Genomic DNA, 140,092 nt, shown 5'->3' with positions numbered 1-140,092 from the left:
ATCGAAGGCCACACTGGCGAGATGGATAAGGGACACCATCACCCTATCCTACTCCTCTTGCGGGGCAGCCATCCCAGAGGACATAAGGGCCCATTCAACCAGGGCAGTGGCATCATCCTGGGTGGAGAAAGCCGGAGCTTCAATAGACCAGATATGTAGAGCTGCCACTTGGTCTTCCCCCTCTACATTTTTCAAACATTACCGTCTAGACTTGACCTCCTCCTCAGATCTCACCTTTGGGAAAAGGGTTCTGGAGGCGGTGGTCCCTCCCTAAATGTATAATCTTTGTAATTCTCTCCGTGGTGCCGTCATGGGGGAAAGAGAAAATCGTAGTTACTTACCGATAACAGTATTTCTCTGATCCCAAGACGGCACCAGTACATCCCCTCCCTTTCACACACAGGTGTGCACATTAGAGTGAGTTAATTAGCTTTAGCATTTAGCCACACGGTGCCTCTATTAAGCTTAATTTGATTAATTTTGGATTTTGTATAACCAATTGAGTTGCAGCTGAAAGTTCTGTGTGATGCTCTGTAAACCAACGGATGTGGGAGAGAGGTACCGCCTTTATCACCTGTAGGTTTCCTGTCCCTGAGAGCGGATCCCTCTCTCTGTGGTGCCGTCATGGGATTAGAGAAATACAGTTATCGGTAAGTAACTACGATTTTCTCGCACTACACTCATCCGATTTAACGCTAATGTGAACGAGGCATTAGACTCTAGGTCTGCTGTATAATACAGCTGGCAGTATGGAGCGGGCTCAGCTCCTCAGTTTGTTGGAATGGCCCCCCTGTAGCCATGGGCCACAGCACTTTCCAGTTTGCTGGCGCCAGCTCGGTTAGGAACTGCACGCCGTATTATACCTCATTCTTCCCATTCACAAGTGTCCAATCTACATTCATGGATGGGTTATTCACATTATAACAGGAGAACGGCCATTTTATTTACAAAAGTATTATGACGTTATTCAATTTTTTATTTTTTTTTTGGAGACCCCCTGAAAATCCCATTAGGTAGTAAAAATAATGAAAGAATCAGTTTCTAATCAGTCATTTTTTGTTCTTTATTTCAACATCACTCCACGTGTTTCACAGGACAGAGCACGGGTTACATTGTACTGATAATGTAATGCTGCAGATAGATCCTGTCAGTATATAATCTCATACACAGACCGCAGAAGCCATGGGACAGACACGAAATTCATCACGTGTACCACAGGTCAGAACGCAACACCCCCAGTATCCTCAGCGGTAGAGAATGGAGCTTGGATCAGTAACATATCCATAGTACGATGGATGAGGCAGAATGGGGAGGAGAGACGCCATTAGTATCTGTATAATGCAGGCAGACAATTTTATTTATTTAGCTACAGAAATTAATATTTTACACCATAAATCAGCACAAGAACCATTTCCGGTAGACACTAGAGAGGCAGTCCCTCAAAAGAAGGATCGATATAGGGCGTCTAGTATGGGTTTAGAACGGTCACAGAGGAATATTTGTTTTCTTCCAATTATATACCTAATTAAAAGGGTTACAAAAAATAAATTACCCCCAGAAACAGCGCCCTTATCTGTCTACAGGCCATATCTGGTATTGCAGCTCAACCTTCTTCAAGAAATTATAGCCGAGCTGCAACACCAGCCACTTCCTGCACACAAGTGTGGCGCTGTTTTAGGAAAGCAGCTGTGTTTTTTCTTATCTTGGAAAATTCCTTTAAAATTTGAGAAGCCCCGCCAACAATCCAATATGAGCAGGACCGTTGATGCCAATGTTTATAGAGGTCGGTTAACACATCCATATACAGCCATTCACACACTGACAACGATCTACTCAAATACGTACATAATGTACAATAGTCATAGGATTACAGAACGTCATTCTAGATAGAAGCCCCGCTCTCTAGAAGCATCAATGCAATTTGCTTTTCTAGAAATATATACAAGATAGAGTCACAATATAAAATACATTTTTCCCTTCTCCCTTACACTATGATCTGGAAGTCAAAATATGGCCTTAAAAATCTAGCGAATATATTAAATATTTCTTCCATGCTATTATATATGCTAAAATCTAATGTGCTGGAGAGGCCTAGAAGTTAGTAGGCCTCACTCGTCGCCTAGTTGAACCTAGCAACCAATCAGAGTGCAGCTTTCATTCTTTCAGAGCAGTGTAAGTGAATGTAAGCTGTGTTCTGATTGGTTGCTATGGGCAACCATGCCAGATTTGCTTTTTTAGAGTAGATAAACATGGCCTATAGTTTTTTGCTTTCTACCTGAAGCTTGTTTATTAGGATTATTCACATTGACAGCTTAGAGAAAGGATCATGTTGCGACAAGTCAATATTTTTAATCAAGCATTTCTCCCATAAATAAAAAAAATAAATAAATTGGCCATATCCGAAGAATTGTTAAAAATGCTATAAGGGTTGTTCTTCAGTATGGAAAAGCTGAGTGATGACTATTCCGGCTTCAGAACTCGCAACGAAGGTCACCTACTTTTCCCAAATCTACCTAGTATTTACCACAGCAGCTTTTTTTTTTCTTAATATGGCCGCCATAAAGGTGCATCTATAGCACGGACCAGCCATGGGTTTCACTACATGAACATGGCAGCCTAATATATGGCTATGAGGCAATCAAGTCAGGAGAACCACAGCTGATCCGTGCTTTGACCCGTTAAACCAAGTATGGACCGCAAAGCATCCTGATCCAAAATGGTCGTCCTCATTAGTGATGAGCGAGCGCGCTCAACACTCGAGTGACAGTGGGGTGTTGCGGTACGTATTGAGTCACCATGCTCAGAGTCCCCACCCCGCACGTTACGCGACATTTAGACAGCCATTAAACATGCGGGCATTGCCTGCCATACACAGTAATACTGTAACCATGTCGGCTACGGTATTACCGTGCATGGCAAGCAATGCCCGGTGTCTCGAGCATGGCGCTAGAGCACCTGCGAGACGCGATACGTAAACAAGCACCCTGATGTCAATCGAGTGGTGAGCACGCTCGATCGTCACTAATCTTCATATATACCTTTGAGGCCATGAAGCTGGGGGCTAGGAGACCTGCAGGTGGTGTACGAAAATGCAGAAGGGAGGGGGTGAAGCCCACCTGGAGCGTGCTGTCCCTTCTAACCATTTCTTAAAAAGTGGATGCCCACTAAAATAACACGGTCGCTACACTTTCCTACACCCCCTCAGCCGCCATAACAAACACAAAGCAGTTTCTAGCAAAGTATCAATAGCGGATTGTACTGCGGTGACTTCCATATTGTCATCCAAATTTCCCATCAACAGAAATAACCAGATAAAACTTTTTACGCTTGAAAGGGGACTTGTTCCCCCCCTTTAACCCTCTGTGTAGGGTAGAAATGCTCTTTAATCACATATGCACTGTCCTATACAGGAAATCTGTGCAGGAATGTACATACCCCCCCCCGCCCCATAAATACAGCATAATATTATCATTTTGGAATATATTACGCATTCATACCTGTAAATTGAATTCATTATTGTCTAGAGAGAAAAAAAAAAACCACACAAATTGGACCAGACAACCATACAGTGTACTTATATAAACTACTGGCTAGGTTTAGGGTATATAGTGTATTTATACAGTGCCGTATGTATATTACATGGGATGACCCTGTTATAAAAGCCTATACGTACTCCACTCAGACCAGAGGCAGCCATATTGTGGCCAACCAAGCAACCAGTCCTCGGTGAATATTGGCTTAACCTCTACATTAGCGCAGTTGGCGAAGGATTATGAGCTCGAAATTGGAATTATGGCTGTTTTAGCACAAGCGGATGATTATGTGAGTCAGGCACGGTACAGAAGCTCAGTAATATAAAAGGTTTTGAAATGTGATGAGACGATTAAAGTGCATCATACATATATGCACCGTGATACAAACACGGCAGGCGGAGACCACCGGGAGCCAATTGTGTGATCAGTGCCAGTTTCATCTAGACAAGTAAAGGAGTGTAAAATGGGAAACTGTCAGTGGGATTAGTAATGGTTTCCCACAAGTGATGGTTTTTGGAGACTCTTCCAAAGTGGTGCAGAACAGCAGCGGTTATACGTAACGTGCCCCATATAACATGGAGACATAGTAACGCAGCTGTCATAGCGGCTGATCAGATTTCCGCTTTCCTAGATCTTATGGGCAAGGGCACAACATTTTCTCTGCACCTTTTGTGCTTTTACATGAGACAGATATAATAAATTAATGCCAATGAAAAGTGAACGCGTTACTTTAAGCAACCAGAGTCCAACTATTTTTTTTTTAACCCCATGGTTTGCCGAAAAATAAAAGTATTTTATACAATGGCCTGCAAAGCCATCGTGGGTAACCCTGAGTGCAGTCCTAAGGAAATGCATTCACTAGATCAAATCACTTTGTAGACTATTTAAAGTGGAGATCTATGAAATATTCTCAACCTAAGTTACAGGTCCGTACATGGTTCCCTGTAATGAGGAGGAGAAAAAAAAATTGTGTCACCATTTTGGATTATTGCACAGTTTATGGGGCCGATTCATTAGCTTGTGCCAGAAAACTGTTGTGAAAATTTTGCAAATGTCTGCGAAGTGTGATGTTTTTAGGACATGCTTCGCCAAATTTGTGAAAATTTGAAGAAACTTTGCAGGAGGTGACTGGTCCAAAAGTTGCATCAAGTTCATTAAGAGGCTTAAAAAACAATCCTGCTTTAATTTGCACATCTACCTCCATTGATGTACAAATGCCAGTCTTGATGAATCTGCCCTTGGGAAAACATTGATGTTGTGGTGAGACTCACCAGCGCTCCCATGCCCTTTTCCTGCAGGATATGCCACATACAGAGAATTTTAGTTGAATACAAAGTTTGTTTTGCAAAGAAATACAGATTATTTTATTTCCGACTACAATGCTTATGCCAGAGGTAGAAAATGTGTCCCATCCCAAAACCTATTCTCTGCCATGTCATAATATATTGCAAATTTTATATATGGTAATGTCAAATATTAAGCCGGACATAGCCAACGCTCCTAAATTTACATCTGTGCAATACATAACAATTCATGGCTGCTTGTTAAGAATAAGCCAAATAATGCCAATTTTGTCCGATTTTACCTAGCAACCTATATCTGTAGATATACCACGAGACTTTTAAAAAACTGTCAAAATTATAGTATGGAACGCTGAAGCTCAATTGCAAGCTTATCTTTACAAACATGTAAGGCCGAGATTACACCCCACTGCGGATGTGCCTGGCTGTGCAATAGGGCGCATTGGTGATGGGCACGGGCGCTGGCAGACCTCAAAACTAGGACTCCTATGAAAAATAGACAAGACTAGTGCAAGGTGCATCATAGATATGGACAATTACATTGATCAGAGATTGTGCAGACATTAGTTGGAACAAAGCCTAAATGTGATTACAATGTGGGATTAATGCCCGATATCTTTAAAGAACATACAAGCTTTACTTGGAGTTTTTTATGTTGCCAGGGTATCTTGGAAGAGCCATTGGTGCATGGTGGTGGTGCATGGGCACATGTTTCTGCACCATTCGATGTATCACACACAATCCACCCAAAATGATATATCAGATAAGCTATGCTTGGACCCAATACGACGATCGCTCAAAAATCACTCACCAATGAAACGTCATCTGTTCGTCTAAACTACTGTAAAGTCTCCCACACATTTGGTTCTTATTTAAAATTTGCCTTTCTTTTCTGGCAAAAAAGTGGTTTACCTGTAACCTCAGTAAACTTAAGGCTAATTTCACACTTGCTTTTTTTTGCAGCGCGTTTTTCCCGCAAAAAAACGCATTGAAAAAACGCATACAAACGCATACAAATGCTGCGTTTTTTTCAAGCATTTTTATGAGCATGCATGAAAAAAACGCAGCGTTTTTATGCGTTTGTATGCAATTTTAGTGCGTTTTTACCGCGTTTGCGGTTTTTTCCAACATTAGGTGGCCCCTCACACTAACCCAAACCATGACTTTACTAACCCTAACCCTAACCCTAACCCTGACCCTAACCCTAACCCTAACCCTGACCCTAACCCTAACCCTAACCCTAACCCTGACCCTAACCCTAACCCTGACCCTGACCCTAACCCTGACCCTAACCCTAACCCTAACCCTGACCCTAACCCTAACCCTGACCCTAACCCTAACCCTAACCCTAACCCTGACCCTAACCCTAACCCTTAACCAAACCATACTAACCCTAACCCTGACCCTAACCCTGACCCTAACCCTGACCCTAACCCTAACCCTTAACCAAACCATACTAACCCTAACCCTAACCCTGACCCTAACCCTAACCCTTAACCAAACCATACTAACCCTAACCCTAACCCTGACTCTAAACCCTAGCTAACCCTAACCCTAGCCCTAAACCCCCTTAACTAACCCTAACTCTAACCCAAACCCCTAAATTCCATTGTCCAACTAATGGTAAAAAAAAAACGCATGCGCAAAAAAACGCATACATAAGCATGCCAATGCGCACATATGCGCACCCATAGACTTATAATGGGTGTCTTGCTGTAAAAAAAGCATTGAGCGCGCATGCGTTATTTTGAGGCAAGTCGGACGCCCAAAAAATGCAACAGGATGCATTTTGTGCGCCCGAGCGCATACCGCAAAAAAAGCATGCACGGAAAAACGCATACAAACGCATGTGTATGCGCACATAAGCGCATCCCATGCAAAGTATAGGGAAAAAAAACGCATGCGTTTTTTAGCGCTAAAATCCCGCGAAAAAAAACGCAAGTGTGAAACCAGCCTAAAGCATACAATAATAGTTTCATACTAAAAAAACCCCAAAATAAACAGTAAGGGACCCTGTAACCAGACAATCCCCCAATAACACAAAGGTACCCTTAAAAGCGTTTTCAAATGGACTAAACAGTATCTGGAGAATATGCTGCTCACTATTTTCTGCTCTCAACACTCTCAGAGGCAGCATTTTAAAAATTGGATGACCTCCAAAATGGCATTTTCGGGACTTGCACCCTCTTTGATAGGGTGTCAAAGAAGTAAGCCAATCTAAAGGTGTCCTATCCAGATAGCTTCCATTTGAATGGCTTTATACGGAAGCATGCAAATTTACAACAACAAAAAAAATAAAAAAATAAAGTCACATTTGAAATGTCGTCCAGATAAACAGAAAACATAAGATATTAAATAGTGGTTTGGGGCGAGTTTACATTAGGTAGCCACGTAATTCTTCGATCACCTAGGTCATCATATTGCACACCAGAGAAAGTCAGTAGTAACATTTCGGTTATCGGTCAGCAAAATCAAAACTTTGAGAGAAGTTTGCAGACATTTTGGTAGCGGGCGGTTTGGCTTTTGTCCTTGACGGGATGCGCGGAGGGGGTGGCGGCTTTCTTAAAGACATAGTAAGTGAAGATCCCGCAGGGAGAGTGTTCCAGTTGCTGTCGAATCCAGACTTCTGGGAAAGGTTTAGTAAGGAGAGTCCATCAAGTTCCACTCCATTGCTGGGCAGTGACCTGTTTGAAATTAAGTTGGGGTCTTCAAACGTTACCCAACCTTTAGGATTTGGGCCTGGCATCGTGGAAAAGTTGTGAGGCAAGGAGAGACTTTTTTCTGCTGGACCCACTGTAAACATTGGCTTGCTTTGAAGCAACTCGGGTTGGCTAACAGAATGAGTCTGGTCAAATATATCGGTCTGCAAAAACTCTGCAGCGGTGGTCTGGGTGGTAAATGGATTTGCAGGTTCTGCTGACCTTTCAGTGAATGGGTTTGCCGTGTGCGAGGTGTTGGTGCTATTGAGAAATGGGTTGGGCGATATTCTCAGACTGTCCCCAGACCCACAGCGGGTCGGGATCGGAGGGGGAGCAGCAAGCATGCAATTCATATTATTCAGGAGAGGAAGATGATTTGCCGATGAAGGCAACAGTATTGTCTCCTTTGGGATTAACGATGGTGAAACTGATGGTGGCGATATGTGAACGGGCACTGTCAGCTTTGAAATGGGAGGTTGTTCGAATGCCAAGTCCACAAATGGAACATTGTTAAAGTGACTTTTAAAGCCACCGACTTGATTAGATCGGTTCTGTAAGAAAGAATAACAAAAAGCGTGGAGATTAGAGAAAACTGAAGAAGAGATGAAATATACACGTAATAAGTCATCTATATCCAACACTGAAATGAGCTAGGTGGAAAACAGACATCCAAAAAAATAAATAAAAAACATCCTATATGCCAAGATGCCACCATTCACTGGCTACAGAAATGAAAAGATCTACCAACCCACATGAAATGTCTTTGTTTTTGACGTTCTTCCACTACCTCATGCAATATTCATGCAAGAACTGGGATGAGAATCCAAAAAGCTTTGGGTGGTCTGATAGTCAAAAAGGCAAAGACGAGAAGTGACTTTTCCCATAGAAAATAAAAGGGTCACTAACCTCTGCAGCTTTCTTGCTTCCTTTCATCTAAATCTTAAGGTCACGCCCATAGACAATGATACAAAACATGTACGGCGCCGATGTTGTATGGGATCATTTCTTACTAAAACTACCGGGCGGAGGGAGGGTTGAGGTCCACCCCATGAACATAACCAAAGAATAGGAACAGGATTGGGTTTGTAAAGGATATGGGACACAAAGTAACTAGATCTATGAATGTGACCAATTTGGAGATTCTTGCAGAAATCCTTTTTTCCTAGTGACTCACACCATATAATTTTGTGAATGAGCAGATACAAAGTCCAGTTGGACATCACCATAGGCCCGCTGCCCATTCTATCTACAGAATGTGAGCTGCCGGAGACCTGCACAGTAAAAACCCTTACATAGTATCGCAAGCCTTCCTTGTCAAGGCCTTTAACAGTGTAACACTACAGCAGTTATTAACCTGCCTGCACTCTGCTGACTAAGTCCCAGACTACACAGTAAAGCAGACATGTCAAATGAGGAATTGTCAGGATATTACGTCTGCTTTTACACGGTCACTGCTTCCGCTCTGCTGCACACACTGACACACTGCATCAATCAGCGCTGATGCTGCTGTAATCACAGGCTTTGGCTTTTCTAATTAGCAAGCTGGTGTATGATATGCAAATTACTTCAGGTATAGGTCTCCATTTATGTCATGTTGATCCAGACGACATCAAAAGGAAGAAAATCTCCTAGTCAGTCCCATATTGAATGTGTAACTGAATTAAAGTCTTAAATGGGGTGACCACTACATTATATTAGATTACAAGCGGACCAATTGTGGTCCTAAAATAAAGAAAAAAAAAAAACATTTATCTACCGGACTCCTCTGCTCCTTGGTACTGCTGTGTGCTTCACCTCCCAGTCTTCTGCTAGCCAAGAGACTGGCCTGGGACTCCAGAAGCAGTAAGGAGGATCGGTGGCGGTCTGATAGGAGAGCATTTTTATTTATTTTTTTAAATTCAAGAACCATCTTGGTTCAATTTCTAAACTAATAAAAAGTAGTGGACATCCCCTTTAAATAGGTGTCCCCAAGATCACAAGTTATCCTCCATCTATGGGATAGGGTATAACTGACTGATCACACTAAATGTAAAACTGCTGAGCACTCCAGCGAACACGAGATAGTGGATCTAGTCCTTGTGCTCTGCAGAGCCCAGTGTTGAATGGAGTTCATGTGCACATTGCTCGGCCTCCATTTCAATATAATTGTTAAAGAGACTGTCGAAAAAAGCAGAATATAGTGCTCCTCGTCACCAGCAGTCCCTTAGTGTTTCACAGTATCAGCAAAGTGAATAATAAATCTGAAATCTCATCCACACGCTGCTTATTTTTTCTTTGCAAACTTGAACCTTCAAACCTTTTATTTTTATTTTTTTTAAATCTGCAGCATGCCAATTTTTTCAGTTTTTTTTTCCATCCAATCAGATAAATAGGAAAAAACTGAAGTAAAAGGGCACACAAAAATATGAGTATTTTATGCAGCGTTTTTACTGCCACTATTTTTTTACAGCTGAAAAACACCACACCCACAGTGAAGAATGGTGGAGGCAGCATTGTGCTTTGGGGCCTTTTTTTGGTAGCTGCAACTGGGGCTTTAGCCAAGGTGGAGTTAATCATGAACAGTTCTAAATGCAGTCCCATTTACAATGAATGCAGAGCATGCACACCTGCACGACATCCAACATGGGTGTGCAAAGTTTCCTGGTGATCCGAGTAATCAGATCAGCAAGACATCTCTGATCCTTCGGAGAGGGGCGACTTTTCATTTTGGGAACAATTAGATAAAAGTAAAACACAGAACCACATCAATATTGGAACTTGATGACTGCATAATGTCCAATTTTTGCTCATTCATGGATATGAGATGACAAAGCTGGCGATCACCCGCTGTTTATTAGTCAAGTACTGATTTCTGCAGCTGTAAGAGTTAATATGGTAGAGCAGGCAACAAGTCATGATAAAGAGTGCAGGACTTCTCTTGGCTTTTACACTAGCAATCTATTCGTCAAGGAGATGTCCGTTTAGATAGACGAGCTACGCCAGCTGGTTCAGAGGCTGAGGCTGTAGATGGGGACGGTACATGGATGAGGATACGACTGAGATAAAATACTACCAGTGACATCGATACATGTAAAATCACAAAGAATGACACCAGTGAAATGTACACAGGAGATGTAATGTTTATGTCTACCATAGAAAACTTAGGGGTTTTAGGCTAAATAAGTGCACATCTATCATCCTAACTATTAAGTGTTGTTGCACACATTGCGTTTTCGCTGGGGGAAAAACTCAGCGTTCGAATACCAGCAAATTGAATAATTTTATTTTTTTTATCTGCAGCATATAATTATTTTAGCATTTTTGCAGTGTTTTTTTCATCCAATTAAATGAAAGAATGTAGTATATAAGGCACACAAAGCAAAGTATTTTATGCAGCATTTTTCCAGCCAATATCCTGCTGTAAAAGTCAAAATCAGAAAGAAAAACCCCACACCCACAGTGAAGAATGGTGGAGGCATGGAGATTATGTTTGTACTTCTCACCCATATTCCAAAAAGTATGTTCGGTTCAAATCACTAAAGGAACACCATACCCACGTGGAAGCAGGGTGGAGGAAACATTATGCTTTGGGGCCGTTTTTCAGCAGCAGGAACTGGGGCTTAGTCAGTCAAGGTTGCGGAAATTATGAACAGTTCCAAATTTTGCAACAAAACCTTCAGACCTCTGATAAAAAGCTGAAGATGAAAAGGAATTTCACCTTTCAGCACAACGACCCTCCCAAATGGCCCAGACCTAAATCCAACTGAATCTGTGGGTGATCTGAAGAGGGTGCTGTATACGGGAGATGCCCTATCAATCATGACAGTTGTGGGGCTACTATCTGCAAGAGTGGGCAAAGATCACCAATTCTTGATGTGCCATACTGATAGTTCTTTATATTTCCTTTTCCACCTGCTAAGATTTCAGTTTTGTTTTTTTTAATAGATTTTTTTAGATTATGGGCTACAAGGTGGAAAAAGTCCAGAAATGATTCTTCTGAGTAGGAGTTTTTTTTCTACATGACAAAAACCTGACATTTTAACAGGGGTATGTAGAGTTTCTATATCCGCTTTATATGCTTAATTTAAAAAGATAGACTTGTATTGATCTATTCTGATCGGGCTGACGCAGGAGAACATTTTCTGTATTGGCCCATGACCAGCACTGTGTGCTTAGGGGGTTGACTGGTGCGGCTCTATAGCTAGGCCCCTTCATACACAGCGCTGATGGCCTCCTGCGTCCGAGACAAAGTAGATCTGTCAGGACTCAGGCTGATCTCTTCAGATTAAGACACCATTTTATAGACATAACCTGTAGATCTTGCCTTTTTTGGTTTAACTTAAAATTTATGATTTTTAACCCCACTACATGCATTGAAATAAAAACAAAATGTTCCCAAATAGTGGACAATCCTTTTAAGCACGTTTAAAGTTAATTTGTTTTTAAGCAGGAAAGCCCTTTAGGGGCCATTAGAGCACGGGTAGGAGTCTGAAGCTGCATAGCACAGACCTAGTATAAGGGCTCATTCACACATTGCCCCTCGAGCACGGGTCCACCATCCGCGCTGACGGCAGGGCATCGATCCTGGCACAAACTGACAACAGATCTCGCTGCCAAGAAAAGCGCTCAGATCTTAGGAGGAGAATTTAGAGATTACCGAGAAGTAATAGATTGTCCTTTCTTTATCATGACGGCAAACTGCCGAGGTAATGACGGTTATCCGGATTATCACATGAGAGACGTATGAAGCTAGGGGTGGAATATGGGAAGTAGGGTGAAATTACTGAGGTACCTGTTACCCTGACGGTTGCTCCTGCTAGTGATAAAAAAAACAGATATTAAAGAAAAAAAGATGAGAAGAGAGAGAGAGATACAGATATACACAGCGTAATAAGCTCAACATGCAGATCCGAAATTCCCAAAAAACCTTAAACCCGTCTAGGTCCGACGAGGCAACCGCTTTATACGCTGCTCTAATGCATCTAAAGTCACACTGAAGGAGCACTAAAAATTCTAGATAAAAAAAACAAAACAAAACTTCCTACCGTTTTATCTCTGCAGCTCTACTTCAGATCTATATGTCTCCATGGTAACAGACTACAAACAAACACTGTGTAGTCTGATCCTGCAGCTGAACTGTACTTTAGCGAGAAGTAGAAGAAAGGTTGGAAGGAATATCACTGCAGGTTTAGACCATGGAGAGAAGCTCCATACATAAAACGGTATGTATCGTGACAAAAGATACTTAAAGGGGTATTCCCATCTCCAAGATCCTATCTCAATATGTAGTAATAATAATAATAATTATAATAATAATAATAATAATAATAATACATATTAGTAAGTACCTCCAATTAGAAATGTAGTATAGTTCTTCGTATTTGCCATCTCTCTTACCCTATGTCCAGGGCATTGCAGTAGCTTATTTTATTCATTTAGATGCTAAAAGCAGCTCACATCTCTATGGCAGGCTCCCTAGCCACAGCTAATTTTGACCCTCAACAATGGTGGATAGTGATGTCCCGCCTAACAATCATATTGGAAAAATTGCCTAACAGCGTTCATCATAAGCAACCAGACTGAATTGGTTGTCAAAAGTCTCTGTATTCTCAGCCATGTTTTCTTATACGGCTCCTATTGTCGTCTCAAAGTGAATGGCCGAGGTACAATACTAAAAACTACCTGTGGACATGGGGAGCAGCATCGGAGGCTCAGCACTGGACCCGGGGAGGGTAAAACACTTTTTTAATGTATTTTGTACCAGGAGACAGGGATTCTCTGAAACTGGAATACTAGGTTGTTTTTTTGATCGTTTCCTACACTTCTGTATCATGACTGGCACGTTATAAGTGTTTGTCCCGTGTACAGTTCCAGTCCCATCTCTTAAAATGGATAAATTAATAAATTAAAAGGGGTCGTCTAGAATAAGAACAACATGGCTACTTTCTTCCTCTCCACAGATTACGTCTGGTATTGCAGCTCAGCCCTATTGTGGTGAATGGAGCAAAGCTGCAATACCACACACAACCTTAGAATACGAGAGGCGCTGTCTGATCCTACACAACCCCAGAATACAATGTATATGATAAGTCATGAAAAATAGAGAAGATATGTCTCTTCAGTTCATACACATGGGCTTCCTCCGCCTAAAGGTATAGAGGCTGATAACAGAGAATACAAGTGATGACAGAAAAGCATTAGCCATGTGATGGTGAGCAGGTGACCTACCTCTTGAGAAGGTGCTTCCTCTGAAGGCAGGTTCTGGGCGGAGCGGCTACGAGGCGGTGGTTGCGGAGGAGGGTCTAGGCTTTGTGCTGGGGGAGTCTGGGAAGTAGGATGCAACGCTGTGGGTAACAGAGGCTCTGGCAGTTTTTGGCAGGGTGGCTGAGAAGTAGGGCTAGGCTGGAGAGGGGCAGCAAGCTGGGGCTTCAGAGGCTCAGGAAGAGAAGAAATCGCTATAAGTGAAGAAAACACAAAAATGGCAGCTGTCACGCAAGTCAATTCCCTTATAGTAGACCTGCTCAACACGGCTTCTAGAGAACCCATCAGCACTACAAATCATTAAGATGGCTTCAATTCAGGGGCGGACACTGACAGCTTGGGGGGCCCCTGTGCAAGAAATGTGTTTGGGACCCTCCTTTTATGGCAACCTAGAGATTAGACTATATGACAGATACATATATACTTTCATAATGTACATACATAAACATCTATAATACTGTTTCCTCTCATTATGTATACTGCCGTCCCTTATTACACAGTGCCCTCTCTTGTTATGTACAGCACCGTCCCTCATGTATCTGATTCTCGTTATTTATACCGCCCTGTTCTTTATTACATACCGTCCTCTCGTTAGATATAAACTAAAATGATTGCTTATGAAACATGGGAAAGATTCTTGTCTGATGGAGGAGCTGATTGACTGGTTATCTGGTCAAGTGTTGCCCCATCAGCAGTCGTTTTATATCAAACAAGAGAGGGCTATGTAATAACGAGAGGACAATGAATAACAAAAATAACACGAATACACTATGCAAGGGATGGTGCTATACATAACAAGACATAATACTATGAAATAATGGGATATCACTCAACATAACAGAGAATGCCAAGTAATAAGTGACTGCCGCATACATAAGTAGAGAGGATGGTGCATAATAAGGGAGGCCCTTTCCAGTAATAATGTCCCCAATCCTGGCCCCCATCCTGGTATAATGTCCCCTATCCATTGTCTTTTTTGGGGTTTTGTTTTTCAGGCATTCATTGTATGGTAAAAAGAACATGGCAGTGTGATCCTCCAGGTCAGCAAAAATCTAATATTACCAAGGTTGTATCTTTTTTAATTATTATTATTAGTGGTAAAAAAAAAAAATAAGGCAGAACATTTATTTTTCCTCCTTATGGCGTTTACTGTACAGGTCAATTATTTTTAGATTTTGATAGATGGGACTTTTGCGGACACTGATTTTTTATTTTTTTCCTTTCAACCTTTAGATATTTTTTACAACTTTATTTAAAGGTTATTTTTCAGTCCCTTTACGGGAGTTCAACCTACAGTTCTTTGATCGCTTGTTCTATACAAGGCAATTACTGAAGAATAAATGTTCCACTATGAAGCCCAGCCAAACGCACCGAATGACAGCAGCAACTACTGTTATGTTACTATACGGCGCCCGTACAAATCCCTGGTTAGACCGCACATGGAGCACTGTGTACAGTTTTGGGCACCGGTGCTCAGGAAGGATATAATGGAACTAGAGCGAGTACAAAGGAGGGCAACACAATTAATAAAGGGGATGGGGGAACTACAATACCAAGAGAAATTAGCAAAATTAGGATTATTTAGTCTAGAAAAAGACGACTGAGGGGCGATCTAATAACCATGTATAAGTATATAAGGGGACAACACAAATATCTCCCCGAGGATCTGTTTATACCAAGGAAGGTGACGTCACAAGGGGGCATTCTCTGCGTCTGGAGGAGAGAAGGTTTTTCCACTGACATAGAAGAGGATTCTTTACAGTTAGGGCAGTGAGAATCTGGAATTCCCTGCCTGAGGAGGTGGTGATGGCGAACTCAGTCGAGGGGTTCAAGAGAGGCCTGGATGTCTTCCTGGAGCGTAACAATATTGTATCTTACAGTTATTGTTAGGTTCTTTAGAAGGACGTAGATCTGAGGATTTATTCTGATGGAATATAGGCTGAACTGGATGGACTAATGTCTTTTTTCAGCTTTGCAAACTATGTTATGTAACTAAATGGTTAATAGGCGCAATCTGAGCTGCGGTAACACACAGATGCTGGCAGTGTAACACAATCAGCACTGCTGCGCTTGGAGCATGCCCAACTACTGAGACCCCTATACGCTAACGGGCCCAAGAGTGGAAATAAAGTTATGTCCAATTGCACTTAGGGGTTATGGGTTCCCTAAGGTTTCCATTTCTTCTCTAGTGAATAGTGAGCTACGCTACCCTGGCTATCAGAGAAAAACCAAAAACTGATGAGCCAGAACATTAAATCAGATCTGTGACATTTGACAATACAAATTAAACAGATATTTTAGACTTCAAAAATTCATGTTGAAATGGCTTTATAATCCCCTCTGAAACGTAGTCTCCGCCCAGCTAGCCAGACTGACAGCTCCTCAGTGTTCCTCCTCCCTGCTGCTGCCTAAATCTCACACAGTTCAGTACAAGCTGCAGCTCTCTATCAGCAGAGACTGAATACACTTGCACAGCTGAACAATTTCATTCTTCAGACGCACATACGTACCTTTGGCTGGTTCTGCAACTTTCACGGGTGTCTCAGTATTTGGCCTAGTCTGTGCATGTCGGGTTTGGGGGACACTAATAACTCCAGCCCGCGGAGGTATGATCTAGGGGAAAGAATAGCAGTCATATAGTGCACTTCACATGGGCCACACGTCTAATTGTTATGAATCAGCATGTCCCCATGTAACTCGTCCATCTCCTGATAAATTGCCACTTAAAGGGGTTTCCCAAACACAACATCTATCAAGTATCTACAGTATAGGAGATAAATGTACAATTGCTCTTGACCTTCACCACACCTCTCTCCAATCCTGAGAACGGGGAGCCTGTAGAGTGAATGACGCATTAGCAATCGGGTGTCTCCACTGATCCATTAAGGGTCTTCACCCCTATAGACCGATAATGGCGCAGTGACTGCACGAGCTCATTAACACTATTTCCAAAGTGGATACCTGTTCTCGAGAGTAGTGGTTGTACACCCAGCGATCATACATTTATCACCTATCCTGTGTCATTGTTATATGGTGGGTTTGGAACAACATCTTTTTTTTACTGAGGGCACAGAAGGGTAAGGAGGCACAAAAAATATTTAGAGGGATAGGTAAACAACATTTAGAGAGATAGGTAATAAAATGTATGATCTCTGGAGATCAAACATCTATGGGACGGGTAGGGCACATCTGAGTGGGGTGGTGGTTACACAAGCACTTTTGTTCCATTGACACTTGGGTCACACACACAACCCCGCAATGTGAATTTCTCCTTATTGCCCCTTATTATGATGGACATGTCATCTTCTTCCTTCTAACACTACCACATTTATAGCTATTCTGTATATATACACTGCTCAAAAAATAAAGGGAACACTTAAACAACAGAATATAACTCCAAGTGAATCAAACTTCTGTGAAATCAAACTGTCCACTTAGGAAGCAACACTGATTGACAATCAATTCCACATGCTGTTGTGCAAATGGAACAGACAACAGATTGAAATTATTGGCAATTATCAAGACTCAATAAAGGAGTGGTTCTGCATGTTGGGGACCACAGACCACATCTCAGTACCAATGATTTCTGGCTGATGTTTTGGTCACTTTTGAATGCTGGTTGTGCTTTCACACTCATGGTAGCATGAGACGGACTCTACAACCCACACAAGTGGCTCAGGGAGTGCAGCTCATCCAGGATGGCACATCAATGCAAGCTGTGGCAAGAAGGTTTGCTGTGTCTGTCAGCGTAGTGTCCAGAGGCTGGAGGTGCTACCAGGAGACAGGCAAGTACACCAGGAGATGTGGAGGGGGCCGTAGGGCAACAACCCAGCAGCAGGACTGCTACCTCTGCCTTTCCGCAAGAAGGAACAAGAGAAGCACTGCCAGAGCCCTGCAAAATGACCTCCAGCAGGCCACAAATGTGCATGTGTCTGCACAAACGGTTAGAAACTGACTCAATGAGGATGGTCTGAGGGCCCGACGTCCACAGATGGGGGTTGTGCTCACAGCCTAACACCGTGCAGGACGCTTGGCATTTGCCACAGAACACCAGTATTGGCAAATTCACCACTGGCGCCCTCTGGTCTTAACAGATGAGAGCAGGTTCACACTGAGCAGGTGACAGACATGACAAAGTCTGGAGACGCTGTGGAAAGCGATGTGCTGCCTGCAACATTTTTCAGCATGACCGGTTTGGCAGTGGGTCAGTAATGGTGTGGGGTGGCATTTCTTTTGGAGGGCTGCACAGCCCTCCATGTGCTCGCCATAGGTAGCTTGACTGTCATTAAGTACAGAGATGAGATCCTCAGGTCTCCTTGTGAGACCATATGCTGGTGCGGTTGGCCCTGGGTTCCTCCTAATGCAGGACAATGCCAGGCCTCATGTGGCTGGAGTGTGTCAGCAGTTCCTGCAAGATGAAGGCTTTATAGCTATGGACTGGCTCGCCCGTTCCCCTGACCTGAATCCAATTGAGCACATCTGGGCCATCATGTCTCGCTCCATCCACCAATGTCACATTGCACCACAGACTGTCCAGGAGTTGGCGGATGCTTTAGTCCAAGTCTGGGAGGAGATCCCTCAGGAAACCATCCGCGTCCTCATCAGGAGCATGCCCAGGCATTGTAGGGATGTCATACAGGCATGTGGAAGCCACACACAATACTGAGCATCTTTTCCTTGTTATGAGGCATTTCCACTGAAGTTGGATCAGCCTGTAATTTGATTTTCCACTTTGATTTTGAGCATCCTTCCAAATCGAGACCTAGATGGGATATTCATTTTGATTTACATTGATCATTTTTATGTTTTCTTGTTCTCAATGCATTCCACTATGTAATGAATAAAGATTTGCAGCTGCGATATTTCATTCAGTAATGTCTACGATGTGGTATCTTAGTGTTACCTTTATTTTTTTCAGCAGTGTATATGCACATGTATACCCTCTGCACTGGTGAATAATAGAGGAAACAATCAGAAGACGCTCACCGGCCTCACTGAGGAGCAGGGGGCAGCCATCAGGGCTCCAAACTGAGGAGGAGGTGGTGCACGAACTGAAAGACAAATCAAAAACTCAAAGTTCGCTCCCATACAAGTTATCATGTCTGTATAATGACTAAATTAAATGGAACAGGACTAATAAGCAAGCAAGGCATTAGTGATGCAAAAGTAGTATAACTTGGGTAAGTTCCTAGATTAGTAGTTTATGTCTCGTAAATGACGCTGCGGGTGCCAGCATAGATGCCATGGATGTTTTTACAAAGCTAGATGTGGATAATGTGCCGTCCCCATCGGACACTATACAGCGTGTATGACTGCTCCGCTTTACCATCGCACGACATTGGTGCTGAGATCTGACATTGTGTAACAATTTCTTCCCCAGGAATCACAACCTCATGTTTGCACCAGCTTCTTGGTTTTCCAGATAAAGACAAGGACACTGATCTGAGTGTTATGATACAATACTAGAGGGGTGCCCGATGCTATTGCATCGGGAGGGAAGTGTGTGTGTGGGGTGTGTGTTTGAGTACGTGTGTATGTGTACATACAGTATGTGTGTGTGTGTGTGTGTGTGTACGTACATGGTGGGCAGGCGGCGGCGGGAGGGTTCAGCGGCGGCTGGGCTCCTGGCGGCGGCCAGATGGCAGGAAAGACCGTGGTTTGCGGCCTATGCTGGAGATGGGGTGCGGCGCCCAAGCTTCTAGTTTAAATAAATCCTTCTGTAATATAAAATTGTCCTCCTCTGTATTGATTACCCTGCAGAGTTTAGTGTCATCTGCAAATATTGAAATTCTACGCTCTATGCCCCCTACAAGGTCATTAATAAATATGTTAAAAAGAAGCGGGCCCAAAACTGACCCCTGTGGTACCCCACTGCTAACCATGACCCAGTCCGAATGTGCTCCATTAATAACCACCCTTTGTTTCCTATCCCTGAGCCAGCTCTTAACCCACCTACACATATTTTCCCGTATCCCCATTGTTCTCATTTTATGTAATAATAATCTTTATTTATATAGCGCTAACATATTCCGCAGCAATTTACAGTTTGCACACATTGCCATCGCTGTCCCCGATGGGGCTCACAATCTAAATCCCCTATTAGTATGTCTTTAGAATGTGGGAGGAAACCGTAGCACCCGGAGGAAACCCACGCAAACACGGAGAGAACATACAAACTCCTTGCAGATGTTGTCCTTGGTGGGATTCAAACCCAGGACCCCAGCGCTGCAGCACTAACCACTGAGCCACCGTGCCACCCTCAATGTATCAACCTTTTGTGTGGCACCGTATCAAAAGCTTTTGAAAAATCCATGTACACCACGTCCACTGCATTCCCTTGGTCCAGTCCTGAAGTTACCTCTTCATAAAAGCTTATCAGATTAGTCTGACAGGAACGGCCCCTTGTAAACCCATGTTGATATTTGGTCATGAGGTTATTCTTCTCCAGATACTCCAATTAGTATCTCTTAGAAAACCCTCGAGGATTTTACCCACAGTTGAGGTTAAACTTACTGGCCTATAATTTCCAAGTTCAGTTTTTGTCCCCTTTTTGAATATTGGCACCACATTTGCTATACGCCAGTCCTGTGGTACAGACCCTGTTATTATGGAATCTTTAAAGATTAAAAATAATGGTCTATCTATGACTGTGCTTAATTCCTGCAGTACTCGGGCGTGTATCCCATCCGGGCCCGGGGATTTGTCAATTTTAGCGATTTGTAGACGCCGCCGTACTTCCTGCTGGGTTAAGCAGGTGACATTTAATGGAGAATTTTTATCCCTGATCATGTTATCCGTCATGGGATTTTCTTGTGTAAATACTGTTGAAAAAAAGTCATTTAGCATATTGGCTTTTTCCTCATCCACCATTTCACCCAGACTATTTTTAAGGGGACCAACACTATCATTTTTTAGCTTCTTACTATTTGTGTAGTTAAAGAATATTTCGGGATTATTTTAACTTTCTCTGGCAATGAGTCTCTCTGTCTCAATCTTTGCTGCCTTGATTTGCTTTTTACAGAATTTATTTAATTTTCTGTATTTATTTAATGCCTCATCACTACCTACTTGCTTTAATTCCCTAAATGCTTTATTTTTATCTCTTATTGCACCCCTTACAGCTCTATTTAGCCATAGTGGTTTCCTCCTATTTCTAGCATGTTTATTCCCATACGGTATATATTGTGCACAGGTCCTATTCAGGATGCTAATAAACGTCTCCCATTTTCTTTGTGTATTTTTATGTCTCAGGATTACCAGAATCATACTGACTTTTTTCCCCTCTATTTCACCCCACTTGGATTTTTTTTCCCCATTTTCCAGTACTTTATATTGTAAAATGAATGGTGTCTTTCAAAACTACAACTTGTACTTACAAAAACAAGCCTTCATGTGGCTATGTAGACAGAATAATAAAAAAAAGATGGCTCTTTGAAGAAAGCGGACAGAATCGAAAGCACAGAAATAAAATTGGTTGCGGCAGGAAGAGGTGAATCTATATATAATCTCCAGTTGGCTGCTGTCCCTGAATCCCATAAGGCACTGCGGCAGTCAGTTGCGCCTATGCAAGTGACATACACGTCTCCGCTATTCTCGTGCAGGTGCAGTAACAGCCGTGACGTTACTACGCATTCGCGGGAAAAGTGGTGATGTGTTTGTTACTTGCGCAGGCGCAAGGCCACGAATTGTGCCTGCGCAAATGACATCATGTCACTGCTATTCCCGCAAATGCGTAGTAACAGCCACATCTGTGTGCTCTACTCGCGCATGCACAGTAATGACGCGGCTGTTACTGCGCCTGTGTGGGGAACATCGCACACCTGATGCGATAGTATCGGGCCTATTTCTAGTAGTGTATATACAATAGTTTGTACTGTGAAATCTGGAGATGAAACTAAATCCCCTGGAGACAAATATAAATGAATGCTCAATGTCTGCAGGCAGAGATCTTGAAAAAATTGCAATAAATTCATGCTAAAATTCTATGAAAAATTTTACACAAATTTGCATTTTATTGTGAGTTAGTAATACACAGACCTTACAATACCTTGGTGATAGTGCGGACTGTGCAGCATTATGGGCTCACATACAGTATAATAGATCTGTATTTACTCATTGATATGTGGGAAAAGCATTTTTCCGAAAGCTGCATCTAAGACATATTATTGGTCCCCATTGTTGAAAGTCACAAGTAGATACTGAGAAACTTGAGTGCTTGAACTTGCTGAGTGCTCTGCTCTTCAGAAAGAGACCCTGACTTGTGGCTGTCCCCCTGCATTCTGCAGCGGAGCCCCCATCCCCCCCAAGACACTTAAACTTGATCAATGTAACACTGAGTTTCGGACCCCAGAGGGCCTTTGTGAGTGTGAGCGGCCTGTCTGTGTGTCAGAGCGGTTTATGGCCTGTGAAACATGCAGGATACATTGTTACTGAGCTGAATTGCAGCCGATTAATTAGCTCTGAATCATGTTACAAAGTGATTGTTTTCAAGATGGACGGTGTTATGATTGAGTCACGGTAGGAGGCAAAAACAGAAATGCTAGCTAAGTCCAGAAAACCAGAGAGGTTGGCAGCTATCGGATTGCAGACCCCTGAACCTATCAACACAACTAGCAGTAGCCGTGGGGGGTTCCTACGATGCCCTAGACCCCTCGATCACAGCCGGAGGACTAAATAGCCTAAAGACAGAAAGGGAAATCTAAACTGCCCCAGAGCAGACCCCAAAGCAAAAGGCAGCCCCCCACATATAATGACGGTGAAGCAAGAAGAAAGAACACAACACAGACAGAAAGATAGACTGAGCAAAGACGGGGCCCAAGCTAACTAGATAGGAAAGGACAGGAAGGCTGCTGTCTGCAATCCGTGAAAAACCCTATGAAAATAAGAGCCAACAGACTGACAGTGAAAAAGGCCCTGAAGACGCTAGGCTTCAAAAAGACTATGTCAGTACTCAGTAATATTCTGAAGACAGAGCAACCGGCAAAAGGAGATTTAGCTCACCCCAGCAGGGAATGGCAGAATCCAGAAAAGCAGGGCAAACAAAAACAAAAAACAAATGCTAAAAGGCAAAGCAGAAAACTTAGCTTTAGAGGAGCAGGAATCAGACTGGTCTCCTAGAAGTCCACAGAGAAATCACCCGCAGGGCAGAAGGGCGTCGGCAGCCTTATATCCAGTCCGTGACTCCACTCAGCCAGTCATCATCATTAGGCTCAGGTGCCTGATAATCAGGCTCATTACCTTCCTTTACCAGAATAGGGAGTTCACCAGACCTCAGTGACGAAGGGGAAAATGAACTCACAACAGGATGGGATGATTAATGGGAGCCGGCTCTTTAAAAACAAGAGGCACTACCCTCACATGGACTCGGGGTATTATTCTGTGTCTTCTCCTGCGTGTTCTCTCAATGTTCACCCTGCTTTCAGACTTCATTGCTTTTCGAGTAGTTTTCGTCAAATTTGACCTTTTAAGGGGAAAAAAAACCCAGCTGGAGTTTCAGGGCACAATGAGAAAGGAGTAAACTGGTGCTTTACGGGCCACACACATCATATCCTCATTTTTCAGGACCAGATCTGGATCTTGTTTATCAGAACTGCTTGCTGCCGATCGCTGGAAGATTCTTTTTCAAGATCCTGGAGGTCGAGTCTGGCACACAAATGTTAGACGCAATGTTACACTTGGAATCGCTGAAAAAGTGCCGGAAAACAAAAGCAAAAAGGTTAACATAATGTACAGCAATGTAAAAATGGCATTGCTGTGCACACGTTCAGAGTTCTGTTACTTCTTTTACCAGCTTCAAGGTTCAGAAACTGTGAGCAGTAGTGATGGGCGAGCATGCTCGGCACTACCCAAGGCTCGTTCGAGCATCTGCCTGCCCAATGAGTTCGCCACTCGTTCAGCCATCCGGGTACTTGCTCGCCATACTCGACTTCCCATCTCGCATGTTTGTCACCTGATTTTAAGCCACTAAACATGCGTGGATTGCCTGCCAATTTTAGTAATGCCATAGCGATGTTGGCTACCGGCATTACTGGATCGCCCTCCCAGGGCTGTGGGGTACTCTGAGCCGGGCCCGGAGGATTTCAATGGGAGTTGTCACGGTAGCTGTGACCCGGTCCGTGGCCCTGGGCGTCCATTGTAAAAGGGGAATGTTGAGTGTGTGGATGATGATTAAAGTTTATTAGTGAATGATTCGTGACGCCACCTGTGGTGTTCGGCAATGAAGATGTTAAGCCAACGCTGCAGACAGATCCACTGGGACAGATGGTGAGGTGCAGCAATGATGTTGTGGCCCTCCACAGGCAGGGCTGTAGTCCCAGGGCAGTGTAGGTGAAGAGATAGGGAGGAGACGTAGATGGTGCGGTGTCAGGCACAGAGATGTAGCAGTGCTGAGTATGTTGGCGTAGGAATAAGTGGAGGACACCAGGGCATGTAGTTCCAAAGCTTTACTCACAGTCTGTGATGCATACAGTTGCCTGCCTCGGTGCCATTTCCTCAAGGTCAGGGGCTCAGCCAACCACCAGGCAAGATGAAGTACTCCGTTCCAACACTCCGCCAACTTATGTGCCTTTTCTGAACATCTCTCTTTTGCGCCTATAGTGAAGTACTCTCAGTACTGAGTAACACTGGAGTTCCTCCTGTCAGATGTTCCTATGAACTCTACTTGTGCGGCAGACAGCTGTAGCCTGCTTCGGGGACTCCTTGCTACCAAGTCCCGGCTCACTATCATTGCTGTTGTGCCCGCCCCCAAGTCTTGTGTGGGAATAAAGTGGTGACAACTTCTATTCCTCCTGTGTCTGTCGCAGGACCATTAGTATCCATACAACCTCGGGGACCAGACCCCGGCCTTGCACTGTGAACTTGGAAAGGGTTCTGCTCTAACCCTGATCCTAAGTCCTCCTCTCCTCACGTTCCGTATTAATCCTTCTTTCTTATGGAGAGAGTCAGGCTTTCCTTCAATGTCTCTACTGTGCCAGCGGACCCAGGTCACTGAGGTCGGCTGCAGCACTTCCTTCATCCATCCCACTCAGGGGATCTTCACTCTTCCACTGACTCTGTCAGACTGACTAAATCCTAAACTCTTCCCGCTCTTTTGGTGCAGACTAAACACCACCTGCCTCCCAGCACGCTTCATGTTCCAAGCAGGGAGCCACCAAGGGTGCTTTGCTACACTACTGTGTTGTGTGGGATGCAGGTGTTGGAGCGTGGTCAGGTGTCTCCACCTTACCTGGATGGTGGGGCACCACACCTCAGAAGGAGGTGCAGTACCTCTGTGGCGACTGAACCCTCAGGGGCGCCACATTACTGTGACTGGTCGGCAGCATAGCATCATCGGGGTCTATATACGCCAAGGTGCTGACATTTTCCTAGCATTGCACCTAGCGTAGGCAGAGCTGCAGGGGAAGGAACAGTGCGCTGGACAGCGTTTATCTACCTAATTATGCAATCTAAAGCCAACAGCCATTTTTAGGATTAATGCAGATATATTCTGTTTATAATACTGCAATTTGCTGTATTTTAGGGAGGATTGGCTGCTGCAGTAGGAAGAGTGTAATAGGGGCACGTAGAGCAGGCTTGGCTGCATAACAATCCTTGGTGTTGCTTTGTGTAACAGTTATTTTCAAGGCTATTAAAACAGATTCTGCTTCTCTAATACTACCGCTCATATCTGAGAAAAATTGAGGGTCCGGTGGTGGAGTAGAGATGTTCATATTGGAGACATTTCAGCAGGTTTGATTGCATTCCAGAGTTTGCTGCTGCCATGTATAAGATATAATCCTTTCATTGACAATGCAAATATCATCTACTCTCTCCTAATACCCCTCTTAAAATCATTTCGGGTTCGGTGGCAGAGTAGATATTAGCGTATTAGAGACACTTTTTCGTGTTTGATTGCGTTACAGATTTTGTTGTGCCATGTACAATAAAAAATCCATTCAGCGACAATTTAAATAGATGCCTTTCTGTAATAATACTGCTCTTAGCTGGGTAGATAATTAGCCCCTTTACCCCGGAGGTATTATCGTTTTTGCGTTTTCATTTTTTGCTCCCCTTCTTCCCAGAGCCATAACTTTTTTATTTTTTGGTCAGTATAGCCATGTGAGGGCTTATTTTTTGCGGGATGAGTTGTACTTTTGAACGACTCCTTTGGTTTTACCATATCATATACAGTCATATGTTAAAGTTTGGGCACCCCTATTAATGTTAACCTTTTTTCTTTATAACAATTTTGGCTTTTGCAACAGCTATTTCAGTTTCATATATCTAATAACTGATGGACTCAGTTATATTTCTGGATTCAAATGAGGTTTATTGTACTAACAGAAAATGTGCAATCTGCATTTAAACAAAATTTGACCAGTGCAAAAGTATGGGCACCCTTATCATTTTCTTGATTTGAACACTCCTAACTACTTTTTACTGACTTCCTGAAGCACTAAATTGGTTTTGTAACCTCATTGAGCTTTGAACTTCATAGCCAGGTGTATCAAATCATGAGAAAAGGTATTTAAGGTGGCCACTTGTAAGTAGTTCTTCTATTTGATTCTCCTATGAAGAGTGGCATCATGGGCTCCTCAAAACAACTCTCAAATGATCTGAAAACAAAGATTATTCAACGTAGCTTTTCAGGGGAAGGATACAAAAAGTTGTCTCAGAGATTTAACCTGTCAGTTTCCACTGTGAGGAACATAGCAAGGAAATGGAAGAACACAGGTACAGTTCTTGTTAAGCCCAGAAGTGGCAGGCCAAGAAAAATATCAGAAAGGCAGAGAAGAAGAATGGTGAGAACAGTCAAGGACAATCCACAGACCACCTCCAAAGACCTGCAGCATCATCTTGCTGCAGATGGTGTCACTGTGCGTCGGTCAACAATACAGCGCACTTTGCACAAGGAGAAGCTGTATGGGAGAGTGATGCGAAAGAAGCTGTTTCTGCAAGCACGCCACAAACAGAGTCGCCTGAGGTATGCAAAAGCACATTTGGACAAGCCAGTTACATTTTGGAAGAAGGTCCTGTGGACTGATGAAACAAAGATTTAGTTGTTTGGTCATACAAAAAGGTGTTATGCTTGGAGGCTAAAAAACACAGCATTCCAAGAAAAACACTTGCTACCCACAGTAAAATTTGGTGGAGGTTCCATCATGCTTTGGGGCTGTGTGGCCAATGCCGGCACCGGGAATCTTGTTAAAGTTGAGGGTTGCATGGATTCAACTCAGTATCAGCAGATTCTTGACAATAATGTGCAAGAATCAGTGACAAAGTTGAAGTTACGCAGGGGATGGATATCCAATGATCCAAAACACCGCTCCAAATCTACTCAGGCATTCATGCAGAGGAACAATTACAATGTTCTGGAATGGCCATCCCAGTCCCCAGACCTGAATATCATTGAACATCTGTGGGATGATTTGAAGCGGGCTGTTCTTGCTCGGTGACCATCAAACTTAACTGAACTGGAATTGTTTTGTAAACAAGAATGGTCACAAATACCTTCATCCAGGATCCAGGAACTCATTAATAGCTACAGGAAGCGACTAGAGGCTGTTATTTTTGCAAAAGGAGGATCTATGAAATATTAATGTCACTTTTATGTTGAGGTGCCCATACTTTTGCACCAGTCAAATTTTGTTTAAATGCAGATTGCACATTTTCTATTAGTACAATAAACCTCATTTGAATCCAGAAATATAACTTAGTCCATCAGTTATTAGATATATGAAACTGAAATAGCTGTTGCAAAAACCAAAATTGTTATAAAGAAAAAAGGTTAACATTAATAGGGGTGCCCAAACTTTAACATATGACTGTATAATATTATGTTATTCGTAACCTTCTATACTGTTACTCACAAGAAAAGCATCCATTCCTTTGTTAAATTCATTCAGTGAGTTGGCCATCACCACTTCCTCAGGAAGAGAATTCCAGAGCCTCACTGCTCTCACCGTGAAGAACCCTCTTCTATGCTGGTGCAGAAATTGTCTTTCCTCCAAATGAAGAGAATGCCCCTTGTTCTTGTCACAGTCCTCGGTACTAACAGTTCATTGGAGAGATCTCTGTATAGCCTCAGATATATTTGTACATATATATTAAGTCTCCCCTAAGTCTTCTCTTTTCTAGAGTAAATAGACCTAATTTTGATAACCTTTATGGGTATTGTAGTGAACCAACTCCATTTATCATTTTAGTAGCCCGCCTTTGAACCCTTTCAAGTTCAGTAATGTCTTTCTTGAGCACCGGCGTCCAAAATTGCACACAATACTCCAAGTGTGGTCTGACGAGTGATTTGTACAGAGGGAGAATTATGTTTTCATCTCGTGTCCCAGACCTCGTCTAATGCATCCCATGACCCTATTTGCTTTGGTGGCAGCTGCCTGACACTGGGCACTCCAATTTAGCTTCTTATTGACTAAGATGCCTAAGTCTTTTTCCATGTCTGATTTCCCCAGCAGTTTCCCATTTAGTAAGTAATTATGGCATCTGTTTCTCCTTCCCATGTGCATAACCTTACACTTATCTGTGTTAAACCTCATTTGCCATTTTTCAGCCCAATTCTCCAATTTACTCAAATCTGTCTGTAGTTGCAAACTGTCCTCCTTTGTGTTAACTACCTTACATAGTTTTGTATCATCTGCAAATACTGATATATTACTGTGTAAGCCATCCATCTTTACTGTGTAAGCCATCTCGAGGAGCTCTTTATCTTTCCATTTATGGCTTCTTCTAGCCTGTCACTGTGCATGTTTTCAAGCAGGACATGAGGAGATTGTGTGTACTGATGCCTAAATATTTTAGTAGCCACAGTCAGAAGATGACAATGGTGGTAAGGGCAATTGCAGTCTCAAAAGGTGGATGATGATAAGACACAGTTGCCGACAAGTCATGTTAAGAGAACAAGTCAGGAGGAGGAACAGAGTGAGGAAGAGGAAGTGGTGGATGATGAAGTCACCGACCTAACCAGGCAAGGTGGCATGCAGAGCGAGCATAGTGGGTCGCCGCCAGGGCTGTGGGGTACTCGGAGCCAGACCCGTTGATTTCAATGGGAGATGTCACAGTGGCGGTGACCCGGTCCGTGGCCTGGGTGTCCATGTAAAAGGGGATGGTGTGAAGCGTGGCTGATTAACGTTTATAAGTGGATGATTCGTGACGCCACCTGTGGTGTTCGGCAATGAAGATGTTAAGCCGACGCTGCAGACAGATCCTCTGGGACAGATGGTGTGGTGCAGCAATGATGTTGTAGCCCTCCACAGGCAGGGCTGTAGCCCCAGGGCAGTGTAGATGGGGAGATAGTGAGGAGAGCGTAATGGTGTAGTGTTAAGCACAGAGATGTAGCAGTGCTGAGTGGGTTGATGCAGAAATAAGAGGAGGACACCAGGGCATGTAGTTCCAAAGCTTTACTCACAGTCTGTTGTGCATACAGGTGCCCGCCTCGGTGTTGTGTCCTCCTGGTCAGGGGCTCAGCCAACCTCCAGACAAGATGAAGTACTCCGTTCCAACACTCCGCCAACATATGCCTTCTCTGAACGTCTCCTTTCTAGCGCTTGCAGTGAAGTACTTGTGGTTGTGTGTTAAAGCCAAGTTCCTCCTTTAAGATGTTCCTTTGAACTCTACTTGTACGGCAGACAGCTGTAGCCTGCTTTGGGGACTCCTTGTTACCAAGTCCTGGCTCAATCACGTTGCTGTTGTGCCCCCAAGTCTTGTGTGGGAATAAAGTGGTGACAACTTCTATTCCTCCGGTGTCTGCTGCAGGACCATTAGTATCCATATAACCTCGGGGACCGGACCCCGGCCAAGCGCTTAGAACTTGAGGAAGGGCCCTGCTCTGACCCTAGTCCTTAGTTCTCTTCTTCTCCTTACATTCCGTACAAATCTTCCTTATGGAGAATCAGGCTTTCTATATCTCTTTCCAGTGCCAGCAGCTCCAGGTCACAGGAGACTGCTGCAGCACCTCCCTCCATCCATCCCACTCAGGGGATCTTCTCTCACAGACTGACCTCGTTCTAATCATCTCCCGCTCACTTGTGCAACTAAGCTCCACCCACCTCCCAGCACTCTTCGTGTTCCAAGCAGGGAGCCACCAAAGGTGCTTTGCTACACTACTATGTTGTGTGGGATGCAGGTGTTGGAGTGTGGTCAGGTGTCTCCACCCTACCTGGATGATGGGGCACCACACCTCAGGAGGAGGTGCAGCACCTCCCGTGGCGACTGAACCCTCAGGGGCGCCACAATAACAGCGCGGAGGAGGAGAGATCCACAATGCTGCAAAAGGCAGGAAGAGGCAGTGGGGTTGACAGTGGGAGAAGGAAGTCAACTGTTCCCTAGCATACCCCCACACGGCCAGATCCTAAGGCAAGAGTCAGGTGTTCTCCAGTCTGACTTTTTTACAGAAGGTGCAGAATATAAGAAAACGATCATGTGTAACCATACCGAGATCTGCAGGGGCCTGACCACTACCAGGCTGAACACCACCAGAATGCTCAGGCATATGTCATCCAAGCACCTGACTAGGTGGGCCGAACGCCTGGGTCCCCAATCAGTGTGGTGGATGTCATACGAGTGCGGTCCAATTTTTATACGGAGTCGTTGACTTGCATGGTCCAGTGTACTCCGAATATTGGATACAAATCATGCATACTGCGATTTTGGACTCTTTACAAGGAAAAAAATCAGACATATGCACGGCCTCATAGACTAACATTGATCTGAGTGCGTTATGATGTATGGTCAGATCGCATTCACACCAGAAATACGGTAGTCTGCACGAGCACTTATACTTTTCCTCCAATTGTTCCATTCCTGATTTTGGTTTTCAAATATTGATGTCAAACACTGAACGTGTGAACGCGGCCGAACTCTCCAAATCCTCATTAAAGACTTTGGAAAATAGAATCCAAAAACTCAGCAAAAATACGCAGGCCCAGATTCATCAAAGTGTTTACACCAGAAATTTGGTGTAAAACACTTTAAAAAGTTCATGCCAGTTTCGGACAGCTCTGTATGGCGACACCACAGCTCGTCTAATTCATTACAGGTTGTGGCGCACCTTACACCACAAACCTTACTCCAGTTTCCAATTCAGGAAGATTTGTAGTGAGGCACACACAACTTTTAGGACACGCCTGATTTATTAAGGGGCATGCGCCTGCTAGTGATCAGACTCCTCTGACTTCTCCAGGCCCCTTCATCAACTCTGGAGTGCACATCCCCTTTATACTATGTTCACAAGGGGATTCAAAAAACACAAGTTTTTCAAGCAGGAACTGCTTCAGGAAAAATGCTTCTTTTTGAAGAGTTTTGGAAGCATTTTTTTTCCTGAAGTGTTCCTCGCAGCCTTCTGATTGGACAGCGCCTAGTTTGGAGAGGTTTCCTTTAGGATCTGCTTCAAACAAGTAAAAGCATTACTTTTTTATGAGGCTTTTTCAAAACCTCTTTAGAAGAAAAAAACTGACATGAACGGCAAAGGGACTTCTCATAGAAATGAATAGGAATCATTTTCTATCGACACTATTGTTAGTAATTTGAATTAAACTAATAATTTAATAGTAATGACAAAATTCATAATTTCCTATCTATTAAGCATAATTAGTTATTTTGGCCTTAAATGAAAAGACAAGTAATAAGAGGTTCAATAGACAAATGGACAGACCAGTATTATCTGCAGAGAAGGGAATGATTGAGGCTGGACGACGTCCAACTGGTTCAATGCCAAGTGGAATAATAGAAGAATTATTAACATAATCTTTTGGCTGATTTCATTTTTTAAAACTTTTGTTTAACCCCTTAGGCTGTGTGCCCACGTTGCGTTTTTTAAGAGTTTCCGCTGCGTTTTTGCCACTACGGAAATGCTTAAAAATGCATTCCCATGCAATCCTAGGAGATTCCACAATTGCAGTGCCCATGCTGCGGATGTTTCCACTACGGAAACATATAGCGGTAAAATACGCAGCATGTCCATTAATTCTGCAGAATCGCATCGATTCTGCCGCCATAGGACTACATTGAAACGCTCACTTTACGGATGTGGCTATGCCCACCATGCGAAAAGTGAGCTCTTCATGTGCGAATGGTACCCAGGGTCTGGAGGAGAGGAGACTCTCCTCCATGCCCTGGGTACCATATTCCTGTAAAAAATAGAATTAAAATAAAAAATAGGGATATACTTGCCCTCTGTCGGCCCCCGGAGTCCTTCCGGTCCTCAATGGTGCTGGCGGCAACTTCCCTTCCTAGGGATGCATTGCACGAATGACCTCTGGTCTTGCGAGACCGCTCGCCAATTCTAGCTCCAACCCTAACCCTAACACACCCCTAACCCTAATCCCAACCATAACCACAACCCTAACCTTAGCCCTAACCCCAATTCACTTTAGCCCAACCCTAACCTTAACTTTAGCCCAACTCACTTTAGCCCAAGTCTAACTCTAATGGAAAAAAGGAAATACTTTTTTTTAATTTTATTATTTTTAGCTAACTAATGGGGTGATAAAGGGGGGTTTGATTTACTATTTTTTTTTATTTTGAGCACTGTGATAGGGTCTATCACAGTGATCAAAATTAACCAATAGGAAAAATTGCCCATTGTTGCCGAGTGCCGGCCGGCAGATCTTGGCAGGCGCACTGCGCATGCATCCTCCATTTTCACCTGGAAGAAGACGCTGGCGGCCCGGGGGACTTCATAGGGCCATGCAGGGACACCAGAGGTGCCAGGGAGGAGATGATCAGGGGACCCTATTTCTCTCTCCTCTGATGTGTGATCATATCAGAGGAGAGAGAAACTAAATGGAAAATTATACTTTTTTTCGTGATCGCCGTTATGCCGTTAATAATAGCGATCGAAATACCGGGGCCGGTAAAAACCGACACAAATCATGTTCTCTGGGGTCTCAGCTACCCCCGGTTTAAGTACCCTTATCTACCGCCGTTAAAAGGTGTAGCGGCGGTCGTTAAGGGGATAAAGGTTTTATTTTACCTTTTATCCCTATGTGGATATGTGGACTCATCATCCAATGGTCGCTGGGCCACTCAGCCACCTGATTCAATGTGGCCTCACACATCATTTCATTGTGGTCTACCATTAAAAGGTTGTCCACCACATGTTTTATTTAAATAATGGGCTCCTAATGGTGTTAAAATGATAAAAAAAAACAAAACAAAAAACAAACAGACACCTACCCACTGTTCTGTGCACCACTGCCCAATGTCAGTCTGCTCGTTTCCTTTTCTGGTGGGCGACATCAAGTGACCACTGCAGCCAATCAGCTGCCACAGATTAGCTGCAGCTGTCGTTTGACATACCGTGCCATAAAAGCAACCATAAGAATGTTGAGGAATAGTGGTGTACCTATAGGAGAGTATAATTTTTTTTTATTTTACTTCTACCGGGGCTTTTAATAATGGCAAAAAAAGAAAAAATAGTGGACAAAAGTGGAGCACAAAATGTTCGGGGCTGAATTTTGAAAATGGACTATTCAACCCCAAACCTTTGTAGGTTTGTATACTGTACATACAGTAGCATGTGAAAGTTTGGGCACCCCTAGTCAAAATTACTGTTATTGTGAATAGTTAATTAATAAGAAGATGAAATGATCTCTAATAGGCCTAAACTTATAGATGACACATTTCCTTTCTATTTTAGGCAAAAAAAATTGTCATTTTTTACATTTTACAAATTACAAAAAGGGAAATGAGCAGATGAAAAAGTGTGGGCACCCTTGTCTGATTGCTGAAGGAAGACACCAGCAATTATGAGAGTGTACCTAATTATTGTGCAGAGAGGAAGAGTCTGAAGTCAGAGGTGGTCGGGAGTATGCGCTGCTGCTTCATTTACAGTCCAATGGACTGAGGGAGACTGCTAGGTACAGCGCTCGTCTGTTTCTGAGAGCTGAATTTTTTTAAGCTTCAGAAAGGTCAAATATGGCCAAAACTTTGCCTGCTTTGTCTTCCTGTTTTAACTAATATGGAATAAAGATCAAGTTGTTATTAAGATCCTGTGGTTTTGGTGCCTCAGCTTCTGTGAATCTTCTATGTTGGTTTTGGTCCTCGTGGGAGGGACTCTGGTTCCACCAGCTCATAGGTAATGTTGGTATCACTTGAAGAAGAATCCTCATATAGGAAACTTGGAGGATTGTTTGTCACAAAGGTTAGATGCAGCTGTTAATCTCGTTCTGATCAGCTGGGTTTAGGTCAGGGGAGATATGATGCCACTGCTCAGAAGTTGAAAATAGGGGGTCATGCTAGGTAATAACCATGCAGGGTGCCCAAACGCTTGCGCATTGGCCTACCTTCTTTTAGGTAATTTTTAAAATGTAAAAAATGACAACATATTTTTTTTCCTAAAATACAAAGGAAATGCGTCATCCTTAACTTTATCCTTTTTAGAGATCATTTCAACTTCAACTTTCCTAACTGTTCACAATAAAGTCATTTTGACCAGTGGTGGACAAACGTTTACATGCCACTGTAAGTGCGTGTCCGCCTTGGCCAGCTAGAGCTCTTGGAATTTTGAACTGTCCTAACTCGATATTTTTGGAAAACCCTGTAGTCAATTGAACAATGCATTGTCTATGGCTTCAGGACTACCAAAGCTTCATCCTAGTCCCTCCTATGCAGCTGTGAGACCAGCCACTGGAATATTAATCGGAGTCTCTTCGCCAGCTCTGTGGATTGTGGTCCAAGCAACCTGATCAGCAGATAAAGTGCTTCAGCAGTAGTAATGCTGAGGTCACTAATTACGGTTCTAAAGGCACAATTCCAACCTCTATTGTTCTCAGGTTAATCATTGAACCTTGAGAGATCAGTCTTAAGGGCCTGTCACACTAAGCGATATTGCTAGCGATATCGCTATGTCTGATACTTACCTCCGACCGCTCCCCCGCTGGTTATCGCTGATCGCGCGAGAACGTCCTGGACTGTTTCTCGTCGTCTGCTTCCTGCTGGGCTTCCTGCTGTGACGACGAGCGACGCGTGGACATGGGCGGACGTCTTCATCGCCTCGTCTGACAGGTAAGTAGCGACCCCTGACCCCTGCGATGTCGCTGGTGAGATCTGCCTGTGTGGCAGCTCACTAGCGACCACTTAGCGATGTACCAGCGATCCTGACCGCGTCATATCGCTGGTTGGGATCGCTGGTACATCGCTAAGTGTGACAGTATCTTTAGGGCCCCGCCACACATAGCGATCTCGCTAGCGAGATCGCTGCTGAGTCACAAGTTTTGTGACACAACAGCGATCTCACCAGTAAGATCACTGTGTGTGACAGTGATCAGAGACCGGCCCCCCTGCCGGTATCTCTGATCGCTCTTGGAAAGCCCTGGACATTTCTTTGGTCGCTGATCTCCCGCTGGCCAGCATGCATCGCTGCGTGTGACAGGCGGGAGACCAGCGATCAGCTGGTAACTAACGTACACATCGGGTATCTAAGGGACATGCATCCCTTAGAAACCCGATGTGTACCTTAGTTATCAGCGCGCTGATGCAGGAAGCTGGTAACTAAGGTACACATCTGGTTTCTAAGTGACAGCTCACCAGCGATCATGTAGCGACTCACCAGCGATCCTGACACGTTGATATCGTTGTCGGGATCGCTGGTGAGTCACTATGTGTGACGGTACCTTTAGTAAGCTCACGGAGAACCATGTACTTTGCAAAGTCTGATATGTCCGTTTTTTCTGATTTTGGAAAAACAATTGCTGGCTGAGTAGTGCTATTCATATGGTTTGTGGATTGTTTCTGCCACATGTGGAACTTTAACTATGTGGCGTTCAGGAGTATTATTATTATTATTTATTTATATAGCACCATTGATTCCATGGTGCTGTACATGAGAAGGGGTTACATACAAATTACCGGTATCACTTACAGTAAACAAACTAACAATGACAGACTGATACAGAGGGGAGAGAGGACCCTGCCCTTTCGGGCTTACATGCTACAGGATGGTGGGGAAGAAGACAGTAGGTTGGTGGGTTGCAGCATTCCGGTGTTGGTTGAGGTGATATCACCGGTAGTGGTGAGAGAGAAGGAGGTAGCGGGGTCATTGCAGGCTGTAGGCTTTCTTGAAGAGGTGGGTTTTCAGGTTCCGGCTGAAGGATCCAAATGTGGTTGATAATCGGACTTGTTGGGGCAAAGAATTCCAGAGAATAGGGGCTATTCGGGAGAATTCTTGGAGGCGGTTGGGTGAGGAGCGAATAAGTGTGGAGGAGAGAAGGAGGTCTTGGGAGGACCGGAGATTACGTGAGGGAAGGTATCGGGAGATTAGTTCAGAGACATATGGGGGAGACAGGTTATAGTTGGCCTTGTAGGTCAGTATTAGTAATTTGAACTGGATACGCTGAGGGAATGGGAGCCAGTGAAGAGATTTGCAGAGGGGAGAAGCGGAGGAGTAGCGAGGAGAGAGATGAATTAGTCGGGCGGCAGAGATAAGGATGGACTCTAGAGGTGCGAGGGTGTTAGCAGGGAGACCATAGAAAAGGATGTTGCAGTAGTTGAGGCGGGAGATGATGAGGGCATGCACAAGCATTTTAGTAGATTGAGGGTTGAGGAAAGGACGGATTCTGGAAATATTTTTGAGCTAGATGCAACAGGAGGTAGAAAGAGCTTGGATGTGCGGTTTGAAGGACAGGGCAGAGTCAAAGGTTACTCCGAGGCAGCGGACTCCTGGTACTGGGGAAAGTGTGATGTCATTAATTGTTATAGCTATGTCGGGTAAGGAAGATCTGTGAGATGGAGGAAAGATGATGAATTCAGATTTATCTACATTGAGTTTGAGGAAGTGAGAAGAGAAGAAGGAGGATATGGCTGATAGACACTCTGGGATTCTGGACAGCAGAGAGGTGACGTCTGGGCCAGAGACGTAGATCTGAGTGTCATCAGCATAAAGGTGGTAGTGGAATCTGTGGGACTTTATGAGTTGCCCCAGACCAAGTGTATAGATTGAGAAGAGTAGGGTTCCTAAAACAGAGCCTTGGGGGACTCCAACAGAGAGAGGGTGGGATGAGGAGGTGGTGTGGGAGTGGGAGACGCTGAATGTGCGGTTGGAAAGGTATGAGGAGATCCAGGATAGGGCAAGGCCTTTGATGCCGAAGGAGGAGAGGATCTGTAGTAGGAGGCAGTGGTCAACTGTGTCAAATGCAGAGGACAGGTCTAGAAGCAGGAGTATAGAGTGTTGTCCATTTGATTTGGCTGTAAGTAGGTCGTTAGTAATTTTGGTCAGGGCTGTGTCAGTGGAGTGATGGGGGCGGAAACCAGATTGTAGATTGTCAAAGAGCAAGTTAGATGATAGGTGGGAGGAAAGTTCAGCGTGGACGTGCTGTTCCAGGAGTTTGGAAACGAATGGAATCAATGATATTGGGCGATAGCTGGACATAGCGGTTGGGTCAAGGGTTGGCTTTTTAAGGATAGGCATGCTTGAAAGCAGAAGGGAAGGTACCGGACGTTAGTGATAGGTTGAAGATGTGGGTTAGGAATGGGATAAGTGTGGTGGTGAGGTTGGGGAGGAGGTGGGATGGGGTCAAATGCACAGGTTGTGAGGTGCGATTTGGAGAAGAGGCGATTAAGCTCCCCTTCAGTGATGTTGGAGAGTGAGGTTTTGGGGTTTGGGCATTGGTCTGGTATACAAAGGGGTTGTGGTGGTTGAGTGATGAAGACTTGCCTTGTTTGGTCAATCTTGTTTTTGAAGTGTGTGGCAAAGTCCTTGGCAGAGATGAGGGAGGTTGGAGGAGGAAGTGGTGGGCAGAGGAGGGAGTTAAAAGTTTAGAATAACTGAGTATAGTGACTTGCCAGCATACTGGCTTGCATGAGAGCATCTGCGTGTAGAGTTTGTTGAGGTGCGGAGCGCTGGTACACTCTGGTCTGTGAAGGAGGTTCAAGATTATGAATTGGCAGAACATTGTACTGACTGAGTGCCTGGTGTTGTGGAAGGATCTTCATTCTTTTACTTTGGAGAAATGTATGTACTGTCTGGAACTATTGAAGCAATCAATGGTTTACTATTTTGGCTTAGAGCATAGTTTCTTGTGCGCGTAAGAGAGTCTTCTTCCACCTATGTAAATTGATGTTATTTATTTGACTCCCATTGATAGTGTTAGGGTCGGCGGAATGCACCAAATATAAATAATAATAGGTGCGTTCGCCGCCCGGGGTCCACCGTGCGGTAGCTGACAAGACCGCTGCTGAATAATGGCAGATGCACCTAGTAGGTGCGGGACTGCGCTCGGGTTAACGTCACCCGAACGCTAAAGCAAAGGCACAGGCCCTGTTAGCATCACAGAGACCTGCGTGTGGCGTCGCAGCCGCGAACACCAATAGTTGCTGTTGCTACAGCGCAGCGGCAGAGAAAAGCCGCAAGCGTCGGCGCCGAGGACCGGGCGCCGACGGACGCTAGTGTAGGTGTGGAGCAAGTGGCGTGTAGCTTGCCACAACCCTGGAGCTGACTATTCACACTCGGTCACCACTCGTAATATCAGAGGGTAGGGGTTTCAAATGAGTCAGACACCAGTCCATACATCCATCACCATACACACACAGAATAATATGCTACACTAGCGCATGGCCAAGCCGCCATGCAGGCTTTTTATAGCCATGCGCTTTCGGGACCTTCCAGTACTTTGGGAAGGACCAATCAGATCCGACATAGGACCTGCACATGTGACCCCTGCTCTCCACTGAGAGGACAAGTTGCGGGCATGCCCAGTAGCACGGCACGAGGACTTAGCCTCTGGAGCAGTTCCCTGCAAAGCAGGTTGCGCTACCATTGCTGCACCAGAGGTGGCAGCAACATCCAGGCTCACAGAACGAGTCTGAGGGGAATGCCTGGCTCGCCGTGATTGCTGAGCAGGAGTCTGAGCGGTCGGAGGAGAATGGGAGACCGCAGGATGTCTGGCTCTGGATTCCTGCTGTGCAGTGCCAGAAATCCGATGCCTAACAGATAGACCCTTTATTGCTGCTCTTTTGTGCTTTGTATTCATTTTCAACTGTGCGTTTGTAAGCAGGTTGCAGGATGCAGTGACAGAACAAAGGTTAACAAGTTTAACAATTTAATTTAACAGAGTGTAAGCTTCTCGCAGGGAGATTAAGAGTTAAAGAGTTCACACAGGAAACAAAACAGAGAGTAAAGGATGCAGAATAGCAGCAGTCCAATTGTCAAAACTTATCGTGTTCCTTAGGATGCTTCTCAGCTGAGCCCGCAGGGGTTGTAACGTCGGCAATGACCAGGGAAGGGTTGTCCACAGATGGGTTCCTTTAAACGATGGTCTGTCTTCTGGAGGCAGTGGTGGGGCTCTGGTACCTTCTGCTGAGCCTTCAGTCCAAAAACTTGTGAGGCCAGAGTAAAGAGGGCCACAGTCCTTCCAGGTACAATCGTGGACTGAAGTGCAGCAACTTGTGGGGAAGGCTGCGTGTGCTTGTCCGGCACCCGGCTTTCTCTCTTCCACACGTGCGAGGTACTCATGGTCACAGAGCGCACGGTTTCTCACTCCCCTGCAGTCAATGAGTGCATAGAGCCTTTCTCTCCAACAGCGCTGCTGAAGACGGCAGGAGCCGGCAGGCACGACTGGACGCAGGGGACAGAGCACACTGCTCACCCTGCTGCACGCTGCTGGTTCGTGCCAAACTCTCTGCTGCCGTGCACGCTTTTTCTTTTTTCCTTACCCCTCCTAACCAGGTCATGAGGTTGGTCCGGTACCTCATTTCTTCCCCCAGGCAACATGGAGGCAGCCTCAACAGTTCCGGACCTAGCTCGGTACAAGTACCCGCAGTCCGGTGTACCTCCTTACATGTTTTTCTGTGCACTGCTCAATTCGAATTCGGTCTTCTTTTATGCAAATGCACCTTGTATCTTAGATTAATCTTCTGCACATATCCTTATAAGTGGCTCATTGAGAGTTGAATATTTTGAAGATGATCGTTTCTACTGCTTGGTAGACCCAGAAATTCTTGCCTCTGTCTTCAACTTAACTTCACATATGATGCAGTCTCTCTCAGAATGAAGTTGCTGGAAATTTTGCATCTCTTCTAGTGAATTCTGTCTACTCATTTTCTTCAGAATGACAACATATTCCTGGGTTTTCCTTCCATAGAGCTCAAATGCTGCACACAGTTGTTCTACAGCTGCTAAGTGGTGGCTCACGAGAAGCGGGTTGAGCAATGGCAGGGATGTAACTCAGCAACTTTTGCCAAACGTCTGACACATTACAAGAAAATTCATGTTTCACACTTTCAAGGTTGTTTATAACTTTCTAACTGAGCTTGGAAAAAGGTGTTTAGCATTCTCACTGGACTGTGGATTGAGAACCATACAGTCTACTAAGAAGAAGAAGCTACGATGGTTGCCAGCAACAACTCTGTGAAGTTCACAGTGCCAAATCTGGCTAACCAGAACTAACAATTCTGGAAATTCAAGGTACAAATGCTGCTGATAAGAGAAGGTACTTGGAAATACACACAGAAGGCTAAACGGGACCCACTACCAGAAGACTGGGTAGAGAAGGATCAAAAAGCACAACACTATCTCCCTTAGTTAAGATGATGTTCAGATTGTGCATGTATGTAAATGTGAAACTGCAAAAGAAATGTGGGAACAGCTACAGAAAGTGCATGAAAGGATAAATCTCAGCAATAATCTCTATATAAAGAAAAATCTGTATCCGTCAAGGCTAAATAGTGGCCAAGATATGTAGGATTACATAAGAAATACTCTAAAAATTGTGGAGCACCTGTGGGGCATTGGGGAAGATCTAAAGGACTTCCATCTTGCTGCACAATCAACTAAGCAGTCTACCAGAAAGCTATGACACACTTGTAACTGCACTAGATGCGCACTCAGATTATGAGCTTACATTGGAATATGTCAGAGGAAAGTTTGTAGATGCGTATAAGCGAAAGACAGAAAGTGCAAGCAGCAAAGGGGTATCCAAGGCAGAATCCGCTTTAAAAATCCAAGATCTACCCAAAAATAAAAGTAATTTGAAAGAAACACGTTATGTTTTATCTGCAAGAAATCAAGGCAATGAAAGTCTGACTGCAGTCTGAGTCTGGAAAGCTAGAATGAATCAGCTGAAAAAGCAAAATAATCATCAAAGGGTTAAAAGTGCCATTTTTGAAGAATATGACACTTCAAGTACTGTAGCATTGTTTACTGTTAATGCAAGTACATCAAAGCAAGCATGATGTAGAGACTCTGGGGCAATTAGTCATATGACTAATCACAGAAACTTCTTCTCTAACTTAACCAAAGTAAGTCAGAGAAAGTGATCTTGGCTAATGGTCAATATATGAATTCAGAGGGAATAGGAGATTATATTAATTGTCAAGTCTTCCCAACACTAAGCAGAAAGATCTCAGTAAGGAAATGTTCTATCCCTAGTCTTGAAATCAATCTGTTATCTGTGAAGAAACTCACAAGACAACGAAATGAAGTTGCACTTAAAGTTGACAGCTGCATCATCTCAAAAGAAAGTCACACATTAGCTGGAAAAAATCAAAGATGAGTTGAACCAGCTAAAATCCAAGGAAAGTGTACACACTGCTAAATATGAACAGCACAAGAATTTTATCCATGTATGACACAGGCATCTTGCACATAGAGCAATAAGAAGCAATAAGAAAGTTAGTTAAAAAACAACTTACTGATGTTATTACAGCCGATCTGGGTAATCGAAATGAAACTTACTAGCAGTCTTAAAGGGAAAATGTCAAGAAAATCCTTTTCTAAGAATAATACTACAAAATCAGAACAGCTTCTGGACTTAATACACACAGATGTTTCTGGTCTAATGAGTACTCAAACTCCCTGGAAAAAAGATATATTTTCTCACATTTATCGATGGCTATTCAGTTGTCTATCTGCTTCACAGCAAAAATGAAGTTCCAGAGAAATTTGTAATAAATCTTACTGAAGTATATAACAAATATGGGAGAATGCCAAAATTCCTGCATTCAGACAAAGGAACTGAATACACAAGTAATGAGCCACAAAGCGTATTAAGGAAAAGTGGAAGTACGTTTCAAACCACTGTACCGTACAACCCTGAACAAAATGGTGTAGAGGAAAAAAGGAACCGGACACTTTGTGAAAGTGGAAGAAGTATGCTATTTGACCCAGATTTTCCAACCACACATTGGGGTGAAGCAGTCATGACGGCTTGCCATGTTCAAAACAGATTACCAGGTAAAGTACCAGTGAGAAAACTCCATTCGAGCAATGGAAAAGCAAGGCGTCTAAGCTACAACACATAAGAATATTGGAAAGTAAAGCATTTACATGTGTTCCCCCCCCCAAAAAAAAAAAGCTTTAAGTGGGAATCTCATGCAAAAGAAGGTATCCTTGTAGGCTACAGTGAAACCCAGAAAGGATGTAGAACTGTGCACCCAGTAATGAACAAGGTCACAATAAGTAGAGATGTAATGATTGATGAAGACTTATGGTCACTCAAGTTTCATGACATCATACCAGTAGTCCAGCGGAAGCAACAACAATCTCACTCACTATTTGAAAATAATAAGAATAAGAATGTGTACGTTTGGTTAGGTTCTTCAACCACTGAAGAAGCAACATACGGCGGTCAGCCTCGGCCAATGGCGCCGCCGTGTAGTAGCGTAGTGAGCGGGGGGCGTGGTGAAGCGGTGACGTCACAGTTCCACAATGACGGACATGTGCAGGGGCCAATCCTGACGCAGACCTTGAGAAAGGGGGACGACTCCCCCGAAACTCGTCGGGATTGGCCCCTGCACATGACCGCCGTATTTTGGAGCCCACTACACAGGGGGTTTTCTCATTCAAACGGGAGGACGCTCCCCGCATTGAGCACAGCTTCTTCTTCCTCAGCACTGTCATCAACTGGCACTCATGGGGAGACAGATCTCAGAGAGTGCACAGGGCACACATCAGTGAGTACCCCGTCATTTGGAGTTTTGACAGACTGTGCATTTGTTTCACAGCATCTCAGGCTGTTCAGTGCTATTAGCGTGGCAATTTTTTATAACGTACTGGTTCGTTTATGTGGCAGAGCAGCACACTTCAGCTGCTTGTTTGCCAGCTGTTTATAACCAAGGTGTCATTTTAACAGCGCCGGTGTGACTATTACTTCCAAACTTGGAAACTCAGCAAACTACACAAGGCAAGAAAGCAATCAAATGTAAATGGGTTTTTAAGACCAAGTATGACTGTGAAGGCAAGTTTCACAGATTTAAAGATTAGTCGCAAAGGATATTCTCTGAAATATTGTGAAGATTATGATGCCACAGTTGCTAATCAGATCACATTCAGGACTTTAATGGCTATAGCTGCTGTACACAAGATGTGTGTGAGACATTTGGACATCAAAATTGCTTTTTTAAATGGTGACATTGAAGAGGACTTGTACATGACTCAGCCTGAGGGTTATATCACAGAGAGTGAGGAGAATCTTGTTTGCAAGCTACAAAAATCTCTCTATGGCCTTAAGCAATCGGCAAGAGCATGGAACACCAAAATGAAGGAAGTCTTATTGGGAGAAGGATTTAAAATAGGTCAAGCAGGTCCGTGTTTGTACACAAAATGTACAGATGGAAACTGTATGTTGCAAAGATGACTAAATTTCTGAATAAGCATTTTGAAATTAAATAACTTGGACATTTTATCTAGGAAATCAAATCTCTAGTGCAGAGGATGGAAGCTTTCTTTTAAACCAAACTGCAGAAATCAACTAATTCAAATCTAAATCAGTCTGACTCAGTAGCTTAAAGCAACTGCCTGTTGTTAGGGGCTGGCGGAACGCACCAAATAATAATAAGATGGTAGTAAGGTGCGTTCGCAGCCCGGGATCCACCGTGCAGAGATGATAACTGCTGCTCGGTAATGGCGGACACTAAATGGCGGTATCACACTGGACACACGTGGGTTAAACTCCACCCAGTGTGTAGTAGCAACGGGCTCTGTTGCTTCACAGAGCCACGGAACCACAGTGCACAGATGCCGTACCCTGTTGACTGTCACAGGGCACAGCTGAATCAGCGCTAATGTACGGTCACAACACTCTGCCCCAAGGACGCGGGGTAAGAGCCTCTCTAGACCCACTAAGCGCACGACGTCACATCTGCGAATGCCACGAATAGACGCTGGCTACTGTGGAGTGCAGACCAAGGGCACAGTGGCGTACAGGCAAAGCCACTACTTGTCGCTGAAGCTAGTCCCTGACTCTGCCTCCAGCCTAGGCCCTAACAGGCAAGGCTGAACAACACATCCGTACCAAGGGTAGGGGTTTCATAACGAGTCATTCACCACACACATTCATACGTGCAATCAACACTCACTCCACATGGACTATAATAGCGCACAGCCGTGCAATCCTTTTATAGCCGCAGCCTTCCAGGTCCTTGCTGATGGCCCAATCCGAGCTGCTTGAGGACCTGATCATGTCACCTCTGACCACCAATGAGCGGTCGTCTCACGGGCATGCTTAGATGGGAAAAAGCAGGACTTAGGCTGGTTTCACACCTGCACTTTATCGCGCAGCGCATTGTGCGCTATCGGTCGTACGCGCAATTGTCCCCTGTCTTTAAAATGGCAGGCGCAGTGTCCAGTGATTGCACGCGGGCCTCAGCGTTTGCGTGCGCTGTGCATTTTCCAGGTGTGCGCCCAGACGTGCCGGACGCTACATGTTGCAATTTTTATTCCGCCCAACGTCATTAAAAAATCACATGCGTGCGTCAGCGCACGCAATGCGCAAAAAAATAGTATTATAGTCTATGGTGTCGCTGACGTGCGCTGTGAAGTGCGCATGTCAGCGCTTTGTGAGCGTGCGCGATTTCAGAGTAAACAATGTCTAAACACTTGTTTAATACACCCCCTAAACAAGCAACATTGTTTTGGAGGAGGGTAGACAAAACAAGGGGTCTGTAGTTCCAGATCATTACTCTCCAGACAGACTACAAGACAAAGAAGACAAGACAACACCCACCCAGCCAGAGACAATCCACTACTTTGGAGAACAGAGCAGCTATAATGTGAGTATTCTAAAATCAATTTATGTGAGCCTGTCCTTTAAAATATATTATGCACTAATGTTTTTTTTTATTTTTCCAGCATGTCTTCTGGATCCCAATACAGTCCTTCCAGGGAAGAATTGGAAGAAGCAGAGCGTGAGGTGAGTATTTTGCTGCCTTTATGTAAGTATACCGGCCTCTAGAAATGGGTAAATATTTCTGTTCTTTTTTACAGACCTCAGCATCGGACCATCCAAGTGAGCCGGAACAGCTGGAGCAGCGTACACAAGTCCCGGCGGGGAGGAGATGCAATGTAAGTATCCATTATTTAAAGTTACCTTTTATTTTAAATTCTGCTTTCTATTCCTGTTTTTCATGTTCTATGTTTTTTTCTCTATACCATTCTCCACAATTTCCACGATTCTAAATGTATTTCTTTTCTAGGTTCCACAAAGGGATGAAGACCTGTACATTGACAACGAGCAACTGATCATCCTTGTCCAGGAGCGTGTCCCGTTGTGGGACAGCCGTGACCAGCAGTACAAGGACATTGTGGTGACCCGGCAGCTCTGGCATGAGGTGGCCGCTGCGTTGATGGAGGGCTGGGACTGCACCTCTGCCAGGGGCGTATCCAGGGGGGGCAGCCGGGGCATTTGCCCCGGGCGCAGCTGTCAGGGGGCGCCATCGGGCCGCCTGATGCGGCGGTCCAAGGAGGAGTGTCGAGACTCCCCGTCAGCGGCATTCTGCCGCCCCCACACTCAGATGATTCTCCCGTTCTCTGACTGAGCCGACTGTCAAACTGACAGCTGGCGCAGAGAAAGTGCTGCGCATCGGTGTACTAGCGTCTTCAGACGCCAGTACATACATGTGACTCTGTCTGTCTGACACTAAATCACTTGTTCTGTAAGTGCCAGCGGCCCCTCATCGCTGCCGGCACTTCCGCATCAATGAAGCACCAGCAGCGTGATCAGGTCACATGATCACGCTGCTGACGTCACACGCCGGCGCCCGGCTCTTCAGAGGCGAAGACCCAGGCAGGGAGGCAGGCAGGCAGCGTTGCGGTTGGTGGTAAGTGCTCCAGACTGATAATGGAGCTGAAGACACCGAAGAAGATTATTGATGTAAATTAGGACATGCTCTGGGGGCTAGGAAGGGATGGTTGGGGTCGGGGATGGACGCTAGCGGCTATATGGAGTCAGTGCAAGGGAAGATTGGGCCCAGACAGTGTGTGAGGAGCAAGGCCATGGATGGTGCAGACATATTCATGTGGTGTGGTGGAGAAAGATGAGGAACATATGGGGGGGAACGAAGGAGAAACCTGAGGACATTATGGGGGAAACCTGAGGATATTATGGGGGGACCTGAGGATATTATGAGGGGAAACCTGAGGATATTATGGGGGAAACCTGAGGACATTATGGGGGAAACCTGAGGATATTATGGGGGAAACCTGAAGATATTATAGGGGAAACGTGAAGATATTATGGGGGAAACCTGAGGACATTATGGGGGAAACCTGAGGATATTATGAGGGGAAACCTGAGGATATTATGAGGGGAAACCTGAGGATATTATGAGGGGAAACCTGAGGATATTATGGGGGAAACCTGAGGATATTATGGGGAAACCTGAGGACATTATAGGGGAAACCTGAGGATATTATGGGGGAAACCTGAGGACATTATGGGGGAAACCTGAGGACATTATAGGGGAAACCTGAGGATATCATGGGGGGAAACCTGAGGACGTTATGGGGGAACCAGAGGACATTATGGGGGAAACCTAAGGACATTATAGGGATAAGTGGGGATAAGGGAACATAATGTGTGGGGGGATTTTGAGTGGGGAGGGGGGAACATAATGTGTGGGGGGATTTGGAGTAGGGATATTTAATGTGTGTGAGGATTTGGAGTGGGGATGGGGGATACTTATGTGTGTGGGGAGATTTGAGGACACAAATGAAGAGTGTATGTATGAGGGCATGTATGAGGAAACAGTATGGGGGATGGGTGCAGGCACAGTATGGTGAGTGGGGGATGGGTGCAGACAGTATGGGGAGTCAATCGGGTAAATGTATGTGGATACAGTATGAGTAGCGATGGAAAAAATCTATGTGGACACAATATGGGGAGTGAGGGTGATGGGATGTGTGCAGACACAGTATGGGGAGTCAGGGGGTATGTGTGAGCAGGCAGTATAGAGAGTGAGGGGGTAAATATATGAGGAGACAGTATGGTGAACAGGGGGGATGTTAGAGGAGACAGTATGAGGAGGGAGGGGAATAGTGTGAGGAGACAGTATACACTGTATTGCAGATATTTTTATTTAAGAGCATTATAATGACACTTCTATCTTTAAGGGTATCATGTGGAGATTTGCTGCAGAAGACCGGAGAAGATGGAAGTCTGCAGAGATGAGATGTGGATGAGAAAACTCATCAAGGGGTCTGGACAAGAAGAAAAGAAGGAGAACGACTCCAGAGACAACGTCATCTATAAGGTACCTGGATGTAAATATTATTTGTGATACTGACTAATGCTCATGTTTTTTATTTATGTCAGGAGCATTACAGGGGTTGTCCAGGTCTGCTGAGTCTGCAGACATTCTATGTGACTGCAGACTTCTGAATTCTCACAGTGCTCACTGAACGCTGTGCCGGTAATTTACATACATGCGGTCACATGCTGACTAGACATATGTGGCCTCACTCAATGATAATGACAGAGCGAGGCCGGGCACGTCTAGTCGGAATGTGGCCAGAAGTATATAAATCACATGCTTGTGCTGACATGACCGTGTACTCTTGCCATCTTGCCACCGGTACGGGAGAATCCTAAGTGTACAGTGCATTTGTTGTGAGAATTCAGAAGCTGCAATGTCAGGATTCAGCTCTGCAGGTTCCAGTAGTCATCACATGGACACTTCACTATGAAAATCGCATACTTATGGTCTTGTGACGAGCTTCTCTTCCTGCTTCTTTCAGTTTTTCATTGAACATTGAGATCATTAGGGAGAGCAGCTCGTCAGTACATGACTAAGTTTGGAAAATTGCTTATGTACTGGGGGGGCGCCGAACCGACTTCTTGCCCCGGGTGCCAGAAAGCCTAGATACACCTCTGACCTCTGCAACTTTAAAGAAGGCGTTTAGTAAGTATTTCCCTGTTCTGTGATGCCGCATTCAGTCTTTGTCCTGAGGATACTGTTTTGTTTCCTGATAGATAGATTCTATCAGGGACCATAACAGTGTGCTCAGGAACAAGATTGAATGCATTGTGAATTGTAATGTCGTATTGTTCATGCTTTGTCTCTTGCACCTGATGATACTTGTGTGATTACTGCAAGATATATTCTTGCAGTGAACACACAAGCGTCCTCAGGTTCACCAGTCAAGGCATTGTGATTTTTAATGCTGTATTCTTCATGCTTTATCTCTTGCACCTGATGATACTTTTGTGTTTATTGCAAGATATATTCTTGCAGTGAACACACAAGTGTCCTCAGGTTCAGCAGTCAAGGCATTGTGATTTTTAATGCTGTATTCTTCATGCTTTATCTCTTGCACCTGATGATACTTGTGTGTTTATTGCAAGATATATTCTTGCAGTGAACACACAAGTGTCCTCAGGTTCAGCAGTCAAGGCATTGTGATTTTTAATGCTGTATTCTTCATGCTTTATCTCTTGCACCTGATGATACTTGTGTGTTTCCTGCAAGATATATTCTTGCAGTAAACACACAAGTGTCCTCAGGTTCAGCAGCCAAGGCATTGTGATTTTTAATGCTGTATTCTTCATGCTTTATCTCTTGCACCTGATGATACTTGTGTGTTTCCTGCAAGATATATTCTTGCAGTGAACACACAAGTGTTCTCAGGTTCAACAGTCAATGCATTGTGAATTGTAATGTATTGTTCATGCTTTATCTCTTGCACCTGATGATACTTGTGTGTTTACTGCAAGATATTTTCTTGCAATGAACACACAAGTGTCCTCAGGTTCAACAGTCTTTGCATTGTGATTTTTAATGCTGTATTCTTCATGCTTTATCTCTTGCACCTGATGATACTTGTGTGTTTCCTGCAAGATATATTCTTGCAGTGAACACACAAGTGTCCTCAGGTTCAACAGTCAATGCATTGTGAATTGTAATGTTGTATTGTTCATGCTTTATCTCTTGCACCTGATGATACTTGTGTGTTTACTGCAAGATATCTTCTTGCAGTTAACACACAAGTGTCCTCAGGATCAACAGTCTTTGCATTGTGAATTGTAATGTTCTATTGTTCATGCTTTAGCTCTTGCACCTGATGATACTTGTGTGTTCCCTGCAAGATATATTCTTGCAGTGAACACACAAGTGTCCTCAGGTTAAGCAGTCAAGGCAGTGAGATTTTTAATGCTGTATTCTTCATTCTTTATCTCTTGCACCTAATGATACTTGTGTGCTTCCTGCAAGATATATTCTTGCAGTAAACACAGAAGTGTCCTCAGGTTCAACAGTTAAGGTATTGTGATTTTTAATGCTGTATTCTTCATGCTTTATCTCTTGCACCTGATGATACTTGTGTGTTTCCTGCAAGATATATTCTTGCAGTGAACACACAAGTGTCCTCAGGATCAACAGTCTTTGCATTGTGAATTGTAATGTTCTATTGTTCATGCTTTATCTCTTGCACCTGATGATACTTGTGTGTTTACTGCAAGATATATTCTTGCAGTAAACACACAAGCGTCCTCAGGTTCAGCAGTCAAGGCATTGAGATTTTTAATGCTGTATTCTTCATGCTTTATCTCTTGCACCTGATGATACTTGTGTGTTTCCTGCAAGATATATTCTTGCAGTGAACACACGTGTCATCAGATTCAACAGTTTTTGCATTGTGAATTGCAATGTTCTATTGTTCATGCTTTATCTCTTGCACCTGATGATACTTGTGTGTTTACTGCAAGATATATTCCTGCAGTAAACACACAAGTGTCCTCAGGTTCAACAGTCAATGCATTGTGTATTGTTTTTTTTTTGATGCCGCATTGACTGTTTGACAAGGGAAATCAGGTGTCCGTGATTATACAAGATGTTGCCAGCTGTGCATTGTATAATGTTTATTTTATTATTTTTTCAACAGTGAACAAAGTCCGCACACTTTGGCGCTCGATGAAGGACCGGTTCAACACTGAGGTTTGTGCTGAGGGACAGGTTTGCAGTGGCTCATCAGCAAGGAGCAGAACCAAGTACCGATATCATCGTGCTTTGGAATTCCTACGACCGGTCCTTGCCACCAGAGCGTAAGTATAATTTCCTTTTTTTTTGTGTTTTCATTGAACATAATCGGTGATTTTTTCTTCCACAGATGATCCGTCTTGTTAATGCTTGATACTAATGTTTACCTTTTTTTTCCACAGCACCTGAAGCAGCACCCTGCAACCTGTCCCTGGAGCGGTTCTTCATCGATCAACCTCGGACCCGTCCCAGCCATCCGACAGCCAGGAAGCAAGTTGCAGGTCTGCAACACAGACAGCTAGTGACTAGGAAGCTGGTCCATCAGGTGTTCCCCTGTCCCAGGTCTCTGCCACTGGTTATGCGGGCACTACCCGCCAGCGGCAGAGGGCCTCGGACAGGAATGTCATGCCCGAGTTTATGCACTTGAGCGAAGCCTTTTATGCCAGCCTCAAGACGCTGGCCGAAAGAGTGGAAAGTGGTTTTTCACTAATGGAACGTGGTTTTAACCACATGGAACACCTCTTCCACTCTTCCGACCAGCGCTTTGAACGGCTGGAGGCCGACCTCAATAGACCGGCGCACCATTTCTTTAGTAAAATTCAACGGGGCATGGCGGATCACCTTAGTCCTGAGCAACAGCTGAATGTGTTACACGCCTGCAACACTGCTTTCTTGCAGGCTATGCAGCAGAATCAGTACGTGCAGCAGTCAGTGGTGTCATTCCCATCTGTGCCACCACTGACTCGCTTCTCCACAGTACCGACTTCTGCTGCATACCACAGCACGGCCACCTGCATTCCTAGCTAAGCCGGACACCACTACACCACACCAATGCCGAGTGCTGCTGGACACTCCACCATCGCCACCAACATGTCAAGCGCTGCTCCTGTCTAGAGCACCAGTACTGCCACCGTTTCCACATCATGGCGCCCCTCCAGTGCAAAATCTGCTTGGGACACTGCCACATCTTCTCCTGTTTGGACCACAGAGACTACATCATCTCCGGAACGGAGCACCGCCACTTCGCATCATCAGCATGGGAGCACAGCCACAACTCCTCATCATTCCAGGAGCACCTCCACCACTCATCATCATTGTAGCACCGCCACCACCACTCTTCAGAGGAGTACCGCCACTGCTTCACCTACTCGGGGAACCACCACCACTCCTCTTCAGAGAAGCACCACCACCGCTTCGCCTACACGTAGCACCACCACCACTCCTCATCACAGGAGCACCGCCACCGCTTCGCCTGATAGGAGCACTGCCACCTATTCTCCCACCAGAAGCACCACACATACTTCACCTTCAATTAGCACCGACACCACAAGTTCTCCTGCAAGGAGCACCGCCAGTGCCTCGACCGAGCACCCCAGGGGAGACCCACATTCCATATTTTATTCTTCACAGACACGGTCCAACATCTCGAGGCGGTCAACAACTGTAAGGCGGTCACAAGGTGGTAGTCGGTAAAGGCAGGTGACTCCTGCCCCAAAGAAGAAGAAACAAAAGACTTTGTTAGTCAGTCCCCCCTTTCCTTCCGTTTCTCAACCAGCCTCCAGTTCCATGCCTGATCTCCCTTCCCCCAGTACTTTAGTAGCCCCTTCACCTAGAACCCCTTCCTCAATTTCCAGCCGTTCCTCATCTCTCCACACCCCCAAAGTATCCCACTCTTCCCCCAAACGTCCTTCAAAATAAAAATAACCTTTTTTTTAGTTTTACAAAATAAATGTGCAATTTTTCTGCTTCAAAAAAAGTTTGGTTTAATGTGTCTCTCGCCGCCAACACACACTGCGCTGTAAACACACTGCGCTGTACCTTTTTCTTTTTTTGTCAACGCATAGCTCCATTAATGACACGTTTACGCGTGTCAATCTTGGAGATATGCGTAGTCAAAACAAGAAATCTAGATGACTTGTATTTTCCACATCAGTCTCTTCAGTCAGGTAATAAAACAAAGACTGAATAGAGGATGGTGTTGAGTGCAAGGCCTATCTATTGTTACCTTGGTTTGTATCCAAAACAGTAACTTCACTATGGTGTTTTTTTAACATCATTTAACTTTTTTGGATACAATCCAAGGTTATTATAGCTAGACCTTGTAATTAACCTCATCCTCTATTCAGTGTGTGTAGATAAACTGATTAGATGATGTTGAAAATACCCGCCAATTGTACAATACCCTGGCCTTGTATCATAACGATCACACCTGTGCAGGTGAATACACATGAGTTGTAACCAGCAGCGTCACTTCAGTCTGCATATATATAACTCAGACTATAGCGCTGCTGCAGTTAACCTCTTATGTGTATTCTCCTGACAATGTGTGATAAGCGTCTGAATATGGTTAGTCACAGTGTTAGGTATCATAAATAGTTAAGAATGCTCCTGCATTCCAAAATGAATAATTGTAACATCATGACAGGTGACACAAATATTAGTGGTATTATCTCCACCATCGCATCACACCGAACTCAAAGTGTAAAGATAATAAAGATCATACAAGTTGTGTGTATGTATTGTCACTTGGTCTTGAGTACTATTAAATGAAGGATGCACAAAACACAGCATCACGAATTTAATCGTACACCTGGCCAGTTGATTATTATATTGAAGTGTAAAAAGACAGAGTGCACTCGGTACAGGTATCAACAAATTTTTTTTATTAACATAAACACAAAAGTAAACTTTGTTACACCATTTGGTCTTGCCAGGCCACCCGTCATAGATCTGAGTTGAAGTAGGCCGCAAATTGGTCCCTCATTTGGCCAACTTCAACGGATGACCTGAGAGGGTGCTGATTAAATTTTGGCAAGGGGTTAGGAGCGGCATCATCAAGCTCAAAGTTCGGGTGCTCTCTAACCATAACAAAATTGTGTAGAACCACACACGCCTTCACCACCTCATCCAGTTTCAGATTAATGGCTGTGGTTAAAAGGCGCCATCTAGAGACAAGTATACCAAAGGCACACTACAGTTCCACTTGCCCTGGTCAGCCTGTAATTAAAAATTCTTTTGTTGTGGTCCATGTCCCGGCTGGAGTAGGGTTTGAGGAGGTTTTGGCACATCTGGAATGCCTCATCCCCAACCATTGCAAAGGGCTGTGGTGGACCTTCGGTGTTGGGAAGAGGACATGGCATGGGGAAATTGAACTGGTTGCCATACAACCTCCGGCCCATGTCCGAGTTCTTAAAAGTCTGGGAGTCATTACCAAGCCCAAATGCACCAATGTCCACTGCAACAAACTTACAGTCTGCATCAGAAATGGCCATGAGTACTGTAGAGAAGTACTTTTTGTAATTATAGTACTCTGATCCAGTTCTTTTTGGTTTTATAATCCGGATGTGTTTCCCATCCACCACACCCAAACAGTTGGGGAAATTGCAGACTGTCCAGAATCTTTCTGCATTTTCAATCCACTTTTCCACGGTGGGGAGGGGCAGAAATTCGGGACACAGAACATCCCACAAAGCCCGGCAGGTGCCCGCAACTATTCCTGACAAGGTGGAGATTCCAAGCCGGTACTGGAAGTGCAGTGAAGAGAGGGTCTCTCCAGTAGCCAGGAATCTGGGAAACAGAGAAACAACAAAAATTAATATTTGTGTATCTGGAATTTTTACAACACCAAAAAATAAAATGACAAACAAATATGCAGCCTTTTCTTTATTACATGGCATAAAAATAATGCTGCAGCCTTTGGTTAAGTACATGGAAGAACAATAATTCATAGAACATCTGAGAGAACAAATAAAATTAGGCAGGCACTGTTTTTTAACCCCTTTACCCCCAAGGGTGGTTTGCACATTCATGACCAGGCCAATTTTTACAATTCTGACCACTGTCCTTTTATGAGGTAATAACTCTGAAATGCTTCCATGGATCTTATGACATTGTTTTCTCCTGACATATTGGACTTCATGTTAGTGGTAAAATTTCATTCATATAACTTGCGTTTATTTGTGAAAAAAATGGAAATTTGGCAAAAATTTTGAAAATTTCGCAATTTTCCAACTTTGAATTTTTATGCCCTTAAATCACAGAGATACAGCACACAAAAAACATAATAAGTAACATTTCCCACATGTTTACTTTACATCAGCACAATTTTGGAACCAAAATTTTTTTTTCTTAGGAAGTTATAAGGGTTAAAAGTTGACCAGCGATTTCTCATTTTTGCAACACCATTTCTTTATCGCCTTATTGGGGGACGCAGATTACCATGGGTGTATGCTGCTGCTGCTAGGAGGCTGACACTATGCAAAACAATAAAAATTAGCTCCTTCCCGGCAGTATACACCCACCGACAGGCACCAAGCACCTCAGTTTGTGCTTAGTGTCTGTAGGAGGCGGACCGGGATCTCCCCAGATCCACAGTTATTAATCCATTTTTTCCTTTAGGGTTTAGATCGAACCTTTTAATCTTTTCTCTTTTATCTTTCAGGTTTTTTCCGTCGGGAAACAGGGTATAGTTATCACCCCGATTTCCCATATCATGCGGCTCAGCGAGCAGTGTGGTGTCACCCACATCGCAACTCTCAGTACCGCAGGCAGGACTTTTTCCCTATCACCTTCTGGTGATAAGGGTTGTGGACAGGTGGCTGGTCCTTGCCGAATCCCCCTCCTCACCCCTTTCTCGGGACAGGGCTGAGAGGAAGACGGCGATCGCAGGAGGTTCAGGCCGTCTTCTGCAGGATGCGGGTACAGAGGACCCCCCCCAGTGGCCTGCCGTTTCTCCGTGGGCCCCTGTGGTCATCCTCTTCAGGGACGTCAGGTAAGTGCCTGTACGTTCCCTCCGGCCCCGCATAAGCTCCGTGAATGGGAGAAGTTGGACCTTGGTGATTACAGGTCCACAATTATTTGAATTTCTCGCCCTCTCTGCCTGCCGCGCGCTCACGCCGCTTGCTTCTCACTCCCAGGGAGACACTGGGGATTCCTCCACTCACCACACAGCGTCACAAGCAGGGGAGGCAGACTTCCCAGGGCCACTGTCAGATAGGCTCCGTTATGTCGGCGTAGGCATGGGGCTGCGGCGTCTTCCTTTCACTTTCACTTTCCCTCAGCGTTCTCTCTCCTCCCTTCCTGAGCGCGCTCTTTTCAGCGCGCGTTTTCTAGCCCATCACAGGGCTCCTTTCCCTTTGATATGCCAGCCTCCTCCTTCGGCCATGCCCTCTCCTTCGCTGTTAGCCAGTCACGGCGCAGCCGCTAAGCTCCGCCCCCAGCCTCCAGCACAAGGATTTCCTGGATTTTCACTCCTTCCTGCGCTGCTTGGGGGACACTTCAGCGTTTTCTGCTGCTCGCCAGAATCTCGGTAGGCTCTGCTCTGAGGCAAAGATTAGCTCTCCTCGGCAGTTATTCCCTAATTCCTGCGGCCATTTAGTGCAGTTTACCTATGCCCAACCCTTCAGGGGATTTCTGCTTCACGCCCACCGCTATCTATTACGCCTGTGCGCGCTGTAAAAAGAAGTGGGCATCGGGTCAGTCGTCTCCATTCTGCCCCCCCTGCAGTCCTTCAAATATGTCAGCATCTCAGGAGCGCACAGAGTCCCGGGCTGAGGGCACTCTCCCCTCCTCCCTCCCCCCGGAGTGGGCCGTTGTAATGTCTCAGTCTGTATCTGACTTGACAAAAGTATCACAGTCGCTGGTCCAGGTCTTAGAACGATTACCTCAGCTATCTACAGCCACCTGTGCCCCGACCGCCTCTCAGGGTGAGTCGTCTGCACCTGACCGCGACCTTCAGAGAGACAGACAGGGCAGGAGTTCTAGGAAGCGGGCTCTGTCTACTTCGTCCTCTAGCTCGCAGGGCCCTTCTGCTTCCCCCAGACCTTCCTCGGATGACGGCCTTCAGTCGGGCGATGACTCTCAATCGGAAGCTAGTTCGGAAGGGAACAGCGTTTCTAAAACACGGGACATGGTCGATAGCCTTATTTCAGCTATCTTCCAAACGCTAAAGATTAAGCAGGATAAGACTCCACCTCAGGAATGCTCTGTTCTCCTTAAACGAGCAAGACCTCCATCTCGAACCTTTCCCAATTACAAAGATTTCGATACTACCTTATCCAAACACTGGGAGCGCCCTGAGCAACGTTTCTCAGGCCGCAAGTACTTAGACGTACTGTACCCCTTTGACGCAGACCTGCTCACAAAGTGGTCCAAGGCTCCCGAGGTGGATCCTCCAGTTTCCCGGATAGCCTCAAAAACGGTGCTCTCTCTGCCAGATGGGGCATCGCTTAAAGATCCTACTGACAGGCAGATTGAATCTCTGGCTAAGTCTATCTTTGAGGCATCTGGCGCCTCTCTCTGCCCTATCTTCGCATCTGCCTGGGTGGCGAAAGTCATTTCCGCTTGGGCTAAAATTCTTTGCAGGGGCATCTTAGCATCAGCTCCTCAAGATGAGTTGGCGGATCTTGCAGATCAGGTTAACCATGCGGGAAAATACCTTTTGGCCGCCTCCTTGGACGCGGCCGGCTGCGTAGCAAGGGCTAACAGCAACATGGTAGCTGTACGCCGAGTCCTCTGGCTAAAGTCATGGAATGCGGACACTACTTCAAAAAAGTCGCTTACCAATCTGCCATTCCATGGCTCTAGACTCTTTGGTGCAAAGCTGGATCAGATAATTTCCGATGCCACTGGTGGTAAAAGCACTTCGCTTTCCCAGTCTCGACTGAAACGTTTTTTCAACAGAAAAGGTTTTCGTCCATTCAGGCCCTTTCGTCCCTTCTCTGCCACGGAGAGATCTGCTCAACAAGATCGGCCGCCCTCCACCAGGGAGCGGGATCAGAGGAAACCTTCCTACAAACCCGCTCCTCGCTGGAGATCTAGAGGACAATATTCCAGATCTTCAGGCGCCAATTCCGGCAGATTTTCTTCTAAGTGACGGGTCACTCCCACCTGGAATTTCTTCCAGGGTGGGAGGCAGACTTTCCTTTTTCGTGGATGCTTGGCTGTCCGTTGTCGACGACGCTTGGGTCAGAGAAATTGTCACATCCGGATACAAGATCGAATTTGCTTCACCCCCGAACAGACGTTTTTTCCGGTCTCGGCCTCCGCGACAGCGGTCCCAGACTCCGGGTTTTCTGCAGGCCATTTCCTCCCTTTTTTCCGCCGGAGTCATTGTTCCCGTTCCCTCAAACGAACGGTTTTCCGGGTTCTACTCCAATCTCTTTGTAGTCCCGAAGAAAGACGGCTCTCTTCGTCCAATTTTGGACCTCAAATTGCTCAATCGCCACGTGAAGATTCTTCATTTCAAAATGGAGTCTCTTCAGTCGGTGATTGCTTCCATGGAACCCGGGGAATTCCTCTGCTCGGTGGACATTCGGGATGCCTATCTGCACATTCCAGTTTGTGTGCAGCATCAGAAGTATCTTCGATTTGCGATTCAGGGAGACCACTTTCAGTTCACGGCCCTTCCTTTCGGCCTAGCTTCAGCGCCCCGTGTTTTCACGAAGGTGATGGCGACCGTGATGGCCATCCTTCGCTCCAGAGGGATCCTCATCATCCCTTATCTGGACGATCTTTTGATCAAGGGTTCGTCTCGCCAGGACTGTCTCCAGAGTCTGCAGATAACCCTGGACACTCTCGGCCGCCTCGGTAAGCTAGTCAACAAGGAGAAGTCCATTCTGACCCCCACCCAGCGTCTGACCTTTCTGGGCATGGAATTCGACACGAATCTAGCCCGTGTTTTTCTTCCAAGGGAAAAATTTGCGACTCTTTCCAAGGGCAACAGAACTCTCAAGAGGCCTACACCCATTCCCATCCGGTCCTGCATGAAGGTTCTGGGGATGATGGTGGCTTCCATGGAAGCAGTACCCTTTGCGCAGTTTCATCTTCGCCCCCTCCAGCTGTCTCTGCTTTCAGCCTGGGACAAGACCACGATGTCCTTGGACCGTCCTATTCGGCTCCCTCTCAGAGTGAGGCAATCTCTCACTTGGTGGCTACGGCCAGAGTCAGTTCTCCAAGGGAGGTCCTTCCTTCCGCCTCAGTGGCAAGTCGTCACCACCGATGCGAGCCTTCTAGGATGGGGAGCCGTGTTCCATCAGAAAGCAGCCCAAGGACGCTGGAATCCACAGGAGTCTCTCCTCCCAATCTTCTGGAGATCAGAGCAATCTTCCTGGCCCTTCTTCATTGGCAGCCTCTCCTCTCCAGCAAGCCGGTCCGTATTCAGTCGGACAACGCCACGGTCGTGGCGTACATAAACCATCAGGGGGGCACGCGCAGCAAGCAAGTAATGTCAGAAGTGGCCAAGATATTCCGCTGGGCAGAACGTTATATCTCTCGCAAGGCCCCCTTTACCACGAGAATTCTCAGTCTCTGAGTTTGACGGCATGGCTGTTGAGACCGCAGTCTTGAAGGAATCAGGTCTGTCCAGTCAGGTTATTCAAACTATGATCAGAGCCAGCAAACCAGCCTCTTCCCGCATTTACCATAGGTACTGGAAGGCTTTTTTCCATTGGTGCGATGATAAAAAAGTCTTCCCAATGTCCTTTTCTATCCCATCTATCCTTGGGTTTCTTCAGTCCGGATTAGAAGCGGGTCTGTCCCTCAGTACGCTCAAGGGCCAGGTTTCCACTCTCTCTATCCTCTTCCAAAGAGAGCTAGCTTCTCTACCGCAGGTAAAAACCTTTCTCCAAGGGGTTTCCCATGTGGCTCCTCCTCATCATTCGCCAATAGACCCGTGGGATCTCAACCTCGTTCTTAGCGCTCTCCAGAAGGCGCTGTTCGAGCCTCTCCAGGACATTCCTTTGTCTCTTCTCTCGTGGAAGGTCACCTTTTTGATCGCCATTTCATCCATCAGAAGAGTTTCTGAATTGGCGGCCTTGTCATGTCGTTCCCCTTACCTGATTCTCCATCAGGACAAAGCCGTCCTCAGGCCCGTTCCTTCTTTTCTTCCAAAGGTGGTTTCCTCTTTCCATATCAATGAGGATATCGTTCTTCCTTCTTTTTGTCCGGCTCCCTCTCATCCGCTTGAGAAGTCTCTCCACAAACTGGATGTAGTTAGAGCCCTGCGTGTCTATCTCGCCAGGACTTCTTCCTTTCGTCTGTCCGATTCCTTGCTGGTCATCTCTGAAGGTCGCCAGAAGGGCCTTCCGGCTTCCAAATCCATGATCGCTCGCTGGATTCGTTCTACCATTCTGGAAGCGTATCGTCTTCAGGAAAAACGACCCCCTCCGGGAGTAAGAGCTCATTCCACCCGGGCTGTGGCGGCTTCGTGGGCTGTTCGTCACCAGGCTTCGGCCATGCAAATTTGCAAGGCCGCAACCTGGTCGTCTTTGCACACCTTTACGAGGTTCTACAGGGTTCATACCCAGGCCTCGTCTGATGCTATTGTTGGTAGGAAGGTTTTACAGGCGGCGGTGGCTCACCGGCCGACTTAAGCCCTTCCGTTACTTTTGTTCCTTATTGCTGTTCCCACCCTTGGGACTGCTTTGGAACTTCCCATGGTAATCTGTGTCCCCCAATAAGGCGATAAAGAAAGATGGATTTTTGGTTCTTACCGTAAAATCTCTTTCTTGGAGCCTTCATTGGGGGACACAGCACCCTCCCTGTTTAATTTGTACCGTGTTGGGTCTTAGAGTCCCTTGTTGGGTTGGTACATATGTTTAGAGTTTTCTCTTTGCTTCTCCTACTGCTTTTTCACCAACTGAGGTGCTTGGTGCCTGTCGGTGGGTGTATACTGCCGGGGAGGAGCTAATTTTTATTGTTTTGCATAGTGTCAACCTCCTAGCAGCAGCAGCTTACACCCATGGTAATCTGTGTCCCCCAATGAAGGCTCCAAGAAAGAGATTTTACGGTAAGAACCAAAAATTCATCTTTTATTTTTACGGACCACATCACATTTGAAGCCACTTTGAGGGGTCTATATGATAGATAATACCCAAATACCACAATCAAGAAGTTTGTTAACCCTTCAGGTGCGTCACAGGAATTTTCTGAATATTTAAAAAAAAAAAAAAAGAACATAACTTTTTTCACACAAAAAATACTTCAGGTTCAATTTTTTTTATTTTACCAAGGGTAACAGGAGAAATTGGACTGGAAAAGTTATTGTGCAATTTGTCCTGAGTACGCTGATACCTGATATGTGGGGGGAACCACTGTTTCGGCGCATGGCAGAGCTCAGAAGGGAAGGAGCGCCGTTTGACTTTTTCAATGCAAAATTGGCTGGAATTCAGATCGGACGCCATGTCATGTTTGGAGAGCCCCTGATGTACCTAAACAGTGGAAACCCCCCACAAGTGACCCCATTTTGAAAACTAGACCCTCCAAGGAACTTATCTAGATATGTGGTGAGAACTTTGAACCCACAAGGGCTTCACAGAAGTATATAACGTACAGCAGTACAATTAAAAAAATCATATTTTTTCCACAAATATGATCTTTTCACCCCCAATTTTTATTTTTCCAAGGGTAACAGGACCCTAAAAGTTATTGTGCAATTTGTCCTGAGTATGCTGATACCCCATATGTGGGAGTAAACGACTATTTGGGCGCATGGCAGAGCTCAGAATGGAAGCAGCGCCATTTGACTTTTTTGGCTGGAATTGAGACACCATGTCGCGATTGGAAAACCCCTGATGTACCAAAACAGTGGAACCCCCCCACAAATGACACCATTTTCGAAACTAGACCCCACAAGGAACTTATCTAGATGTGTGGTGAGCACTTTGAACCCCCCGTGCTTCACAGAAGTTTATAATGCCCGGGCGAGAAAATAAAAAAATCTTATTTTTTCCACAAACATGATCTTTTAGTCACCAATTTTTTTATTTTACCAAGGGTCCCAGGAGAAATTGGACCCCAAAAGTTGTTGTACAATGTGTCATGAGTACGCTGATACCCCAAATGTGGGAGAAAACTACTGTATGGGCACACGTCGAGGCTCGGAAGGGAATTAGTGACGTTTTGGAATGTAGACTTTGATGGAATGGTCTGCGGGTGTCATGTGCGTTTGGAGAGCCCCTGATGTGCCTAAACTATTGAAACTCCGCACAAGTGACCCCATTTTGGAAACTAGACCCCCCACGGAACTTATCTAGATGTGTGGTGAGCACTTTGAACCCCCAAGTGCTTCACAGAAGTTTATAACGCCCGGGTGTGAAAATAAAAAAATCATTTTTTTCCACAAAAAATATATTTTTGCCCCCAATTTTTTAATTTCCTAAGGATAACAGGAGAAATTGGACCCTAAACATTGTTTTGCAATTTGTCCTGAGTAGGCTGATACCCCATATGTGGGGGTAAAACACTGTTTGGGCGCATGGCAGAGCTTGGAAGGGAAGGAGCACCATTTGAGTTTTTCAGTGCAGAATTGGCTGGAATTGAGATCAGAAGCCATGTTGCATTTGGAGAGCACCAGATGTGCCCAAACAGTGGAAACCCCCAATCCTAACTCCAACCCTAACCCCAACACACCCCTAACCGTAATCTCAGCCCTAATCCTAGCCCTAACCCTAATGGGAAAATGGAAATAAATACATTTTCTTTTAATTTTATTTTTCCCTAACTAAGGGGGTGATAACGGGGGGTTTGATTTACTATTTATGGCGGGCTTTTATGTTTGGCAGCTGTCGCACGCTAAAAGACGCTTTTTATTGTAAAAATTGCTTTTGCATCACCACATATTGAGAGCTATAATTTTTCCATATTTTGACCCACCGAATCATGTGAGGTCTTATTTTTTGTGGGACGAGTTGACGTTTTTATTGGTATTATTTTTGGGCATGTGACATCTTTTGATCGCTTTTTATTCCAATTTTTGGGACGCAGAATGAACAAAAACCAGCGTTTCATGAATTTCTTTTAGGGGGTGCGTTTACACCATTCCGCGTGCAGTAAAATTGATAAAGCGGTTTTATTCTTTGGGTCAGTACGGTTACAGCGATACCTCATTTAGGTCTTTTTTTATGTTTTGGCTCTTTTATGCAATGAAATCAATTTTATATAAAAAATAATTATTTTTGCATCGCTTTATTCTGCGAGCTATAACTTTTTTATTTTTTCGCTGATGATGCTGTGTGGTGGCTCGTTATTTGTGGGACAAGATGACGTTTTCAGCGGTACCATGGATATTTATATGCGTCTTTTTGATCGCGCGTTATTGCACTTTTTGTTTGGCGGTATGATAATAAATCAGTATTTTTTGCTTAGTTTTTTATTATTTTTTAAGGGGTTCGCTAAAGGGGTTAACTAGTGGGACAGTTTTATAGGGAGGGTCGTTACGGACGTGGTGATACCAAATATGTGTACTTTTGTTGTTTTTTTTTTTATTTCCAAAACATGAATTTATTAGGGAATATATATTTTTTAATTTATTTAGTGATTTTTTTAAAATTATTTTTACACTTTTTTTTAAAATTTTATTACATTGTCCCAGGGGGGACATACCTGTCTTGCGACAGATCGCTGATCTGTCACATCACAGATCACTGCACAGGCTTTCCTCATGCCTGCGCTTTGCAGGCACTGAGGAAGCCAGCTCCGTGCAGGCCCCCGTCGCCATCTTGGATTCGGGGACCTGCAGGGATGGAGCCTCCCGCAGCAGCGCTGCACATTGCGCTGATGTGGGGGGCTCAGGGAAGCACGGAGGGAGCCCCCTGCCTGATGATGCTTCCCTTTAACCCCCGGTACACCGCGATCGTGTTTGATCGCGGTGTGCAAGGGGTTAACGTGTCGGGGGCGGTCCGTGACCGCCCCTGACACATTGTGCGGGTGTCAGCTGTGATAATCAGCTGACACCCGGCCTCGACCAGCGGCGCTCACCACGTGGGCGCCGCTGATCGCTGTGACGTACTATCCCATCCCTGGAAATTAAGTCCCAGGGCACATGGACGGGATAGTACGTCACATGACAGAAAGGGGTTAAATACTACGTAGCGTAAGGTGACAAGGAGCCGTCCCTCTGGAGGAATCACACGATGGAGATCTGTGTCCTGTCTCCGTATGGCATCTTGGACACGACCTAGTAAATACATGAAGCTTTGTTGGGACATCCGTGTGTAATCAGTAAATTTATCCGGGTTTGCCTGGAGCTCGCTGGTACGCTCCACGGCTCTCCCGGAGTTCAACAATCGGATGTATCCACAAACGCCGCCGTTGCCGTCTTCGCTGCCTCTCTCTCTCCCTTTGTTGATGGCAAGCAACTGCATAAGCCTGAGCCATCCTGATGTCCAGATCCAAGTTGAAGTAAAAAGTCTTCCAGCGCAGATGCATGTTGTCAAAAGAAAATCCAAGGAAATGTGAAGAATTCAGCTGTAAACTGGGTCTATGTAAAGAATTTCCATAACACATGCCCACTGCTGTCCCATTGGTGGTGACTGATGCAAGAATTTTTCTAGAATTTTCCTCCTGTGATTATGAACTGCATATGCATGGAAAACGCTTGAAAATGCATACAAAAGCTGCGTTTTTTTGGCCTTACCGCGCACGATAATGCGACAAGAAAACGCAGCATTTACAAGCGTTTGTATGCGTTTTGTCACACGTTTGATGTGCGCACCAAATGCAGAGCAGAAAAATGCTAGTGTGAAACGAGCCTTAGTCCCAGGAGCATCTGCTCACCGCTGACTAATGCTGAATGCTATAGCTGAACCTGCGGTGGCAGCAGCAACCAGACGCGTAGCATTAGCCTGAGCAAGGTGCTGGGACCGACATCTCGGCTGAGTAGGAACCACTGTGGCTGAAGAAGAATGGGAGACCACAGAGGACATGGCTTGAGATTCATCCTGTGCAGTGGTGAGAACTCTATGCCTAACATTGATCTCCCTCCTTGGGCCTCGCTACACTCAAAAGCTGCAATGAGTTGAGGTTCACAAATGTTCTCAATAGGTTCCCAGGTCTTGTCCTCTGGGCCATGACCCTTCCAATCCACCAGATAGTACTTTTTGCCATGTACCACCTTGCACCCCACAATAGCGTTCACCTCATAATCGTCCGTGGACGAACCCGATGACTCGGAAATCCAGGACATGTGAACAGGTTTTAGGAGGGACACGTGAAAGGTGTTGGTGATACCTAGGCGTGGAGGAAGGGCCAGACAATAAACCACAGAGTTGACCTGTTCCAGGACTTCGAAGGGACCTATGTAGCGAGGCTCAAATTTAGTGGACTCAAGTCGCAGCCTGATGTTACGGGCGGAGAGGCACACTTAGTTACCAGGAGCAAAGGTCGGAGTGGGTGCCAATGTGCATCAGTGGAGGCCCTCATTCTCTCCTTGGAGGCCCGGATGGCATCTTGTCTGTAATCTAAAATGTCACGTGCCTCCACCACCCAGGCTGCCACCATAGAGTCGGTGGATGACACGGGCATGGGCACAGGGACACGTGGATGCTGGCCATAGTTAAGGAGTAATGAGGTCTGTCTAGTAGAATCGGCTATGGCGTTGTTCAGTGCAAATTCCGCCCACGGTAGCAAGGATGCCCAGTCATTCTGCCTGGCCGAAACAAAATGTCGCAGGTATGTGACCAGGGTCTGGTTGGCCCTCTCTACCAACCCGTTCATCTCGGGATGGTAAGCTGAAGAGAGATTCAGCTCAATGCTGAGTAGGCGACAAAGCTCTCTCCAGAACCGAGACGCAAACTGGCGACTCCGTTCACTGACAATTTTGTCAGGCATACCGTGTAGGCAAAAGACGTGCTAAATGAACAATGCCGCCAAGGCCTTTGCAGAAGGTACCCGTGGAAGAGGCATCAAGTGCACCATTTTGGAAAAATGGTCGGTGACTACCCAGATAACGGTGCAGTTACGAGACTTGGGTAAACCAACCACAAAGTCCATCCCGACCATTTCCCAGGGCCTGTAAGCCACCGGGAGGGGGTAAAGTAGCCCAGCAGGCCGTTGCCAAGGAGACCGATTCACCAGAAGCTCAGATATCCTCTTGATCCCAAAATGTCCACCCACCCTGGATGAGTGAGCCCAAAAAAGAACCTCCGGTTGCAAATTAGGTGGTACAAAAGTCTTGCCCGGGGACACAGACTCTAGCAAGACCGGGGCCATGGTTCTCAGAAGGGACAATTAGCCGAGGTTCCTCCTCCTCTGATGACACTATGGAGCGGGAGAGAGTGTCGGCATGAATGTACTTCTCCCCGGAAAGAAACTGGAGGGTGAAGTGGAACCGGGAGAAGAACAAGGACCATTTAGCCTGGCAAGAGTTTAGCCGCTGGGCAGTTTGCAAATAAACCAAATTTTTGTGGTCGGTATACACTTGGAAGGGATAGCGAGCCCCCTTCAGGAGGTGTGTCCACCCGAAAAGGCCAACTTCATGGCTAGCAACTCCCTGTCCCCAATGGAATAGTTCCTCTCCACCAGTGAGAAGGTCTTAGAAAAGAAGAAGCAAGGATGCTTCCGACCTTGAGCATCATTTTGGAATAGGACTGCTCCAGCACTGACGGATGAGGCATCCACCTCCATAATAAATGGTTTATCTACATTGGGGTGATGTAAAATGGGAGCGCTAGCGAAGTGTGACTTGATAGAGAGGAAGGCCTTGGAGACCTCCTCCGACCAAAATTTGGGATTTGCTTCCTTCTTGGTGATGGCAACCAAGGGAGCTACCAAAGTTGAGAAGTGGGGAATGAATTGGCGACAATAGTTAATGAACCCCATAAAGCGCTGCACCGCTTTGAGGGAATGGGGCTCCTGCCAATCCATCACAGCCTGTAGCTTGCAGAATCCATGGCCAATCCCTGGGCAGAGATGATATAGCCCAGGAAAGGCAAGGACTCCTACTCAAACACACACTTCTCCAATTTGGCATAGAGGGAGTTTGCACGTAGGAGGTCTAAGACTTTGCAAACATCTCTCCGGTGGGAGTCTCTATCTGGAGAGCAGATGAGAATATCATCCAGATAGACTACGACCGAGGTGGTGAGCACATCCCAGAAGATATCGTTCACAAAGTCTTGGAAGACGGCAGGGGCATTACAGAGCCCGAAGGGCATCACCAGGTATTCATAGTGCCTGTCCCTGTTGTTAAATGCCGTCTTCCATTCGTCCCCCTCACGGATGCGAATAAGGTTTTAAGCACCCCGCAGATCAAGTTTAGTAACAACCCTCGCTCCCTGCAACCTATCGAAGAGCTCAGATCTCAGCGGCAGGGGGTACTTATTCTTAACGGTTATGGCGTTAAGACCCCTGTAATCTATGCATGGACGTAGTTCTCCGTTCTTTTTCTGCACGAAGAACAACCCAGCCCCCGCGGGTGACACTGACTTCCTAATGAATCCCCTGGGCCATCGCCTCCATCTCCGGGAGAGATAGTAGATAGACTCGACCCCGGGGAGGCTCTGCACCAGGCAAGAGGTCAATAGGACAGTCATAGGGGCTGTGAGGCAGAAGAGTCTCTGCAGCCTTCATGGAGAACACGTTCGCATAGGGCCAATAGTGCTTGGGGAGAGTGGAAAGATCTGCGGGTACATCTGTAGCAGCAACTTGAATGCACTCCCTCCGACATGTGCCCTCGCAAGATTCACTCCAACCCAAAATACTCCCTATGGACTCTATAGGAGGAGAGTGGTAACATAACCAGGGTATACCTAACAAGACCTCGTCAATTAACTCGGGAATAACATGCAGAGAGATTATCTCCTGATGGGACGGTGACATAGAGAGGGTAAATGGGATGGTTTGATGTGATTTCTGTGAAGGCAATGTTGACCCATTTACCACTCGTATAGTCACAGGTTTGGCGAGCATCACTAGGGGTATTGCGTGCCATTGGGCGAAGGCAGAAGACATAAAGTAGACTTCCGCCCCGGAGTCCACGCAAAGCTCTACCGTGTGAGTGGATGGGCCTATGGTAATTGTCCCCTTGAAGGACAATTTGGAGGAAAACGCTGCTGTGTCTAGTGAACCTCCTCCTATGGTCACTAGATGTGGTAGTTTTCCCGACCGCTGGGGACATTTCCTGGCATAATGTCCTGACTGCTGGCAGACAGAACAGACCATGGATACTCGAGCGACCCGGGACTTAGATCCCACTCGAGAAACCTCCATGGCCTCATGTGGCTCGGACACCTGGACCGGAGATGCCAGAGGTTTGGTGAAGGTGGGAGCCAGCCGAAACCTCTGCCTACACTGAGCTCGCTCCAACCGTCGCTCGTTAAAACAAAGGTCGATGCGAGTTGATACCGCTATTAGCCAAGGCGTCCTTCACATGGTCAGCCATCCCCCTCCAAAATACTGCGATGAAGACTTTATCCAGCCACTCCAGCTCGGAAGCTAAAGTCCGGAAGTGATTGGCAAAATGGCTGACCATGGACGAACCCTGTGTCAATACCAGCAGTTGGAGCGCCGTATCATGGGTGATTCGAGGTCCCAAAAAGACCTGTTTCAGAGTGCTTAAAAACCTCGGAGCACTCTGCACCACATGATCGTCGCACTCCCACAGCAACGTAGCCCACTCCAATGCCCTGTCTGACAACAGGGAAATAATAAACCCTACTTTAGCCCGCTCTGAGGGGAAACGTGCAGCCAGTAGCTCCTGGTGTATCGCACACTGGTTCACGAATCCCCTACATGACTTGCTGTCACCTGAAAACCTCTCAGACAGCGGGAGGCGGGATAAGGTCAGAACAGGGCTGGCAGCGGACATACGGGCTGCAGCCTCACTAGCTGCCTGAACAGCTACTGCAGTCACATCCATAGCTGAGGTTGTATGCTCGAGAGCTGACAACCTGCCCTCCAGCTGCTGAATGTACCGCTGTAGTCGCTGTTCGTCCGCCATTACTAGCCAGACTATGGTGCTAGTATAATGTTAGGGGCTGGCAGAACGCACCAAACAATAAAATGGTAGTAAGGTGTTTTCGCAGCCCGGGGTTCACCGTGTAGAGATGTTAACTGCTGCTCGGTAATGGCGGACACAAAATAGCGGTATCGCACTGGACACATGTGGGTTAAACTCCACCCAGTGTGTAGTAGCAACAGGCTCTGTTGCTTCACAGAGCCACGAAACTGCAGAGCACAGATGCCGTACCCTGTTGACTGTCACAGGGCACAGCTGAATCAGCGCTAGTGTATGGTCACAAGACTCTGCCCCAAGGGTGCGGGGTAAGAGTCTCTCTAGACCCACTAAGCACACGGCATTGCACCTGTGAATGCCACAAATAGATGCTGGCTACTGTGGAGTACAGACCAAGTGAAAGTGGCGTACAGGCAAAGCCACTACTTGGCGCTGAAGCTAGTCCCTGACTCTGCCTTCTACCTGTACTATCAGCTTAGGCACGAACTGGCAAGGCTGAACAACACATCTGTACCAAGGGTAGGGGTTTCATAATGAGTCAGTCACCAGAGACATTCATACATGCATACAACACTCATTCCACATGGTATATACAGTACTAGTGCACGGCCTTGCAATCCTTTATAGCCGCAGTCTTCCAGGACCTTGCTGATGACCCAATCCGAGCTGCTTGAGGACCTGAGCATGTGACCTCTGACCACCAATGAGCGGTCGTCTCACGGGCATGCTCAGATGGAGAAAAGCAGGACTTAGTCCCAGGAGCGTCTGCTCGCCGCTGACTAATGCTAAATGCTATAGCTGAACCTGGGGCGACAGCAGCAACCAGACGCATAGCATTAGCCTGAGCAAGATGCTGGGACCGACGTTTCTGCTGAGCAGGAACCTCTGCGGCTGAAGAATGGGAGACTGCAGAGGACATGGCTTGAGATTCCCCCCTGGGCAGAGGTGGGAACTCAACACCTGTAGTGTTAGGCCTGTTTCACACTTCCATTTGTCTCAATCAGTCAAGATCCGCCATTTTGCAAAAAAAAACGGATCCGCCATTTTTCTTGGCAGATCCGTTTTTTTCCCCATAGACTTGCATTACCGGCGGATCTTGATGGATGTCCATCCGTTGGATCCGTTTTTTTGCGGATCCGCCAATATTTTGGCGTCTGCTGATAAGACTGGACGGACAATGCAACGTTTTTCTGGCTGGCCGGATCCGCACTTTACACTGCGCATGCGCCTCTGCAGTAAATTTAACCCTAAATCCCGATCTGGCGGCTGAGAAAAAATTCGATCTCTCTCTCTCAAAAGCAGTTCCTTTAAATTTCTTCCTTCGCCGGATCCATCAAAACAATGGTCCGGTGGCACACGTTGATGTTCGTACGCAGGCAGATCCGTTTTCCGCCATTTTGGCGGATTACAACTGAGCGAAAAAAAAATTGTGTGAAACAGGCCTTAAAAGTGTGAGTTCAAGACCTGGAGTCTCACAGAAAAAAAAATGAAATTCCTCATTATTTTTAATACTTTTATAGGTACAAGATATTTTCTTCACCTCAGTATACAGGCACCATAAAAATACATTGTTATATACACAATGTTTTTCTATGGATATGTATACTCTGCTTCTGAGTTCATTGCCTGCAATACAGAGGTCAAGATAACCAAATTCTCCAATCTCCAGCATGGAGAGCTGCGGCTCACTGACAAAGTAACAGACTGCAGACACCGAGTTGTGAGTACAATTTCCATGCAGGATCTAAGGAGGGAGAAGAAGTGAGATTTAATTTATGACTCAGTGTGGCGCCCCTGAGGCTCAGTCGCCACAGAGGTACTGCACCTCCTCCTGAGGTGTAGTGCCCCATCATCCAGGTAAGGTGGAAACACCTGACCACACTCCAACACCTGCATCCCACACCACAAAGTAGTGTAGCAAAGCACCTTCGGCGACTCCCTGCTTGGAGTATAGCAAAGCACCCCTTGGTGGATCCCTGCTTGGAACACGAAACGTGCTGGGAGGTGGGTGGAGTTTAGGTCGCACCAAAAGAGCGAGAAGAGTTGAGTCAGTCAGTCTTTCATTCAGTGAGTGAGTGAAGTTGTAGAAGGACAGAGTGTGAGACAGAGAAGATCCCCAGGAGAGGGATGGAAGAAGGAAGTGCTGCAGCAGGCCACAGCGATCTGGGTCTGCTGGCACAGGAAAGAGACAGGAAGGAAGCTTGATTCTCCATTGGGAAGGATTAGCACGGAACGTGAGGCGAATAAGAGAACAAGGACCAGGGTTAGAGGAGAACCCTTTTCAAGTTCTAAGCGCAAGGCCGGAGCCCGGTCCCCAAGGTTGTACGGATACTAATGGTCCTGCAGCAGACACCGGAGGAATAGAAGTAGTGACCACTTTATTCCCACACAAGACTTGGGGGCACAACAGCAACATATTAGTGAGCCGGGACTTAATAGCAAGGAGTCCCTGAAGCAGGCTACAGCTGTCTGCCGTACAAGTAGAGTTCATAGGAACATTTGACAGGAGGAACTCCAGTGTAACTCAGTACTAGGAGTACTTCACTCAAAGGCGCTATAAGAGGAGACATTCAGAAAAGGCACATATGTTGGCGGAGTGTTGGAAGGGAGTATTCCATCTGGCCTGGAGGTTGACTGAGTCCCTAACCCAGGGGACACGGCACGGAATCGGGCACCTGTTTGTACAACAGACTGTGAGTAAAGCTTTGGAACTACATGCCCTGGTGTCCTCCACTTATACCTGCCCAGCACTGCTACATCCCTCGCGCCTGACACTACACCATCTAAGTGTCACTTCACCTACACTGCCCTGGGACTACAGCCCTGCCTGTGGAGGGCTATAACATCACTGCTGCACCACACCATCTGTCCCAGAGGATCTGTCTGCAGCGTCGGCTTACATCTCTATTGCCGAATACCACAGGTGGCGTCACGAATCACTTATAAACTTTCACTACCATAAGCACACTAAAACCGCCCCTTTTACAATGGGCGCCCAGGGCCACGGGTCAGGTCCTAACTGCCGTGACATCTCCCATTAAGGCTCGACGGGCCCGGTACCGAGTACCCCACTGCCCTGGGAGGGCGACCCATCAGCAGAGATAAGCACCACCACCACCACCCGAGGAGGAGCCACAGGAGCAAAGAAAACTTCAAAGAGGTATAGAAGTCGGGAGAACAGCTGACATGTGACTGGACAGTCACGCCGAATACTTTACTGTTGGGGGCTATACATGTGAAACAGAGTGTGACTGTGGGTTTTATTTCAGCGCTGGAGAAGCACTACTAATCTAAGGTCCTTACCCGAGTATCATACTTACCCACAGCAGTCTTCACCTTTTATCGGCGCCGTTCCTGTCCCATGGCTCCATCTTGTAACCACAATTTCTGACTGACCTGAAGTCAGTACTAAGGAACACAAGTTCTTAATATAAGTCTATGACAGCCTCAGTCTGGCCCGGTTCTGGCTCTCATAGACTTACATTGCAAAGTGCACTTAATCCCCAAAAAATGGAGAATATAACCTAGAAAAGTATATATTTTTTTACAAAATCATATAAATTTCAAGTAGACACCATGATATCTGAAGCAAAAAAAACTATGGTACTTGAAAAAAAAAAATTACTTAAAATGTTATATTTTATTTAGTGGAGAGACACCAAGAATAAGAAACAATAAGCAAACCATGATAAAAATAGACACAATACAAGGAGACATATTAAAATCAAAGGAAAGCAGGTCAGCACATACAGCGAGACATAAATATAAGAAATTAGAATCCCACAAAGTGTGGCACCGGAGATGCAAGTAAGCAGAGGGAAAGTAACTAGATACAATATAAAGTGCAGTGCATATGTGTTGATGGAGCAACGTGTGAAACGCGCATTGGAGTGTAGGGTGGCGGTGGCAGCACATTCAGCATGAATTCCGGTCAGTATTGTTTATTTTTGTGGCCTAATAGTCAAAATCACCTTTGATATGCATGTTGCACTATGCTACTATGATGATTATTAATTGTATCTCCACTGTGTGTCGCTGAGATAGCAGTGAAGCGGAATCAATATCAATGAATAACACATATGCACTGCACTTTATATTGTATCTAGTTACTTTCCCTCTGCTTCCTCTCCGGTGCCACACTTTGTGGGATTCTAACTTCTTATATTTATGTCTTGCTGTATGTGCTGACCTGCTAATAGAAAGTGAAGATGGTGGTGGATAGATATCAGAACAGGGTCAGGGATCTTAGAGAAGCACCACTCCAGCCCTGCAATAAAACACAACACTGGAGTGGTGCTTTACATATAGTAATGGACTTAAAGGGGCGGTCAGCACCACGGGAGCTACACATAAAAAGGACACATTATCTGTGTAATCAGAGGCTATGTAAAATAATGCATATCCTGTAAAATATTCAGGACTAGTTACCAGATAAAAATATAGTGGTTTATTTGGATTCTTCCATCAAAGAAAGGTTATTACAGAAAAACAGGTGAATAAAAATAAGTGAAAGAGATATTGTCCATTGTTCATAGCAAAGCAGCATGTATTCTTCTTTCTCTCCGGGATCTCACATGGCAAATGGCGTCTGTCTCTCAGTTCGGCTTCTTCGTAGTAAAGTAACATACCAGCTGTTATGTCATGTCATGGCCCAGAACAGATGACATCTTCGTGTCTGTCTCTCATGATGGTGAGGGAAGAGCGACCTCTACAGTTAGCCATGAATTATATACGTCTCCTAAAGCACGTGGTCTCTACATATATGGAGCTGTCTTTCTACCATGAGCCAAGCTTAAAAATAGCCTATGTCGTGTAAACTAAAGCAATGTACAGAACTGAGTCTTATAAGAAATTAACGGATTATTAATATTTAACAATTCCCCCTTTTGAGGGAGACAGACATTAATTGGAACCCTCAAAATATAACAAGATCTTCTTTCTTCTTTTCTTCTTCTTTGACAAAATAATTTAATATCAATCATAATAATAATATCAGATTACCGTTATAAGTACTCAATGACACAATTGATGTGAATTCATGTTATGGTAAGCCGTGAACAATATTCATATAAAATATGTATAATTATACTTCCCTATGTCTAAATTGAAGCATCTCAGGTCCAGTCATCATCATCTGATGTCATCTGGTCTTCATTTTGATGTCTTCTGTCTTCTTCTTGGTTCTTTTAAAAACACAGTTTTTCTCTAGCATATAGATGTTGTAGAAATCGTGTTGTGTATAAAATCAAAGTTCATAAATTCAAATGTTAATACGAAAACAAAGTCTATGCAGCTTTAATATCTGTGCAGTGTCACATTTTAAAAACCTGGGCTTACATTGGCTCGCCTTGGATATTCTGGAATCCTCCATCGGTACTGGTCTTTGAACAGGTGTGACGTCTTTGGTCAGCAAAGCAAGGGTTAAAATGACTCTTCCTTGCTAAACATAGCACCATAACCAGTCCTTGTCCTAATGCACAGGACATATGTCAGGGTTGTAGCTTCCTGACAATTACCTTATTGTTCACCAGCTTTACATCGAAGCTTTACAGGTGATTGAAAACTTCTGGAACTTGATAAGAACGAGATAACACAGTTCACATCAGCATCGTAGGATCATCGTCCTCTGGTTGTCAGGTTAGACACTTTAATTGTGACTGTCAGTGGTGGATACTGCACTTGTAATTAACACAGTCTTACTGAGAAGTCATAGCTTTGTTACCTTCTGGGACTTCTGGATCGCGGCATTCTTCTTCTTGCAACTGATAAGAATCAATTTTAATATGAAAAGTCTTTATTAACGTAATTTCAGTATCTTGCTTGAAGTCTTCATTCCCTAGTCTATACCAAATCCGGTAATTTTCCTATCCTATAATATCACAGCGTACCATAGCAATCAGTAATATCCATATAATTATTATCAGAATTTGTACCATATATAGATTTCAATGTTTGAAATATTAAACCAATAATAAGTGATAATACATTATTATCCATATTTTTTCATGTGATAGAACATTTTTATGTCATAGGTGTAATTACCTTTTTCAACCCATAGGTGTCACTGTGTTTTATGTAACCAGTGTTTTCATCTTTATTAATAAGGAATATATTTATTATACTAATAATATGTAGGAATGTAAAGCCATGAACCAAAATAAGAATATATGAGTGAGCGAATGAATGAATAAAAGAATTGTTGCATATAACTCAGAAGTGAAACATTTCCTTAGTAATAGAACCATATAATTGCTATATTTAATGAAGCAATATTCTCAGTAGATATTACTTTACTAAATATTGGTGAAAGAATTAAAAATAATGAAAAATAAGAATAAAAATAAAAATAAGAATAAGGCCTTTATGTTGATGCAGAGTAGTTATGTCTTCAGTAACATATACCCTTAATATTTCCATGATCTGGATTATTTCATAATTGTCATAAACTTGTGTTACCAAAATATTCAAATTATGCAACTTTGCATATAATATTCCTCTTACTGTAAAGAAATGACTCTTTATAATACTTATTATTATACCCAATACTTATACCATTGTACCTTATTAATATTTTTTTCCTATTAAAATGTGTGAAGAAGAGGTATTAATCAAATGTGATGATGTAGTCAGGATCAAAAACATATTTTCCCCCTTTAATACCAAAAAATATTGTTCTATGAAATAATTCATTTATCAAAACCAAAATTAAAAATAATTAATGTATAAATTATGTGAATTTATACTTGCTTATACCATTATTTGTCTGAAGATGTGTAACCATCAAAATTAATTTGAATATCATAAAATTATCCTTTGGAAAAATTAATTTGCATAAACCATTTTGATGTGCGATTGCACTTTGCACTTATCCACTATTAACTAAATCAAGAAATAATAATTACTATAGAAATATAGGAATATATGTTGTATAGATAATATTTCATTATGTATCTTAATATTCTAATAATTTAACTGATCTGCATATTTCTCCTAAAGATAAAAGCTTTTGGGGTTTTTTTTTTTTTCTTTTTCTTTCTCTCATGCATTCAGGATCCTGAGGCCTCACAAACATATCACATTACTCGCTCAGCAGCTGCTCATACACTCAGTCACTGTCACTCAGACTGTGTCACATATTTAAGTTTAAACCAAATACCTCACATACGAAGGTGTGATGAATACACGTGTTTTAACCCAAATTATCCTAATTATCAATGCATTGTAAACTATTTAAATTTAGTCTTAATATTTCTTTGAATATTCCCCAAATACACATGACATAAATATATGTATAGCTATACTTGACATTTAGGCCTGGAAAAAAATTCCATTGCTTTGCAAAAGCTGAGACCCCTTTAAAAATTCTTTCCCTAAGGAACAGGGACATAGTATACTGGTCTGGTATACTTATTAGAACAAGGTACAAATTCCACCTGCTGTGGTTGTCATTCGAACCATGCAGGAAAAGCACACACACACACATTTTAAAATGCAATCAGTTATTTCCTTTTAAGGGTTAGATATATAAAATCATGCAATTATTGCAACTTCCTGTGTAAATAAAGGCATAAATCCTTGTAAGAGAATTTTTCCCGATTAAGTCCTGCTTTGAAATGAAAATTCTAAGGAAACATAAAAGATAATGTTAATATCATATTCATAATTCTAAGTATTATTACTGATGTAGATTTTAATTTTCATTAAAAAAAAAATACAGTTCTACTATTTCTACTTCTACAAACACTCTATATATACAGTATGAATATGTATATATCCACAAACCATAAAACTACAGGATTATAACCTATAAAATAATTACATATAACTCACTAATTGTATAACACTGTTACACAAAATATATATATATATAATTACTTTTTCTAGCCAATTCCTACACCCATACTTATTTCTCTGCAAAAAATATCCTGAAAGGTTCTTGCCATTTTAAAGCTGATAGATTCTTGGAGCAGAGTATTCAGTTTACAGGCCATGATGTCACTCACCACCTGTTTCTGTCTGTCAAATTCGGCCATCTTTGTTACAGGAAGAAGATCAGAACTCATCATTTTTCTTAACTCAATTTGTGTCTTTTCGGTGATCTTTTGCATCATTCCATAGGGCTTGTAACAAACATGTGATTTCCTTTGTTCTTCATATATTTGTTGATTTTGAGGAAAACTCATTTTAGAAGGTTTTGCTAATGCAGGCTTCTGATAAGATTTTACTCTGACTGTCTTCACAAAATTAGCACAATTTACTTTCCTTTCACGATTCTCGTGTTTTCTGGCAAAATCAAGGGATTGCGCACATTCAAACAAAGAATCTTTTTGTGACGCAATAACACGAGATGCAGGATTTAAAAACCAAAATTTGCTTACAAAACTCCTTATGAGGGACGGTGTTTTGACATTCTCCATGACCGTTCTATACAAGCGTTCATATATGGACATAAACGTAAAAATACATTCCTTCCGACCAATCCTTAATTTTTGAAGAATATCAATATCTGGATGATTTTCATTTGATGAACAAAAAATGAGAATTTTTAATCTGTCCTCATCAGTTAAATTCTCATGTGTTTCACCAGATAACTTTAAAGATAACCTCCTGGAAAAGGTTACAGGGATCCACATTTTGAACAACTGATTCTTCTCCTCGTTAGATAAATCAAATTTATCAACACAACTTTCAAAAACCTCAGAGTTTCTACAAACATCTATTTTGTTTTCATATGCAGGTATTATTTTGCATATCTTAAGCAAAATTTTTCTTACTTTCTTTCGGGTTTGGGCCTGTGAGTCGTCTATTTTTAGTGGTACGTCTTTCCCTTGTACGTCCTCTACGTCAGTTCTGAAGTCTCCTCCTACTTCTCCATCTTGTTCCACGTCTGCAAGGTCACCTTCAATGGCTGCTGCTACTTGTAACTGTTTCTCCACATTACAGTAAATCTCGGGAATATCACTATCCTCTACACAATCATTTTTAGATTTCTCTGACACAGATCTATGAAATATATCTACCATCTGTAGAATATTTTTTAATCTCTCTCTTTCTCTATTGAAAAACTTAGAATCTAACCTCTGATTCTCGAGTTCACACTCGGCATATAAACTTAACCATAAAACTTCTGAATTAGAATTGTCTACAGACTTAAATTTCAATTTACTCTGCTTAGCAAGACAATTAATGACATCCATTTTATCTTACCTTGAAATGTCTCAGCTTGTTCCTTTGATGGACAACGCTGGGTTCCTGTTGTCTTCACACGTCTGGCTTACGTCTGGTACTTTTGGCACTTGTAGTACTTCTCAATCTATCTGGTAATTCTTACTTCTAGGTTCTGTGTGATTCTTGTAAGTAGTGGAATTCCCGATAACTTGCACATATGATTTGACGTTAGCAAAGTCCAATCCCCCTTTTGGGCAAGTGGAGGGAAATCCGCAAAAAAGTACAAAAATGCAGATCTGGCTGGCTCTCCAATGTAAAATAATGCATATCCTGTAAAATATTCAGGACTAGTTACCAGATAAAAATATAGTGGTTTATTTGGATTCTTCCATCAAAGAAAGGTTATTACAGAAAAACAGGTGAATAAAAATAAGTGAAAGAGATATTGTCCATTGTTCATAGCAAAGCAGCATGTATTCTTCTTTCTCTCCGGGATCTCACATGGCAAATGGCGTCTGTCTCTCAGTTCGGCTTCTTCATAGTAAAGTAACATACCAGCTGTTATGTCATGTCATGGCCCAGAACAGATGACATCTTCGTGTCTGTCTCTCATGATGGTGAGGGAAGAAGAGCGACCTCTACAGTTAGCCATGAATTATATACGTCTCCTAAAGCACGTGGTCTCTACATATATGGAGCTGTCTTTCTACCATGAGCCAAGCTTAAAAATAGCCTATGTCGTGTAAACTAAAGCAATGTACAGAACTGAGTCTTATAAGAAATTAACGGATTATTAATATTTAACAGGCTATCAGAAAATCCTCTGAGATGTCAGTTCTCCAGTAATTACCGGCCTATTGCATTTACTACTTGTACTGATGATGGCCATTTTCCAGCAGGAATCATGTGTAATGTTTTAATATATCAGTGACCCAGAGATGAGTAATATTAGGAGACACATAAAGATGTATGGAGTGGCTTCATCTTCAGTGGTGACAGGTGTCTGGCCCATTGTGATATCACTCGTGTTCCGCTACTTGTGATGTCACAATGCGACCACCATTGTGATGTCCTGACTGTGGTTATAAGGAGGGGCATTCCTGTACAAGGCTTTGTCTGGAGAGGCTGACTGTGGACTGCACATGAAGCGATGCTTTCCTTCAGGCTAAAATGATGTTTCGGATTCTTTTATTTGTGAGCGTGCTATTAGCACCTGTGGAGGGCGCTCCTAACAACACCCGCCCCTGTGATCCCAGGGCTGAGATCCCTGCAGGTAAGAGCTTTACCGGATATTCACCTAATATGGAGGTATTGGTAATAGGTTAGATGATACATGTCATGGAGGATTCTTCATGTGTTACTTGTGATGTTCGGAGTCTTCACATGTGATCTTCATTTTTTCTCCCCTTAGATCACTTTAGTATATTTATTATACTTGCTGCCGTCTTCATCTTCATTGGATTTCTCTTTGGTGTCATCTGTACCATCATATTTAGGTAAGTCTCAATGATTTATGGGCTACATGGGAGTCTGTATAAGAAAAATCACATCTTCAGGTCATCACACGAGTCAGTGACGGGTACAATCTCGTGTAGACGCTTAGTGGTTCCTAACTCGGGTCTGTCCTGATGTGAGCACAATGGGCTATTCTGTATGAAATAAAAAAATAACTGATTGTCATAGACACCAAAACTTACTGCAAAAAGGAACAGAGAAAATAGATGAAGAACAATATATCTCATTATAGCATTGTGCAGAATATAGAGATGGAATACTTTATAATGTGACTTCTGTTTATCATTTTACAGACATCTAAAAAAGAATTTCTGGAGAGAAGTTACAAGACAAGATTCCTTGGAGGCAGATATAAAGAGTAGGGCTGCTCCTAACGGTAAGTGCGGCCGTCACCAATCTGACATTAATATCTATGTACATACAGATTCATCTTGGTGATTACATGGATGAAGTCCATATTGTAAAGTTGAAGGATTACTCTAGTGACGTTCTGAGTCGTCTTACAATACATGAAATCTATTTAAAAGAAAATAGCAAGTGAATGCCATAGAGACAGAAGAAACAATCTAGAAGAAATATATAGGAGTTTTCCATTTGAAATGCTAATTTCAATGTTCTGTGTTACAGGAGAACAAGAGGATGAAATAACTATTGTTAATGATGATGCTCCTCATGGACCCATGGCTGAACCAAAAGATGTCCACAAAGACACCAACATCTCTTCGCCTGGCCCCCATTATGTCTTGACCAATATCGACCCGTATAAGGATATGATCATCTCCTCTGCCAGTAAGTTTCAGTCTTGTATTACATGTACTATAACGTGTAACAGATAAAAAAAAGTCTCTAAAAGAAGCATGTAGGTAATTAAACCCTATAAATCAAGTTCATCCTGGTGGTCAGGTCCATCTATCTATAAATTTCACAGTACCGTTTAGAGGTTTCAGAATTTGTATAATATTAATATTCTTTGGCAAACATATTAAAACTTGTATTCAATTAATGCTAATGTCATTGTTTTCTGTTACAGAAGAACAAGAGGATGAAATAACTATTGTTAATGATGATGCTCCTCATGGACCCATGGCTGAACCGAGAGATGTCCACAAAGACACCAACATCTCTTCGCCTGGCCCCCTTTATGTTTTGACCAGTATCGAACCGTATAAGGATATGATCATCTCCTCTGCCAGTAAGTTTCATTCTTGTATTACATGTACTATAACGTGTATTTAGCAGATAAAAAAAGTCTCTAAAAGAAGCATGTAGGTAATTAAACCCTATAAATCAAGTTCAACCTGGTGGTCGGGTCCATCTATCTATAAATTTCACAGTACCGTTTAGAGGTTTCAAAATTTGTATAATATTAATATTCTTTGGCAAACATATTAAAACTTGTATTCAATTAATGCTAATGTCATTGTTTTCTGTTACAGAAGAACAAGAGGATGAAATAACTATTGTTCATGATGATGCTCCTCATGGACCCATGGCTGAACCAAGAGATGTCCACAAAGACACCAACATCTCTACGCCTGGCCCCCATTATGTCTTGACCAATATCGACCCGTATAAGGATATGATCATCTCTGCCAGTAAGTTTCAGTCTTGTATTACATGTAATATAACGTGTATTTAACAGATAAAAAAATCTCTAAAAGAAGCATGTAGGTAATTAAACCCTATAAATCAAGTTCATCCTGGTGGTCGGGTCCATCTATCTATAAACTTCAAAGTACCGTTTAGAGGTTACAAAATTTGTATAATATTAATATTCTTTGGCAAACATTAAAACTTGTATTCAATTAATGCTAATGTCATTGTTTTTTGTCACAGAAGAACAAGAGGATGAAATAACTATTGTTAATGATGATGCTCCTCATGGACCCATGGCTGAACAGAGAGATGTCCACAAAGACACCAACATCTCTACGCCTGGCCCCCATTATGTCTTGACCAATATCGACCCGTATAAGGATATGATCATCTCCTCTGACGGTAAGTTTCAGTCTTTTATTACAGGTACAATAACATGTATTTAACAATAAGAAAATGCCTAATAAAAAAGTCTCTAAAAGAAGCATGTAGGTAATTAAACTCTGGTGTTTGGGTCTCTTTATCTTCAAACTTTATTGTACCATTTAGATGTTACAAGATTTGCTTAAATTATTTAAGAAACATATATAGTCTTGTATATAATAATGCTAATTTCCATGTTGTGTGTTACAGAAGAACAAGAGGATGAAATCCTGAATGTAAATGATGATGCTCTTCATGGACCGATGGCCGAAAAGGGAGATGTCCTCAAAAACATCTCTACACCTGGTCCTGATTATGTCATAATCAATATTGACCCATATGTGGATGTGATCAGCTCCTCTAACGGTAAGATCTCAGGCTTTTACAAAAAGTGTTTGTAAGAAAAAAAACCAGTCTACTATTGAAAAAATCTTTATAAAAAGCATGTAGGTGAATAAACCCTATACATAGAGGTAACTTGTGGGTTGGTGCCTCTGTTTTCATACTGTACCATTTAGAGGTTATAAAACCTGCATGATATTAACAAACATATAGAAACTTATTTTATTAATGCTAATTTCAATGTTGAACGTTACAGAAGAACAAGAGGATAAAATCACTAATATAAATGACGATGCTCCTCGTGGATCTGTGGCTGAAAATAGAGATGTCTTCGAAAACATCATTGTCTCTAAGCCTAAGCCTGATTATGTAATCATCAATATGGACCTGGACGAGGAAGTGGTCACCCATTCTGACAGTAAGTTTATTTTCTCTTCACATTGATAAGGAGAATGCTTACTACCATAAATATCATCAGTTCTTCTAATTTACATAACATAGAAAAATTAAAATCTACCATTAACAGCAATATATTATTGAATTGCTGTTATAATCAATTTCCTAGTATTTTATGGCTCTCCGACCCCAGACAGAGTAGAGAAGAAGCAATGGGCACTAACGTTCTAAACGTTGAAAGCATTATTTTTCTTTATGGCAGCTAAAGCGTCAGTAACATATGTACCATGAGGGAGGGATTCCTAATAAACTGTAAACTAATAACACAAGATCAAAATATAATAGTCAGGAATAGTACCCTATCACAAGAATGATCATGTGTAGAACATACCTGAACAATGAGATTAAATAATGCCACTATATTTTACATAGTATTGAATTATAATCTACTGATAATGGACGACAGGTAAACATCCTCTGTTGCCCCACTCAATCTGACAGCATGTATACATATTAATCTTTACTATCTTGCTGATTTTGTAACATGTATTTTCCAGATGAAGAAGAGCGAGGTCTTGCTGTGTTCCCATAATGAATATGGGATCCAGCTGAAGACGACAACTTCACATCAACACAAAGAGACAGATTCCGGGCTCGGTCTCTGTTCTCCACCACTGGATATGACATTTTCTGGACTTTCCGCAGCTAGACGCACTCACAGAACAAGTGAGTTTCCTTCTGCACATGAGACAGATTCCAGGCTTGGTCTCTGATCTCAATCACTGGATACGACATTTTCTGGACTTTTCGCAGCTAGACGCACTCACAGATAAAGTGAGATGCCTACTGCACATGAGACAGATTCCGGGCTCGGTCTCTGATTCTCAACCACTGAATATTACAGTTGCTGGACTTTCCGCAACTAGACGCACTCACAGATAAAGTGAGATGCCTACTGCACATGAGACAGATTCTGGGATTGGTCTCTGATTCTCAACCACTGAATATTACAGTTGCTGACCTTTCTGCAACTAGACACACTCACAGATAAAGTGAGATTCCTACTGCACATGAGACAGATTCCGGGAGCGGTCTCTGATTCTCAACCACTGAATACTACAGTTGCTGAACTTTCCGCAACTAGACGCACTCACAGATAAAGTGAGATGCCTACTGCACATGAGACAGATTCCGGGCTTGGTCTCTGATTCTCAACCACTGAATATTTCAGTTGCTGGACTTTCCGCAACTAGACGCACTCACAGATAAAGTGAGATGCCTACTGCACATGAGACAGATTCTAGGCTCAGTCTCTGTTCTCAGCAGTGGGTAAAACATTTGATGGACTTTCTGCAGCTAGATGTAATCACAAATCGAGTGAGTTACCTGCTGCACCATGACACAGACTCCGGGCTCGGTCTCTGTTGTCATCAGTGATCAACTACAGCCCAAGGGAAGGGCATTCCTTCAGCCAAGGTTCCCTAGAGGTTTCCACCACTGGGGGTTTTTCCTCTCCTGAGTGCTGAAGGTTGACTCTTCGTGAGTCAATGGCCCATTGTCCTCATTATTATCAGGGCACTTTTTAAAGACTATTGCTCTGACTTCTAATGGGAACTTTTACAATACCAACCTAGAAAGTAGTTAATAAAGAAGTCATTGAATCATATGTAGCCGTGTATCTTATAGTCGTGTTTTCTCACAATCAAACTCATTTGCCACAAATTTAAAGTTCCTCATTAATCGTGCCCTTCTTCTTCGGCCTATTTCACAATGGGGCTGGGACCTCCAGTTCGACCACAACTTTAATGTCACTGCACACCACACAGTTATGGCCCACACATGACATCAGATCTTTGCGACGTGAGTCACCTGAGGACTGGTTATTGCCTTTGGGGATGTTCATCAGTGGAAAGTGCTCTGTAATGGCATGGCTCGAAAAAATGTCAGAGGCCTGTTCGAGCTGGAAGTTTCAACTCAGGATGAAGAAGACAAGATGCTTGCAACTAGAGAAGGCGAAAGAAACTTTTTCCGGCCTTCTATGATTCAGGAAAACAGTGGCTGAAGTTGGCAGCCATAATGCTTAATTTGAGGGGAGCAAATTGCAAAAAATGTGCATTCTGGAGAATATGAATTTTTGTACAGTACAAGTTGAATTCTCTAATCTCCATTAAATAGTCTTTAGGATACAATGATTTTGACCCACACCCAAAGCACAGCACTACACCGGTAAGTGCGGGAGCTGAAAAGCAATAGAACTGAGCACATTCTTGTAATAATATACATTACATGCAGTCTCTTAAATGATGAGAAAGGCATTTGTGGTTTACCACCCACCTTAGCAATACCCCGAGTATCCGAAGCTGATAGACGTCATTGTAGGTAAATTATACCTTGCGTACCTTTAAATCAAGTAAGTGCCCTACTGTAGATTAGTAGTAAGAAACTACTTCTAAATAAACACATTACATTTGTTGAGCATGTTTTGTAAAAATTCAGTACAGCTTAAATTCATATATCTAACTCCTCACATAACACACTGTCAGGATTCTCAGGCAATCGTGTGACCACAAGTATACGATTTCCAGACCACCTGCCACATTCCCACTAGACGTGATCAGCTTTGCTCAATTCTCTCACTTGTATTGAGCATGTTTGGATGGCAGGTGACCGACCGTATGTATGCAAATCACATGCCTGCACTCACATGACTGCCCACTCCTGGCAGGTGATCGTATGTATGCAAATCACATGCCTGCACTCACATGACTGCCCACTCCTGGCAGGTGATCGTATGTATGCAAATCACATGCCTGCACTCACATGACTGCCCACTCCTGGCAGGTGATCGTATGTATGCAAATCACATGCCTGCACTCACATGACTGGCCACTCCCGGGCTTATACCAGTTCTACACCAGTAATTTTCAGACCATGTATGTGTATTCTGTGCAGATTCTCACCAGTGGTGTGCTTGCTGTTTGTTGTCATACATTTTGCCTTTTCATTTCCATTCTGTCCAGACCTTCTTCCATCCATAACTCTTTTCTTCAAAATTTAGCAGAGAGGACACTTTGGCATACTGCTTTTCCCGGACGCTGAAAGGTTACAATGTGATTAAAAGAGAAAGATCTATAGATAAATAGGAAAAACAGACAGCAGCACAAACTTGAGCAGATTTTGGGTGCAATAATTCCTGAGTAATGTGGTTGTCCAACGCAAAATATAAATGGAAAAAAAAAAAAAAAATCAGGCAGCACTCCAGTTCAAGGAAAAATTGTGGACTTTAATCCAGCACCAAGTGGTGCAACGTTTTGACCTCACAGCATGTGCTTGACAAAGACCGTGCTGTGACGTCGAAACGTTGCACCACTTAGTGCTGGATTAAAGTCCACAATTTTTCCTTGAACTGGAACGCTGCCTGATTTTTTCCCATTTAGATAGATAGATAGCAGATAACATTCTGTTTTACAGGAAAAGTATCACTGACAATCAGTTGGCTATACTGTATATAATTTACCATTTCCTGGATGCCCGCTCTTCCCACACCCGCATTGTTAGTTGTCCTCGCATGGAGGAATACAATTATGCAAGTTTTAGCAACTTTCTTGTTCTCACATTTACTCTCTACATTACATTCGATGCCACGGGATTCTTTCACAGTAGAACAAGCTCGTTCTGGGGGAAAATGTCTTCAAATAATAGATTTATTGTGTTTCCCCGCAAAATGGAAATGTCACTGTATAAAACTAAGTAGTCGGACTATTATTTATCCAGCTGGTTGCCGGCCAGGTCTTCAGTAACAGGTTAATAACATCATGACCATCAGTGCCGTCTGATCTGGCAATGTACAATTACAAATGACCTGTATTACCACAGACTGCCCAGAATCCGACTCATACACTGACAAAGCCTTAATCTAAATTCACGTCGGAATCACAGATATATTTCATGGAATGTGCTCCGGATCATGCGTGCACAGCCAGGAATGAGGAGTCTGCAGAAAGGGCAGTTGAATACAACAGGGTAAAAACAAGGGCAAGGGTAAGGGCATAATAACTATTTAAAGTGATTTAATACCACATTATACGGTCTGTTACCCGTCAATTTAACTGATCGCTACTGGAGTAGATGGAAATGTGGTTTATGGAAGGAATACATGAATTTACAAGGGTTAATGGTATCATTTCTTGGGGACTATTCACTCAAGAAGTGACTTGATACTCAACTCTCCAGTCTATTACATGAGGTCTGCCTAGAAGGTTAGATATTGGGGAAACAAGTCTTTGTCTTTCTACAGCACTTGGGGCTGGGCCTCTGTGTCTTTAAAAGAAGTGGAGGTGGGTCTCTGTATCTCTACAGGAAGTGAGGGCAGGTCACTATCTCTACAGGAAGTGAGGGCAGGTCACTATCTCTACAGGAAGTGAGGGCAGGTCACTATCTGCTGGAAGCCAGGGCGGGTCTCTCTCTACTGAATGCAGGGGCGTGTCTCTGTATCTCTACTGGAAGCAGGGGGTGGGTCTATATTGAAAGTGAGGGCGGGTCTCTGTATCTGCTGGAAGCAGGGGGTGGGTCTATATTGAAAGTGAGGGCAGGTCTCTGTATCTCTACTGGATGCAGGGGCGGGTCTCTGTATCTGCTGGAAGCCAGGGCAGGTCTCTGTATCTCTACTGGATGCAGGGGCGGGTCTCTGTATCTGCTGGAAGCCAGGGCAGGTCTCTGTATCTCTACTGGATGCAGGGGCGGGTCTATCTCTACTGAAAGCGAGGGCGGGCCTCTATCTGCTGGAAGTCAGGGCGGGTCTATATCTACTAGAAGCAGGGGTGTGTCTCTTTATCTCTACTGGAAGCGAGGGCGGGTCTCTATCTCTACTAGAAGTGAGGCAAAGTAAGTGCATCTCTACAGGAAGTGGGGGTGTGTCTCTATCTTTAAAGGAAGTGGGGGGTCCTTACAGCTCTACAGGAAGGGGGGGGGTCGGGTGTCTCAGCAGATACCTCGTCAATGACATCGCCCCTTTGAATCTCCTTGGTGCTGATCTGCCAGATGTAGGCCGCCTGTCTGCGCCCCAGTTACAGCTGACCTTGGTGCCCTTTTGCCAAGGAAGCTACAGTACCCATTGACTATGGCACAGGCAGATAAAATATCCAAGACAGTGAAGGAATTCTTTGAAAAAGGAGTTATTGTTGAAATTACATCACCATGCAATACCCCTGTTCCCAGTCAAGAAAAAAGGTAGAGGAAGGTCAGCCTGCCCAGTACTGCATGGTCCTTGACTTGCAGGCTGTTACTGAGGCCACTATTTTCAATACGCCCATTCTGCCTAACCCACATAACCTATTGTCACAGATGCCTCACACGGCCACCACTGCACAATGATTCTTAGTATTTGTTTGCTTTCACACACAAACAGAGCAAACAGTAAGTCTGGGTGGTACTCCCCCATGGTGCCCAAAATTCACCCAGCCAATACATGGCTACCATGTCTTCAGTCCTATAGGACCAGCTTAGACCATCTGACCAGGCAATCCTTCTCCAGTTTGTTGATGACTTATTCCTCTGCTGCTCCAATAGAGATGACTGTATCAAAAACACTCTGCCCCTCCTACAGTTCTCACAGACAGTGGCTGCAGTGCTTCTCCTGTAACGAGTATGGTTTAATTTAGAACCATTAAAGGAGTCTGTGCCTTTCTTTCAATTAAAAGACTTTATTCTGGTTGTGTTTATTTACCATACAACTACAGGATTACTAATGGATAGCTGTCTTATAGACACACCTCTCCATTACTAATCAATGGGCTTGATGTCACCAGACAATTCGAAGGTGACGTCAACCCCACAAATATGAACCCCACTTACCAACGCTACAGGGCAAGTGGGAAGAGCTAGGGAAAGCTCCAATAGATGCGCCTTTTCCGGGTGGCTGCGGGCTGCTATTTTTAGGCTGGGAGGGGCCAATATCCATGGCCCCTTCCCAGCCTGAGAATACCAGCCCCCAGCTGTGTGCTTTAGCTTGGCTAGTTGGCGAAAGTTGAGGAGACCTCACATCGCTTTTTTAAATTATTTATTTAAATAATTAAAAAAAATCAGAGTGGGAACCCATCTATTCTTGATAACTAGCCTTGCTGAAGCTGACAGCTGAGGGTTGCAGCCCCCAGCTGCGAGTTTTGCCAGGTTGGTTATCAAAAATAAAGGGGAACCCACACCATTTTTTTTTTTTAATTATTTATTTACAGTGCAGGCTCCGGCTGATGAATACTTCCATCAGCCACCGCCTGCTCTCCCTGTTATTAATGGCAGCAGGCGTAGGCTGACGGGAGCAGTAGTCCCATCAATTGACGCCAATGACCGGAGATAAACTTTTTACCTCTGATCACAGTTGCGGGCTCACGCTGTTATTTGACAGCATAGGAACCACGCCTGTCTGACTGACAGCAATAATTTTATCACTGATCATAAGCTGTGTTTGCTATGCAGTCATGGGGCTGAACCCGAACAGAAACACGGACTTCCTGGTGAAGTCCATGCTCGAACAGTAGGTGTTCGGTACAGACGCTGAACTTTACTGTTCGGGTTCGCCCATCTCTAGTCATGTTACCAATGCCCCATTATACAACCCTGACCATGAGCTATTTGTGGATGGATTGTATGGCTTTGATGGCCAGTTCTACACTGGATATGCTGTTGTCTCCCTCGACTAATCCATAAAAGCAGAACCGCTGCCCCCACATATCTCCGCCCAGGAAGCTGAACTCCGTGCCCTTGAAAAAGCCGGCAGACATGCTAAAGACCAAACTGTCATCATTTATACAGACAGCCGCTATGCTTTTCACATAGCTCATGACTATGGACCTATATGGAGAGCTCAATCTTTCCTCACAGCAGCAGGCAAGCCTATCAAGAATCATAAATCCGTCCCACGCCTGATGGAGGCCCTACTTTTACCTGAGAAAGTTGCCATAGTGAAAGCCAATGGTCATGGAAGTCTAAACCACAGCAAAAGGCAACCACCTGGCTGACCAGGCTGCAAAATCTGCAGTTTATCTATCAAGAGACATCCCTGCGAGGGTGGCCTCCATCACGGACCCACATGTGACCAACGAGTTTCTCCAAAAGCAAAAAAACAGGCTGATGTTGAAGAATTCGCCAGATGGAATAAATGTGAAAAACATGGTGTTGAGTTTTATTTCAAACTAGCTGAAGAGCCCGGCGCTGCCCGGGCATAGTAACTAACTGTGGTTAGTTATAACAAATTATAATAGTCCCGTGCCCATATACCCATCATACATATCCACCATACCATAGGCCCGTGCTCATATACCCATCATACATATCCTCCATCCCAGAGTCAAGTGCCCATATACCCATCACACATCCTCCATCCCATGCCCATATACCCATCATACATATTCTCCATCCCATAGTCCCATGCCCATATACCCATCATACATATCCACCATCCCAGTCGAGTGCCCATATACCCATCACACATCCTTCATCTCATAGTCCCATGCCCATATACCCATCATACATATCCTCCATCCCATAGTCCCATGCCCATATACCCATTACCCATCATATATATATCCACCATCCCAGAGTCGAGTGCCCATATACCCACACATCCTTCATCTCATAGTCCCATGCCCATATACCCATCATACATATCCTCCATCCCATAGTCCCATGCCCATATACCCATATACCCATCATATATATCCAACATCCCAGAGTCGAGTGCCCATATACCCACACATCCTCCATCCCATAGTCCCATGCCCATATACCCATCATACATATCCACCATCCCAGTCGAGTGCCCATATACCCATCACACATCCTTCATCTCATAGTCCTATGCTCATATAACCATCATACACATCCTCCATCCCATAGTCCCATGCCCATATACACGTCATACACATCCTCCATCCCATAGTCCCGTGCCCATATACCCATTATGACATCATCATCATATGGCAACCGTTATGACATAACCGTCACCATTGCAACCAAGACATCATCATCACCATGGCAACCATTGTGACAGCATCTTCGCCATTGCAACCTATTATGACATCAGCGTCGCCATGGCAACCATTATGACATCATAATGAGGTGCGGGGCTTGATACACACACACACACTTTTTCCCCATTATGTAGATAGGGACAAAATTGTTTGGTGAATTGGAACGCGCGGGGTTAAAATTTCGCCTCACAACATAGCCTAGGACGCTCTCGGGGTCCAGACGTGTGACTGTGCCAAATTTTGTGGCTGTAGCTGCGACGGTGCGGATGCCAATCCCGGGCATACATACATACATACACACACTTGAGCTTTATGTAATAGATAAATGATTTTATTCTTGCCGTGTGTTTATTTCAATACTTACTTATGGGGTAAGTAATGGGGGCGTCTTATAGACTCCTCTCCATTACTAACCCCTGGGCTTGATGTCCCCTGACAATACAAAGGTGACATCAACCCCAACCCTATGGATCCCACTTGACACCGTCACAGGGCAATTGGGAAAAGCAAGGCTAAGTGCCCGGTTTGGCACATCTTATGAATGCGCCATTTCTGGGGTGGCTGAGGGCTAATGTTGGTAGCCTGGGAGGGGGCCCAATATTTCTGGTCCCTTACCAGGCTATTAATATCAACCCACAGCTGTCTGTTTAGTCTTTGCTAGTTTGAATTTACAGGGGGATCCTACATCATTTCTTTTGCATGGCTCCCCATAAATTCACCAGGAAAGGCAAATCAAACAGATGTTAGCTGTTATTAATAGCCTCGGAACTTTTTGGGAGATTGTCCCCTTTCCCAGAATATTAACATCAGCCTCCAGCAGTGGGCTATCCCTCTGCTTGATATGAAAATTGCGTGGGAGCCCAGGCCTTTTTTGTTTAAATGTAATTCTTTATTTTACACAGGAGGGACACAGCAGGAGCTGAATGCAAACAACTCCCATCATTGTCGCCTGGTTGTGCTGATTTTAGGGAGGCCAAGCGAAAATGATAAGCGCTGATGGCACCTGGGATCAGCATGAACTGTACTGCTTGTTCCCAGGCGCCGGTATGTGTCATGCTGCCCTCACTTCATGTGTCTGTATTTGGGGCTCTAAAAAAATGGACCATGTAAGGACACAAAAAACGGACATGTGAAGGGGTCTAAAGCGAACTGGTCACCAGTTTTTTCATGTCTGAGCTGAGTAGCAACTTTATCAGCACCTAAAGAAGTATGTAACCCCCGACTCCCCCTGTATGCCACCAAAAAATCTTTTGAAATTCTCCTGCTCTCTATGTAATTCCTGCTGGTCCGATAGGTGTCATTACGGAGGCATCTATACCTCCTCCTGGCTTCTGATCGACGTCTTCCTGCTCTGATTGATGTGGATAATGCCTCCTGCTTAATCCACATAGCCAGGTGAAATCTCACGCCTGAACAGAGACATCTCCGGCACGTGTCTGCGCACTTTGCTCTGCCCTACTGCGGGCAGAGCCTCCAACATAAGAGCGCACAGTAGGGCAGGACAAAGTGTGCAGGCACAAGTCGGCAACGTCTCTGCGCAGGCGTGAGATTTTACCCTGCTATGTGGATGACACAGGAGGCATCATCCACATCAATCAGAGCATGATGACAGCGATCAATAGCCCTAAAGAGGAATGGATGCCTCAGCAAGGACGCCGACCAGACAGGCAAGACGTACACAGAGCGAGGGAGCGTGTCAAAAGGTTTTAGGGTGTATACAGGGGGATATATAATACTTTATGGAATGCAGCACAGGCGCTGACTAAGGTGCTAGTCTTCGATCAGACAAGAAAAAAAAACTGTCGACAGGTTCCCTTTAAATGCTGTGGTTGCTATTAACCATGGCATTTAGAGAGTTAAACTGCTGCAATCAGAGGTAGCTCCGATCACAGCGGACCAGGAGCACAACTTCATGCCGTTTCTCCCACATATCTGTTATGTAGATTAAGCCGAAAAATGTGAAACAAAAAAAAAAGCAATTATGTTGTTCTAATTCTGGACAACTCCTAGAACTAGAATTGCACCGAGTCCTTGTGACACCGGGATATCGGTAATGGATGAGACACAGACACAGAGTAACTTTCCTGCCCAGTAAGTGTCTGGAGGACTCTATAGGGAGCTTCTCACCTGAGTGTAAGCGATTACTGAAAAATGTATCAGAAACTGACGCTAAACAGCAGCACAATATGGAGCAGCAGACGTTGTGTCGCAGTACGGACAGTGTGTGACGTCGTTAGAATTCCCCAGGGAACATGACGGAGTGACACCTAATGGCCAATGACCGCAAATACAAAATAAAGAGAGCGCAGCAAAGATCACCGGACACAACGGTAACAAGATAAAGAGAATTTATTCACACAACAAAAGAGGACAAACACCGGGGGGAATTATACAGAGATCTTCATTTTAGTCTCCATTTAATGTCTTTTACACCTTGGAATTGTCTTTTCAAGGAGCTGCTGTCCGCCCATTCTGCATTTAAATACGATATATCCTCATCCTCTTCCAGATTCTGCAATAAATGTGGTGTCTTATATTACATTATGTCCACAGCAAAAGGCAGAAAGATAAATAAGAGTATTCACTTTCCTTTAAGGGGTAAATCCCATCTCAGACATTGCAAACTTGCTCAGCTGTATTTGAACTCCCATAGAAGTGTATAGAAACGGGAAAGGTAATTAATGTACAATTGGTGGGGGTCCTACTTAATAATAATAATAATAATACATTTTATTTCTATAGCGCCGACATATTCCGCAGCACTTTACATTTCAGAGGGGACTTGTACAGACAATAGACATTACAGCATAACAATAATCACATAGATCATAACAGATACCAAGAGGAATGAGGGCCCTGCTCGCAAGCTTACAATCTATGAGGAAAAAAGGGAGACACGAAAGGTGGGTGGTAACAGTTGCCCTGATTGTTTGGACCAGCCATAATGTTAAGTGTGTAACAGTACAGACACAGAGGGCTAATGGATGCATAAAGCATGTGGGAACATGATGCGGGGAACCTGGTTATGGTAAAAAAAACTTTTGGCTGTGCCACACAGGGATAGATTAGGTTAATGTGTTGAAGCGGTAGGCCAGTCTGATTAAATGAGTTTTCAGGGCACGCTTAAAATTGTGGGGATTGGGGACTAATTGTATTGACCTGGGAAGTGCATTCCAAAGAATAGGCGCAGCACGTGTAAAGTCTTGAAGACGGGAGTGTGAGGTTCTGATTATTGAGGATGCTAACCTCAGGTCATCAGCAGAACGGAGGGCGCGGGTAGGGGGTCTCACAGTCAGTCATGAACGGAGTAGTGTATGTGCCTCACCCCCTGCACCATTCACTTCTATAGTGACCATAATGAACTTGTGGTCGCCGTTCCCATGGACAGTGAATTAAACGGTCAGCACTGCCACTCCGTCCACACCTCCATGGGGGGGTCCGTGCTCTTTTGGGGGTTCCCAGTAATCATTCTCCGCTGATGATAAATGTAACACCCATCAATTCCTTCCCTTCGCGCACCCTGCCGTACCATGTACGTCACGACCAGGCTCCGCATGCTCAGGAGCTGAGCCCACTCCCTACAGGGCTATGCCGGCTGTAATATCGACATCTGAATGGAACAGCTGCGATCACTGCTGATTAACTATTTCAATGCTGGCGTCAATCAGTGACATGGCATGTAAATAGGGTGATCGCCTGGGCGGGCACTCACAGGCCTCCTGAGACGCGCTCTCGGAACAGATCTGTTACCATCGGAACCAGGGACCATCTTGGTACTCCTTAGAAGCTCAGCTATAGTCCGAGCATCAAAGGACCCCACAATGTACACGATATATCGAGATACTGTGATATTGCAGCATGTAGTAAAGGCAATCACAGGGTAAAGTCCCCTTCTTAAAAAAAATTATGGTAAATAAAAAAAAAACCTAAATGTAGGTGTCTCAGGTACATGTGAAAATAAAAGTCCTGTGTACCGGGAACACATACATGTCAAGGAGTCCTTACACACATCCACTGGCGGAAAAATAATAAATAAAATCTAAAGTCAACGCCATGAGTCTCAGAAAATGGCAACACAAAACCCCACTACATAAACCTGATATTGCTGTAAAACACACTGAACTAAGAGAATTATGTCGCTGCTGTAAAAGCAAAAGGCAAAAACTATTGGCAGAATTGCAGGCTGCTTTTTTCTTGTTTCAGAGCTTCACCGCACTTCGATCACTTGGATCCCCCCCCCCCCATTTTTCAGTACAAGAGACGATGAAATGACTGGGGTCAATCAAAACTGCAACACTTCTGCAGAAGACAAGCCCTCATACGGCCATATAGACAGAAAAGAAAAAAGCTGGATAGTAGGAATCGGGGGGATGGGGGCGGTGATAAAAGCGTAAAAACGAAAAATTTATCTGGTCCCGATAGAGCTTAAAAAAAAAAGAGGAACATTGAGTAAATTTCTTTCAGCCCCTTTCTTCGCCATTTTATATTTTGCACTTATCTCCTGTCTAATTTTCTAATATGACGGTTCAGGCTTTTAAGGATACAGCGATACCAAGTGCGCTTACTGTTTGGAAAGGGAAAACCTTTGTTTTATTGTTTCTATTTGGGATCTACCTTATTCGTTGTTTTAGATTTCATAGGGAACACCATACACCCGCAGCACACACAAAACACGTGCATGTCACACGCCGGGAAGGGGTTAATGAGTGTCACGCGACCTTTTCACATGGAGGGAAGAGAATAGTGTCACCTTGAGTTCTTCCTGGCGTCGGTGGTAATACATCATCATGTTCTTCTGCTCCTCCTCGGATATCACCGGCTCCCTCGCTGGAGCTCCGTGTCCTTTCTAGTTGGATACAGAAGTCGCCACCGTGATTATAGACCGCATTCACCGTGACCAACGGAAATACATGGAAAGAAAACGGAACGCTCCTTTACGGGGTCATCCCCTTCCATATAAGAGCCATCCATTGCAAAAAATAAGCTATGGTTTACTCACCCTCCCAGGGTCCAGCACAGTGACTGAGCTGCTGCTTCGGTCCCTGTCTACACTGGCAGAGACGTAATGTCACCACTGCAGCGGCTGAGACACTGGGCTAAATTCCAGGAACGTAAACCAAGTTTTTTTTTTTACAATGATCTATGGGGATTAGGGAAAAGTTTTCTAAAAAGTGGATAACCCCTATGAGTCAGCCACAAGATCACTTAATACCATTGATCCCTATTGTATACCCATTTATGCGCACTACAGACATTTATTTGGCTGCAAAAACTTGTCTCTAGATCTGGAGGACTTATTTAAAGAAAAGCGGTGTAAGGCTGTGTTCACACACAGTGTTTTTTTAGCGGTTTTTCCAATAAAACCGCTAAAAATAAGCTTCCCATTCATTTCTATGCATTTTGCACTTTTTGTGCATACTGATGCGTTTTTACCGCGAACAAAACCACATCGCGGTAAAAAACGCAGCATGCTCATTGATTTTGCGGATTATTCAGTGTTTCTGGCTAGTTCTATGCGTTTTGAAAACGCGTGGAAAAAAAAAAAACCCGAGCGTTTTCTACGCAAAAACCGCGTGGAAAACGCGCAGAAAAAAACGCGTGGTTTCTGGGAAGGGAGTCAGGTTTTTCAGCAGAAATTTTCTGCTACGTGTGCACTTAGCCCAATTCTTCATTTCTCCTGTGGTGGCGCTGCATTGGAATTAAACACTTGTGTCAGGATCACTTACAGGTAACAGGTGACCGCTAGGGTTCAGATTGTAGTAAAACACCCTATAAGAAGTTTGTTGTCCTAACGAAAAGCATACCAGGCCTGACGAGTGAAATAAATAAAAAAAGGCCACATACATTCAAGAGCAGGGGGTACAATTTCCACCCCTCACATTATGCAAACTCCAAACACTTTGCAAATAGTCAGTGTTTCCTGGGAAAAATTGACAGAAATTAGCGGTGGATGGAGGACTATTCCGTCTGGAGAGGACCCTGCTTTAGTCACCGCATTTTTCAGACTATAAGACGCACCCCAAATTTTCAGAAGTAAAGCAGGGAAAAAAAATGTATGTGTCAAATGGGGGTCTGTCTTACAATACGAATTCAGCTTACCGGGGAGGGGGTGTCACAGGAGGTGTTTGGTGGTCCGGCGATGATCTGGCCTCCGGTGGCCATTTTCCCAGAGGCCCCCGCACCACCGAACACTGCTGAACCTGCCGTACCTGGGATGGGAGTCAGATCATTGCCCTGCAGCATCGGACCACCAAACACCCACTCTCCCCAGCCCAGAGCTGGCAGATTTGCCCGACTCCTGCTGCCGCCACTCTCCTGGTAAGTACATTTGGACTATAAGACGCACCCCCATTTTATCCCAAAATCTTATAGTCCGAAAAATACGGTCTATATCATAAATCACGTGGCAAGGCTTATTACAGGGTCACATATTGTGTCATAAGGTCACCACCTCCAATACGTGGCGCTATGTAGAGTTTTCTTCTGGGAGGAAATGTGCCCTGGGTTAAGGAAGATTTGTCAGAGTTTCGTTACCTTTTGTATCTTCACAATGATTTTAGTTTTCTCATTTTTGCCCACATAGTCGGCGAGTTGCTGCTTCCTCAGCAGCTCCTTTCCAGCCCACCACAACTGGGCAGCGGCGTCCTCAATGACCATCTGTCCAGCCTGGAATAAGATGCAGGAATTACATTTAATACAACTTTGACACAAATTATCGGTCCTAAAAAAAATATGGGAAAAATTATTAAATTTCTGATCTGGTATGAAAATATGAAGAATCAAACGTCCAATTACAAGATTGTGTACAACTTTAGAAAATAATATCCGAACCAGGCCCGGACCGTATGTGATCAGACAGAGGAGATTCCACCACGTGAATTCCAAGAACTCAAAAGTGGAGGTGTGAACAGGAGCCTAAATGATATTGCTGGTTTTGGAGATCTCACCATTCCTCCATCAGTGTTTTATGAAGATCAGAATTTTAACCCCTTAACCCCCAAGGGTGGTTTGCACGTTCACGACCGGGCCAATTTTTACAATTCTGACCACTGTCCCTATATGAGGTAATAACTTTGAAACGCTTCCATGGATCCCGGTGATTCTGACATTGTTTTCTCGTGACATATTGTACTTTATGTTAGTGGTAAAATTTCATTCATATAACTTGCGTTTATTTGTGAAAAAAATGGAACTTTGGTGAAAATTTTGAAAATTTCGCAATTTTTCCAACTTTGAATTTTTATGCCTTTAAATCACAGAGATACGGCACACAAAAAACTTAATAAGTAACATTTCCCACATGTTTACTTTACATCAGCACAATTTTGGAACCAACATTTCTTTTTGTTAGGAAGTTATAAGGGTTAAAATTTGACCAGCGATTTCTCATTTTTGCAACACCATTTTATTTTTAGGGACCACATCACATTTGAAGTCACTTTGAGGGGGTCTATATGATAGAAAACACCCAAAAGTGACACCATTCCAAAAACTGCACCCCTCAAGGTGCTCAAAACCACATTCAAGAAGTATATTAACCCTTCAGGTGCTTCACAGGAATTTTTTGAATGTTTAAAAAAAAAATGAACATTTAACTTTTTTTTCACAAAAAAAATACTTCAGGTCCAATTTTTTTGATTTTACCAAGGGTAACAGGAGAAATTGGACTGGAAAAGTTATTGAGCAATTTCTCCTGAGTACGCTGATACCTGATATGTGGGGGGAACCACTGTTTCGGCGCATGGCAGAGCTCAGAAGGGAAGGAGCGCCGTTTGACTTTTTCAATGCAAAATTGGCTGGAATTTTGATCGGATGCCATGTCACGTTTGGAGAGTCCCTGATGTACCTAAACAGTGGAAACCCCCCACAAGTGACCCCATTTTGGAAACTAAACCCCCCCCCCCCCCAAGGAACTTATCTAGATATGTGGTGAGAACTTTGAACCCACTCACAGAAGTTTATAACGTACAGCCATACAAATAAAAAATCATTTTTTTTTCCACAAAAATGATCTTTTAACCCCCAATTTTTATTTTCCCAAGGGTAACAGGACCCTAAAAGTTGTTGTCCAATTTGTCCTGAGTACGCTGATACCCCATATGTTGGAGAAAACTACTGTATGGGCACACGTCAGGGCTCGGAAGGGAAGTAGTGATGTTTTGGAATGCAGATTTTGAAGGAATGGTCTGCGGGTGTCATGTGCGTTTGGAGAGCCTCTGATGTGCCTAAACTGTTGAAACTCCCCACAAGTGACCCCATTTTGGAAACTAGACCCCCTACGGAACTTATCTAGATGTGTGGTGAGCACTTTGAACCTCCAAGTGCTTCACAGAAGTTTATAACGCCCGGGCGTGAAAATAAAAAAAAAAAAAATCATTTTTTTCCCCACAAACATGATATTTTTGCCCCCAATTTTTTATTTTCCTAAGGGTAACAGGAGAAATTGGACCCCAAAAGTTGTTTTGCAATTTGTCCTGAGTAGGCTGATACCCCATATGTGGGGGTAAAACACTGTTTGGGCGCATGGCAGAGCTTGGAAGGGAAGGAGCACCATTTGACTTTTTCAACGCAGAATTGGCTGGAATTGAGATCAGACGCCATGTCACGTTTGGAGAGCACCTGATGTGCCCAAACAGTGGAAACCCCCAATTCTAACTCCAACCCGAACCCCAACACACCCCTAACCTTAATCTCAGCCCTAACCCTAACGGGAAAATGGAAATAAATTCATTTTTTTTTTCATTTTATTATTTCTCCCTAACTAAGGGGGTGATAACGGGGGGTTTGATTTACTATTTATGGCGGTTTTTATGTTTGGCAGCTGTCGCACGCTAAAAGACGCTTTTTATTGTAAAAATAGCTTTTGCATCACCACATATTGAGAGCTATAATTTTTCCATATTTTGACCCACCGAGTCATGTGAGGTCTTATTTTTTGCGGGACGAGTTGATGTTTTTATTGGTACCATTTTCGGGCACGTGACATTTTTTGATCGCTTTTTATTCCGATTTCTGGGACGCAGAATGAACAAAAACCAGCGTTTCATGAATTTCTTTTGGGGGGTGCGTTTACACCGTTCCGTGTGCGGTAAAATTGATAAAGCGGTTTTATTCTTCGGGTCAGTACGGTTACAGCGATACCTCATTTATGTCATTTTTTGGCGCTTTTATGCGATGAAAACAATTTTATATAAAAAAATTATTATTTTTGCATCGCTTTATTCTGCGAGCTATAACTTTTATTTTTTCACTGATGACGCTGTGTGGTGGCTCGTTTTTTTGCGGGACAAGATGACGTTTTCAGCGGTACCATGGATATTTATATGCGTCTTTGTTGGAGCGTTATTGCACTTTTTGTTCGGCGGTATGATAATAAAGCATTATTTTTGGCTTCGTTTTTTATTTTTTATGGGGTTTGCTATAGGGGTTAACTAATGGGACAGTTTTATAGGGCGGGTCATTACAGACGCGGCGATACTAAACATGTGTACTTTGCAAAACGCTTCCTCATGCCTGCGCTCTGCAGGCACTGAGGAAGCCGCCTCCCTGCAGGCCCCCGAAGGTCCCCGCCGCCATATTGGATCCGGGGACCTGCAGGGAAGGAGGCCCCAGCAGCAGCACTGCACACTGCGCTGCGGGTCGCAGGGAAGTACGGAGGGAGCCCCCTCCCTGCCGATGCTTCCCTAAACCCCGGTACACTGCGATCGTGTTTGATCGCAGTGTGCCAGGGGTTAACGTGACGGGGGCGGTCTGTGACCGCCTCTGAAACATAGTGTCGGGTGTCAGCTGTGATAATCAGCTGACACCCGGCCGCCATCAGCGGTGCTCCCCCCGTGAGAGCCGCTGATCGAGATGACATACTATCACGTCCTTGGTCATAGGGGCCCGGGTCCCGTGGACGGGATAGTACGTCAGATGTCAGGAAGGGGTTACAGAATCTGAGTCGCTCATAAAGGGTTAATAACACCCCATCTACCTGAGTTCCTGAGAGATCTTCATTATTTTCAAACTCCATCCGGATAGGGTCGTGAGGAGGTAACCCCATGGGATACACAATCATGACAGCCCCCCGGAGCTGATCCAACGCATCTTTTACCACGTCCATTGTGACACAAATATTGGCTTCTGCTTGTTTCTGGATTAAACAAAAAAAGAGACAAAAGCATAGCAGTTGTTAGAGTCTCGTCATACGAAGCAAATACAGGCGATTATAATATATATATATGTGTGTTTCATTTTTACGAAGTTATGATTTTCATATGACTTTGCTTGGATCCTTTGTGTAAGTCATCTAAAAGATCCATGTAAAAAATTTTAGCGAAATCGATTAATATTTAGGGGTTGCACACTTTGATCACTTTTATCTGAAAGTACTGAAATTCATGAAAATGTATCATCGAGATCACACCAATGTGTACGCTGTGTTTCTATTATGTTTTGCAGGTAGTTAAACTGAAAATGAGTACTAGAAAGGGAATTTGGTTACTTGAAAAGGGGCCTGGTGGTGAATGTTTGGGAGCTCGACTCCCTTCCAAGGAACAAGGGCTTTTAGTTCTTATTTACCATCACAAGGAAATGAAAGAAACACTCTGGTGTGCTGCTAAATCCACAAGTATTAAACTACAGGAAGTGTGGAAGACAGCAAGCATCCCAGTCATGACGGAGGAGAACATCCGAACTCGTATACAGAAGTTCTACAAGGAACATCAACATCTGGGTAAAGAGAAATCAAGAAGCACTGCCAAGGCAAATATGACGCGGCAGATTTGGAAGGTGATCTTGAGGAGCTATTTGATATTGCCAGGCAAATGTGATGTCCATGAATAGCGCACTAGAAGACGATAAAGCATTCCTCATGTCACAAAGACAGGATCCTAGGAGTTCATCAATGAGTGGTGTAGAGAAGGTTCTTGCCTCACAAATTAAAAAGAAGAAAATACAGAAGAAAAGGAGGCATACAAGATGAAACAAAGAAATCGCCAAAATGAACAAGACACTTCTAGAGGATCACTCAGTCTCATCTCCATCATCCATTCACGAAGAGGACGAATTTTCTGCACCACCAAAAGTCTTGTGCAGGTCATAGATTAAAACCTCTTGATTACACACTCACGGCTACATGGGATCGAGAGCAACTCTCCATTCGACAAGCAAGTACTTCATTTATTGCAACTGCAAAAAGCCTTGGTCACGATGTTTCATGCTTTTCCATATCTCCATCTACCGTTTTCCGAGCTCGGACGATTAACAGAAGACAAATGGCTGAGAACATGGAAAAGTCATTGTTTGAAAATCCTCCTCCTTTAGTCTTACATTGGGATAGGAAATTGTTGCCCTCGGTTGCCTGTGGGAGTGTCACAACTCGAGAAGATAGTTGCTGTTCTTGTAACTGGATAAGATTTTGAGCATTTGCTTGGCGCACCTGTTGCCCAGAAAGGTACTGGTGAGCTAATGGCTGAAGTTGTTATTCAGGAGGTGGACCGATTCGCGCTACGCGACCTTATCATTGGTAGATCTTTGGATACAAATGCATCTAATACAGGAATGATCCAAGGAGCACGTATCAGAATTGAAACTGAATTTGGGCGACCATTGTGGTGGTTGTTTTGCCGCCACCACACCCACGAATTAATCTTGAAAGGAGTGTTTAGTAACTGTTGTAACATACCATCAAGCGGTCCTGACATCCAGATTTTCCGAAAGTTGCAAAATCAGTGGAATTCAGTTGATAAGAAGTCCTATTCCACGAGGTTAGATGAAGAAAATCCCATTCAAGGTTTTCTAGAAGAACAACGTGTGAAAATGGTGGACAACCTCAACAATGTCTTGAAAGATGGCAGTCATCCAAGAGAAGATTACAAAGAGCTATTACAACTATCACTTCTATATCTTGGAGGTTGGGATGAAAACGACTTCGAATTTAGGGTTCCAGGGGCTCGGACTGAAGCAAGGTGGATGGCAAAGGCCATATATGTTCTCAAAATTGTGCTATTCACTACACACCTGCATATTTCTAATACCGAATTGAAAGGAATAAGTCGATGGGCTCCAAAGAATGATTGGGAGATGCTACAGCTTTTGCAGTATTATCCAGATAAAGAGGTCAGAGAACGGGCCCTCACAGTGGCTAAGAGACACTAGGATTGGCATTTTTGGATGAACGTATCGGTCAGGCTGAGAAGGAGAAGAGGTTTGAAAATTTAAGAACCAAACCTGCAAAGAAAAAGGAACTGAAAGGGTTGGAAGGTAAAAACCTCGTTTTTGAAGGAAAAGACCTCAGCGATTTTGCTACAAGTAAAACAAAGACATTCTCTGAATTGTTTGGGATCCACGACGTAGAAGAATATTGCAGTGATACACTAAGAAGCTCCGTAAATGCTCTTAGGGTGTGTGCACACGCTGCGGATTGTGCTGTGGAATTTTCTGCGCGGATTTGTGCATCTGCAGATTTTCTGCGGCTCGACACCTGTCATGGAGCAGGTGCCACACCGCTGCGGAAGCCACACAAAGAATTGACATGCTGCGGATTTGAAACCGCGGAAAATTCCGCACCGTCTGCACTGCGGATTTCATTTTCCATTGACTATAATGGTACTGTACACCGCAGAAGAATCCGCAGCGTGTGCACACACCCTAAAGGTGGTGAATGACACCGCGGAAAGGGGCATTGCTCTGATAAAGAAGTTTAATAATTCAGAGATGAACCACAGAAACAGTTCTTGTTAAGAGCTGTCGAGTATCAGAAAAGCCGTCACCAAGCGAACAAAAGAAGGAGCCGCATCTTTCACAGCACATTAGTGTAAATCATTTAATACGCATGATACGGCCCATCAATGTGACTGTTTATTGGCACTATCATTCTAAGTTTTTAATTGTTTGAATTTCTACTAAAAAATACTTAACATTGAAAATCCGTTTTTTTGTATACTTTTTTTTATTAAACTGATAAACGTGTGCAACCTCCAAATATTGTTCGATCGTCTTGAAATTTTGCATATATACTTTTTACATTAGTGAGACTCGGGGGGTGTAAGCAAAGTCTGCAAAAATTTGACATTTGAAATTTTCATTCATCCATTCAATCTATGAAGCACCTTTTAAATTCAATAGTAACTATATTATGGTAGCTCCCCCTGGAGGTGAATGTTAGCAGTGCATGGCTAGGTCCGTCAGCCCCACGGACTATGAATGAAGGGTCCACGCTCATGCACGAGTACCACTATTAAAAAAACAAGACAGGGGACGCAGGATGCCCAGTATGGGGATCGGATGGAGCCCGGCAATCAGACATTATTCTTCTTTTTTCATTTGTTATTCCTTCTGCTTCATGGATCTGTTTTTTTTTTCCTTTTGTAAATAGAAGTGAACGGATTCGGTAAAGGAAGAAACGAACAGAGCTCCGTATATAGTATAAAACAGAAGAAGGTATCCAGCCGCTTGGGTATAAAACTTCACCAATTAATTAGTACAGATTAAAAAGGTTCCGGGTACATTATAAATATCGCATCACGGCAAAAACCGACGCGTTTCAGGAACCGTCCGTAGTCATGGTCAGTAAATAAGATAAATATAATATGTAAAAAATGAGCAAATCAGCTCACCTGTCCGGGTGCACGGTAAAATACTCTCGTAACAGTCCAAACGATAGCCGGCACTCACAGTCTAAAAAAAAAAAAAAACTGCTTTATTAATCCAGTAGTGCAAAAGAAGAAAAAGGCAGAAAAGAAATCTCCGCTGCTCCCAGGCAGCATGTTTCAGTCCTGCATCGTCCTCAAGCCTGATAAAGGACGATGCCGGTCTGGGAGCAGCGGAGATTTCGTTTCTGCCTTTTTCATTTTTGCACTTTTGTGGTCAACCATTTTGGTGCCTTTTTGGACTACTGGATCAATGAAACAATTTTTTTTTTTTAAGAAGATGTAAGTGCCGGCTATTGTTTGGACTATGAATATAATAGACACACGTGGTAAGACAGGACGTCCCCACGCACACAATGTACACAACGTTACTTTTGAGATTAAAGCTTTGGCTTCTTCCACCGTTTTCTGCAAAACCTTCTTCATATTCTCATTTGGTGCTGAAAAAAAAATACACAGAAGAAACATAAGAAATCCTATACACTGTACATATATGTAAGAATATCCCTCCCATACCTATAGAGGAGGCTAATGATAAGACCCCCTAGGACTGTCCCAAGTGATCCATCTGCTTTACAAGTATTAGTGGATATTATAACACAGAAGAAAAAAAATCTGCACCAATAACAACCTCTACGGACGCCATCGTGCCATACTGACCACCAAAAATGGCGCCTTAATATACCGAGAGCATCTGCCGGGAATATGTTTCCTCCCCGATGCCCGTTACATGGCACGACTCTAATGTGTAAAACGAACAGATCGGATTAGAGGATTACACTAAGCATTTGCCCTAATAAGTGGTCTCAATCCACGGCTTTAGATTAATAGATGAGAACAACTGATACAAGGCCTTTATTACTAATTTACCACTTAAAGAAAGGCTGCAATTACGTTTTATTAATTAAAGGTGTTTGTATATGCAAGTAGTAGTGTAGTGTACTCATATACTCGCCTACCCCTGCTCTCTCCGGTGTTCTCTTCTCAGTGATGTCACCCCTCTGAAGACTCTACTCTCTGCTACGTACCATATTTTTCACACTATAAGACGCACCGGACCATAAGATGCACCCCAAATTGTCAGAAGGAAAATAGAGAAAAAAATAATAATGTGTCAAATGGGGGGGGGGGTCCGTCTTACAGTACGAATTCAGCTTACCAGGGAAGCGATCCGGCACAGGTGGAGGAGTGGTCACAGGGGTCATTCAGTGGTTCAGGCTGGTGCGGTGGCGGCGGCTCTGTGCTGGGGCAGGTTGGTTGTTCTGGGGCTGGTGGGCTTTGCTGGGGCAGGTGGGCACTGTGGTGTGGTGGTGGAGGCCGGCTGTGCTCCGGTGCAGGGGCGGCGGCTCCAATGCAGGAGCAGCGGCTCCGCCGGCATTTCTTCAAAGCCCGGAGGCCCCCGCAAAGCCGTTGCTGGCTGCCGCCATGTTGCTGCGGTGGCCTCCGGGAACATGGACACCGGGAAGATGGCCGCCGGTCCGGGGACAGCGCATGCTCAGGTTCAGATCTCGTCCCGAGAACTCGGGAGATGAGATTCAAATCTCGGCAACGAGATCTTGTCCCGAGATCTCGGGACGAGATCTGAACCTGAGCATGCGCCGTCCCCGGACCGGCGTCCATGTTCCTGGAGGCCACCGCAGCATAGCGGCAGCCAGCAACGGATTTGCGGGGGCCTCCGGGCTTTGAAGTAATGCCGGCGGAGCCCCCGACGGAGCACAGAGAGCCGCTGACCCTGCACCGGAGCACAACACGCCGCCACCACCACACCACAGAGCTCCACGGCACACGCACCAGCCATGATCAGAGGTTAGTATATTGCGACCATAAGACGCACCCCCCACTTTCCCCAAAAATTTTGGGGGAAAAAAGTGCGTCTTAAGGTCCAAAAAAGGAGATTTTTGTGTACTCACCGTAAAATCTCTTTCTCTTAGCCTTTAATTGGGGGACACAGAACCGTGGGTGTTATGCTGCTGTCCACTAGGAGGCGACACTATGCATAATCTGAAAAAGATTAACTTTGGCTCCTCCTCTGCAGTATACACCCCTGGACGGCGTCAGCCTTCTCCAGTTTTGTGCCAAAGCATTAGGAGGAACGTAACCAAATAACATAACCATGCCTGTAAGAAGGCTACTATGTACGAGCTCAAAGAACAATATGAGAACTCAACCGTAAAACAACGGCCCATAAGGGCAACAGGGTGGGAGCTGTGTCCCCCAATTAAAGGCTAAGAGAAAGAGATTTTACGGTGAGTACACAAAAATCTCCTTTACTCTGTCGCCTTATTGGGGGACACAGAACCGTGGGACGTCCCAAAGCAGTCCCTGGTTGGGAAGCAATGGACGAATATTGTGCTAGCAGATCCCTAAATTTGGGGCACTGCCGCCTGCAGAACCAGTCTACCCAGGCTCGCATCCGCTGACGACTGGGTATGAACACTGTAGTGTTTCGTAAACGTGTGTAGGCTGGTCCAAGTGGCCGCCTTACACACTTGTTGTGCCGAAGCCTGATGCCGAATGGCCCAGGAGGCCCCTACTGCCCTTGTAGAGTGTGCCGTGATACCGGCCGGAAGAGGGGAACTGTTAAGTCGGTAGGCCTCATGTATGGTGGACTTGATCCACCTGGCAAGGGTAGCCTTGGAAGCCGGCAGCCCCTTGCGACTACCTTCCGGAAGAATGAAGAGGGAATCAGACTTCCGGAAAGGTGCAGTCCTGGACACGTAAATCCGCAATGCTCTGACGAGGTCAAGCGTATGCAGAGCCTTCTCCACTCTATGAACCGGAACCGGGCAAAGGGATGGCAGTGAAATCTCCTCATTGAGGTGAAAGTTGGACACAACCTTCGGAAGGAAGGATGGTACCGTGCGGAGAACCACCTTGTCCTGGTGAAAAGCTAGGAAAGGCCGTCTGCAGGAAAGTGCTGACAATTCCGACACTCTGCGTAAAGAGGTGATCGCCACTAGAAAAACCACTTTCTGAGACAGAATGGAAAGTGGAACTCCTCTAAGAGGTTCGAAGGGTGGAGCTTGCAATGCTGTCAGGACCAGATTGAGGTCCCACGTATCCAGCGGACGTTTGTAGGGAGGAACCAATCGGGAAACTCCCTGGATGAAAGTCCTGACTTGCGGTTTAATAGCAATGCGCTTTTGAAAAAAGGACTGAAAGCGCCGACACCTGACTCTTAAGCGAGCTTAAGGATAGCTTGGCGTCTAGGCCCGATTGAAGAAAACCTAGTACTTTCGGGGAGGGAATAAGGGAGTGGGACTTGTCCATGAGATTCGCACCAAGAAAAGAAAGCTCTCCAGGTACGATAATAGAGCTTGGCGGAGGCAGGCTTCCTTGCCCTGATCATAGTTGCAATGACTGCCGGTGAAAAACCTGCCTGGGTTAGAATCCAGGTTTCAAGGGCCATGCCGTCAAATTGAGAGCCCCTGAATTCTGGTGGAAGAACGGACCTTGGGACCGAAGGTCGTGACGGTCGGGTAGACGCCAGGGGACGTCTGCAGTAAGTTGAACGATGTCGGCGTACCATGTACGTCTGGGCCAGTCTGGCACGATGAGGATGGTTGGAACTCCCTCTTGCTTGATCTTCCTCATGACCCTGGAGATTAGGGGGAGGGGTGGAAAAATATACAGGAGTCGGAACTGGGACCAGTCCTGGACCAGGGCATCCGCTCCGAATGACCGCGGGTCGTGTGTCCTGGCCATGAGATTGGGGACCTTGGTATTGAGATGGGATGCCATTTGGTCCACCTCCGGGGTTCCCCAACGTTGACAGATCTGGTAAAAAATCTCGGGATGGAGAGACCACTCCCCCGAGTCCATTCCTTGCCTGCTGAGGAAGTCGGCTTCCCAGTTTTCTACACCCGGAATGTGGACCGCAGAAAGTACCGACCTCGTGTCTTCTGCCCAGCGGAGGATATGCGCCACTTCTCTCATCGCCTGGGCGCTGCGGGTCCCGCCTTGGTGGTTCACGTATGCCACAGCCGTGGCATTGTCCGACTGTATCCGTATGTGCGAGGCTGCAAGCAAGTGATGAAAGGCTCTCAGTGCCAAGAGGATGGCCCTGATTTCCAGAATATTGACATTGCCCTCACTTCCCTCGGTGACCACTTGCCTTGTGCCCTGTGATGTAGGTGCACCGCCCCCCAGCCTGTCAGGCTTGCATCGGTAGTCAGGATCTTCCATTGTCCTGAGAGAAAGGGCTTCCCTCGTGAAAGCGAGGTTGGTTTGAGCCACCAATGCAGGGACCTCCTGGTTGACGACGTCAACCTGAACTCCCTGTCGAGGGAGAAGGGATTCCTGTCCCAAGATCTGAGTATGGCTAGTTGAAGGACCCTGAGGTGAAACTGGGCAAATGGCACTGCCTCTATTGCTGCTGCCATCCGGCCGAGGACTCTCATGGCAAACCGGAGAGATCGTGGAGGACTGCGAAGGAGTGTACGAACTCCCAGACAGATGGCCAGTGTCTTGTCCTTGGGAAGGAGCACCAGGCCCCTGGAGGTGTCGAATAACATTCCCAGGAATGTTAGAGTCTGACTTGGGATAGTCGACGATTTCTGTAGGTTGACTAGCCATCCCAGGCGACTCAGTGTGTCTATTGTGATTGAGACACTGACCTCGCAGTCTTTGAAAGTGGGAGACTTGATGAGGAGGTCGTCCAGGTACGGGATGACTAGAATGCCTCTTGAGTGCAGAGCGTCCATGGTGGCCGCCATGACTTTGGTGAACGTTCTTGGAGCCGTGGCGAGTCCGAACGGAAGGGCGACAAACTGGTAGTGGTTTTGGTTGATCGCGAACCTGAGAAACCTTTGGTGGGCGGGGGCAATTGGTATGTGCAGATACGCATCCTGTATGTCTATGGAGGCAAGGTATTCTCCCTGCTCCATGGATGCAATGATGGACCGGAGGGACTCCATGCGGAAATGACGGACCCGTACGTAATTGTTGAGCTGTTTTAGGTCCAGTATGGGTCGGACGCTGCCTCCTTTCTTGGGGACTACGAACAGATTTGAGTAGAACCCTCGGAATCTCTCGTTCGCGGGAACCGGCACCACAACTACTGCTTGAAGGAGAGAGGAGACCGCTTGGTGGAAAGCACGAGCCTTGTCTGGTAGTGTTGGAGGAATAGAGAGGAAGAACCGGTTCGGTGGAGCGGAAGTGAACTCTATCTTGTATCCGGAAGACACTATTTCCCTGACCCACTTGTCTTCTGTAATAGCCAGCCAGACTTGCTGAAAGAGTAAAAGTCGGCCGCCTACTGGTGGGGTGTCTTCCGGAGTTCGTGAGTCATGATGAAGCGAAGTTCTGAGGTTTTCCTCCCTTGGGTTTCGCTTGGCCTGCTTTCGACTGCCAAGACCTGTCCGGTCGCTGCTGCGTCCGTGGGTTGTCCCTGCGTGGAGAGCAGTTACGGTTTTGCGCTGGGCGCGAAACGGACCAGCCCGAGGAATTCCGAAAGGATCGGAATCGTGTCTGGTTTCTTTGTTTAAACGTGCGTTTCGGTTTTAGTTGAGGGAGAGAGGTACTCTTACCCCCAGTGGCATTGGCTATCATTGTGTCCAACTTTTCGCCGAAAAGTCTTCCAGTAAGATACGGAAGTTGCGTGAGGGACTTCTTTGAGGCCGCATCCGCTTTCCATTCTCGCAGCCAGAGGATGCGTCGGTTCGTGATGGCGTTTGATGCTATTCCCGCTACACCTCTTGCGGAATCAAGGGCTGCATGAATCATGTAGTCTGCTACCACTGCTATCTGGACCGCTTGGTCCGAGAGCTCAGGATTTGAAGCTTGAAGACCCTCCTGTAGTTTTTTGGCCCAAGCCAGGATGGCCTTGGCCGCCCACACTGAAGCAAACGCAGGGCCCAGAGAGGCGCCTGCCGCTTTGAAAATAGAACGAGCCATGCGTTCTACTTGCCGGTCTGCTGCGTCCCTGAGAGTTGAGCTATCTGGCAGAGAGAGTAAGGTCTGCGCTGCTAGCCTCGAAACCGGGGGGTCCACTTCAGGTGGATCTGTCCATTGTTTGGTGTCTGTCTGTGGGAAGGGGTACTTCGCTTCCAAATATTTGCGATTAGCAAATTTTTTCTCAGGCTGCGCAAACTGTTTGGCAAGTATTTTCTCAAACTCATGGTGATTAGGGAAGACCTTAGGTGGTTTATGAACACTTTCGAAGCAAATCCTATGTTCCGGGACTTCCGGGGCCGACTCTGGAATTTTTAGCACCCGATGGATGGCAGAGATTATGTCCTCAACTAGCGCTGTATTGCTAGGGGGAGAAGGTACCACGGACCTCTCCGTCTCGTTATCTGAGTCAGAGTCACAGATGCCCTCCAAATCCTGTGCCTCGCTAAGGTGATCCCTGGAGGGCGACCTGGGGCGGGGGTCTTCTGTGATGGGGGATCTCTGTGGTAAATTGCACTGTCTGTCTGTGACAGGAGACTGCCTAGGAGACCTGGAATGACGCTGTCTCTCCCTGGAGGGGGACGACCTTGTGCTATAGGATGACTCAGGTGATCGAGACCTGTGGGTCCGCTTACGTCTGTGAGAGTCGGAAGCATGTTTCTGAGACAAGCTGTCCGTTTGCTGTGTAACGTCCATAGCCGGAGCCCGACTCTGCAGAGCTTGCAGTAATGTAGCAGTTAGGTTGTCTATGGACTGTGTCATAGACTGTGACATCTGAGTTGCCCATTCCGGCGTGGCCTGTGACACTGAAGCGTCAGTAGGGACTCCCTGGGGTTCTGACCCAGAGTTCTGGATGCAGTCCCCGCAGTGCTGCCACTAGGGAGCGTGGCTTTGCAGGCTGTGCAGAATGCATAGAAACATTCCTGCCTGGTTCTCTTCCTCGAGCCCTGCATAGTGCACAGAGGCTGGCTATAAGGGATCGTACAGGGGTGGCTACGCAGAGGGAACCCACAGAAAGCCTTATAGGAAGTATAGATTCACAGCTGAGTATGAGAACCCAGCTGTGAGCTTACCCCACCGGTGTGCCCCTAGGTCCAGCGCCGACAGATCCCAGTTCTGTGCCCCCCGGAGACTGGTGTGATGCTCCTCTCCTGGATCTCATCCAAAAAAAAAAATGGCCACCGGGACTCTGAGGAGAGGGAGGAGGGGGCGGAGAGCTGAAAATGGCACGCTGGGCTGTGTAGAAACACGCCCTTTCTGCCTCAATCCGCCCCTTCTATGACACTTCAGTGTGTCATTTTAGTCATCCGGGGGGGCGGCGAAAAGGCGGCGGCTTCGGCTAGGCCGAAGCCGCGGTCTAAATTAGAGGCCTGATGCCCAGGAGGGCTCCAGAGCGGCGCGGTAGTCCGGGGGGGGGGCGGATTTGTACCAAACCCCCCCCAGAATGGTCGACTGGATAGCGGTGGGGGTAGCAGGGGTAGCGGTTCCTGTATGGGGGGCCCCCCGGAGCGCTATGGAGCCGCTGCTGCTGCAGAGACAGGGACGTAGGAGGGAGCCATGCCGGGAGTCTCGCTGGAGACCCGCTTTTCTTCATCTGTAGTCCTTTGGAAAAAAATCCAGGAAAAAGACGGAGTAAAAAAAATTCTTAGGTGTGCCTCCTGCGACACTAAGCAAAAACTGGAGAAGGCTGACGCCGTCCAGGGGTGTATACTGCAGAGGAGGAGCCAAAGTTAATCTTTTTCAGATTATGCATAGTGTCGCCTCCTAGTGGACAGCAGCATAACACCCACGGTTCTGTGTCCCCCAATAAGGCGACAGAGTAAATACGGTAAGTCTATGGAGCGTCAGAACCAGGAATCCATAGACATACATTGTAAAACAGACTCCTTCCTCAAGCACAGAGTGAACCGGCTGGTCGAAATTGCGGAGCAGTCACTGAGAAGAGCAGAAGAAGGCGCTGGACACCCGAGAAAGAAGCGCTAGGTTAGTATAGTAATACACTCACATTCCGAACATATACACACATTGAACTACTTCACGACATATGACGTATATGTAGGTCACGTCGTCGTCATATGTCGTGTTCCTGCCTTTGATGCCGCCTTTCACGCATCTTTCCCGGCAGATGATCCCCTCCACTATGCTGTAACACCTGGCTGCTGCGGATTGGACGCTACGGATGTTCACTGATCATGGGAACATTCCTTAACAAGATGCAGCTGTCTAACAGCCGTGGCAACTCGAACAGGTTATTCGAGCACGACACAAATACTCGGTTAGCACCCGAGCATGCTCAGATAACATAATATCCGAGCACGCTCACTCATCACTAATAAATAACTATCACTTGATCAGTGGTTGTAACCTAAAATACTGCAATGCCCTGCACATTGGGTAAGCGACATAACTTATCAGCAGAACTATACTACATTTCTAATTGTAAGTATTTGCTGGTAATAATAATATCATTATTACTACTACACCTACCATATATTGGGATAGGATCTTGAAGATGGCAATACCCCAATTAAGTATCTAAAGCTGGAGATAAGATGATGCTGAGGGTCATAGGAGGGGATTAAAGCTGGATGAGATAGTGGTGGGAGCGTATGATGCAGGAATAGTGAATGGGGGGAAGGTGGGAACCCCTGGATGTAAGTATACGGACTCCGTGTGATCTCTGCCAGGAAGCTGTGGCTGTCACTATGCCGATAATGGGGGCTGTTGGTGTCACTACTGTGGTGCGAGTGCGGCAGAAGCTGGATGTCACTCTTTGGGGGGCTTTGGATGTGGCTGAAGACCCTCTATTACAGCTGAGTGTAGCTCCCTATGTAAGAAAGGTTGCGGACCACTGTATTGGGGTCTACCCAAGATATACCCCAACAGGTGCTCTGACCAGACAGCCCTGGGGGACTTGATTAGGCACAAGGCTGTCAGACTCTCCATGAAGGAATGGAGCTGTCAATCACAGTCACACTCAGTGAGAACATGGGTGAAGACTTTTTAGTATTTATTATGTGGAAATGATCACTTGAAGAGCGAACCCCATGACAGCACTCCCTGGTCCGATTACTGCTGGGTGCAGTCGGGTAAGTCTGAGATCACACAACGCTCCTAATAGAAATCAGACGCGAGATCATTCACAGGTCTCAGTAGTGCAGCCTCGGGATTTAGACCTAATCAAAACAATGCTCTCCCGACTCCTGTACTTTACTACGTTTATTGATTTTACACGATTTGATTCCATTAAAGATCCAATCTCCTGCCAAAAAAATTAACCCTCAGACTCATCCAGCAACCCAGAAGCAGTGTGTGGACCGGTCAACGGATCGCTCAGCCGGCGCCATCATTACCATGTCCATTCCGCCTTCCAATCTCGTCCTTCTTGAACACACTTCCTCCGCTGGGCACGCACTTAGTTTCCCATTCATCCTTCAGTCTCAGCTCCTCGATCTGCTCGTCGGTTAACCCTTGCATGTTGGGGGGCAGTGTGATGCCGTGTTCAGCCAATTCTTCCATCTCTGTGAATGGCAAGCACAGTATAAGATGCTTTTACTGTATATGATGCTTTCAGTTCTGCCATATATTTCGCACCTCGCTCCAGTCTGAGAGACCATTCAGAGCGTCAGTATCGGACCTGAATGTGCCCCTTCCCAAAGCTGCTCCGCAAGTCCGCCTCTGCAGCAGTGGTCGTGACTAACAGCTATGGCAGGTATAGCTGCCACTGTCTCCCTCGCAGCTGAACTGAAGGAGGTCAGCAGCACCATACAACAGCGCTTGGCATGTGAAAGTTTGGGCACCCCTGGTCAAAGTTACTGTTATTGTGAACAGTTAAGCAAGTTGAAGATGAAATTATCTCTAAAAGGCCTAAATTACAGATGACACATTGCCTTTGTATTGTAGGCAAAATATATACATATGGTAATTTTTTTCCGTTTTAAAAATTACAAAAATGAAAATGGGCGGCTGCAAAAGTTTGGGCACCCTTAGAGATTTGTTTGCTCAAATAACTTTAACCAAGGTTTAAGACCTTAATTAGCCTGTTAGGGTTATGGCTTGTTCAGAAACACCTGCACAAATATGGCCTTCATGGAAGGGTCATCAGAAGAAAAGCTATCCGGCGTAATCACCATAAAATTCAGCATCAGAAGAATGCAAAATAACATCTAAACAAGCCTGATGCATTTTGGAAACAAATCCTGTGGACCAATGAGGTGAAAATAGAACTATCTGGCCACAATGATCAAGTGCTTCTCACTGAATTAGAATATCATCAAAAAGTTAATTTACTTAAATTCAAAAAGTGAAACCCATGTATTCTATAGAGTCATTACACACAGAGTGATCTATTTTACATGTTTATTTCTGTTAATGTTGATGATTATGGCTTACAGCCAATGAAAACCCAAAAGTCATTATCTCAGTAAATTAGAATTAACAAAAAACACCTGCAAAGGCTCCTAAGCATTTAAAAAGGTCACTTAGTCTGTTTCAGTAGGCTCCACAATCATGGGGAAGACTGCTGACTTGGCAGATGTCCAGAAAGCAGTCACTGACACACTCCACAAGGAGGGTAAGCCACAATAGGCCATTGCTAAAGAAGCTGGCTGTTCAGATTGCGGTGTCCAAACATATTAATGGAAAGTGGAGTGCAAGGAAAAAGTGTTGTAGAAAAATGTGCACAAGCAACCGGGATAACCACAGCCAAAGTCAGCGCAGCCGTCTACCAGGACATTTTAGAGCACTCCATGCCGACAAGCTTTTATGGAGCTGAAAATGTCATTCTCCAGCAGGACTTGGCCCCTGTCCACACTGCCAAAAGTACCAATACCTGGTTTACAAACAGCAGTATCACTGGGCTTGATTAGCAGCAAACTCGCCTGACCTTAACCCCATAAAGAATCTATGGGGTATTGTCAAGAGGAAGATGAGAGACACCAGACCCAACAATGCAGACGAGCTGAAGGCTGCTATCAAAGCAACCTGGGCGTCCATAACCCCTCAGCAGTGCCACAGGCTGATCGCCTCCATGCCACGCCGCATTGATGCAGTAATTGATGCAAAAGGAGCCCCGACCAAGTATTGAGTGCATTTACTGACCATACATCTCAGTAGACCAACATTTCGGATTTTAAAATAATTTTTTACGCTGATGTTATAAAGTATTCTACTTTACTGAGAAGATGACTTTTGGGTTTTCATTGGCTGTAAGCCATAATCATCAACATTAACAGAAATAAACACCTGAAAAAGATCACTCTGTAATGACTCTATATAATATAGGAGAGTCACTTTTTGCACTGAAGAACTGAAATAAATTCACTTTTTGATGATATTCGAATTTAGTGAGAAGCACTTCTATGTGTGGAGAAAAAAAAGAGGAAAAGAACATCTCAGCAACCATTAAGCATGGGGGTGGATCAATCATGCTTTGGGGTTGTGTTGCAGCCAATGGCATGGGGAACGTTACGGGTAGGGGGAAGAATGGATTCAAGTAAATTCCAACAAACTTTGATGCAAACATAACACCATCTATAAAAAAGCCCAAGTTGAAAAGAGGAATAGGATGGCTTCTAGAAATGGATAATGATCGTAAACACATGTCAAAATCAACACTATACTAACTTAAAAGGTGCAAGCAGAAGGTTGGCCCTCACAGTCCCCTAATATAAGCATCATTGAAAATCTGTGGTTAGACCTCAAAATAGCAGAGCCTGCAGACGACCCAGGAATCTCACAAAACGGGAAGAATTTTCCAAAGAAGAATGGATGAAAATCCCTCAAACACAAACTGAGTGACTCTTGGCTGGCTTCATAAAGCGTTTACAAGCTGTGATATTTTCAAAAGGGGGTGCTACAAGGTACTAACCATTTTTGTAATTTTTACAATTTTAAATATATATATATATATATATATATATATATATATATATTTTTTTTTTTTATTTTTTTTTTGCCTAAAATACAAGGGAAATGTGTCATCTTTAAACTTAGGCCTTTTAAAGATCATTTCCGCTTCAACTTGCTTAACGGTTCACAAACTTTTACATGCCACTGCATGTGTTTGCACAGGAGCCGTTCTACAGCAGTTTCACACATTCCTCAGTCGCCATCAGGGAGCGCGGCTGTGATATGTGAAGAAATAGGTTTTAATCCACATAGTGCTAGGTGAGATCTCCAGCTTAATTCTCCTACGACAGTCTGATCGATTTATAGAAGTGCACAAAGACTGACTTAGCCCAACTGGAAAACAAATAAATATTGAGGAGGATGAAGCTGGAGACAACCCCCTTTGTGCTCTGCTATGATAGCCATGCTCCTGGCCACCGACTGAGCTGTGTGTGATGCGGCTCATCAGTTGAGACACAGATCTCAGGAGCTGTATGTCGTCAGCCCAGACTGACATGTGACTAGGACGGGCTGCAGTCTGAATTTTACCAGAGACTCATTCTCTCTCATTCCCGCAGAGCACCTTTATGCTAAGGAAACACTCAATACTGACTGGTTAACTCCTCAAATGCTGCAGTCAAGTGCATTTTAAAAACAAGCATGGGGTTTTCTCTGTCCACCCACTGGCACCCCTACAACACAGTTTCGAGGGAGGGAACAATAAAACATTAAATAAATTGTGTAAAAATTCAAGTGTTAGAAAACCATCAGCCTGTGATTTTCAGGCAGCAATGTGTAATGTATGGATGAGCCCGGCCCTGCAGAGGGAGAGAAGAGCCACACAGTGACTAATCCTGCTAAAGAAGAAGGTCCTGAGCTGTGGACCCTCTACTATGTTCTGAAGGGGCACTCAGAGCTTAAAGAGGAACAGTCAGCAGGGTTTTCGATTCTTAACTAAAGAATTGGCTGTCATGACACTGTGAAGCTAAAGAAAATTATACCTTTTATTGGGGAAAGAAATCCATTTTATCGTTCTTCTGGAATCAGCAGAAGCTTAATGCTAAGAGCAGCAGGGCTGGATGCCACACGTGGTCTTTTCATACCGGTCTTATCTGTATCCCCCCGCCTGACTTCGGTCTATGACTAAGCAGCCACTGATCTCTCAGAGACCTTCCTTCTCCGGCAGATATTTAGCTCAGGTGCCGGCTCTGTCGAGGGCGGCGAATGCGCAGATTGCTTTCTCAGATCAATGGTTGACAACGAGACAACCGAAGTGAGAGAAGACAAGTCAGTGACCGGTCAGTCATAGATCGGAGGCAACTGGGGGGGGGGGGCGGGTAGATAGTATCCAGACTGACAAGAGAAGTCCAACCCCACTGTACTTGTGCCATAAAACTTCCAGGGCCGATTAAAGGACAACTAAATTTATTTTTTTTTGTAAGAAAGTAAAAGTTATAATTTAAATGAAAGCGAGAGTGGGCAAAAGAGAAAAAGAAAATGAGAGCGAGAAAGAAAAAAAGATAAAAAAAAAGAGAAAGGAGAAAAAAAAAAAAAGAGAAAAGAGAAAGAAAAGAGAAAGAAAAGAGAGATAACTAGTAATCATCTAAAATCCCGCTGACAGGTCCTGTAACTTCGGTCATGGATAATTGTAATCGGAGGCTCCACTGTTTCCTTCGCTCTTCTCACCGGCACAGATCCTGCTGACTTGCAGTCGGCCATTGTATATGGAGGTCACCTGCTCAACCAGTAAATTTACAGGAGCGTCAACGGTTGTGTCCAACAAGAACTGGCTCTCGTCTCCATGTTTCACGTGTAATCGCACCATTTCTACAGTATAAAAGAAAAAAACAAAGCAGACACATCACATGGGGGAAAACCCATCCCAGCAGACTCTTATGGACCGTTCTGCTCATATCTGTGTGACGATCACAATTCAGCTTCAGAACCTGACAATGAAGAGACGAGCGGCGGTACAGGGGCTCCGGTCTCGTCTCCAGTCAAGGATCATCCTGGGAGAAATTCCTTTCTCCTCTACAACCAATGACTGAAGTCCTTTATGAAAACTATAAAAGGATTTATATAAAAATCACTCAATAGTGGGCAGAAGTCACTGTCACACACTTCACAAAGAGCTTCTGCAGCAGCAGGACTACCGGATGATTTCTAACAACCTTAAAGCGATTGTCCAGAATTAGAAAAATAAACTACGGCTGCTTTCTTTCAGAAACAGCACCACCCCCTGACCATGGGTTGTACGCGGTACTGCAGCTCATCTCCAGTCAATTCAATGCGGCCGTGTTGCGATACCTGACACAACCCAGGATCAGGGGTGGCGCTGTACAACCCCTTTTAATTTAGCACAGGGATCATTATCCCATATATCTGTGTCTTCTCCAGCTGCAGGGGAACTACAACTCCCAGCATGCCGCTCTTTATATAGTAAGATACAAATTATCACTGACGTCAGGGGGGTCTGGACCAGATACTCTGCAGCTGTCAGGGCATGCTGGGAGTTGTAGTTTCACAGTCAGTCACTGACCTCTGGCCTCACACTATAGCATAAAATAGAACTTTATACAGACAATTCCTGTAATCCGGAATTACTGGGTCAAATACGGGTCAGATTATCAGACGTACTACAAGTACAGATCGACTACAACTCCCATCAGCCTCCATGAAGCTGGTGAGATGGCAGAACGCTCTCACCCACCTGGCAGGGTTCAGAGGGGCGGCTGCCCCCTCTACAGAAGATACATGTAGTGCTCACCTGCAGCTCCGAGCTCCTGCCTCTCCTGCGGACTGCTACACACTGAACTTCCGCCGCCTGTTTCCACGGAGACGACTATCAACATCCGGCACCAGGGAAGGCCCTGTAACAGTCTCTGGTTCTGAAGCCACACCTCTTATCGCTGATTGGATGGCTCTCTTTTCCTATACGCTAAGTAGAAGTTGATTGGTTCAGAACGTGTGACGTCACCAGCTTTCGCTTTCTGTAGCTTTTTACCTTTCCGGCCCTGCAGGACCTTTAGCCAGGACCTTGCAGTTCCTCAGTGCAGGGCTGCTGCTCTCTGTTATCAGCCAGTGGCTTCTGTGGCTCCCGGACATGGAGACTCCTGGGGCTGGGACGTGTGACGCTTCTCACAGACACTTTCCCTTTTAATGATTATTTTGCTTGTCTATTGTAGCTTGTGTCATTAATTTTAACTAATAAGGCGCTGAAAGACGGGAATTCAAATTACAAGCGAGTGGAAATGGTGAAAAAACTGCAATTCTAATTTATTATTGTTTTTATCTTTTTTACGGCCTCGTTCACACGTTCAGTATTTTCCATCAGTCTTTATAAGCCAAATCCAGGAGCGGGTGATAAATCCAGGAGCGGTGACGGGTTTCTATTCTACTTCTCCCCTGATTGTTCCTCTCCTGGTTTTGACTAACAAATACTGACCGTGTGAACGTGGCCTTAGAATGTGTCACTGCGCCATAACGATTCCCCAGCTCCAGCCGATCCCCGGCGATACCCGTCGTGTCTGCTGTCGGTGTTTTTGGCTCCCGTGTTCTGCGTCCCCCGTGCAGTGACGTTATCCTTTTCTGACGCGGAGTAAAATTACATGGAAATCAAATTGTTTGTCTTGAGACTATTTCACAATCAAAACACGTAAACAATGGGTCGTGTGTTGCCGTATTCCAAAAATGTTTTGTATTTCTTTTCCTGATGAGGAAATACGTTTCGGAGGGAGAGCTGCAGTTTTTAGCGTCACCATTCTGGGTAAGGGCGCTTTCACATCGCGTTCTGTGTCCCCTTCGAGGCATACGGGCGAAATACCCCCCAAAGGTGGGGTCCGGATGCACGCGCCGACGCGGTCTATGGCCTGTAATGGTGACGGCGGAGTGACCGTGCGCGCTGCTGTTCAGCATTTTTGGGAGCATAAGCCTACTGGATACAGGGAAGATGTAGATCTTTGTACCGTGTTAGCCAGTAGAGAGAAGAATATTCAGAATTGAGAGTCCTCAGTGGTTGATACCTTTTAATGGCTAACTGAGAAGATGGTGACACATTGCAGCTTTCCAGACTACGCAGGTCTCTTCATCAGGCTAGACTAATATAACATCATTCAGATTTTGTATTAGTCATTGCCTGATGAAGAGATCTGAGTTATCTGGAAAGCTGCAATGTGTCACCATCTTTTCAGTTAGGCCGGGATCACACATGCGAGGAATACGGCCGAGTCTCGCATGTTAATACCCAACACTGCCGCCGGCACTCGGATCGAAGTGTGCGGCCACATAGCAATACATGGAGCCGCACGCTCCGCTCCCCAGCGCCAGCGACAGTGTCGGGTATTAACATGCGAGACTCGGCCGTATTCCTCGCATGTGTGATCCCGGCCTAAGCCATTAAAAGGTACCAACCACTGAGGCCTCTCAATTCTTAAGCCTACTGGAGGCAGACACTCAGATGGAGTAAATGGCGTTTCAGTGTCCGCCTCCCGTAGGTGTTCATTCCCAAAATAAGTGCACGCGGAGCGTATGTTTGCTCTGCGTCAACATTACAGTCTATTGGCCCGGTCAGCACATTTGTCCAAAGCCAGGGTTATTTTGGACATGTCCCTCACTAGGAACACACAATGCAATGTGAAAGCATCCTTACCTAACACTTTTTGCCCCCCTTTCTCTAAGTCGTTTTCCACAGTTTTCTTGGCACACCACACAATTTTGCTGCAAAAATTCTGTGACTTTTGGCTTTTTTTTTTTTTTTACCCCATTCCCGACAAGTTACGTCAATGTGGGACGGAACTGGAATAGGATGGGACATGGTGACGCCTGACTGACACATTCATCATAATTTGCCAGAAATATGTAACAGTTCTCAGCTGGAGTAACATTTATGACAAAAGTGCACGTCAACTGGAAGACACGTCAAATACATTAAGAGGTGAACTTTTGTGCAAAACGTCGGTCTTAGTGAATCGGAGAAACAGTTTAATTTTTTTTTTTTTGAGAGGTTTGGTCACCCAACACAACATTTATCCATTACTTGTCCCTCGTTACAGATATGCAATTCAACTCAGGCTTTCTTCCAGTAAGGACTCCTTCATGCCAGATTTTTTCTCATGTGTGAAAAAAAAATAGCTTCCCCCTTTTTAACAGTCCATGACCATCAGTCCGTACTCAGATGGCATCCAAGTGACCAGTGATCTTCAAGTCTGAGCACAGATTCTCCATTGGATTAAGATCTGGGCTTTGACTTGACCACTCCAGAACATTTACACGTTTCTCCTTCAACAACTCAAGTGTTGCTCTAGCAGTATGCTTTGGGTCATTTTTACAGGATGAAAATGATGAAATGGTAAGACAGGATGTTGAGAAGGCTGAACTTTTAAATTCCTATTTTGCATCTGTTTTCTCTAAGAAAGGAAATGTAACATCAACTGTTATTCACAGTCCTATTAAGGGAATAGAAGAATCCAGGATATCTATAAACAGAAAGATAGTGAGGAAACACTTAGCTAACCTAAATGAATTCAAGTCTCCAGGTCCAGATGAATTACACCCCAGAGTACTGAAGGAGATAGCAGAAGAAATTTTTGAACCCCTCTCCATAATCTTTGAAAATTCTTGGAGAACAGGAGAAGTGCCAGAAGACTGGAGAAGAGCAAATGTTGTTCCTATCTTCAAAAAGGGGAAGAAGGTAGACCCAGGCAACTATAGGCCGGTGAGTCTGACTTCTATACCAGGAAAGATCTTTGAACAAATTATTAAACAACATGTATGTCAGTACCCGGATAAGAATGAAGTGATTAAACAGAGTCAGCATGGGTTTGTAACTAATAAGTCATGTCAGACTAACTTAATTTCCTTCTATGACGGTATCACTGATTGGGTGGATCAAGGAAATGCTGTAGATATAGTATATCTTGACTACAGCAAAGCATTTGACAAAGTCTCTCATACAATCCTTATTGAAAAAATGACTAAGTATGGAATGGACAAGGCAACTGTTAGGTGGATTCCTAACTGGCTTAGTGATCGGACCCAAAGAGTGGTCATAAATGGCTGCACATCCAGTTGGAAGAATGTCTCAAGTGGGGTACCACAGGGCTCTGTCCTGGGCCCTGTATTGTTCAACATCTTTATCAACGATTTAGATGAAGGAATTGAGGGTAAACTGATTAAATTTGCTGATGACACAAAGCTAGGAGGGATAGCTAATACTAGAGAAGAGAGAGAGAGGATTCAAAAAGATTTAAATAAACTGGAGAAGTGGGCAGCAACTAACAGAATGTTTTTTAACAGGGAGAAATGCAAAGTACTACATCTGGGCAATAAAAATGAAAAAAGCATATATAGAATGGGAGGAATAGGGCTAAGTGACAGCACATGTGAAAAAGACTTGGGTATACTAATAGATCACAGACTGAATATGAGTCAACAGTGTGATGCAGCAGCAAAAAAGGCAAATGCAATTCTAGGATGTATTAACAGAAGCATACAGTCTAGATCACGTGAAGTCATTATTTCCCTCTACTCCTCTTTGGTCAGACCTCATCTGGAATATTGTGTCCAGTTTTGGGCACCACATTTTAAAAAAGACATCAACAAACTGGAGCAAGTTCAGAAAAGAGCGACCAGAATGGTGACCGGTCTGCAAACCCTGTCTTATGAGGAAAGGTTGCAGGATTTGGGAATGTTTAGTTTGCAAAAGAGAAGACTGAGAGGAGACTTAATAGCTGTCTACAAATATCTAAAGGGCTGTCACATTGTAGAAGGATCAACTTTATTCTCATTTGCACAAGGATAGACTAGAAGCAATGGGATGAAACTGAATGGGAGGAGACACAGAGTAGATATTAGAAAAAAAACTTTTTGACAGTTAGAGTGATCAATGAGTGGAACAGGCTGCCACGAGAAGTGGTGAGTTCTCCTTCAATGGAAGTCTTCAAACAGAGGCTGGACAGACATCTGACTGGGATGATTTAGCGAATCCTGCTTTGAGCAGGGGGTTGGACCAGATGGCCCAGGAGGTCCCTTCCAACTCTACGATTCTATGATTCTATGATTCATTGCCTTGTTGGAAATTGAACCTCTGTCCCAGTATCAAATCACTGACAGACCCAAACTGATTTGCTCAAGAATATCCCTGTGTTTTGCACTATGCATGTTCCCCTTAACTTGGACCATTTTTCCTGTCCTTGCTGCCAAAAAGAATCCCCACAGCATGATGCTGCCATCACCATGTTTCACTGTGGGGATGGTGTTCTTGGAGTGATGAGCTGTATTGGTTTGGTGATATAGCATTTACTTTGGTGTGCAAAAAGTTCAATTTTGGTCTCCTATGACCACAGCACCTTCCGCCATACATTTGGGGAGTTTCCCACGTCTTTTTGCAGACTCTAACAAGCCTTACTATTTGTGAATGTAAGTAAAGGCTTTTTTCTGTCCACTCTTCCATAAAGGCCACCCCTATGGAGGCTTATTGTGGTCGTGTAAGGAGGAAGATCGGGCTGCGGGTGCCTCCATTGAGCCGAGTCCGGAACAGTCGAGGCTGCATCCCATGTTGCCCAGGGGAAGGAATAGGGGACCGGACATACCCCACGACCAGGGAAGAGGGGGCATCTTTAAGGGGGAAGAGAGTCGAAACCGCACGAAGCAGGAGGCAGTTTCCCGCCATCAGGGAGAGTGCTTCAGGATGAGCAGCATGCTCCGCATCCAGCTCCAAGCCGAGGCGTTCAGCGTCCACATTTATCCACACGCATCAGCGGGACTGTGACTGAGGCGAGCACCGGGATAAACGACGGGCAGCGCTCGTGCTGACAAGTGTGAGCCACATACGGGACTCTGAGGCGCGTTTCCCTCTGCTGACCAGCACGCATCATCCCACGTGTTCCAGGAACTCCTGCAGCGTCTTTGACTTCGGCTGTGCAGTCTTATAGACTGGGGGCTCAGCGGGGAAACCAGAGACCGCCTGCTGCCAGTACACCGGCCATTGCCAGATCTACAACCCCCATCGGACTGTGGACTAAGGAGCACCAACAGGAGCCACGATAAGTGTTTGAACTTTAGACTGTCTCACTGTCTCATTAATTCCTACCGTTTAACTCTTGTTCACTGTTTTATTAACTCCCTGCGAGGAGATTACTCCATCTTTACTGTTAAATAATAGTGTTATACCGCACTACTCTGCAATCCCTGCGTGCTGCATCTCAGCACCTGCTTACAGTCGTATGGACAGATACTCCAGGCTCTGCTTGGGAACTCTTAAGCTCCTTCACGGATACCTTATGGTCTCTGTATTGCCTCTCTGATGAATGCCCTCCTTCCCGGGCTGAGAGTTTTGGTGGGCGACCCTCTCTCGGCAGGTTTGTCGTACCACGTTCTTTCCATTTGATGGTGCTACGGGCATCATCAGAGATTGGTATATAATAATAATCTTTATTTTTATATAGCGCCAACATATTCCGCAGCGCTTTACAGTTTGCACACATTATCATCACTGTCCCCGATGGGGCTCACAATCTAAATTCCCTATCAGTATGTCTTTGGAGTGTGGGAGGAAACCGGAGTACCCGGAGGAAACCCACACAAACAGGGGGAGAACATACAAACTCCTTGCAGATGTTGTCCTTGATGGGAATCCAGGACCCCAGCGCTGCAAGGCTTCAGCGCTAACCACTGAGCCACCGTGCTGCCCATATATATATGTTATTATAACCCAATCCTGACTTGTTCTGCTCAACAACTTGGTCCCTGACTTGTTTGGAAATCTCCTTGGTCTTCATGGTGTTTGGTTAGTGGAGCCTCTTGATAAAGGTAAAGTGTATATACTGACAGCCATGTGACACTTTTTTTTTTACATTCAACACATTAGCCAGATGATCAGCTAATGATGGACAGTAGTAGTCCTAATGTGTCAATCACTGCAGCAGGCATAGCCGTATGGGACTTGTAGTCCTATCGGACGATGCCTGCCTACACACACACAGCCCTGCCGACCCCGCACACAGTCACCGCACACACACTTCCCTCCTCCCGATCTGCGGTTTTGCTGCTGAAGTGCCCGGCTCAGTGCAAGTCAATGGGTGCAGAAATACTGCAGTTCCACACACAGAATTGACATGCTGCAGAAAATAAAATGCTGCGAATCTGCGTGTTTTTTTTTCCGTAGCATGTGCACAGCGTTTTTGGATTTCCCATTCACTAACATTGTGAGCACTCTGCACTGTGGATCTGATGCAATTCCGCTTGTCTAAAAAACGCCGCGGAAACGCATCAAAAACCGCAAAGTGTGTACATACCCTTACACTGCACACGGGGACGTCCTGACACTAAGCATGGGACTTATGAAGGGAATTGGATGCACCAGAAATTTTTAAGGTCTTCATAGCAAAAGGGATGAATACATATGCACGTGCCAATTTTTAGTTATTTGATCCCATAAATTTAATCCATGCCTGCATGTTTCTCACTTCACCTCTTCAACTTACACCACTTATTCTTGAAGCATCACACACAAATCAGATTACAAAAATATTTAAACACAGTTGGTAATGTAGCAAAATATGTAAAAAGCCAAGGGGGTGAATACTTTTGTAAGACACTGAAAAGCTATAAATAGACAGACATTAGATATACAGTATGATACATAGAATATATAGATATCCTGCAGTTGTATAATATCACATGCCCCCACATATTATAGACTTGGACCCTTTCATGTGGAGTTTTAGCCTGGTAGGTATGAATGAATGAAACATGGGTTTCCCCCCCCCCCTTTTTTTTTTTTTTTTTTAAACCACCCAGTGTCTTTTTAAAAAAAAAATTTTATTGGGTTAAATCCAGGCTAAACACCTGTTAGAGCCACATGAAAGGCACTAAAGGGTGCAAGTTTATTATAGTTGTGCTCAAAAGTTTACATACCTCGGCAGAATTTTTGCTTTCTTGGCCTTTTTCCGGAGACAGAGAATATGAATGATAACACCAAAACTTTTTCTCCATTCATGGTTAGTGGATGGGTGAAGCCATTTATTGTCAAACTACTGTGTTTTCTCTTTTCAAATCATAATGACAATCCAAAATATCCAAATGACCCTGATCAAAAGTTTACATACCCTGGTAATTTTGGCTGATAACGCGCACAGAAGGTGACACAAATGGGTTTCAATGGCTACTAAAGGAAACATCCTCACCTGTGACCTGTCTGCTTGTAATAAGTGTGTGTGCATACAAGCTGAGTGAGTTTATGGGATCCAGACAGACTCTTGCATCTTTCATCCAGCCACTGACGTTTCTGGATTGTGAGTCATGGGGAAAGCAAAAGAATTGTCAATGGATCTACGGGAAAAGGTAGTTGAACTGTATAAACAGTAAAGGGATACAAAAAGATATCTAAGGAATTGATAATGCCTGTCAGCAGCGTTCAAACTGTGATTAACAAATAGATAATCAGGGGCTTTGTAAAAACAAGACCACGGTCAGGTAAACCAACAAAGATTTTGTTCACAACTGCCAGGAAAATAGTTCGGGATGCAAAGAAAAACCCACAAATAACATCAGCTGAAATACTGAAAACTCTGGAAACTTGCGGTGTGGCTGTTTCAAGAGGCACAATAAGGAGGCATTTGAAGAAAAATGGGCGGCATGGTCGAGTCGCCAGAAGCAAGTCATTACTGCGCAAATGCCACAAAGTATCTAACAATACGCAAAACAGCACAGAGACAAGCCTCAAAACTTCTGGAACAATGTAATTTGTAGTGAGGAGAGAAAAATTGAACTTTTTGGCCACAACCATAAATGTTACATTTGGAGAGAAGTCAACAAGGCCTATGATGAAAGGAACATCACTCCTACTGTAAAACACAGAGGTGAATCCCTAATGTTTTGGGATGTGTCAGCAACAAAGACACAGGAAACTTGGTCAAAGTTGAAGGAAAGATGAATGTAGCACTTTATCAGCAAATACTGGAGGCAAATTTGCAATCATCAGCCCAGAAGTTGTGCATGGGAAGTACTTGGACGTTCCAACATGACAACGATCCAAAACACAAGGCCAACTCGACCTGTCATTGGCAATAGCAGAACAAAGTGAAGGGTCTGGAGTGGCCATCTCAGTCTCCTGACCTCAATATCATTGAGCCACTCTGAGGAGATCTCAAGCGCACAGTACATGCTAGACAGCCCAAGAATTTTCAGGAATGGGAGGCTTTTTGCCAAGAAGAGTGGGCAGCTTTACCATGTAAGAAAATAAAAAACCTTATCCACAACTACCACAAAAGACTTCAAGCTGTCATTGATGTTAGAGGGGGCAATACACGGTATTAAGAAATGGGGTATGTAAACTTTTGATCAGGGTCATTTGGATGTTTTGGGTTGTCATTATGATTTAAAAAGAGAAAACACAGTAGTTTGACAATAAATGGCTTCACCCAACCACTAACCATGAGCGTAGAAAAAGTTTTGGTGTTATCATTGATATTCTCTGAAAAAAGGCCAAGAAGGCAAAAATTCTGCTGGGGTATGTAAACCTTTGAGCACAGCTGTATATATAAAGGGATTGTGAAATTATGTATATACAGGATATCAATCTATTCTATTTATCTATTCTGACACTTCTGGCAGTGAATTGTCTGTACTCTACGGATAAAATTTCAGGTTCCTTTTGAGATGTGTGCGTAAAAATCAGACGGCTTATGCATAACCGTGTGCCATCCGTTTTTTCTCTACCATCCATTGACTTGCTTTAGAAAGTCCCACCCGCTATACACCTACTCACTGATATAACATTGGTCAGAGTGTAATGTGATTTTTTTTCTCTTTCCCCTATGACGGCACCACGGAGAGAGCGAGAGGGATCCGCCCTCAGGGACAGGAAACCTACAGGTGAAAAAGGTGGTACCTCTCTCCCACATCAGTTGGTTTCCTGTCCCTGATGGGGAACCTACAGCAGGTACCTTTAGATCGACGTGGGATGCCGGGGTCAGAACCAGTGCGGTGACAGGCAGTGGGGCTCATTAGAGCCTCAAGTAGATCCAGGCCGATCCCTCTACGCACCCCTCCCCCCCCCCCGGGACTTAAATCTAGTGCTGAATGCACTAACCAAATCTCCCTTCGAACCCATAGCGGAGGCTCCCTTTAAAGTAGTATCCCTTAAGACCTCCATCCGCATAGCCTTAACTTCTGCCCGCCGCATTAGTGATATGCAAGCTTTATCTGCCCACTCACCCTTCACTCAAGTACTGGATGATGGGGTAATCCTTAGAACCGACCCAGCCTATCTCCCCAAAGTCCCGTCGCAGTTTCATAGGACCCAGGAGATCTCCTTACCCTCCTTCTGTCCCAATCTTAAGAACTAAACGGAGGAGGTACTGCACACCTTAGATGTAAAAAGATGCCCGGTCCAATACTTGATAACCACAAGGGGATTTAGGAAGGATAGGGCTCTGTTTGTCTGCTTTCAGGGTCCATGGAAGGGTCAAAAAGCATCGAAGGCCACACTGGCGAGATGGATAAGGGACACCATCACCCTATCCTACTCCTCTTGCGGTGCAGCCATCCCAGAGGACATAAGGGCCCATTCAACCAGGGCAGTGGCATCATCTTGGGTGGAGAAAGCCGGAGCTTCAATAGACCAGATATGTAGAGCTGCCACTTGGTCTTCCCCCTCTACATTTTTCAAACATTACCGTCTAGACTTGACCTCCTCCTCAGATCTCACCTTTGGGAAAAGGGTTCTGGAGGCGGTGGTCCCTCCCTAAATGTATAATCTTTGTAATTCTCTCCGTGGTGCCGTCATGGGGGAAAGAGAAAATCGTAGTTACTTACCGATAACAGTATTTCTCTGATCCCAAGACGGCACCAGTACATCCCCTCCCTTTCACACACAGGTGTGCACATTAGAGTGAGTTAATTAGCTTTAGCATTTAGCCACACGGTGCCTCTATTAAGCTTAATTTGATTAATTTTGGATTTTGTATAACCAATTGAGTTGCAGCTGAAAGTTCTGTGTGATGCTCTGTAAACCAACGGATGTGGGAGAGAGGTACCGCCTTTATCACCTGTAGGTTTCCGGTCCCTGAGAGCGGATCCCTCTCTCTGTGGTGCCGTCATGGGATCAGAGAAATACAGTTATCGGTAAGTAACTACGATTTTCTCGCACTACACTCATCCGATTTAACGCTAATGTGAACGAGGCATTAGACTCTAGGTCTGCTGTATAATACAGCTGGCAGTATGGAGCGGGCTCAGCTCCTCAGTTTGTTGGAATGGCCCCCCTGTAGCCATGGGCCACAGCACTTTCCAGTTTGCTGGCGCCAGCTCGGTTAGGAACTGCACGCCGTATTATACCTCATTCTTCCCATTCACAAGTGTCCAATCTACATTCATGGATGGGTTATTCACATTATAACAGGAGAACGGCCATTTTATTTACAAAAGTATTATGACGTTATTCAATTTTTTTTTTTTTTTGGAGACCCCCTGAAGATCCCATTAGGTAGTAAAAATAATGAAAGAATCAGTTTCTAATCAGTCATTTTTTGTTCTTTATTTCAACCTCACTCCACGTGTTTCACAAGACAGAGCACGGGTTACATTGTACTGATAATGTAATGCTGCAGATAGATCCTGTCAGTATATAATCTCATACACAGACCGCAGAAGCCATGGGACAGACACGAAATTCATCACGTGTACCACAGGTCAGAACGCAACACCCCCAGTATCCTCAGCGGTAGAGAATGGAGCTTGGATCAGTAACATATCCATAGTACGATGGATGAGGCAGAATGGGGCGGAGAGACGCCATTAGTATCTGTATAATGCAGGCAGACAATTTTATTTATTTAGCTACAGAAATTAATACTTTACACCATAAATCAGCACAAGAACCATTTCCGGTAGACACTAGAGAGGCAGTCCCTCAAAAGAAGGATCGATATAGGGCGTCTAGTATGGGTTTAGAACGGTCACAGAGGAATATTTGTTTTCTTCCAATTATATACCTAATTAAAAGGGTTACAAAAAATAAATTACCCCCAGAAACAGTGCCCTTATCTGTCTACAGGCCATATCTGGTATTGCAGCTCAACCTTCTTCAAGAAATTATAACCGAGCTGCAACACCAGCCACTTCCTGCACACAAGTGTGGCGCTGTTTTAGGAAAGCAGCTGTGTTTTTTCTTATCTTGGAAAATTCCTTTAAAATTTGAGAAGCCCCGCCAACAATCCAATATGAGCAGGACCGTTGATGCCAATGTTTATAGAGGTCGGTTAACACATCCATATACAGCCATTCACACACTGACAACGATCTACTCAAATACGTACATAATGTACAATAGTCATAGGATTACAGAACGTCATTCTAGATAGAAGCCCCGCTCTCTAGAAGCATCAATGCAATTTGCTTTTCTAGAAATATATACAAGATAGAGTCACAATATAAAATACATTTTTCCCTTCTCCCTTACACTATGATCTGGAAGTCAAAATATGGCCTTAAAAATCTAGCGAATATATTAAATATTTCTTCCATGCTATTATATATGCTAAAATCTAATGTGCTGGAGAGGCCTAGAAGTTAGTAGGCCTCACTCGTCGCCTAGTTGAACCTAGCAACCAATCAGAGTGCAGCTTTCATTCTTTCAGAGCAGTGTAAGTGAATGTAAGCTGTGTTCTGATTGGTTGCTATGGGCAACCATGCCAGATTTGCTTTTTTAGAGTAGATAAACATGGCCTATAGTTTTTTGCTTTCTACCTGAAGCTTGTTTATTAGGATTATTCACATTGACAGCTTAGAGAAAGGATCATGTTGCGACAAGTCAATATTTTTAATCAAGCATTTCTCCCATAAATAAAAAAAATAAATAAATTGGCCATATCCGAAGAATTGTTAAAAATGCTATAAGGGTTGTTCTTCAGTATGGAAAAGCTGAGTGATGACTATTCCGGCTTCAGAACTCGCAACGAAGGTCACCTACTTTTCCCAAATCTACCTAGTATTTACCACAGCAGCTTTTTTTTTTCTTAATATGGCCGCCATAAAGGTGCATCTATAGCACGGACCAGCCGTGGGTTTAACTACATGAACATGGCAGCCTAATATATTGCTATGAGGCAATCAAGTCAGGAGAACCACAGCTGATCCGTGCTTTGACCCGTTAAACCAAGTATGGACCGCAAAGCATCCTGATCCAAAATGGTCGTCCTCATTAGTGATGAGCGAGCGCGCTCAACACTCGAGTGACAGTGGGGTGTTGCGGTACGTATTGAGTCACCATGCTCAGAGTCCCCACCCCGCACGTTACGCGACATTTAGACAGCCATTAAACATGCGGGCATTGCCTGCCATACACAGTAATACTGTAACCATGTCGGCTACGGTATTACCGTGCATGGCAAGCAATGCCCGGTGTCTCCAGCATGGCGCTAGAGCACCTGCGAGACGCGATACGTAAACAAGCACCCTGATGTCAATCGAGTGGTGAGCACGCTCGATCGTCACTAATCTTCATATATACCTTTGAGGCCATGAAGCTTGGGGCTAGGAGACCTGCAGGTGGTGTCCGAAAATGCAGAAGGGAGGGGGTGAAGCCCACCTGGAGAGTGCTGTCCCTTCTAACCATTTCTTAAAAAGTGGATGCCCACTAAAATAACACGGTCGCTACACTTTCCTACACCCCCTCAGCCGCCATAACAAACACAAAGCAGTTTCTAGCAAAGTATCAATAGCGGATTGTACTGCGGTGACTTCCATATTGTCATCCAAATTTCCCATCAACAGAAATAACCAGATAAAACTTTTTACGCTTGAAAGGAGACTTGTTCCCCCCCTTTAACCCTCTGTGTAGGGTAGAAATGCTCTTTAATCACATATGCACTGTCCTATACAGGAAATCTGTGCAGGAATGTACATACCCCCCCCGCCCCATAAATACAGCATATTATTATCATTTTGGAATATATTACGCATTCATACCTGTAAATTGAATTCATTATTGTCTAGAGAGAAAAAAAACAACACACAAATTGGACCAGACAACCATACAGTGTACTTATATAAACTACTGGCTAGGTTTAGGGTATATAGTGTATTTATACAGTGCCGTATGTATATTACATGGGATGACCCTGTTATAAAAGCCTATACGTACTCCACTCAGACCAGAGGCAGCCATATTGTGGCCAACCAAGCAACCAGTCCTCGGTGAATATTGGCTTAACCTCTACATTAGCGCAGTTGGCGAAGGATTATGAGCTCGAAATTGGAATTATGGCTGTTTTAGCACAAGCGGATGATTATGTGAGTCAGGCACGGTACAGAAGCTCAGTAATATAAAAGGTTTTGAAATGTGATGAGACGATTAAAGTGCATCATACATATATGCACCGTGATACAAACACGGCAGGCGGAGACCACCGGGAGTCAATTGTGTGATCAGTGCCAGTTTCATCTAGACAAGTAAAGGAGTGTAAAATGGGAAACTGTCAGTGGGATTAGTAATGGTTTCCCACAAGTGATGGTTTATGGAGACTCTTCCAAAGTGGTGCAGAACAGCAGCGGTTATACGTAACGTGCCCCATATAACATGGAGACATAGTAACGCAGCTGTCATAGCGGCTGATCAGATTTCCGCTTTCCTAGATCTTATGGGCAAGGGCACAACATTTTCTCTGCACCTTTTGTGCTTTTACATGAGACAGATATAATAAATTAATGCCAATGAAAAGTGAACGCGTTACTTTTAGCAACCAGAGTCCAACTATTTTTTTTCCCCCCATGGTTTGCCGAAAAATAAAAGTATTTTATACAATGGCCTGCAAAGCCATCGTGGGTAACCCTGAGTGCAGTCCTAAGGAAATGCATTCACTAGATCAAATCACTTTGTAGACTATTTAAAGTGGAGATCTATGAAATATTCTCAACCTAAGTTACAGGTCCGTACATGGTTCCCTGTAATGAGGAGAAAAAAAAAACTGTCACCATTTTGGATTATTGCACAGTTTATGGGGCCGATTCATTAGCTTGTGCCAGAAAACTGGTGTGAAAATTTTGCAAATGTCTGCGGTGTGATGTTTTTAGGACATGCTTCGCCAAATTTGTGAAAATTTGAAGAAACTTTGCAGGAGGTGACTGGTCCAAAAGTTGCATCAAGTTCATTAAGAGGCTTAAAAAACAATCCTGCTTTAATTTGCACATCTACCTCCATTGATGTACAAATGCCAGTCTTGATGAATCTGCCCTTGGGAAAACATTGATATTGTGGTGAGACTCACCAGCGCTCCCATGCCCTTTTCCTGCAGGATATGCCACATACAGAGAATTTTAGTTGAATACAAAGTTTGTTTTGCAAAGAAATACAGATTATTTTATTTCCGACTACAATGCTTATGCCAGAGGTAGATAACGTGTCCCATCACAAAGCCTACTCTCTGCCATGTCATAATATATTGCAAATTTTATATATGGTAATGTCAAATATTAAGCCGGACAAAGCCAACACTCCTAAATTTACATCTGTGCAATACATAACTATTCATGGCTGCATGGCTGCTTGTTAAGAATAAGCCAAATAATGCCAATTTTGTCCTATTTTACCTAGCAACCTATATCTGTAGATATACCACGAGACTTTTAAAAAACTGTCAAAATTATAGTATGGAACGCTGAAGCTCAATTGCAAGCTTATCTTTACAAACATGTAAGGCCGAGATTACACCCCACTGCGGATGTGCCTGGCTGTGCAATAGGGCGCATTGGTGATGGGCACAGGCGCTGGTAGACCTCAAAACTAGGACTCCTATGAAAAATAGACAAGACTAGTGCAAGGTGCATCATAGATATGGACAATTACATTGATCAGAGATTGTGCAGACATTAGTTGGAACAAAGCCTAAATGTGATTACAATGTGGGATTAATGCCCGATATCTTTAAAGAACATACAAGCTTTACTTGGAGTTTTTTATGTTGCCAGAGTATCTTGGAGGAGCCATTGGGTGGTGGTGCATGGGCACATGTTTCTGCACCATTCGATGTATCACACACAATCCACCCAAAACGATATATCAGATAAGCTATGCTTGGACCCAATACGACGATTGCTCAAAAATCACTCACCAATGAAACGTCATCTGTTCGTCTAAACTACTGTAAAGTCTCCCACACATTTGGTTCTTATTTAAAATTTGCCTTTCTTTTGTGGCAATAAAGTGGTTTACCTGTAACCTCAGTAAACTTAAAGCATACAATAATAGTTTCATACTAAAAAACCCCCAAAATAAACAGTAAGGGACCCTGTAACCAGACAATCCCCCAATAACACAAATGTATCCTTAAAAGCGGTTTCAAATGGACTAAACAGTATCTGGAGAATATGCTGCTCACTTTTTTCTGCTCTCAACACTCTGAGGCAGCATTTTAAAAATTGGATGACCTCCAAAATGGCATTTTCGGGACTTGCACCCTCTTTGATAGGGTGTCAAAGAAGTAAGCCAATCTAAAGGTGTCCTATCCAGATAGCTTCCATTTGAATGGCTTTATACGGAAGCATGCAAATTTACAACAACAAAAAAAATAAAAAAATAAAGTCACATTTGAAATGTCGTCCAGATAAACAGAAAATATAAGATATTAAATAGTGGTTTGGGGCGAGTTTACATTAGGTAGCCACGTAATTCTTCGATCACCTAGGTCATCATATTGCACACCAGAGAAAGTCAGTAGTAACATTTCGGTTATCGGTCAGCAAAATCAAAACTTTGAGAGAAGTTTGCAGACATTTTGGTAGCGGGCGGTTTGACTTTTGTCCTTGACGGGATGCGCGGAGGGGGTGGCGGCTTTCTTAAAGACATAGTAAGTGAAGATCCCGCTGGGAGAGTGTTCCAGTTGCTGTCGAATCCAGACTTCTGGGAAAGGTTTATTAAGGAGAGTCCATCAAGTTCCACTCCATTGCTGGGCAGTGACCTGTTTGAAATTAAGGTGGGGTCTTCAAACGTTACCCAACCTTTAGGATTTGGGCCTGGCATCGTGGAAAAGTTGTGAGGCAAGGAGAGACTTTTTTCTGCTGGACCCACTGTAAACATTGGCTTGCTTTGAAGCAACTCGGGTTGGCTAACAGAATGAGTCTGATCAAATATATCGGTCTGCAAAAACGCTGCAGCGGTGGTCTGGGTGGTAAATGGATTTGCAGGTTCTGCTGACCTTTCAGTGAATGGGTTTGCCGTGTGCGAGGTGTTGGTGCTATTGAGGAATGGGTTGGGCGATATTCTCAGACTGTCCCCAGACCCACAGCGGGCCGGGATCGGAGGGGGAGCAGCAAGCATGCAATTCATATTATTCAGGAGAGGAAGATGATTTGCCGATGAAGGCAACAGTATTGTCTCCTTTGGGATTAACGATGGTGAAACTGATGGTGGCGATATGTGAACGGGCACTGTCAGCTTTGAAATGGGAGGTTGTTGGAATGCCAAGTCCACAAATGGAACATTGTTAAAGTGACTTTTAAAGCCACCGACTTGATTAGATCGGTTCTGTAAGAAAGAATAACAAAAAGCGTGGAGATTAGAGAAAACTGAAGAATAGATGAAATATACACGTAATAAGTCATCTATATCCAACACTGAAATGAGCTAGGTGGAAAACAGACATCCAAAAAAATAAATAAAAAACATCCTATATGCCAAGATGCCACCATTCACTGGCTACAGAAATGAAAAGATCTACCAACCCACATGAAATGTCTTTGTTTTTGACGTTCTTCCACTACCTCATGCAATATTCATGCAAGAACTGGGATGAGAATCCAAAAAGCTTTGGGTGGTCCGATAGTCAAAAAGGCAAAGACGAGAAGTGATTTTTCCCATAGAAAATAAAAGGGTCACTAACCTCTGCAGCTTTCTTGCTTCCTTTCATCTAAATCTTAAGGTCACGCCCATAGACAATGATACAAAACATGTACGGCGCCGATGTTGTATGGGATCATTTCTTACTAAAACTACCGGGCGGAGGGAGGGTTGAGGTCCACCCCATGAACATAACCAAAGAATAGGAACAGGATTGGGTTTGTAAAGGATATGGGACACAAAGTAACTAGATCTATGAATGTGACTAATTTGGAGATTCTTGCAGAAATCCTTTTTTCCTAGTGACTCACACCATATAATTTTGTGAATGAGCAGATACAAAGTCCAGTTGGACATCACCATAGGCCCGCTGCCCATTCTATCTACAGAATGTGAGCTGCCGGAGACCTGCACAGTAAAAACCCTTACATAGTATCGCAAGCCTTCCTTGTCAAGGCCTTTAACAGTGTAACACTACAGCAGTTATTAACCTGCCTGCACTCTGCTGACTAAGTCCCAGACTACACAGTAAAGCAGACATGTCAAATGAGGAATTGTCAGGATATTACGTCTGCTTTTACACGGTCACTGCTTCCGCTCTGCTGCACACACTGACACACTGCATCAATCAGCGCTGATGCTGCTGTAATCACAGGCTTTGGCTTTTCTAATTAGCAAGCTGGTGTATGATATGCAAATTACTTCAGGTATAGGTCTCCATTTATGTCATGTTGATCCAGACGACATCAAAAGGAAGAAAATCTCCTAGTCAGTCCCATATTGAATGTGTAACTGAATTAAAGTCTTAAATGGGGTGACCACTACATTATATTAGATTACAAGCGGACCAATTGTGGTCCTAAAATAAAGAAAAAAAAAAAACATTTATCTACCGGACTCCTCTGCTCCTTGGTACTGCTGTGTGCTTCACCTCCCAGTCTTCTGCTAGCCAAGAGACTGGCCTGGGACTCCAGAAGCAGTAAGGAGGATCGGTGGCGGTCTGATAGGAGAGCATTTTTATTTATTTTTTTAAATTCAAGAACCATCTTGGTTCAATTTCTAAACTAATAAAAAGTAGTGGACATCCCCTTTAAATAGGTGTCCCCAAGATCACAAGTTATCCTCCATCTATGGGATAGGGTATAACTGACTGATCACACTAAATGTAAAACTGCTGAGCACTCCAGCGAACACGAGATAGTGGATCTAGTCCTTGTGCTCTGCAGAGCCCAGTGTTGAATGGAGTTCATGTGCACATTGCTCGGCCTCCATTTCAATATAATTGTTAAAGAGACTGTCGAAAAAAGCAGAATATAGTGCTCCTCGTCACCAGCAGTCCCTTAGTGTTTCACAGTATCAGCAAAGTGAATAATAAATCTGAAATCTCATCCACACGCTGCTTATTTTTTCTTTGCAAACTTGAACCTTCAAAGCTTTTATTTTTATTTTTCTTAAATCTGCAGCATGCCAATTTTTTCAGTTTTTTTTCCATCCAATCAGATAAATAGGAAAAAACTGAAGTAAAAGGGCACACAAAAATATGAGTATTTTATGCAGCGTTTTTACTGCCACTATTTTTTTACAGCTGAAAAACACCACACCCACAGTGAAGAATGGTGGAGGCAGCATTGTGCTTTGGGGCCTTTTTTTGGTAGCTGCAACTGGGGCTTTAGCCAAGGTGGAGTTAATCATGAACAGTTCTAAATGCAGTCCCATTTACAATGAATGCAGAGCATGCACACCTGCACGACATCCAACATGGGTGTGCAAAGTTTCCTGGTGATCCGAGTAATCAGATCAGCAAGACATCTCTGATCCTTCGGAGAGGGGCGACTTTTCATTTTGGGAACAATTAGATAAAAGTAAAACACAGAACCACATCAATATTGGAACTTGATGACTGCATAATGTCCAATTTTTGCTCATTCATGGATATGAGATGACAAAGCTGGCGATCACCCGCTGTTTATTAGTCAAGTACTGATTTCTGCAGCTGTAAGAGTTAATATGGTAGAGCAGGCAACAAGTCATGATAAAGAGTGCAGGACTTCTCTTGGCTTTTACACTAGCAATCTATTCGTCAAGGAGATGTCCGTTTAGATAGACGAGCTACGCCAGCTGGTTCAGAGGCTGAGGCTGTAGATGGGGACGGTACATGGATGAGGATACGACTGAGATAAAATACTACCAGTGACATCGATACATGTAAAATCACAAAGAATGACACCAGTGAAATGTACACAGGAGATGTAATGTTTATGTCTACCATAGAAAACTTAGGGGTTTTAGGCTAAATAAGTGCACATCTATCATCCTAACTATTAAGTGTTGTTGCACACATTGCGTTTTCGCTGGGGGAAAAACTCAGCGTTCGAGTACCAGCAAATTGAATAATTTTATTTTTTTTATCTGCAGCATATAATTATTTTAGCATTTTTGCAGTGTTTTTTTCATCCAATTAAATGAAAGAATGTAGTATATAAGGCACACAAAGCAAAGTATTTTATGCAGCATTTTTCCAGCCAATATCCTGCTGTAAAAGTCAAAATCAGAAAGAAAAACCCCACACCCACAGTGAAGAATGGTGGAGGCATGGAGATTATGTTTGTACTTCTCACCCATATTCCAAAAAGTATGTTCGGTTCAAATCACTAAAGGAACACCATACCCACGTGGAAGCAGGGTGGAGGAAACATTATGCTTTGGGGCCGTTTTTCAGCAGCATGAACTGGGGCTTAGTCAGTCAAGGTTGCGGAAATTATGAACAGTTCCAAATTTTGCAACAAAACCTTCAGACCTCTGATAAAAAGCTGAAGATGAAAAGGAATTTCACCTTTCAGCACAACGACCCTCCCAAATGGCCCAGACCTAAATCCAACTGAATCTGTGGGTGACCTGAAGAGGGTGCTGTATACGGGAGATGCCCTATCAATCATGACAGTTGTGGGGCTACTATCTGCAAGAGTGGGCAAAGATCACCAATTCTTGATGTGCCGTACTGATAGTTCTTTATATTTCCTTTTCCACCTGCTAAGATTTCAGTTTTTTTTTTTTTTAATAGATTTTTTTAGATTATGGGCTACAAGGTGGAAAAAGTCCAGAAATGATTCTTCTGAGTAGGAGTTTTTTTTCTACATGACAAAAACCTGACATTTTAACAGGGGTGCGTGGAGTTTCTATATCCGCTTTATATGCTTAATTTAAAAAGATAGACTTGTATTGATCTATTCTGATCGGGCTGACGCAGGAGAACATTTTCTGTATTGGCCCATGACCAGCACTGTGTGCTTAGGGGGTTGACTGGTGCGGCTCTATAGCTAGGCCCCTTCATACACAGCGCTGATGGCCTCCTGCGTCCGAGACAAAGTAGATCTGTCAGGACTCAGGCTGATCTCTTCAGATTAAGACACCATTTTATAGACATAACCTGTAGATCTTGCCTTTTTTGGTTTAACTTAAAATTTATGATTTTTAACCCCACTACATGCATTGAAATAAAAACAAAATGTTCCCAAATAGTGGACAATCCTTTTAAGCACGTTTAAAGTTAATTTGTTTTTAAGCAGGAAAGCCCTTTAGGGGCCATTAGAGCACGGGTAGGAGCCTGAAGCTGCATAGCACAGACCTAGTATAAGGGCTCATTCACACATTGCCCCTCGAGCACGGGTCCACCATCCGCGCTGACGGCAGGGCATCGATCCTGGCACAAACTGACAACAGATCTCGCTGCCAAGAAAAGCGCTCAGATCTTAGGAGGAGAATTTAGAGATTACCGAGAAGTAATAGATTGTCCTTTCTTTATCATGACGGCAAACTGCCGAGGTAATGACGGTTATCCGGATTATCACATGAGAGACGTATGAAGCTAGGGGTGGAATATGGGAAGTAGGGTGAAATTACTGAGGTACCTGTTACCCTGACGGTTGCTCCTGCTAGTGATAAAAAAAACAGATATTAAAGAAAAAAAGATGAGAAGAGAGAGAGAGATACAGATATACACAGCGTAATAAGCTCAACATGCAGATCCGAAATTCCAAAAAAACCTTAAACCCGTCTAGGTCCGACGAGGCAACCGCTTTATACGCTGCTCTAATGCATCTAAAGTCACACTGAAGGAGCACTAAAAATTCTAGATAAAAAAAAAACAAAACTTCCTACCGTTTTATCTCTGCAGCTCTACTTCAGATCTATATGTCTCCATGGTAACAGACTACAAACAAACACTGTGTAGTCTGATCCTGCAGCTGAACTGTACTTTAGCGAGAAGTAGAAGAAAGGTTGGAAGGAATATCACTGCAGGTTTAGACCATGGAGAGAAGCTCCATACATAAAACGGTATGTATCGTGACAAAAGATACTTAAAGGGGTATTCCCATCTCCAAGATCCTATCTCAATATGTAGTAATAATAATAATAATAATAATACATATTAGTAAGTACCTCCAATTAGAAATGTAGTATAGTTCTTCGTATTTGCCATCTCTCTTACCCTATGTCCAGGGCATTGCAGTAGCTTATTTTATTCATTTAGATGCTAAAAGCAGCTCACATCTCTATGGCAGGCTCCCTAGCCACAGCTAATTTTGACCCTCAACAATGGTGGATAGTGATGTCCCGCCTAACAATCATATTGGAAAAATTGCCTAACAGCGTTCATCATAAGCAACCAGACTGAATTGGTTGTCAAAAGTCTCTGTATTCTCAGCCATGTTTTCTTATACGGCTCCTATTGTCGTCTCAAAGTGAATGGCCGAGGTACAAAACTAAAAACTACCTGTGGACATGGGGAGCAGCATCGGAGGCTCAGCACTGGACCCGGGGAGGGTAAAACACTTTTTTAATGTATTTTGTACCAGGAGACAGGGATTCTCTGAAACTGGAATACTAGGTTGTTTTTTTGATCGTTTCCTACACTTCTGTATCATGACTGGCACGTTATAAGTGTTTGTCCCGTGTACAGTTCCAGTCCCATCTCTTAAAATGGATAAATTAATAAATTAAAAGGGGTCGTCTAGAATAAGAACAACATGGCTACTTTCTTCCTCTCCACAGATTACGTCTGGTATTGCAGCTCAGCCCTATTGTAGTGAATGGAGCAAAGCTGCAATACCACACACAACCTTAGAATACGAGAGGCGCTGTCTGATCCTACACAACCCCAGAATACAATGTATATGATAAGTCATGAAAAATAGAGAAGATATGTCTCTTCAGTTCATACACATGGGCTTCCTCCGCCTAAATGTATAGAGGCTGATAACAGAGAATACAAGTGATAACAGAAAAGCATTAGCCATGTGATGGTGAGCAGGTGACCTACCTCTTGAGAAGGTGCTTCCTCTGAAGGCAGGTTCTGGGCGGAGCGGCTACGAGGCGGTGGTTGCGGAGGAGGGTCTAGGCTTTGTGCTGGGGGAGTCTGGGAAGTAGGATGCAACGCTGTGGGTAACAGAGGCTCTGGCAGTTTTTGGCGGGGTGGCTGGGAAGTAGGGCTAGGCTGGAGAGGGGCAGCAAGCTGGGGCTTCAGAGGCTCAGGAAGAGAAGAAATCGCTATAAGTGAAGAAAACACAAAAATGGCAGCTGTCACGCAAGTCAATTCCCTTATAGTAGACCTGCTCAACACGGCTTCTAGAGAACCCATCAGCACTACAAATCATTAAGATGGCTTCAATTCAGGGGCGGACACTGACAGCTTGGGGGGCCCCTG

The 140,092-nt window shown here is 44.4% G+C and overlaps 2 protein-coding genes and 2 long non-coding RNA genes across 8 annotated transcripts; 1 reads left to right on the top strand and 3 right to left on the bottom strand.

Annotated features, from left to right (window-relative positions):
• Positions 1-6,901: 6,901 nt before the first annotated feature.
• LOC141097405 (synaptojanin-1-like) lies at positions 6,902-13,937 on the bottom strand. Its single transcript, XM_073584547.1, has 2 exons — positions 13,741-13,937; positions 6,902-8,084 (listed from the first exon to the last, which is right to left on the bottom strand). Exon 2 carries the CDS (start codon positions 7,884-7,886, stop codon positions 7,290-7,292), a length of 597 nt encoding a protein of 198 aa, XP_073440648.1. The 5' UTR covers positions 7,887-8,084; positions 13,741-13,937; the 3' UTR covers positions 6,902-7,289.
• Positions 13,938-46,617: 32,680 nt separating this feature from the next.
• On the top strand, positions 46,618-51,718 carry LOC141097402 (uncharacterized). Its single transcript, XR_012233947.1, has 3 exons — positions 46,618-47,871; positions 49,850-50,009; positions 50,127-51,718. It is a non-coding gene; the product is annotated as an uncharacterized lncRNA (long non-coding RNA).
• A 19,578-nt stretch (positions 51,719-71,296) lies between these two features.
• On the bottom strand, positions 71,297-117,444 carry LOC141097401 (cilia- and flagella-associated protein 298-A-like). Of its 4 annotated transcripts, none has more exons than XR_012233946.1 (9): positions 117,322-117,444; positions 116,241-116,381; positions 112,019-112,186; positions 103,146-103,213; positions 99,116-99,274; positions 95,674-95,805; positions 93,890-93,985; positions 84,076-84,210; positions 71,297-78,492 (listed from the first exon to the last, which is right to left on the bottom strand). XR_012233946.1 is itself a non-coding variant. In XM_073584541.1 (9 exons), exons 1-8 carry the CDS (start codon positions 117,404-117,406, stop codon positions 91,731-91,733), a joined length of 891 nt encoding a protein of 296 aa, XP_073440642.1. In that variant the 5' UTR covers positions 117,407-117,443; the 3' UTR covers positions 91,471-91,653. The 4 variants fall into 4 exon arrangements, 3 of the variants coding, with proteins under 3 accessions (XP_073440642.1, XP_073440641.1, XP_073440643.1); XM_073584541.1 differs by lacking the exons at positions 71,297-78,492; positions 84,076-84,210 and adding exons at positions 91,471-91,653; positions 91,731-91,772 and having other exon boundaries at positions 117,322-117,443; XM_073584540.1 differs by lacking the exons at positions 71,297-78,492; positions 84,076-84,210 and adding an exon at positions 91,471-91,651 and having other exon boundaries at positions 117,322-117,443.
• Positions 117,445-128,065: 10,621 nt separating this feature from the next.
• Positions 128,066-139,890, bottom strand: LOC141097400 (uncharacterized). Of its 2 annotated transcripts, XR_012233945.1 has the most exons (3): positions 139,709-139,878; positions 138,297-138,320; positions 128,066-134,076 (listed from the first exon to the last, which is right to left on the bottom strand). It is a non-coding gene; the product is annotated as an uncharacterized lncRNA (long non-coding RNA). The 2 variants fall into 2 exon arrangements; XR_012233944.1 differs by lacking the exon at positions 138,297-138,320 and having other exon boundaries at positions 139,709-139,890.
• Positions 139,891-140,092: the final 202 nt, after the last annotated feature.

The sequence above is a fragment of the Dendrobates tinctorius genome, unplaced genomic scaffold (genome assembly GCF_039654945.1).
Source record: "Dendrobates tinctorius isolate UK_male_01 unplaced genomic scaffold, ASM3965494v1 ptg000084l, whole genome shotgun sequence".
Taxonomy (NCBI): Eukaryota; Metazoa; Chordata; class Amphibia; order Anura; family Dendrobatidae; genus Dendrobates; species Dendrobates tinctorius.
The sequence above is the reverse complement of the archived record's forward strand: the minus strand, read 5'-3'. Positions and strand labels throughout refer to the sequence as shown.

Coding starts and splice junctions, on each gene's coding strand:
- LOC141097401 (XM_073584540.1), bottom strand. CDS start 117,406: ATGTTGATAGTCGTCTCCGTGGAAACAGGCGGCGGAAGTTCAGTGTGT. Junction 112,187..116,240: donor AGTCAGCAGGATCTGTGCCG/GTGAGAAGAGCG, acceptor TGCCATTCACAG/AGATGGAAGAATTGGCTGAA. Junction 93,986..95,673: donor TCATTGTGAAGATACAAAAG/GTAACGAAACTC, acceptor GTATCCAACTAG/AAAGGACACGGAGCTCCAGC.
- LOC141097405 (XM_073584547.1), bottom strand. CDS start 7,886: ATGAATTGCATGCTTGCTGCTCCCCCTCCGATCCCGACCCGCTGTGGG.